Here is a 144,179-nt window from a genome sequence, read left to right as displayed (position 1 = left end):
TGTCAACCCATTGGAAATTATGGTTTAAAAAGATTTGAAGAAAGCTCCAGGATCATATGAAAATGTCCCCACAGTTGTTGCTATGACCACAACAAGGAGTCAATGACAGAGAAATCTGCCAGGCGCCAGATGCTCACAGCAGCCAGCAAGCACAAGTTAGGATGTTCTTCACGGTCTTTAATTTCCTACCAGGTTCAACTTTCATTGGCAATTTAGACAGATAGGAGAGAAAAATCTAATGAAAACCTCTGCATGAAATGACCCCAGTCTAAACACAACGAGATGTTTCAGAGGGGCCAGTAGCCCTGTAAGAGTCATCTCCAACAGTAAAAACAATCATGTGCAGGCCTATAGAACCCTCCACATATGCCGGCACATGATTCAATAAGCAAACAGTTTGTTTAGGTTCACTACCAGAAACTAATTTCCAGGCCATCCTGTATATGTTAAACATATTAGCACCTGATCTTTTGCCTAAGATAATAGATTTTCAACTGAAATTTAGGGACCATCCTAAGAATAGATAGATTGCCATAGCAATCACTCAAAGAACAAATTCACTTTCCTTACCAAAAAAAAAAAAAAAGAACAAATTCACTTTCTTAGCCATACCACTGTCGCCATCCAAGAGTTCAGCTTGAAACGAGGCTCCCAAGGTATTAGATTTGTTAGAAAGCTGTAACTTCTCTACTTTTGCAATCAAATTGCAAGTCACTTTCTCTATGCTACGACTTTTTCTTGCGGTGTCAGTCAGAACACACTGCCACTAAAAACAGAAAAATGTCAATATACTGTAAAAATTCCATTATTCTCCTTCTTGTGCACATAAAATAAGTCGACTTGCAACACCAATCATAGGCCTGAAGAGATTAGAAAAACCCTAACTAGCAAGTGACAAGTACTAGTCAAGGAAAATCAAGCATAACCATCTATACTGGTGGTGATTATGTCTAATAATGGATACTTTTTCAATTCTCTTACCAAATAAACTAGAAATAGCATGTGTGCAAACTTTTGAAAAAGAAGTATGCTTAATATCATAAAGTACAAAAGTTAAGATGATTGAATTCATGATACATCCTTTACTAACTTTGGAGAAGAAACCTACATAAGTCAAGATGAGTGCATATAACACCACACTTACACATGCAACCAGCTAAGATAGATAAGAAAACAAAGAAGCTAAGAGACATGAAAGGAATCCGAGAGTTAGACAACATGAGTTCCTTTCCATGGTCAATCTGCCATTTACTATATACAGATCAACAGAAATTAATTAACAGCGGAATGAAAATGCTTCATATGTTGATAAATAATAAAATGCGTACCGTTGTTGTGGAAGTCCTTTTTTTGGTATTGAGTTTAGATAATAATGAAGGCTTAGTTTCAGCTGATGGCTTCCCAGCTTTTTCCTTCAATTTGCCTCTTGTCCTTGAACTCTGACAAATGGGAAAGAAGATCAAAACTATCCTGGAAGACGAGCACTTCATAATTGTCACTATCACATAGCATAATGGTGTCTTGTAGTTCCATTCCAGGCAACAATTGGAGTCAGATGGAGGTCATATCCATGTTGCATGCAAACATCAAACAAGGTATATTATAACCCAAATAATATAACCTCAAAATCAGGTAACACAGGCACTGAAACCAACTCTTTCATTGTCAACAAAAGTAAACTTTCAAAGGAACTTCACCGTGAACCATTCTTCCAACCATGATTTGTATTTTCATGCTCAACAAGCTAAAGCATCGTCCAAGCCCCAAGTGCAGATCATTATGACTTAATGTATTATTTTTTGTCAGAAGTTTAGAGGATGGAAAGCGATTGAAGATTGGAATTGTGTATTGCTTTTCATATCAAACAAAGTGTAATTACAGCCCTATTTATAGTACAAGAAGTCTAGATGATTAGGGAAAGAAAATATACAAAATAGAGAATAAAAGATTCCCTAAGATTGCCTGATATGCAATATTCTAATTTTCCACCAATACACCATTCAAGATCAATTAAGATCAATCAGCATCGGCAACGGTATCTTCAACACTCCCCCTCAAGCTTGGCGGTCTATACACATCAAGAACGCCCAGCTTGCTTAGTAGATATGAATGTTGCCTGTGACATAAAGCCTTTGTGAAAATGTCTGCGGGCTGATCTGTTGTTCTTATTCCTTTTGTTTTGATCACCCCATTCTATATCTTATCCCTGATGAAATGACAATCAACCTCTATGTGCTTTGTCCTTTCATGAAAGACTGGGTTCATTGCAAGTTTGAGAGCAGCATCATTGTCGCAGAATAAGACAGTTGGTTCTTTTACCCATATACCGAGATCTTGGAGTAGACCTCTTATCCAGACTATCTCGCAACTAGTCTTTGCCATTGCTCGATATTCTGCTTCGGCAGATGATAAAGAAACAGTTGATTGTTTCTTCGTTTTCCATGAAAGTAATGAGTCTCCCAACTTTATACAGAAACCCGTAATAGATTTCCTACTCATGGGACAAGTAGCATAGTCTGTGTCACAATACGCTGTCATTTCCATGTTGTTGTCCCGAGATAATAATATCCCTAATCCCGGACATCCTTTCAAGTACTTTATAACTTTCAATGCAGCATTCATGTGAGACTGTTTTGGGGCATGCATGAACTGGCTGAGAATCTGTACCGCATAGCAAATGTCGGGTCTGGTCATGGTCAAATAAATGAGTTTCCCGACGAGTCTTTGATAAGCAGATGGATCTTTAAGCAAAAGATCCTTGTTCATGGGTGATAATCCTTTATCATACTCAGCTGTCGTCAATTTGATATTCTGTTCGATTGGAATAGCAGCTGGCTTAGATCCCGACAATCCTGCTTCCGAAATGATCTCCAAGACAAATTTGCGTTGGTGAGACAGATGCCCTTATTCGATCGTGCAATTTCTATCCCGAGGAAATATTTGGGGATCCCAAATCCTTAATGTGAAAGGTAGAGTGCAGGTACTTCTTGAATTTCTCAATGGCAGATGCATCATTCCCCATAATCAGTATATCATCAACATATATAAGTAAGTAGATTGATGATGTACCTTGTTTCCATGTGAATAATGCATAGTCGTGCCTGGATTGTTGGAACTTTGCATTTGTAAGTGCATTAGTGAATTTGGCATACCACTGACGAGAGGCCTGTTTGAGCCCGTAGAGGGATTTACGAAGACGACATACACTATTCTCCCCCTGTCTGCGCAATCCCGGCGGGAGGTCCATGTAAATTTCCTCTTCAAGATCCCCATGGAGAAAGGCATTGTGGACGTCCATCTGATGGAGAGGCCAATCACGAAGAGCCGCAATAGAAAGGAAAGACCGAACGGTGACTTCTTTTGCTACCGGTGAAAAAGTTTCCGTATAGTCGAATCCTTCTCGTTGTGTGAATCCCTTCGCGACTAATCTGGCTTTATAACGTTCTATGGATCCGTCTGCTTTGTACTTGATTTTGTATACCCATTTACAGCCTATGGGTTTTCGATGAGGTGGTAGAGGAACGAAATCCCAAGTCTTGTTTTCCATTAGAGCTCCTAATTCATCTGCCATTGCCTGTCGCCAACGAGGATCTTTGGTAGCCTCGTCATAGGAGGAGGGTTCCTGATGCTCAGAAATTTTGCTAATGCAGCACATATGTTCGGGTGAAAGGTGAGCAAAACTAACATAGGAAGTAACAGGGTATTGAGTACCAGATTTACCCAAGGAGGAGCAAATATAATCCGCTGTCCATGTAGGTGGTCGGATTGTGCGGCCTGAACGACGAGGATTCACTGGTGCAAATGAAATATCATCTTGTGATTCAGTAGAGACATTATTCGACGATTCCGGGAGAACAGAAGTCTTAGACATTGCTGGTGGTGAATTGTTGGATGCCCCATTATCCATATCTGGTGCGAGACTTGCATCAACATCAGGGGATGCTAAGGAAGGTGTCACCTGTGGGAGCATAATCAATTGTGCTTGTGGGGGATCATCTTCACTTAAGAATAAATGATGAGAAGTAGCCAGATCTTCTTCCCGATGTGAAGATAACTTATCCTGGAATGGGAAAGTATCCTCATGAAAAATTACGTCTCTACTGACAAAGAATCGTCCAGTGGAAGGATCAAGGACTAAATATCCCTTTTGAAGAGTTGGATATCCCATAAATACACACTGAAGGGCACGAGGACCCAATTTGTCCCGAGGGCCAACTGTAGATACATAGCATAAACATCCGAAAACACGGAGGTGACGAATGTCTGGACGTTTGCCAAATAATAACTCGAAAGGAGTCCTTCCATTGAGAATACGAGATGGCATCCGATTGATTAAGTAGGCTGCTGTGACCACACAATCTCCCCAGAACATTTCCGGAATTGAAGCTTGGTATTTAAGGGCTCGAGCAACTTCTAAGAGATGACGGTGTTTTCTTTCGACAATCCCGTTTTGTTGGGGAGTGTAGACACAAGAACTTTCATGAAGAATCCCATTGGAGAGAAATAATGAAGAGCATTCATGATTAAAGAATTCACGAGCATTATCAGTGCGAATCCGTTGTACGGATTTGTGAAACTGATTTTTAATTAAGATGAAAAAATTCTTGAGATGAGAAAGTACTTGGGCCTTGGATTGCATGAGAAATACCCAAGTTGCTCGTGTATGATCATCCACAATTGTGAGAAAATAACGCGACCCATCACGATGTGGAGTGTGATATGGTCCCCATATATCCATGTGTAAAAGAGAGAAAGCTTGATTGGCACGTGATGTGCTTTTTGGAAAAGGAATTCGTGATTGTTTGGCTAATGGACATATAGGGCATTTGGGATGAGGAAAGGAGGCACTGTGGCCTAGACGCTGGTGAAATAAAGGAACATTTCTATTATTATGGGCATTACATAAGATGCTTTTATTTGAAGGAAAAAGTGCAACATCAAAATCCTTGGGGAATGTGGCCCAAAAATAGAGTCCCTCGTGATTTTTACCCAAGCCCATCAGTGTCCCAGTCAAAAGGGCCTGAAAGAGACAGACATCAGAGTTAAAGAAAACCCGACATGAGTTGTCTTTGCAAAGTTTGGACACGGAAATGAGATTAAAATGAAAGTCTGGAATGAATAGAACGTCTTTGAGTGTGATGAAAGAATTTAGCTGAACATTTCCAATTTTAGCAACGGAAGTGTCACTTCCATTCGGAAGACGTACGGAGGTATGAGGGGAGGACTTGGTAATTTTGGAAAAGAAACGTTCATCGCAGACTATATGGTCACTAGCACCTGAATCAATAATCCATGCTTTATTCGAAATAGCACTCATCAAACAATAGGAAATACCTGCATAGCTAGGCTTTTTGTCCTGTATTCCCATCTGATTTAAAGCCCTCATAATTTGTTGAAACTGATCATTATTGATGGGCTGGTTGGCCTTGGCATTTGCCGCTATGGAGACATCTCGTTCCCTTTTTTCTGCCGGCTTTCCATGCAATTTCCAACAATTTTCCTTAGTATGATAAGGACGTTTGCAATAATCGCAAAATTTACCTTTGCCTTTGTTGGATTGAGCCTTTGATGATGTGGCAGAATTTGGACTATTAAATCCTTTCCAGGCGGGTGCTGATGTAGCGTGATGCTTGCCGTCTGATCTGGGTGCTGCGAGGATCAGTGATGAACCGTCTGATCTCGCCACACTCCCTGGGCCGTCCGATCGGGTGATTAAATCGTGGCTGCTCGTTCCAAATGAAGATACTTCATCTTCTTCCCCGAGGAACCCTAGTGCCGTGGGTGAGTTTCTTCCATGGCCGGACCTCAATGCCACAAGCCGCTGCTCCGGCGAGGCCTTGGCCGTAAGGACGACGCGGTCCCCCACCTTCATATACTCCGATGAAGCCAAACGCTGGGATTCCTCCTGAACCGCAAGTTGATAGATGCGGCCGAGCGTGGGGACGGGTTCCATGGCCAAGATCTGGCTCCGAAACGGTAAGTATGATTCATTTAGAATAAGCAAAAAGCGTGTTACCTTTTCCCGTTCTTTCATGGCTCGATATTGAGCCAATGTGGTCTCGGGTCCTTCCAATTTTTCCTCGGCCATTTCGAGTTCGTTCCACAGTGCGGACAACCGGTTGAAAACGACAGAAATCGACAAATTTCCTTGTTTGAGGTCTGATAGGGCTTGAGTTAGTGAGAAAATTTTAGCCCTGTCAAGTTTCCCGTACATTTCTCGCAAATTTTCCCATATTTTCTTCGCGTCTTCAGTTGGAGGAAGTCCGGCGGCGACCTCCGGCGTGAGGCAGTTCCCTATCCAGGTCCGCACGAGTTGATTGCATTTCCTCCATTGTCGTGCAAGTCGATCGTCGGTCGGGATTGGGATGGTGCCGTCAATAAAGCCTTCTTTGTCTTTGGTAATTAACGCTCGCCGGAGCTCGCGGGACCACACAGAATAGTTCTCTGGTCCCGAGAGCTGCTGGGTGACGAGGCGGAGTTCGGGTCCGTCGGCGGCGGACGTATACAGGGGATCGCCGGGTTCTGGCCGTCCGCCGGCGACACCCCCAAACGGAAGAAAACCGGGTCCGTAGGTCGGGTAGGGATTTCCTCCGAAACCCGACGAACCCGATCCATTGTGGCCCGAAAAAGACCAACCCGATCCATACCCTGAAATGGGCTCGGTGACGAGTGGTGGGCCTCCTCCTGGCCCGTTGTTTTCACCAGGCTCCATGGGGCTGAGATTTTGGGCTGAGCTTCTCTGGTTCGTTTGGCCCTGAATGGGTTGAACCTGCACAGGAACCCATTGAACATATGGACCAGAAAAAAATTGTCCAGGGTTAGTTTGAATGGGCCCCGAAATGGGCTGTACTGGACCCGACAGTCCCTCATTGGGTCGTGTGTGGTCTTGTTCTTCTGTTGTTGAATCTGGTTGATGCTCTGTGGAAGTATCCTCTATTCTTTGATTGTTGAAAGATGCTTCAGAGTCTTGGTTTCTCGGCATGATATCTCCCTTTGGAAATGCAGGATGTTGGTGTGCGGAAGTGATGCTGTGCAGAAGCTAGGTTATGTAGGAAGGCTCTGATACCATGTCAGAAAGTCCAACCCAAAAGCTTAAGCTATTAGGTGGAGAGAGACCACATGAATATAAAGAGCATTTAGAACCCGTTGTCAATCGATGTGGGATAATTCTTCAACACCCCCACTCACGTGCAAGTCGGATTACGAGGAGCACGTGAAATTTTGACATCGCACATTCACATGGAATTTTTACCACGCACATTCGCGAAAGGGATAGCATTGGCTCTGATACCATGTCAGAAGTTTAGAGGATGGAAAGCGATTGAAGATTGGAATTGTGTATTGCTTTTCATATCAAACAAAGTGTAATTACAGCCCTATTTATAGTACAAGAAGTCTAGATGATTAGGGAAAGAAAATATACAAAATAGAGAATAAAAGATTCCCTAAGATTGCCTGATATGCAATATTCTAATTTTCCACCAATACACCATTCAAGATCAATTAAGATCAATCAGCATCGGCAACGGTATCTTCAACATTTTTATCATCATATTTAAGTTAATTCTGCTCAGGTTTCATAAAACTTGAGCAACAGCTAGCATCCATTAACAGCATAGTCAGTTCGATTTCTTTACCCCCATTCCAGTAAACTTTTCAGCGTTTGACTATGTGACAACTCATTACCAAGTAAAGTAAATTTAGTATGGCTACAGTACGTAACCCAGACATTACCCAAATTCTCTGTTCCTCACGGGTGCAAAGATCTATTTGATCCAATAATACCCACTGTAATTACCTTAGAAGCTCTTTTTCGACGAACATAATCCATTAGAGGCGTTGTAACAATAGGAACACCTTCTGCAGCACCTATGAAAACATAGTGAAAGATCAAATAATGTTTCAGTCAGCTCCTCTTAAGATTGCTTTTCACAAAGTGATATTCAGGAGTACTTTAACAGACCGGATCCCTCCCCCTCTCTTCTCCCCAGCTGTATCTCCACACTGGGAAGATTCTCAACGGGCGTTACCAATAATTTGAGGAATTCAATATACTCAGGATCTGGAAGGTATGGAGGAATTATTAACTAATCATTCTACAAACATGCAGCACGGTAAAGCTGGTAAGGTGGTACCTGTAATTAGGGTCCCTTCACGACTATCTTTCCTTAAACGTTGGGCCGGAACACGTTGAAAAGGAGCATACTCAACAATTGTTTTGAATTGGGCACCTGAAATGGATTAGACAGAGCCAATAGTTACGATTTTTTTCACTTTTAAAAGGTTTTTTCTTTGTGTAAATTGTTGAAGTATACTTTCAAAAAGACTTCCATGACCCAGAATCCAATTCTGCAGAAGTATATCCCAGGAAAAAAGCGAAACCACTAAGTTAAGCAGAAGAACACTTTCTAAAGTTCACCACTTCAAGCAGATCGGTGTTACTGAGATTTAGTTGAAGAGTTCCACGATGACCAACTGGAACTAAATTCGCTTTCTCAAGTATGCAGAAACAGCACCATAAGAAAGTATTTGAAACGAATCTAGTCAAGATTACCCTTCTCATTCACAAACACGTGCCCATCAAAGAACCCCGCAAATTCTGTTACATCCTCCAGCCTCTCGAACTTGATATAGGCTCTAGAAAAAGTATGGCGCTTCTGGCTACAATATGTCAAGGAAAACAGAGTGAGATGATGCACGTCCTCTCACAACATTATCTTCAATATCATAGAGGAAAGCATCAAAACAGTGGGCCGGAATTCAACTAAAGCTAAGCCATAGATGCTAGGTAGACCATGCAGGTTCACATGCAGACAAAATTACGGTGCACAGATGGGGATGTACATTAGGAAGCGTGCACAAAAGAGAAGGGGTGAGGGAAGTTCCAGCAGAATTTGCCGAGACATAACAAAAGAAACCATATTTAAGAACCGCAATGTTGAGTCTACACTAACGATAATCATCAATAACTAGATCGTTGAGTCTAAGATGTGAGGATCATACAATATCACCCCCATTTTACAAGAACAGGAGAAAATCTACGGAAAGACCTTCAGAGTGGCAAGGGGTCGAACTTTATAGCAATAAAGCTACAGCTACCTTTGGTAAAGACAACTCACTCCTCGCAAATTGACTCTAATGTCCAACTCATAATCATGTCGAATCTATCAGCACGTGCATAACAGACAAACTGCCATGATTGTCCTAATGGATTCACTTTCATTCAAATTATGCAATCAAGCCAAAGGACCCCATCCCCTCGCATTCGACAACTTCCAAGGAGCAACAACTGGCATGTGTGCCAATCAACTTCCACCTCAACCTCAATTGTCATGGACTTCTCAGTCCTAATTCTCACTTTGCCCTGTTGTGTTTGCATGAGTAGCTACAGAGCTATTCAAGAGCACCCCTCACCTCAAGAACAAAAAAAAAAAAAAAGAAAAAGAAACGCAAGAACAGCCCGTAGGCAACGGCGATGCATGGAACTCAACGAGACAATGCCTGACCAAGCACAGACCAAGCGCAGGCCCCCCTAACCTGCTCTTGCCAGGACGGAAAGAGACCCAGCAGTACCGCCCGGAGAAGACACTGTCGATTTGCTCGGTCAGAAACGCCCGCGTAATGGAGGGTGGCAAGTGACGCCAAACCACCTTCGTTCGGTCCAACGGTCGCTTCTTCATCGCCGATCACCCTTGCACCAACCGAAAGATGCAGACTGGCTTCGATCTTCGCTGCTCTGCTTTGTGCAACCGAACAGAGAGAGAGAGAGAGAGAGAGGCGGAGAGAGTTCAGCTGCGAGTGATCAAACCGATCATTTCCTAAAGCCGCGGTTGATTTTACCATTTATAATTAGGTGATATGCGCGCTACAGTACTGTGCATGGAAAAGAGAAATCTATATATATATATAGTATTATGAATTTTATAGTATTATAATAATTGAGTTTTGGAAGGCAAAAAATCTAAATCATGGTCTTCCTAAATGGGCATAATTTATAATAGTTATAGATCACGGAAAAATATAAAAAAAATAATAATCCAAAAGCAAAAGGGGCATAAATGAGTATTATTAAATTGTAATATGATTACATATTTTTCTTCTTCTTCTTTTGTATGCCACGTGTATTTCTAGACTCTGGAGCTCCTCTGCGAGAAGTTTGGCAGGCCCCTATTGAGCCCATTTGGATAAACCCCATAAACTCATAAACCCCCTTACTTGGAGGTGGGGAGTTTCGAACTCCCACCTTTCCTTTCTCATGTGGAAATGGTGGTCATTGGAAAAAGCCTCCTGTAATTTATTTTCCTTAATTCATATGCTACTCAAAGGTGTACAAAGATAAAAATACATGCCACTTACATGAGAAAACTGATATATTCTATTTTATATAGAGATGTATATGTATTGACATAAATAAAGAAAAAGAAGAAGTTAATTCTTAATGAAAATTAACATCATTATATTTGTATCTAAAGGAATGGTTTTCAGAAGTTAATGGCATCATGCTAAGTTGTGTTGGGTCAAAAAGAGACAAAAGTGGGATGATCTCACGGAAAGCAAAAGCATGGTGGTGACTGGTCTTTAGAGATTTGTCGTGTTCCAGGAAGCCTTGCTGGATAAGTTAGCAGGGGGAAACCTTGCCGAAAAGGATAAGTTAGCAGGGGAAACCTTGCCGAAAAGGGTTGTTATCCTCCTCATGAGGAGTTTTATAAGGCCAGGAAAGGTGTCAAAAGCATGTTGGACAAGGAGTTGCATATCAGAAGGAAGAGAGATTACAAAGAATGGAGCTATGTGGTAAAATTTTGCAATTGGGAAGATAAATGAACGATTCCTAAAAAGGACAGGATGTTGACACCACTCGTAGATAGGACACTAGAATTGAAGAAGCTATTTCAGGATGAACATGACCTTGTGTAGCCTTATGTGAATGTGGGGATTTATCTGCACATTGTGCCTACTGTTTTCTTAAAGAGTTGTTTAATAAATCTGCAAGAAGGGGTCGTTTTGGACATGAGTAAGTCCTAAAATTGTTTTGTTTGAACTCTAGGACGTAAAATTTAGGGGTATTCCTTGGGGAGAGGGAATAAAAACTTTCTCTTCATTGGGGGAGGGGGGTTTGGGCATGCGTGTAACGGCATGTTGAAATAAAAATTGCAGACTTGTTAGCCCTCCTAATGTGCCTACTGTTTTCTTAAATAGTTGTTCAAGAAATCCGCAAGAAGGTGTCCTTCTTCCGGAGCTACTGATAAGAAGCTGTGGAAATGCGCTAATTGATTGTCCTCCCAAAATTGAAGTACTCATTTTTTTTGTCATAAAAATTGAAGTATTCATGTAGAGGGTGTGTTCTAATACCTTATGTTAGCTATGTCTTGAATTTTATGTACTCAGTCCGGTTCATAATCCAACTCGACATATATTTTGCGCGACCGAAAAGTGAAGAAAAAATTGAGATTTAGTTTGTGACGGGAGGGTTGGGTTGATAGGTCCAACCCGGAGCAAACGAACAAATTTTTATGGCGGACCACCCAAGCTGGAGTAAGCGAATCAATGTCTTGGGGGGTTCAGGGGGCTACGTCCCCGAGAAAATTTTTTTGGAGCACTATTTATATTGCGGCTAGGTTTTTTCATTGATAGTGAAATTTTCGTTTTGTAAGAGATTTGTGAGCCATGAGGTTTTATTAAGTCGTTTTTCGATTTCTGAAAACTGTTCTCTCTTTGATTTTAGTGGAATCTTGTTTTGTCTCGCCCGTGGACATAGATTACCTTGTGATCGAACCACGTAAATCCTTATGTTCTGTATTTATTTCGACGCGGTAGTTTACAACATACAAGTTATTACGAGTTTAATGTGATATGTGAAACCTCACACGATGATTGAGATTTACCAATGGGCATTCTCAAGAAATTAGGAAGTCTTGTTATGGCCATTGCCGAGCTTCCAATGTTGATAAATTCTGGATACTTGTCGGGATAGTAAACTTGATATTTTCTTTTTATATCTCACAGCTTTTAAATAATGTGGAAAGATCAGAAGACCCTCATCGTGTTGATTATTACAAGAAAAAATTCTGCCCATCACAGAAGTGGTCACACTTTCACGGATGCTGCATTTACTTCTGTTCTTCAATGAAGGCATTGTAATACATGTAGATTCTAGACTATCGATTAGATTGTTGCACTGACTTGTTCTACTTTTTTCTAAATTTTATGTCCTAAATTTGCTTCCATCTTTTTTCTGTTTGTTAATTATGTTGAAGAAAACCGGAAATGGGATCTCTTGTTGAGGCTAATGCAAAGGAGGTGGGAACTGGAAGTACAGTGGGGTGGTGGCGAAGTCAGCAATCATCTTAAACATGCTACTCAGGCGGTTGTAGTGTCAAAACCTGGAACTTCAGTCAATTTTGATGTGATCTTGAGAAGGTAATTCATTACATGTTGTATGGAAAGCTTTTGAGGATGCTTGTCGCTCTAAAGTTTCTGTCATAAAGTTTGTAATATATCAGTGGCTCATCTGCTATTATAAGTGAATTTGTAATATATCAGTGGCGTACCATACAAGTTCAATTTATGTAGTAATTGACAATCCAACCTCTTCTTTTCTATTTCGACAGGTGGCATCATTATAAAAAGAGTAAAGAGAAGGAATTACTTGCTCATTCCAAGCAAGTGGTCTTATTTTGGCTACTTGCTTGGGTGACTGAGGATTCTCATTTTTTTTCCTTTTTTTCTACATTTTATTCATTTTCCTTTCCCTTCCTTATCTCCTTTTTCTGTCTCTTAGGTATTCGATCGTGTAACCTTGAAATCTACTGCCGTTGAGTGGTGTACTAGCATTCTGTAAATATATTATGTACTTCAAAGTCATTTGTATATATGGGAACACGACAGTTTTACATATTATGGGATTGTTATTATACTCAGTAAGTACATTCCTTCTTTCTATAACTGAAACATATTAAGAGGTTTTGAAGACAACTAGAATATGATTCCCAAATTTTAGTTGGAAAAATGTGGTAATGGAAAATTGAGTTATGACTGTATATCTAGTTATACGGAATCCCGCATTTTGAGCTAGTTTATCAAATATGTTGAAGGTCTACTCTATCCTTGAGGCAGTAAATTTATTGGTAGTCATTAATAAGCATTACTGTTCTAACTTTTATGTGATAGCTTAGGGGAAGCTAGTTGGTTCAAGTTAAGAAGTAGCGTGCCCGTGCGTGTGCTGAAATGGTTTTGTTTCCTCCTTGGGGAAGTTGATTAATTATCTCTTTCGCGAGGCTTAATTTCTCTATGTTCCACAGCTTAAATGCACCAGAGAAGCGTCTTCTAAGTAAGAAGAGATTGCATGTAGTTGATTTCAAATGGTTGGAAGACTGCATGGAAAAAAGTGAGTAATTGCCTAAGGATCTCTATGACTTGATAACTACTTGGATAGAAGAGTCAGACACGTGAGTCTAGTGAGTTGCATTCATCTCCAGGAAGGAAGAGAAATAAATAGATTAGGTTTTATGAAGAGCTTGCATAATCATTCATGTAAGAGTTCTTTTTTTGTTTAAGCAAATAATTTATAAATAAAAATAAGAATAAATAAAAACGAAATTGTTGTCATTTTTTGTTATTTTGAATTTATATATTAAAATTCAAATATTATTGATATTCATATATTATATTAATTGTATTAGTTTAACAAGTTTGTTATTTGAGAAAAATAACTTTTATGTGAATATTAGAAATCTTATCCACCTTTATCACACATACCCAATGGGATAATTTTATCTGGGTTATATCCTTCCTATATCCGACTTTATCCTATCTTGGGTAGGCTCCAAACACGAGATATGATAAATTTTATCCTATCTTGAATTTTATCTCGACTACCAAACGTAGCCTTAATGAATTACCAATATAATCATTCCAACTAATTTTGGCAAGAGTGACGCTGGCCATCCTACGTGTCTGGTGCTGATGTGGATAATTTTTTATTTTTATAAAAAAATTTAAAATTTTTTATTGATTTTTTTATTATTTTCTTTTTCATTGAGCCTGCAGAGTTGCCGCCCACTAGGCGAGGACTGTTGACTTCTGCCAGCCCCTAGGCGAGGGCATCGAGAGCCCCCGCCGGCCACAGTGAGGACGAGTCTGGCAAGGCGAGGGCATTGTGGCCCTCGGCCAGTGACCGGTGGCCTTGTCAGCTAAATCAAGAAAAAAATAAAATAATAAAAGAAAAGAAAATAATAAAAAAAATTGAATTTTTTTTAAAAAATAAAAAATAATCCACATCAGCATTGTCCGCCCCACATAGGATGATCGATATCGACTTGACTACCATGTTAGCGATTTTTTGCCAAAACTAGCTGGAATGACTACATTGGCAATTCTTTAAAAGGTGTAGGATTAAATTTTGCAAATTGTCAAAAGGTTTATGACTTAATTAGCACAATTGAAAGGTTTAATGCTAAATTGATAAGTTGTCAAAAGGTTTAGAACTAAATTGGTCACTGTATAATAGATTTAGGACTTTTTGTACAATTTTCCTAGGCAAAGGATGAGCGTGGGCTGAAGGAAAAGAGATAATAGGATAGGCTTAGTGTTAGTATAATGGGCTTAAAATGGTCAAAGATGAGCGTGGGCTGAGTTTGGTTACACTTAAAATTAGGCTTGTTTTTTTTTTTAATCGAAAAGGGGCTTGAATAATAAAGCCCTTTTCAGCTTACCTTGCGTAGCCCAAATCTGACTCATTTGCATGTAGACTAAACCCAAGAGTTCAGCCCACATCCTTTGGAGTCCAAGTTCGACTCCACACACGGGCCAGGCCCAGGGACCTGGCCCGAGTCCCCACTTTTCGGAAATAAAAATAAAAAATAAAAAAATCCTAAAAATAGAAAATTGGATATTTGGTTAGAAAATAGGCCTTGTTTAGGTTGTTATATTTTGGTATTAGATTTAGCTTAGTTTAGTTTCATTAGGATTCATATGGTTAGAAAAGTTATATTTCTTAATCTTTAGTGTAATTCATGACTTCTACTTGATTGATCGGTGATTTGCGTATTCATTTTCGATTAGATTGTTAATTCTTAGTTTAATTTAGGATCACTTAGGATTAGTTTAGCTGATTAGTAATAGATTTAGTTTGAGAAATATAAAGAAGAAGAAAAAATAGTACTCTAGAAACATCACTTTAAAAAAAAATCATAGAAATAGCTCAGTTGAATTTAGGGTTCACCTCAAATAATTGAATAGGTAATGTGAAGTGCCATAACGGAGCAACTTGAGGGGGACTAAATGAATACCTAATATCCTAAAGTCAAATTGAGACCCCAACTTAGAATGACAAAATACCGGGCTTCACTTTTCTCCACAAGTTTCGATAACCCACACTACCCATTTTAAGATAGGATACTCTCTAAAGTCAAGCTCATAGGGATTGTTGTCTTGGAGCTTAATAACAAATCCATGTCATATTCTCTCATTGATCCGTATTGGGTTAATTTATTGTACTTTACTTTTTGCTCGTTCTTTCGTTACTTCTCTAGATCAATTGATTGTGTTTCTTTTATGTTGCCTCTTTGAGTTGTGATTTGCTTGTTTTAGTTGAATGTTTAGGTTGCACTTTAGGATCATAATAAATAGAAAAACAATGTATTAACACTCAGCAGAGAGAACCTTAGGATTCATAATTTTGCAAAAGTAATGTATGGACAGCTTAGTTGACAAAAAATTAAGTTTAGGTACAGAAACAGCACTGGTTAGATAATTAGTATAATCAAAACTCTTACCCTAGATATCTTATTTCGTAGGAAGTGTGATATACTCTCACACCTCACTTGATTTCTAGTCGACCTCAATAGGTTAGTGGTAACTTCTTGTATAGAATTCTCATAGGGTTAATCGAATAAAAATAAAAATCCTAACGTTGCGTGAGGTAAGGGTTGGGGAGAACCCACGCCGATTGAGGACTATTGGCCCTCAACTCGACATATCCTCTAAACTTGTCTTTCCTTGACACCCGTCGGGAGGGTCCCAACATTTCCTCGCCTGACGTTTGAGATTTTTCATTTTGATTTGATTTAGCTTAAGAGAATTCTATGTGATGAGGAGCCGCCGAAAGGGAATCGAGTAGGAGCACTCTTCGAACACTTCGAGCAGGAAACAGAGCAGAACATAGTGGTTTCTGCGCAACTCCAGAACGGTGAATGGTGGCGGCCGGAGGTGGCTACAATGGCCTGAAATCGAAGAAAGAAACCTGCAATTGAGAGAGACCAGTGAGAGGACTCTGCTCTCTGGAAAGTGCTCCTCTCGGTTCTGTGTTGTTGTCTAGTGACTGGAGGTCTGAACTCTCGTCAATATCGAAAAATGATTCTAAAGCTGCTGGAAGGAGAGGGAGCTGATGATATTGTTGAAGCTAAGATCGGTAGCTGAGAAAAAGGTATCGAGAAATGTAGACTCTGCTAGAGGGATTGAAACAAAAACTGTTAGAAGCTATTTAGCGATTCTAATCATGCACTGAAGAAGAGAATTCAAGCATCAATTAGAACACATGTGAAAAACAGGATGTGAAATAAATCTGACATCCAATCATTGTTCGAGTTTATGTACGAAGGAAATCCGCAGAGATTTGATGGCAATTCAACAACAATTATGGGCGTACTCTACTAACCCAATCTCCTTGCGTACTGATGGTGTATTTCCGAAAGAGAGGGTTTGGTTTAGACTTTGTCATGCCCATACGAAAAAATGATCGATTGTCTTTATAAACTGCCTTCCATCAAGGTGATTTCCAATGGGCGGTTGTCAACGAATAGGTATGAACGTGAAAAACAGTATGATGGAATAATCGTCGCTTAAGAGAGAAAAAGTGGATCAATGGAAGTTGTGGGTTTTATATAAAAAACTACATCCCTAAAAATGTGGGATCACATTATAGATAACATTCTCCTACTTGATCCCAACATTATCATCATACGAATGATCCAACCAAATCCACGAAAACTTTATGCCGAAAGAAAAGAAACAAAATACATGAATCATAGTAACATGTCCTCTAAGAACGAGTAATATCTTCGATGTACCTTTTCCTTGACGTTGTCAACAAAAAGGTATGAACTTCGAAAATCATATGGTGGAATAACCGCCGCTCAAGAGAGAAAATGCTGATCAATGATAAGGGCGGGTTTTATTTAAAAAATCACATCCATAAAAATGTGGGATCACATTATAGATAATAGACTCTTGACTGATCCGAAACTCAAAATCAGAGAAGGAAAGGCACTTCGCTCGGTCTTGATGCTATTGTCGAGTGGTACATAACTTGAGGAGAGGAATTTGAGCTCAATCAGATTCCGATCTCGACTATTCTTCCACGTAACATTGGCAGAGAGATAGAAATCAGTCACGAGTCCTTCATTTTTCGAATCGGCACGATGAAGCTCGCAAAAGTCGAACTCTCTAGAGAAGATCCGCGTTTGATTCTGGGTGTCCATGGAGAATTCGAGAAGAGAGAAATCTCCTTCTACAATCTGTGCGAGAGATTTCAGAGGTAGAAGAAATAGCCGAGAAAGAAAGACCTTTGTAGACCTCCTCTCTTTTCTCTTTCTTCAATTCACCTCCCAGAACGTAAAGACCATTTGGTATGTACTATAACACGCCGGAACGTGCCAAAATCTTTGAGAAATTCCTGGAGTTTTCTTTCATATCGGTCAATATTTCAAAGGGGTGCGCGCTGCCGTGGTTTTGATGGGGACTTAATTGAATTTCTAAACCTGGCGCGGGGTCAAGTCATAAATTATTGAAAGTTTAGGACCTAAAGAAACTAAAGAAATGAAAGAATTCAGGTCGAATTTGACCAAAAAGGATCGGGTTAACCCAATTTGGTGCAATTGAACCCAATTTACGTTTGATGTATAAGTTGGGTTGAGTCATGATTATTCTTCCGGCTCCGAATCCATCTAGACATTCCCTAATTCCTGTACTTACCTCGGATAGTGGCCATGTTATGAAATTACACCCGATGGGGTTCGCTTTAAATTGAAATGCCCAGTTGACCGTATCGTAGAAGTCAGGACGTTCAATCTCCCGATTTCCGGATTCCTGAATCTCCCGTCGATTGAAATTATCATCATCATGCTTGAGGTTACAAAATGTTAATGTCTCTGAATCAAAAGTGCAAAAGAAATCAAATTGAAACAATGAATGTAAAATAGACAAACGAGGACGTTTTTGTAATGGGTCAACTGGCCAATTCGACCCTTAATTTTAATGTCGTGTCCAAATGACCTTTTGGTTTCTTATAGTGAAAATTAAAATGCTAAATCTACGATGCGTCTATAAATCCCAAATCCATAAGTGAGATGCGAAACTGAAGCGTTCTCCTTCTCACCCCCCTTCCACCCCGGCGCTTCCTCCGGCAACTCCTCCTCGCCCATGGCCTCCGGAGCCCTAGAGGCCGCGGAGCCCCAAGGGGCGGCGGCTCCTCCCCCCCCGGTCGAGGGCAAGGAGGAGGAGCTCCCCGAGAAATCAGAGGTGGAGGAGGCAGATCAAGAGGACCGAGAGATCGCCGCTCCGGAGGAGGAGGAGGAGGCCGAGGCTTCCGACGAGGAGGCCTCGGCCGAAGATGGCGACGGGGACGACGACGCCGCCCCGAAAGAGAAGGAGAGCGAGGAGAATCCGAAAGGAGGGAGCTCCGTGGAGAAACAGGGCGTGCCCAAGAGGAGGAGGAAATCGAGCGCGGCGAAGGAAGATCCGGCGACGCCCGGAATCGAGCGGCCCACCAGAGAAAGGACATCGGTGGAGCGGTGTTCCGCTCATGCCCTCGTCAGGACGCCCTCCAGCAAGGGCTTCTCCATCGAAAAGGTACTGGCACGCTTGGACTCTCTTTTTTGATCTTTTTTTTCCAAAAGGGATTAATAGCTTGCTGGTATTTCAGGGTCGTGGCATACAGCTTAAGGACATTCCCAATGGTATGTTTCCAGCTTTAATTGTTTCCTCGTGGTTTACAGTGGGTCTGCTGCCTCTTTGCCCAGCAGTTCTCTTGCGGGGAGTTACTTGCTATCTTAGTATATATGCCCTTTTGAATTGAACGGCACATGACCTTCGACTATCTCCGGGTTATTGTCTTGAATTTGTTTATGTTGCCCTGAATATTTCAATGTCTCAAGCTGTGTGGAGGCTGATTTACCCTGCAAAGATCGTTTTGCCACATTTCGCATTTTGTGTGGTGTCTCTATTCCTTAAAAATCTTCATGCTAGATTGTAGTCTATATGCCTGGACAATCTGCATCCTAGGCAACATCAAGCTTTATAGTCTAATTACTATTTGCCAAAAATTTGTGTTTGAATATTTGCTTATTGTCATATCCACAGTCACTTTGGCTGAAATCCAACCATCTTGTGGGTTGTAATGGCGAGAATAATCTACTGCCTGGCATCAGCTTCTGTTTATAAACTTTTGCTTGTTTGATTTTTGTTAAAAGTGCACAGCTAATGGTCCATCAATACAAGTAATTTGGGGAAGTATCACCTTCGTGATCATGACCTCTCCATAACAATTTTTTGAGCATTTCTAGGGTTTGAATTAGCAAAGCAGAAATTGAGATTATGATCATCAGAGAAACAAATGTTAAGAGTCAGCATTTGGCTAGGATGCACCGTTCTGTTCTCCATAACACCAAGCCACCAGATGCGTTACAAGGCCTTCGGGTTATGATAAGCTTATAAGGTTTTATGCAGACGCTAGTTACGAGAAAATTCTAATAACTAGTAGAACCAAAGCATGATTGTTGTTTTTTTCAGAATGACTTGCATGTTGAACTTCATGGTTACCTGCTGGTATGATTTTCCCTATCTAGAATCACGAGCATGTTGAAGTTCATGTTTCTCTGTTTATCACACACGGTAATGCTCATGTAATATGAATGTGAATGCTTACCTAATTATGCGCTGAACAATGATTGAATATTCTCCAATTAAGATGTGGTATGGTAGAATAGCATTCTCTGAGCTCATGGATGTCATGGCCGTTATGGGCTTGATATATTATATGATACATCTTCCATCTGCCAGATTGTATGCTTCAAGTAACTTGGAAACTGAATGGTGATGATCCTTGTGTTAGATATTATATGTTAGTTAGTGACTGACAAACAACGGTTTTTTTTTTCAAGGCTTAATTTCTGGGTCAATCGATATGAGGTTTCACGGGTATTACTTTTAAAGAGAAATATTTGTCCATATTTTCTGTCCTAGCTCGTAGGTCACCGTTCACCAGTACAATATATCTGTGCTAAAGACGTGCCTCTTTGGATAGGTAGAACTTTTATTTTTTACTTGTGTGTGTGTATCTTGGATTGAATTTTTGTGGATGGTTCTTGAGTTGGACACTGGCTATTTTATCATCTAATACTATCATGCAATAGGTCAGATAGGCACCAGTATAAAATTCTAATTGTAACCTGTGATCAGGGTTTATAATTTATTTTAACTACCTTTTTTGTCAATGTTGGTCATCCCTGGTCTGGGTTCTTCTCTATATTCGTATATATTGCAACATATGTTTATGTTTTATATGCTTATTATGTGTTCTGCATTGCAGACCAGAGATGGTGGTAGGTTGGTACCACTCTCATCCTGGCTTTGGATGTTGGCTTTCTGGGGTGGACATCAACACGCAGCAGGTCATCTCTTTTACTCTAAATTTCATTCTTATAAGGAGCATGCAAATTGTAATTACAAATGGTATGGCCTTTTTGGCTTTACAACCACTATTGGTTGGTGATGTAGTTTAGCGTTATGATAGCATGGCATGCAAGTCTAGAAGTATAACTATGGAGTTTCTTTTATTCATCAACCTATTTTCCCTACATCGTTTTTTCCTCAGCCTCCTTATGAAAACAATGTCGTTTTGGAACACAGCCAAATGAACTCAGTTACATTGAGTAGAAGTATCAATAGCTTTGATCATGAGCAACACATTGACATGAGAGTTCACGTCTTTTTGCTTTTCCTTTCTTGTATACTGAGATTCTAGTCTTGATGGAGGTGGGTGTTTGGCAACCATTGGGCTATTCAAATTAGAGTAACATTAAATTTGTAAAGATGATCTACTAAATTGATTTACTAAGTTATGTTATAGACTGTAGCTGAGCTGCGAACAAGGAGGCCATATTCAACATTAAGTAGAACTCTGCTGCATCAGTCAGTGAACCAATTTAGTGGACTACTAGTCTTTAGATACCTGGCATTATTCTCTAAATTATCTCAAGAGCTTCTCTATTGGGAGTGGTGTGTGGATGGTTTTGGTTGATGGTTGTGGCTTTGGGGATTCAATCGGAGAGTTGTTATTTTCATTTTGGTTGACTGTATCTATTTCTGAGCAGTAAACTTTTTTTAGTGCAAATCCAGGTGCCCCATGGTAATCATATATCAGGACAAGTTCGTTTAACAAATACTCCCTCTGTGGAGATTAATGGCGATCACTTGCTTCAAGAGGTTACTAGAAGCAGAAGACCAGTGTATGATTTGGACGAGAGGAACTGTCTTGGTATGTCAAATCTGGGGACTTCACCTACAACCATTGACATGGAGAAGGTTAGAAGGTTTGGTTGCTAGACTTGGTGGAGCCAAGAACATATTCTATGAACTTTTTTATGATAACAAGGCTGATAACGCCTTTTGGTTGGATAGTTCCTCAATCGAGAAGGTCTGTCTTGAAAAGGAAGAATGCACCTTTCAGTTTGGTTCTTTATTTATGTCATTCTTGTGGAAATGTAGATGAATGTATTTCATTTTCATATTATTATAATATTTTGATGTTATTAAGTGCTTAATCAATGTTAAATATAAATTCCAAAAATTAATTTTGCTTTTAATTAGGTTTAACATCGAAAAATAAAATAAATGATTTTATCGTACGATCACAAATTACAAAAGTTCGTTGCAAAAATAAAATTTCGTCGCGGAGTTCGTCGCAAAAGAATTAATAAAAAATCGTCGCTAAATTCGTTCATGAATAATGTTAATGGCAAAAGTAAAAATTTTTTATGGCAAATTAGCGACGAATTTTGCCACCAATAAGTTCGTCGCAAATTACTGACCAAAAAAAAAATTTCATGGCAAATTAACAACGTATTCGTGGCAAATTAGCGACGAATTTTGCAACTAATAAAGTTCGTGGCAAATTAGCGACGAATTTTGCCACGAATAATTAGCGACAAATTTTGCGATGGCGTATTAGCGACGGAATTTTCCGTCGCAAATTCGTTTAGCGACGAATTTTGCCAAATTTTTCGTGGCAAAATTCGTCGCTAAAACCTAATTTTTTTGTAGTGTTACGACGAATTATTTGCGACGAATTTTGCGACGGATAAAGTTCGTGACTAATTTGTGACGAATTTTGCGATGAAATTTCTGACGAATTTTGAGACAAATAAAGTTCATGGCTAATTTGCGACGAATTATTTGCGATGAATTTTGCGACGGATAAAGTTCGTGGCTAATTTACGACGAAATTTCTGACGAATTTTGTGACGAATAAAGTTTGAGGCTAATTTTGCGACGAATTATTTGCGACGAATTTTGCGACTTATAGAATTCGTGGCTAATTTGTGATGAATGAAGTTCGTAGCTAATTTGCGACGAATTTTAGCGACGGAAATTGAAATTTTCCGTCGCAAAATTTTGCAACGAAGAATTAGCGACGGAAGTTTTCCGTCGCTAATTTCGTCGCAAGTTCGATTAGCGACGGATTTTGCCAAATTTTTCATCGCAAAATTCGTCGCTAATCCCTTGTTTTTTTGTAGTGTCCGGTTGCATCATTCCGCCTTTTGGAACTCTTACTTTGGGGTGCCAAAACTTGCATTTGGTTTTATGCTGGAAAACTAGGGTTAACAGGATCACAAATTCCTTGTTAAACCAAGATCCAAGTGCATTGTTCAAGATTTTGGTACTTCTACCATCTTGGATCACCAAAAGTTGGTTAGCATTAAATTTATAACACTGGTATCAGTTTAACAGAAATATTCCAGAAACCGTTGATGCTTTGAGTGATTAACAAGAAACAAAAGAGTAGAGATAACAAGATTGAGCTAAGTATAGGAGAGGTTCAGGCCCGCTCCTTACTCCTCTCTTCAAGTACAACCAGCCCAGCTGCCAACCAAGGCTGCGTCCCACTACTTCCACCAAATATGTTACAACTCATATCATCTATTTGCCTCTATAGTAAAGACCCTTGTACAGAACCCGCCGCTCCTTTAGAACGGAACCATGGTCTCCTATCAATGCCCCCATATAGTTAAGCCTCTCCCTCTCATTTAAATTTATAAACACACTCCGCAGTGCTTACTAGAGATAAGATGATACAAAGATAGTTCAAAATACGCTCGAGGTCTTTCTAAGTTTAGCACAAGTGGAAGTACAAGAATCAAGGTGTATGCTATTCATATTGGTCGTATTCTCGTTATAGACTATTCTCATCTCCTGCTTCGAATTCAAGTCCTCAATTCTCGTTGATCCAAATGTCAGAGGTCCCTTAGCCAGCCATTATTGTCTTCCACCCTTCCATCCTCGTGTGAATCTTCCTATGGCCTTGTATTAATCAAAGTCAATTAATAGGTCCTTGAGATTTCCTTCCATGTAACCACCAATCAGCCGAGGTTCCCCCATGTCCGATTTCATCAGTTAGCTAATGCATTTCCTAAAGTTCCATTTAATCAATAGGTTGAGCACGACAATAATCTTCACTTTCTTCGGATGGCCATGTCTACATATGGTTAAAATCTTCATCAAGTGGATGCCCAATCACCCTAGGTAATTTCCATACATCTTTTGAGAGATCAATACATATGCTTCAGCAAATGTTCAGTCTTTTCCATGATATACGTATATTTAGCTTTTGGTTGGGTTCAAATACAATTTTTATTAAACATAATTCCATCAATCATTAGGTCTTCAGATTGAATCATTCATTGCGGATTCCGTTCAGAGCAGCTTACTCCTGTGATTAAACATCCTGCTTCTTGCATATGTTTACAACGCTTCCAGCTTCTATTCTCCTGTCCTTGGTGGGCATGTTCTTTTCTTTGATTACATAACCTAAAGTGGTTATTTACTAGCACCCCCCTCAAAAGATTCCTTAAAATGATAACCTTTTGGATAGGACGACCATGAATCGGTCATCCAATCAGTAGCCACTCACTTTAGACGTTTTTTGTTCCAACAAATGAGGATATTCTTCATCTCGGTGCCTTTACTGTCCACTTTTTTCAGGTGGATGGTTGCTCTGGGATGAATGCCCTGGCGTGGGACTAGTCAATCGGTTCGATGTCAATGAGGTCTTCAAGTGTATGATCCACTGGGAAACTGGAATGATTAATCTAAAGCTGTGGTCAGAGGAGAGGCCTGTTTCAAAAGAGTTCCCCCTGAGGATTTCTCATGAATAAGAGGTTGTAAGAATGTCCTGAATTTTCCACATTCCACTGTGAAATTAAGAAACTGAGAGGCCAAATAAACATTCGAGCCGCTCCGGTTGTCTAGAAAATCACGTCGTTGCAGTGTTTTTAGTGAACAACAGGAGCATTATCGCAAAGGAGAAAGTGAACTTATGTGCGTTATGCTGAAGGTTTGTCATATCACGTCTCATGTGGTCATTATTACTGAATTCCAATCACAAGCTTGTCACAACCGTACAAAGCTTGTTTTTTTTCCAGCTGTGACCATTGGATGGCCAAACCCGTTATGATCTCTGCTTATGCTTCCACAACCTGCATCTACAAGTAATATTTCGAATCAAAGTTCAGTGGGAAGATCTGCAGAATCATCACAGTTAGCCAAAAAAAAGAAGACACATTTCTCTGTTAACATGTCACTAAAACTAACCAAAGTATTCTTTGGAAGACCGTATATATAAATCAGCCAAGGGAATCCTATAAAAAAAATAGATCAACTAATTATGATTTAGCCAATCTAATCACTTGATCAGGTTTTGCCGTCAGCGGTTATGCTTACGGTCAATTAACAAAGTTCCAGGGTCTTCTTCACGGGCTCATTTTCATCACGTCAGGGTGATTCCCTAAAATGAACTGAGATTTCTATCGAAGAAGCCAATAAGCTACTTCTAGAGATCTTCCCTGGGGACGAGTATGTTTCGAACTGCAGGGCGGTCTCTTCTTCGAGGTAACCAACCACCCGGTGAGCAAATTTGGGAGAGATCAGGAAGTAGGCATCGAAGAAGACGCCCTGGACTGCAAGGACGAGTGCACGGCCGCACCATCTTGGCCGCAAAACCTCCATGAAGGTCATGAGGTGCATGCGTTCATTCTCGGCTTCTTCTAGCAGAGCTTTGATCCAACCACCACCGTGCTCAAACTGCCTTAGCGATTTGCAGTGCAGAAGCATTCCTCTGACCATGACGGGTAAACGCTGCCACGGTCTCTAGCATCATCGCTCGCCAGCCATATCTTCTCTGTTTACAAGAAATAAATGTTCATGCCAAAAACTCTAGGAATGAATCGCACTCTAATGCCCTTACATATCAAAGATACGTATTCAACATAAAAAACAAGTCCAGCCCCGACGATGGACAGTGGCCAGAAAGAAGACAATCTCCCCCTTATTGCCAATCAGATGCATGAACTCGTATTGTGAATGCATATATACAATGTCAAAAAAAATAACAAATACTTTGATATTTCATAAAGAAAAGTCCAACATCAACTTCACATGATTTTATAAACATTTGAGGTGTTCCGTTAAAATAAAGATTAATTCTTAACAGCTAGAAGCAAATATAAAACCCCTAAAAAATAAAAAACAAGAAAAGAAAAGGTCGAGTTCACAATTAGCCATTCAAACACCACTCTAAAACTTTGTCCAAGAAATCTCTGTTCATTTCAAAGAGCAATGAGAAAATACTGAGTGGGTCTGACGTCCCACTAAGGCCAAAAAACCGCTCAATTAATTGGCCTACCACCCTTTCGACCAAAAAACAATTGGCTTACCACCCGTCCAAGTCGGACACATGGCAATCGATGAGTGAAGTGGTCTATTGGCCTACGTGGCGTGTCAGACCCACCAAATATTTTCTTTGATAATTCCTTTTTTTGTTTTTTTGGTCTCCACAGGTACAAGTCCACGTAAAACATTGACTAGTCCATGCTCAATGGAACACCGAGATCATGCAATCACGCGTTCTAAGCTAAGATATTCTAAAAGATGTCGACATGCCTAGGCCTGGTGTGTAGGATCAGCCGATAAGACAACTTTCCGATCCCATACGGCTTTACAATTTTGGATGGAGAACTACGCGTCCACCCCCGAGATTGGTAAACTCATTATGAGCAAAAACAAGTGCGAGATCACTCGCTAAGACTTGTTCATATTGTGATCCTTGCTAAAAAAAAAGAGAGTTTATGTTCGGATTAGTGGTGCTAGCCAAAAGAGCACACAGCTTTACGTGGGAACAAAAATTACCAGATGAAGAGAAAACTTTAAATATAACATATTTTGGGAGATGAATTTATTGTTATTATTTTTTTGAAATTAGAAATGTTTAACTTTAACTTACCAAAGATGAGAACATTTTAAGTTTGGAAAGTGTTTGAGATTTAAGAAATCGCCATTTGAAGGATTAGATATTTAGGGCGCGCATGATAAGTATTTTGTTTCTATGTTTTTCTATTTTTCTGTTCCCGAGAAAAGGTTTGGAACGGAAATCCATTTGGTAACGCAATTTCATTTTTCTATTTCTGGAATAAATTTTGATTTCAGAAATAGGTTTGCAACAGAAATGAGAAGTAAATTTTTTCTACTTTTCTATTTTTGGAATTTTTTTCTTGAACGACAACTACCGACACTCGTTAATTATCTAATCGAGAAAAATTTTGTAATTTTTAATGGGATATATATTTTTACCGTAACGTGTGCACACTGCGTTATATATTTAATTTGGATCTTTATTCGTGATTAATTTGGCCGCTCTTAACCTTTTTTAAGAAATGGTTCTATTTCGGGTTTTCATTTGAAAATTTTTCCTTATTAACAAGTGTGTTGGAGTGCTCCCTAATAATACCCTTTTTTTGGGGGTCGTACCACTTAAAGTTGGACATCCCTTGATTCATTACCTATCCTCCATTCCAACCATTGTCGACGAAAATTCGAGTGGAAAATTTTACTTATAAATTTTCAAAATAGTAGCCTAGGGAATATTGTCCAGTCTGCCACTAATCTTTTCAAAATACCAATTAGTAGGCTAGGGAATATTGTCCAGTCTGCCAGTACATGCAACTCGGGCAAAATTCCAAATTCTGTCGTAAAGCCATCTTTATTTTTGGACACAAAGTAATATTGCGGGTAAATAGACTTGTAAAGGCTATATGTTTCCCATTAACCAAACACAAGTTATGTACAAACCATGCACGAAACATTATATCAAGCGATGATTGATAAACGACAAATGATGACTGGGTAATCCAAATAAATGCATGGTTAAAGATAATAACATAGAATGAAAGCGCGCATGCCTGTGTTGCCTGATCGAGCAAATCCCAGTTTGAAGATATCCCCTCGTGGAAGAGGGATTAGGTTAAAATTCGGCGGACTCTTGATCTTGGCACGAGAGACTAACCAAGATAGAAATAATCCTTATCTTGACCGAATTTTTGAATCAATCTCGACTTAATCTCCAAACCCGAGTTAATTTGAACCAATTCGATTTAAATTATCGTAATCTAATCATAACTTGTGCCCCACTAAGATTATCCTGTGGACCGCTGCTCGATAAATAATTTTCTTTTATATATAATATACGAGCAAATATTTGCCCTGAAACCATCCTTCTTTTTCTCCAGGCAACACCCCAGCAAGTACTTCTTTTAAGCGTACCGTTTCCGTGCTGGGCTCTTTTTCTAATGCACAGGTGGGTGGGGATCAGCACGCCGTCGTCACGTGCTTTTTTTATAACTAAAGACAGAAACAGCAGAAAGCCAATGCTTTTTGTTCCTGTTCTTCTCCAGTTCGAAGTCAATGTCATTCCCAAAGTGGCAAAAAGGTGCTGCTGCTGCTGCTCCCAACCACTGTTGTTCAATAAAAAAAAAACCAAAATGCTAATGAAGAGAAAACTGTCCCCCTCCCCAGAACGTACCTCCTCCTCCTCCTCCTCCTCGTTCACGATCGGACTTTTTCGCCGCAGACCGACCGCACACGCTTTTCTTCTCGTTCCACAGTTTATTGTATATTTTTTAGTGTATTCTACCTTCATTGTAACGTGCGCACAATGCATTGTATATTTAATTCTGACCCTTATTCGATATTAATTTAGCCACCCGGAACTATTTATTTTTTAGAAAAGGATTATGCTCCGGTTCTTCATTTGAAATTTTTTTTCCTTATTAATAAGTGTGTCGGAACGCTCTCTAACAAGATCGTTTTTTTAAGACCGTACCAATTAAAGTAGGACATCACCTAATACATTACCTATTCCCCATTCGAACCATTATTGACGAAATTTTGAGTGGAAAATTATGTATTTCTTTATAAAAAGGAAAAAACCAGAAAGAAAGGCACCCTAAGTAGGGTTATTTAAAAAAAATTAAATTTTAGATACATGTAATTATGTTGAATTATGTCTATATCCTTCAATCTTTTACATTGGTCAATAAAGAAATAAAAGTTACCCAATATGTCAAACGTATCCATACCACTTTCTCCGCTTCGGTACGAATCAATGGTAGTTTGGAGTCAGACCAGTACGATTCGGGCTTGTCGTGCCATATCGATGGCGTTCGATTAAACTCATTTGAGCATGTTAGCTTGTATTGCCCTTGTTCCCGCTAAAATGACTTGATCATAAAAAAAATGCTAAAAAAGAAAACTAATGCCGCCAAAACTTTAATGCCTCTTACGATACAAATACCAAAAATTCTTGCATTGCAAAAATCTTAAACTATACCCATTGCAATGCAAATATCCATTTTTTTAAAGAAAAAATATCATAAATTTATTATATGGATATCAATTCGGTTATTAAAATTTCAACTTTGCCAATTTAATACTAGATCTTTGCACAGGATTCCTAACGTTTCTTTTCGGCCAATTTTCGCCGGAAATCGCTGACGCCGCAGTCCAGTCATCGCCGGCCATCCCGCGTGGCACAACGCAACGTCGGCGATTCTTTGCGAAAATTGGCCGGAAGGACATCGTTGAAATCTCGCATAAAGTTCTAGCATTAAATCGGCAAAATCGAAAAGTATAAAACCAAACAGGCATTCGGACAAGAATTGCGGAATCGGAAAATTGACGGGAGAAACGAAAGCGCGCTGAGCCCGTAAATTAGTACATGGACCGAAAATAAAGTGGTAAATTTGAGAGACTAAATTTGAAGAGGATTTTAAAAAAGATAAGAAAATTAGAGACTAAAAAAGTGGTAATGATTGTCCCCGCTCCCCCTCTCTCTCTCTCTCTCTGTTCTCATGTCCCTACGTACAGCAGGGTCCAGCAGACTGGGCCCCACCAAACCCCCACCAGAGAGAAAATCCCTTCTCTCTCTTCCTTTTTCTTCTTCTTCTTCTTCCCTTCTTCTTCGTGCCCGCTGCTTCTGCTCCTTCCGTTTGCTTCTCGGGGGGCTCTCCGCCGTGCACAGGTACCCGACGCGGAGGCACTCCACCATCTCGCCCACCGAGCCGCCGCCGCCGTCGACCCTCAGCCTCCTCTCGAGCGCCTCTTCGCCGCGCCCTTCCCTCACCAGCCTCCTCGCCCACGCCAAGCTCTCCTCGCTCCCTTCCCTCCCCGTCAGCAGCTCCACCTAGATCATCCCGAAAAAGTAAACGTCCGCCTCCAGCGGGGCGGGGCCGGCGCTTCCGTTCGCCGTCGTCCGCCGCCCGCCGAGCCCGAACCGGAAACCACCGCGGACCGCCCTCGTCGTCGCCGTCGTCCTCGTGCTGTCGCTGTTGTTAGTCGAGTAAGTTAATCTTAATCCCGTGTTTAGAGTGTTAAGCTTGCTTATGGTAGTTTAATTTATGTTTAGATTAAGTTAGTGGTTGTTTAAGTAAGTTCAGTGCAGAAGTTATTATTGGATTATTTGATAACTATGGATGATAGGTTATCGTTTGATTGATAAGTTATCGTTGGAAATTAAGTGATAGATTATCGAAAATTTTAGCGATAGATTATCCATATGCTTGATAAGTTATTATTAATTTGGGTGATAAGCTATCGGTGCATGTGGGCGATAAGTTATTGCGAATATGGTGATAAATTATCGATTGTTTTATTATTATTATTTATTTCAATAAGTAAAAATATTTTCGGAATGAAATATTATTATTTTATTATTTAAAAAAATAAAAATAAAAATAAAATATTTTAATTCCGAAAATTAAATATTAATATGTGGAATGATTTTTAATACCGAATTGTGACGTCTATGTTTGGATGGTGATTCCTAAGTTGGATTTCACCATACAAATTAGCGTATCCAGCTAAATGATTTGATTAATTATTTTCAAAATTTAATATTATTTTATTATGAAATAAATAATTTCGGATTTAAATATTAATAATTTATTATTAAATAATTACTTTCCGAAATTAATTTTGATATTTTTTGGATAATTATTTTTTGTACGTATTAAGGATGAACTTGCCACCGTAAGATCCAATCCAAGTCCGTCCAACGATCACCTCTGCCTCAAGCACCTTGGCGAAGTCCAAATATCATTTCATATTTGTAATTTTTTTATATACACGAGCAATTATTGCCCTTTTTTATTTCTATCTTTTTTCCATTTAAATAATCTTTTTGGTTGAAATCGAACATATAGTTGAAATGAGTAGTTCTAATAATGCCTTTTAGCGTTGCCTTGCCTTATCCCGAACCTTTGCTTTTATCTCACGTGGATTGATTGGACATTTAGGGCGAGAATGATAGCTGTTTTGTTTCAGAAACAATTTCTGAAATAGACATATATTTTTTTATTTCTGTTTCCAAGACGAACTTCTGAGAAAAGAAATCTGTTTGATAACAACATAAAATTTATATTTTCTGAAATAGAAACCCGTTCGATAATAGCACAAATTTCTATTTCCCGGAATAGAAATCCATTTTTTTAGAAATGGAATAAAAAATTAGAAAATCCGAAAAATTCCTAAAAATCTCAAATTTTTTTTAGAAAAACATAAAAATTGAAAATTTACAGAAAATAAAAAATAGTCAGATTTCGGGGAAAATAGGAAATTTGTTGAATTTTTTATAAAAAATGAAAAATAAAAAAATAAAAAATTTCAAAACTTCAGAGAATGGCTTAGAATACATGTGACCACCTACTTTGAGTGAAATTTAAATTTTTTGAGGTGCCCAAAAAAAATACAAAAATAAAAAATTTCAAAACTTCACAAAATGACTTAAGAATACTTGTGGCCACCCACTTTGAGCTCCAAAAATTTAAATTTCGCTCAAAGTGGGTGGCCACAGGTATACTAAGCCATTCTATTTTGATTTTTTTGGACACCTCAAAAAATTTAAATTTCACTCCAAATGGGTTGCCACAAGTATTCTAAGTCATTTTGTGAAGTTTTGAAATTTTTTATTTTTTAATTTTTTTGGGCACCTCAAAAAATTTAAATTTCACTCAAAGTAGATGGCCACATGTATTCTAAACCATTCTCTGAAGTTTTGAAATTTTTTATTTTTTGATTTTTTTGGGACACCTCAAAAAATTTAAATTTCACTCAAAGTGGGTGGCCACAGATATTCTAAATTTTTGATTTTTTTGGGCACCTCAATAAATTTAAATTTCACTCAAAATGGGTGGCCAAGGGTATTTTAAGTCATTCTGTAAAGTTTTGGAAATTTTGACTTTTTGATTTTTTTTAAAATTCACCAAATTTCCTATTTTCCCGAAATCTGACTTTTTTTATTTTCTGGAAATTTTTATGAATTTTTCTGGAATTTTTCAATTTTTATTGATTTTCTAAAAAAAATTGAGATTTTTAGGACTTTTCCGAATTTTCTAATTTTGTTTATGGAATTTTTAGTTTTATTTATTTTCCCGCCGAAAAAGAACCGGACCAAACCGGGACCTGACCAAGATCAAATTTAAGAAGAGATGTGTTTTGAAGAGAGAAATGAGTTCTTTTAGAAAACCTACTTTTTTTAGATTATGATTTCTGGTCCAGAACCAGTTCTCGAACAAAAACTTGTTCGAGAAATAGAAAAATAGAATTGCGTTATCAAACGAGTTTCTGTTCTAAACCTGTTTTTGGAATAGAAAATTAGTTTTGGATAAAAATAGAATGGTTATCATTCGCTCCTTAAGTTGCTATGAAAAGAATAATTACACGGCTACGTGTCACTTATGAATTTGAATTTCTAAAGAGAAATAAAAAATTATTAGAATTAAAAATTAGTTTAAAAATATAAAAGTATAGAAAAGATAAAAATAAAAATAAAACGTGTTATATGAAAAAAGATATGGAAAACGTTTTTGATGAAAGTTATTTTTCTTGGAACGAACTGAAAGTCGGGTGTAAATCAAATTGTCAAAAAAAACACAAAACAAAGTGAAATGGAAGATTAAGGATTTATCGTGGGGTCCACTCAAGCAGGACCCCGTTTCAAGTTCTGACCAGCTCGTAGCTGTCTCTGCAAACACAGAGGAAGTTGATCTCAGTGTTTCACTTCACCTGCTCGGTTAACCCCGCAGGTTCCCCCGTCCTCATTTTGTCCTTCCGGCTCATTTCCCCAAGAGCTAGAAAAGGTCATTTCTATCTCCGGCCAACTTCCGACTCATTTCCCCTTTTTCTTCTTCTCTATCTCTCCTTCACCACCTCAAACCCAGAAAACCAGACCACCCCACCTCCTCCTTTTCTCTCCTTCTTCTTCCTCAGAAACAACCACCCACCTCATTTTTCTCCTCCTCCTTCCTCAGAACCCGTGAGAGAAGAACGGAAGACAACAGAAGCAGGTACGTTTGCTCTCCCGTTTTCTCGCTGGTGAGCGTCGCCGGTGGCTGGTGGGCGAGGGCGAGGGCGACGCGTGCCAGATTTGGCAAGTCGAGCCTCGTCCTCGACGCCGCCGCTCGCGAGGAGGAGCGTGGCCCTCCGCAGCGGCCTTTTGCGTTGTGAGTAAAAACGCTTTATAACTCTTGCTTCGTCGGGGGTTTCTTGCTGACGACCTGCGAATGTCGCTCCAAACGCGAAATGCCTTCTCTTTACCCCTCTCTTTACCCCCATGCTAAAGGCATTGTTTCTGCCCTGAAAGACGAGATGATCGACGTTGCCATTGCTTCCAGATCGCCAACTCCGGATGTTAGCCAAGACTTTTTTTTTAAGTGTTCCGTTTTGAGTACTCGCTGTTTGGATAAACGCGGAGGGAGGAGTAGGAAATATTCGATTTTTGGGGGTGTTTTGGGCCTCAGAGAATTGTGGGCCTGTATTACAATTTAAATCAAATTTTTGCTGGGCTAAATTTAGTTGATTTGGACCGGGCCCAATGCCGGTCTGATTTCCAGATATAACCAGGACCCATGGTCCTGGTCGGACCACATAGTCAGGCCGGGTTCCCTGACCCGGTCCGAAGTCCATTTTCCCGGATTAAAATAATAAATTATTTTTTTTTAAAAGATCCAGAAAAATTCGGAAAAATTAGGAAGGGTTTAATAATTAATTTTTTGGGTGTTAATTTCATTAGATCTTAGTGTTAATTTTATTCTAGACTTAGCATTGAGAATAGGAAAAATGTGGAAACCTTTAAAAATTTGTCCGAAAAATTGAACAAGCCATTAGGCTTTACTGTAGGGCTTTTGATTGCCTTTTTTTTTTTTTTTTCTAAAGACGATGTTAGGTCGCTGGTTGTTTATTTCTATTCCGATTATTTGATTGCGTACTGCATGAGTGGATTTGAACCTTTGTTTCATTATTATGTAAACTGCACGAGTGCTTAGGTATGAAAAATTATGCTGGTGATATTTCTTTATTGTGTAAATCTTTAAATAAGAAAAATACTCTTGACACAATTTCATAATTTTCAGTCCTCTCTCAGTAAATATTTAAATCGAAAACTGAGGTTTGTTTTCATTTCTGGATTTGGCTCAAGCAATATGTGCATGAGTAAGGATTCCTTGTTGTTGTCGTGATTGTTATGCGCGGTCACGGTTATGCATGTTCGTGTGTTATGTGAGATCTTTCAGGGAAACGTGCTTAGGATATTTGCTACAGAATGGAGCATGTCTTGTTGATTGTGTAGGAAGTGAGTTTTATATTTCGCCATGACTTTGAAATTGTAGCACGTAAAAAGTTGGACCGCACGGGTAAAGTGATGTTGAGGATGGCATGAAATTGCGCGCTTATACTTTATTTGAAAAGTTGATAAAATATGTACATGTTTCGGCTCATTATTGGGATACCTCTTAGGTTGTTCATGTTGGTTGTGATAAATTTGTAGTAGAACAAAAATTGGAAGGTCTTCATGTGAGAAGAATTGCAGCTATTGCGAATTCCTCTTAATATGCATTGTATGTAAAGTGGAACCGGTCTGGTTCCTGGCACCAGAAACTGGGAATCGGTCCTCTCAGTCCGGTTCCCAGTTCCTCAGTCGGACCGGACCAGACCGGGAATCGATCACTCCTAATAATTATCATTTTCTTAAACCTCTTTTTTCCTAATGTTGGATGTTGGCGTCCTTCCATCAATCGTCGGTGGGAATCGACCTTTATCAAGCTTATTGGGATTGTATATTGGAATTGAAATTGACTGTACTGGTATATGTTGTTTATCATATTTTTTTTCTGAGCAGCGATGGATTTATTCACGTGTGCATGTGGATCGTGCTACGACATAATGGCGTCTGAGCAGCCAGTGTGTCTGTCAGAGCCATTTGGCGAAGATGAGAGTTTTGTGCTGTTCTTATTACGGCTCTTTGGAGGAGGAGAGGACGACGAAGATGATGTGTTGGCTCTGTCAGAGCCATTTGGCGAAGATGAGAGTTTTGTGCCGTTCTTATTACGGCTCTTTGGAGGAGGAGAGGACGAGGAAGATGTGTTGGCGCTGTCAGAGCCATTTGGCGAAGATGAGAGTTTTGTGCCGTTCTTATTACGGCTCTTTGGAGGAGGAGAGGACGACGTGTTGGCTCTGTCAAAGCCGTTTGGCGAAGATGAGAGTTTTGTGCCGTTCTTATTACGGCTCTTTGGAGGAGAGGACGACCTATTGGCTCTGTCAGAGCCATTTGGCGAAGATGAGAGTTTTGTGCCGTTCTTATTATGGCTCTTTGGAGGAGGAGAGGACGACGAAGATGAATATGTGTTGGCTCCTGCTGCTCGAGTCAGCGAAATAGAAGAAGAAGTGGAAATTGAAGCGAGTGATGGCAGCCACCAGTCTCAGACACAGTCGAATAGGGATGAGAATGACCATGATCAGCACATAAGGTCCGTTTTCACATCCATGCTCATTATTTCTTATAAAATAAGTATTGACGGTCGTTATCTCTTAATTGTTTATTACCTAGCATTTTAGCGGTAAATAGTTCCTTGTAGATGTAGCTTGACCAGATGGTTTTCTCCAACTATTAACTACTACCAACTGGATTAATTTGGTATGCCTTTTTTTTGGCCAGACAAGGAACGATCGAGGCCTTCCATCCTCCAGCAAGGTCGGTCTGCAAGAAGCATGTCTGCCTCTGCACCCTTGCCGCCTGCATAACCTCCTTTGCGCTAGCTTATGGTTAGTCTCCCCCTCTCTCTCTCTTGTTTGATATTGTGAAGTATGTGAAAATTATTTGAAAAATAGCTTTGAAGTTAAAAAAGAAAGTTAAAAGATAAAGCAACTTCACAGAATTTTTTTATTTTTATTCTTTGAATTTTTTATAGATATATAGTTATAAACGTTGTATATGGTTTATAAGATTTTTCTTCTTATTATTATTTTCTAAAAAATTTTGATAGTACAAATATCGATGAGCGGAGCGGCGCCGTATATGAAGATAGACCTGAAAGTATCCGATCTCCATCTTAGTATTGTGACGGGGGCCCAGAGCGTCATCACGATGTCCGGATTGGTGATGGCGAGATGGATTTCTGATCGGTTTGGCCGCCGCATGGCGATTGTGGCGGCAGCGGGTATGTATTTCGTCGGGCCCCTCATTATGGGTTTTGCCCGGAACTATGCAGTTTTCTTGCTTGGCCGCGCCTTTGCCACTTTCGGGACTGGCTTCGCTAGCATGATTGCCCCCTGTATGTGACTGAGATTTCCCCTCTCTTCTCCCGCGGCTTCTACGTCTCCTGCCCTCAGGTACTCTCTCACTCAGTTTCCTTTCTTTCTTTTCCTAATTTTGTAGCTTCCTTTTATCACGTTTTTCTATTTCTCATCAAATTTTTGTCTTGAACTTATTTCAGATGTTCATCAGCATTGGCAGCCAGTTGGCCAATCTGACCAACTATTACTTCTCCAAACATCGCCCCAGCCGGGGGTGGCGTTGGATGCTTGCCACGGGAGCCATCCCTCGGTGTTGCTTTTTTTCGGAATTTTTGCCTTGCCGGAATCTCCCCAGTGGCTCGTCATGCGAGGCCGCCTGCGCGACGCCAAGCGCGTCCTCGCCGAGACCTCCAAGTCCGAGGAGGAGGCCGCGCTCCGGTTAGCCAAAATCAAGAAGGATGCCGGAATACCTGAAGAGTTCGACGACGATGTCTACACGAATGCCAACCAGAACACCGGAGTATGGCGGGATATCCTCCACCCGACCTGGTCTATGGTCCATATGCTACTATGTGCCGTTGGAATCCAGGTCGTCCAACAGGCATGTGGCATGGATACCTTGGCACTGTTTAGCCCAAAGGTTTTCGAGACGGTTGGCATCACCACGCCTGCCGGAAAGCTTCTTGCAAATATGGTGCTTGACACAACGAAGATATTGGTCTTTCTCCTTGCCAGCTACCTCGCTGATCGGGTCGGCCGGCGGCCATTGTTGCTGGGCAGCATGGGCGGCGTGTTCTTGTCGCTTATGTTCGTCGGACTGTTCCTCAGCTTGAAGGTCTCGCGGGGAGTGGAAGTCTCGGTGATTCTTTACGTCATCTTCTTCTCGATCGGGCTGGGAGCGATCACGGACGTATACTGCACGGAGATCATCCCATTGAGGATGCGTGCGCAGGTTTACATAATTGGCCTTGGCATTAAACAGGGGGTGAGCGTAATATTATCATATACGTACTTGTCGATGTTCAAGGCGATCACCCTCGGTGGGGCTGCCTTTTTGTTTGGGGGTTTCGCCATTGTCGGTTGTGTGCTATTTTATATCCTAATGCCCGAGACGAGGGGGAAAACGTTGGACGAGATCGGACAGCTGTTTGGTAGGTTGAGGAGGACCACGGTAAATGATGTACTCGTCCAACTGTTCGGTAGGTTGAGGAGGACTGCGGCGAATGATGTGGAGATGCAAAGGACGGAGGCTGCAGTGAGCAGCGAATAAGGAAGCATTATATGTAAAGAGCAAATAAATGGAATAAGTATAAAACTGCGGCGCCGAGGCAGAATATAAATCCGACCAGCGTGGGGTCAATGATCCGTTTAAAGTGAGAAGGCAGATGAGCATAAGATTGATATAATATCGGAGGAAGCTTGTTTTAGATAAGAGAAATAACGTAGATGATGAGAATGGCAAGGATGGAAAATAAAATTCAAAAGGTACTGTCGACGCTAAACTTATCAGCAGGGCTTTAGTCTGGGGCTCCAATGTCTTACCACTTGATGACATTGTCTCGGTATGTCCTTTTCATTGATCTGATTCTTTACTAATCTATATATGGGTCTGGCTGTCCATCTTAACAAAGGTAATAATGTCCAATTGTCAAACCTCTCCCTACTTGGACACTTGAGAAGGAAGCGCATGTTCATACTGAATGCTGCTTCACATTTCTTAGAAAGTTTGAAATAGCTAATGCTTTCCCATCAAGTAATTTTGAGGACTTTATTATGAGGCTTATGACCGAAGATAAGCGGGGACAGTTGACACCTTTGCTTTTCCTCTGTTTGTGAATCTTTTGAGTTCATATGGCAGACATGGCTACTATTCTCATGCTGGTTCACGACGAGCGATTTGTCCACTGATAATTTTTGCTCCTTTGTTACAGCTGAATAATCATCCAGCTTTTGTGTTAATCCTTCACATGAACATTTGCATATTGCTCTGTTTTAGAATGTTTGAGGTCGCAAATGATATGCTTATGTGGTAGGTCCAACAGCTTGTGTGAGAGAATGGATGTGTTCTAACACCGACAGTGCTTATTTTCACGCAGGAAAGATGATGATTAAGCTTGAAGTTTTAAGCAATCAGAAGAGAATGAATGACAATATCAAATCTACTAAGCGCGGCCCCGCCACCTCTGGTTTGGAGTGTAAACTTGATGAGCTGCGAAAGGAAATCTCTTCTATTCATGGGGGAATATTACCCCAGTCAGTCTTGACAACTCGACAGATAAGTATGATTAGCGCCAGAAAACCAGCTCAATAGCAGAGGTGACTACTTTTTGTACTGAGAAATGATTAGCGACAGATAAGTATATTAGCGCCAAAAATCTGGTAACTCATTGCTACCGTCCCCGTTACAGGTTTATGGAATGCTGATGGGTTGATCTACATATGAGGGCATGCTAACGAAAACAAGCATCCTTTTGTCCTAACTAGAACTGGATTGGTTGGTAGCCAAAGGTAGGCAGCTACTTGGACTGGCGATAACCTTTCAAACTGGGAGCACCTGCACATGAGCATCTCGATGGTACTTCAGCTGGTAAGTGAATTCTTTTCTTTTATAGTTGATAAATGTGTTTGATACTAAAAGAATTCTTTTCTTTTATAGTTGATAAATGTGTGTATTTTTCGTTGTTACAGATCTATTATACTTTCTATAACCAGTGACATCGGGACTATAAGTTCTGAGGTTTGTACTTATACGTTTATTACATTTCTGTATTTAGGCCAAATATTTGCGGACTGAAGGTTACCTTCTGTGCTTTTTGCTGTATCTGCTGCTTTCTTGCTCCTATGTGATTTGATATTTGTTCAATTTCATCAATGTAGGTGTTTGCTGCTCCACACAGTCTCAAGATTTCCATGAATTGACAGAGTTAGATGGGATAAGGCTTGGCATGAGTGTCTTGATGTCCAATGTAAGTAATTTCATATATGCTGACGTGTGTTTTTTCCTATCCATTTTCATATCCGATCTAAATCTTCAACTTAAGAGAAAAGAATTGTTTAAATTTGGTTTTCTTCTCTCCCCTTGTGGCTGCAGCTTTTGTGGAACTAGTGCATTCAAGCAATGGTATTACACGTGGGAATGGAGTACAAAGGCCAGCTGGCAAGTGGGCTAAAGCATGAGATGTCTTCTGATAAAGAAAAGGGAGAGAAGAGGAACTTGACCGTTGTCCCTTCTCATTTCATCCAAAGTGACATTTCTGGCATCAAAGGGGAAACTCAGATCTTTCCAAGTTTGATGTTCTGCATCCTTTCTAAGGGCTGGTTTTCTGTTATTTCTTTCAGTTGGTGGTATGATGTAACCAGATTCAGGTTATTATTGATGGAAGTGACATGTACGATGAAGCTGATAGAGGTGAAATTGTATTGGAATCATGGGAGGATGGTAAGAGTTTTCTCGGATCACTTGAGTATCTCTACGTATATCATATGAAGAGTTTGAGGGGCATTTATGAGGGGCCAATAAATCGAGGATGCTTGTCTCATCTTAAATGCTTGGCCTTACTCACATGTCCTCGGTTGACTACTATATTCACACCTGGCCTCCTAATAAACCTGGATAGCTTAGAAGAGCTCAAAGTCGAAGCCTGCCCCCTTGTCTTTAGTTTAGTTAGGTGTGATGATGCTTCTTTTTACGAGAGTATTTGCTTCCTCCCCAAGTTGAAAGAGATATCCTTATTCTCATTGCCTGAACTCATTAGCATTTCCAGTGGCTTACGCATTGCACCAAACTTGGAACGGCTGAGCATTATTGATTGTCTCAATCTCAAGAGTCCATCACCTGATGAAATCTGTTGCAATCATCTGACAGGGACTAAAGGTAAGGGTAATAATTAGCGGAGAGTATTGTTCTGTTGGAATGATGCATGTCATTCTCTTTCACTTTCATTTTATACATTTGATAGAACAAGTTAAGAGCTGCAGGCCCAGCTTTATGAAGAGGAAAATTGGAAAGTCAATACTTATCTGAATGAACTTTGATGTTCTTTCAAATCGGATATCTGATCTTTTACTCTTGAAATGTTTATGAATGAGGCAGTGACAGCTAACTGTATGAAACTCTGGCCGTTCTACTGTATCTTCAGAACTGTGACCTCTTCTGATGCATATTATATTTCAGTGTACAAAACCAAATGTTGTCACAGCATTAGTGTGCTGTGATTTGGATTGCTAGTTTATTTTGGCCACTGTAAACGTGCTTCAAGCTTGTAGAGTGACTTAACAATAGTCGCCTCAGTCACTAATTTTGGATGGGAGAATTTCTTCATTAGAGTGCTTAGGGAGTTATTATCGAGCCCATTTGTGGATAGGTTATTGGAATTCCTGTTTACATTCTGTAGAAATACTGTACTTTTTATCTGGCGATATGAAGATCTTACTTCTTAATGTCCTGCTTGTTTTTGTTGGAGGGACATATGGGAAAAGGGAAAGCAACGTACTTTTTATTAATTTTTGGTCTGGTGAAGGAATGAACTTGAAGTTAATGTTTGATTTATGTGGCAAAGTCCAGCCAAAGGCTTAAGCTATTAGGGCGAGGGAGACTAGATGTATACAAGGTTATTATCAAATTTTCAAATTGTGTTACGGATTGTATTGTAATAATTGCAGATGCGGGCATATGAGCCTCTTGGAGGTGTAATCACCACAGTAGGGCCGATAGCGGCTGTTGTTGGTGTGAATTTCATTCTTGCCGACTGCTATCAGCTGCTACTTAAAACGATGGTTATTATAAGCTCCGTAAACAAGTGATGATCCATACTTTAATGTCCCCTCTCATGTGCAAGTCCGAATAAAACCATATGATCAATGCACTTTAATGATAACATAGAGAAAATATCCCACTCAAAATAAAAGATTTAATGGGGCATGAAAAATTGAAAGTTGGCTCTAGCACCAAATTAAAAGTCCAATCTGAAAGTTTAAGTTATTAAGTGGATGTAGACCATAGGACCATTACAAACCCCAAAAGAAGCAAAGTGGGGTATTTTACCATTATATGTAGCTTGTTATTGTGAATTTATAGTCTAATTCTGGTTTTGTGCTTTAGTGACTCATGCATTTGCCCCACTAACATTTGTCGAGTTGGAGTTTTTAGCTCTCTAAATGTGCTGTTATGCCTAGTTTATGTAACTCTTTTGTTGGATTTGCTGTGCAATTTCCGTTTCACACTTTATCGACTTATGCTGTAGCCCAATCAGAACTTGCCAAGTTACTCTCTGAGGCTCTCTTTGATTGCCAGCGTCCTTAGGAGCGCTCTTTGTTCCCAGAGTTTTATTTGGTAGTGTTGGTTTGTCGAGTGACTAACAGTTATTGTGGTTGTAGATCATCTAGTAATGGTGATGAGAGCAAAGTATCTCACAGGAAGACATGAGTTTGTGAAAAATCTTGACTAGGTTGAGGATGTGATATCATAAGAAGTGAGTGTTCAGTGCCTTAGAGATTGAGAAAGTCGTACATCAGGTAGACGAGACATTTGTCATTCTGAGTTGCTTGAAGAAAGCTTTAGCGTTTCAATAAGCATTGAGTGAGGTTATGTGATGAACTGGAGCTGATAGTGGTGAAGCTCATTGAGGAGTTGATTGATTGCATTAAATTATTTAGTTTTATCAAGAGATCTGGTAGATTCATTGCTGCTCATCTTTTTCCACCGCTTTGATTGCAAGTTGAGGTATGTTGTCAAAGTCATTTGTTGTAGACCACAGGTATTAACCTGGGTGGCTACATACTCTCCTCTATCTGGGACTGAATATTTCCTTGAATTGGAAAAGTAACATGTGCTGGGCCAACTGGCAGATTAGCTAATTCATCTTTAAATTCCTGTTTAGATGAAGTGGCTTGGTGCTAGTTGTTCATCTAAGTGACTCAAATCGGCGGTTACTCATTTTGTCTAATATGCTGATTTTGTGTTTGAGCAGAACACAGCATTCCAAATGATGCAAGCGGAGAGCAGCCTGCTCCTCCTGTGGTTTCATTGACGACCACTGGTAATGCAGACCCTTCAACTTCTATGGGGAGGACTGCCTTTCCTAATGTTTCGCAGAAACCCAGCAATCTCAAAGCCTTCACTGTTTCAGAACTCAAATCAGTCACCAAGAACTTCAGCCGCTCTGTCATGATTGGAGAGGGTGGGTTTGGGTCTGTTTATAGAGGTACAATCAAGATTACAGAAGATCCATCTAAAAAACTTGAAGTGGCCGTGAAGCAGCTGGGCCGGAAAGGAACCCAGGTAAAACTTTATCCTCCCTAATCATGTGTATCTGTTTTTAAGATTATGCGTAATAGTGTATTTTCTGCTTGCTGTTTATCTGCAGGGACTTAAAGAATGGGTGGCAGAAGTTAATGTTCTTGGTGTGGTTGAGCATCCAAATCTTATAAAATTAGTTGGATACTGTGCCGAGGACGATGAAAAAGGAATTCAACGGCTTTTGGTATGTGAGTATATGCCAAATGGAAGCGTTGATGATCATTTATCATCTCGCTCCCAAACACCCCTTCCATGGGAAATGAGACTAAGAATAGCTCAAGATACTGCTCGTGGCCTGACGTACTTACATGAGCAGATGGACTTCCAGGTTAGTACCTTGATCCATTTTATGTTGACTCATAAATGGCATCATTTGTTTCTCTTCATTCAAGTTCAGCCATCTCATTTCCATAGCACTTAGGCACCACTTGTCCATTAGAACTGAAATTTCCTTTCTCATCCTCTTCTTTTCATGTTTCCTTTTTCATTTCTTTGCCTAGATATGGGAGTCAATGGGATGACTCTAAATGATTATGAGCAACTTCTACTTTTTCTGAAATCGTTTTCTTTAGTATAGTGACATGGCAGCAACCTTTCTCATTGGCCAGGATTACACATCTGAAAGGCAGGGCCTGCCTTCTTACTTACCTTTTGGGTGATTTCTGATACAGATAATTTTTAGAGATTTCAAATCATCGAACATTTTACTGGATGAGCAATGGAATGCCAAGTTGTCGGACTTTGGATTAGCAAGACTCGGACCTCAAGAGGGTCTCATTCCTGTATCATCGGTGGTATGCTCATATAGATGGATCATTCTTTTATATATTGTCCATATGTTCCTACGTAAATTAAAGACATAATTCAGTGCTAAATAACTAAAGCTCTATTCAGTAGCATCTCCCATCATTTTTACCTTCTCTTTGTTCTTTGTCTAATATTTTTTTTTCTTTGTCTAATATTCATTTTCATTATTATGAAGACAGTCTAGTCACAGAAAGAAAGGTCCATAGTTAATTGGGCATGTTTGTATGATGACTTTTGCATGAAGATTTTTGTTCTCTACGAACCATTTAGTAATCTAGGCTATTGTACTTTTTGTCTCTGGAAGCTCTAACGTTTCTGAAAGAAAGTTGGGCAGCGTCAATTGTTAACAAAAAGCCATGACACAAATCCTGATGCTTCAACGGCTAGCATTAATTGTTTGTTAAAGCTTTACAATGGTCTTTTTTTTTTTTGGTCGAAAAGCTTTACAACAGTCTTTATCCAGTACGTATATTCATAGAGATTAAAAGGTACCACTAGCACTCTGATGGACCATTTACTATGGCAGACAATTTAATAATACTCTACTTAGATCAATTCATCCCTTTTTAATTCCGTTGGCAGGTATGTTCTTGTTACTTTGACTTTTTAGTGATTGGGATGATGTACTTCATCCAGCAACTGCTAAAATGGGCCTGTGTGTTTCATTTACTTAAATCAGCTTTTCATGCATGTGACTTTGTATGAATGTGGAACCCAACTCAATTTTGAGAATATTCCGAGTTTGGTACAGCTCCATAGAAAACCCTGATATCCTTTTAATCTCTTTGCCATGCTTCATTGCTAGACTTATTAAAACAAAAATAGTGCCTGCATCCGTGAGAAGTTTGGTAAAACCTGAATGACATCATGAAAGTGATTTCTACATATTGTATGCCTTGTGGGGCGCTAAAATTTTACACCTGCCCTCTTCCTTTGTTAGAAGCGAATCATGCTAAAAACATTGACACTTGCACAAATTTGTTACTCTTTCGATTAAGGTACAACTATGAATAAATTAAAGTACAACATAGTGTCACCTTCATGCAAGTCTTCCTTGACATTTTTTGTGCAATGGACGATTCTAACTGTTTTTCTTGTATTGTTAATGATGGTTTTATACCAGGTTGTGGGAACCATTGGATATGCTGCTCCTCAATACCTGCAAACTGGCCGTATCACATCAAAGAGTGATGTATGGAGCTATGGGGTTTTCCTCTAGGAACTAATCACTGGTAGGCGTCCTAGAGATCGTAACCTCCCCAAGAGTGAACAGAAGCTTTTAGAATGGGTGAAGCCATACCTATCAGATTCAAAGAAGTTTGAGTTGATAGTGGATCGCAGGCTTGAAGGGAAATACCAGGTCAATTCTGTGTACAAGCTTGCAACGGTAGCCAACAAATGCTTGCATAAAAACCCAAAGTCACGCCCTAAGATGAGTAAGGTGTTAGAGTTCGTGGACGAGATTGTGAGGGAATCAACTGGCATGGACTCATCGAATAGTTTTATGTCAGTAGAGACACAAGGTGATTCTGGAATGAAAAATAAGAGAAGGATTGTTGATTTTAAAGCTTGGGAAAACGGGTGGTTGGGTCGGATCTGGCACTGAAGGTTGCGAGGACGTGCTGAGAAGCAAAGGTTCAATGTAAATAGGCATGGTTTATGCAAAAGAAAGCAAGAGTAGAAAAAAAGGCAGCATGGCGTGGATGGAACTCGGGTTCAACACATTGTTAGGCACAAGAGACCAATAATTATTGGTTGTGCTGTAATATATTGTTCTCGTATAGAGAAACTCATTTGATGTAGAAGTAAGAGCATCGCAATCGGGAGCCTGGACATGGAAGGCCTATGACGAGAGAAGAGTCAAAACTCATTATTTTGGCCGCAAAATAAGGATGACCTGGTACATGAATGCAAAGTCGAGGAGCGTCCTGTAAAATGTAGAACAGGTATTGAAATTGTTGTGCTATGTGATCGACACAAATTTGTTTTCCCTCGAGTTCTGAATCAATATCAATCTTTTTTTGGAAAGTAATATTCATGTATTCTGTTTCTCTGGTTCTATATACGCTCTCTCTACGAAATGGACCCATTCCACCCTTGAAAACTCTGGATTTCGTGAGTATTCATAGAGGGTTCTGCTGCATGTACAAGCAAGATTTGGTAGGGTGTGCTATGAGGATGATTAAAAGGAGACAAGGAGGGTCTGCAGAAGTACAATATTGTTGAGACAGCACTATTATATCGTTTTATGTGTTAATGGCTCGTGTCGAGAATTATCAGTCCTTTACGGTGGCAATAAGCAACCTATACCTTTTACCAGTTTAGCTCAGGACAGAGTTCAGATCCAACCAAAAGTGTCGATAGGAACTATAGCAGAATCCCGTGACAACTCGATAGAAAAGCAAACCATCCGGAAAAATATTCAGGGTTTGCTGAATATCTGTGAACAAATTGCAAATTTGGAATCATTATACAAATCAAACAAGTCACATGTGGACATTGAGAGTCAAAAATCTGTTTCCCCTGTTGAGCTGCAAACGTATTGAATCAAAATTGCAGTCGATACAGTGAGTTTTACCGGCTCATGGTCGCATGTATTACACTTTGGAGAGGACTCACAAAATTACAAAAGTATCATGAGTCTCTATGTACCACTACTTAATCACACATCATTAGCTAATAAGTTTGTAGCTTCAGCATGAAGTGAATCTCGGGATTTTTGACAATTACTACAAAAAACCAGGGTGATCAGTAGATCTCTCCTCCTTCTCTGTCGAGTAGGTCTGCTTCAATATCTTCATCTACAGATGCATCCTTCAAGAACAACCCGAGTTTCTCCAGCGGGTTCTCTCTCCGAGCGCCGTGAAACACTTCCATCACCCAAGGAGAGCGCCTGAACACCCCCCTTGAGCTCCTTTAAAGCATCCAAATTCTCTGCAAGGTCTGCTGTCCGCTTCATGCTCCCGACTTTGGTTTGAGCCGCCTCTCTTTTCTGTTCGAGTTCCCTTCTCAGTTCTGTTTTCATGGACGATCTTTGTTGCAAGATACCACATCTAATTGCCGGTCTGCTTGCCAAGATACCAGATCTAATTGCCGGTCTGCTTGCCGACTTTTCAACGGACAATCTTTGTCGCAAGATTCCAGAACTAATTGCCGGTCTGCTTGCCAGCTTTTCAACGGACGATCTTTGTTGCAAGATTCCACAAATAATTACCGGTGTGCTTGCCAGCTTTTCTTGAACGTCTGCCTCACCGTGTATCAACAACTTTGCCTTCAGGATCACGCCAGCGAACCGCTGCTTCGACTTCTCGGTGCGGAGCATCCTCTCCACATCTGGGTAACCGACATTATCGTAAATCATCGCAAGTTGGGCAGTCCGAGCTTTCATTACCTTCTCGGAACCGTCGAAACAGTGTCTGTTCTGACCATTTGGGTCGTCTTTGCCCTCGACCGAACACTGTCGGGGACACTCCACAGGTGCGTTCCCAGCCATCAACCTTTTCTGCTTCTTCCTCTTCTTCGCGAGAGCCGCCGCGGGCTGCAGCATTCTCCGTTTCTTGGAGCCAAAGTCTTCCATCCTCGAGACGCAAAATGAGCTCTTTGGGTACAGAGACAGACGCGGAATGCAGTGCTCGATGAAGACGGTAAAAGGATCAACAACCAGAAACGTACGAAGGCTTCGGATGTCAGTGTTTGTTTTCGAATGGGCACAAAGGAGGGAGAGATTTAGGGTAATTCTGAGTTCTTTCTTGGGTCAGTTTTGAGACCGTATGCTGAGATTCGCCAAGATTATGATCGGATAACCTCGGAGACGTTAGTTTGTTGTACCCACTCTTAACGTCACCGACAGCTCGCAACTTCAGCGTCCACCTCGTATCAGACCGTTGGTTGTTTTTTCAGGTTAATTAAAATTCTCTAAAGGAAAAAAGATGGAAAAAAAAAGACGGGAAATTAACCACAGTTTGGTGTTCTAAATGAGGACACAAAATTACATCTGAGAAACCGAAAATTAATTGAACGCTAGGAGAGCACGTGCGAGGGGCACGTGATCATTCCAGTTAATATAGTTAGAAGGTGTCGACACTAACGAAAATAACTGTAATTACTTTCCTTCGTATAGTTTGGCCGAAAAAAAAAAACTCTAATTTGTCGGCTATTTGGATAATGTCGTGATTAGTTTTGCAACCCCATGTAATTTTTTCCTTGATCCGAGGGTTATCTTTGAACTAATTTCTGCCGAGTCCTTTTACAAATTCTATTATTCTCGACTTAAGAAATCGATTGACTGCGAGAACGTATCCAATTCACAGATTTCATGAAAAAGAAAGGGCTTATGCTGTTTCCATCCTTTAAAAAATTTTACACGCGCTTTGAGATTTGAATAATCCAAAATAACCCTCACTGGGATCTCATTAATCATAAAATCGATAAAAGAAGTGGATCAACTAATGTCATAGTTTTGAACCACCTTCCTTAACTGTTATTCTTTTTATTTTTGTGCGTGTTTAAATTAGATAAGTTTATAGATTTTTTGTTGGGAAAAAACCACCAAAAACCCCAAACTTTGCCATCTGTGACACATTTACCCCGAACTTTTTTTTGTGACACCAAAAACCCCGAACTTTACTTTTTGTGACACATTTACCCCAATGTATTTAGTCCATGGGCATTTTCGTCTTTTCTGCTTTTTCTTTTTTTTTTTTTCTTTTTTTTTTCCTTTCCGTGAGGGGGCCTCGCCGGATCCGGCGAGGGGGCCCTCGCCGGCGTCGAGCGAGGGCGGTCCTCGCCGGATCCGGCGAGGGCGGCCCTCGCCGCTGCGTCGGCGACGGGTTCGCCCTCGCCCGGGCGGCGAGGGCGGCCCTCGCCCGACTCGGGCGAGGTCGACCCTCGCCGGAGTCGGGCGAGGGTCGACCTCGCTCGAGCCGGCGAGGGCCTCCCGCGCCGGATCACGGGCGAGGGCCGCCTCGCTCGGACGTCGGCGAGGGTCGACCTCGCGGATCGGGGCGAGTGGCCGCCCTCGCTCGCCCAGTGCGAGGCGGACTCGCTCGACGCGGCCGAGGGTCGCCCTCGCCCGGGCGAGCGAGGCGTCCCTCGCCCGGGCGAGCGAGGGCGTCCCTCGCCCGACTCGAGCGAGGTCGACCCTCGCCCGACGCCGGCGAGGGTCGACCTCGCCGCATTGGGCGAGGGGCCCTCGCCGGCTGCCGGCGAGGTTCGCCTCGCCCGGGCGAGCGAGGGCGTCCCTCGCCGGCGTCGGGCGAGGTTCGCCCTCGCCCGGGCGAGCGAGGGCGGCCCTCGCCCGACTCAGCGAGGTCGACCCTCGCCCGACGCGGCGAGGGTCGACCTCGCCCGAGCCGGGCGAGGACGCCCTCGCCCGTGCGAGGGCGAACCTCGCCCGACGCGGCGAGGGCCGCCCTCGCTCGACGCCGGCGAGGGCCGCCCTCGCTCGGCGCCGGCGAGGGCCCCCCGAGGCCGACGCCGGCGAGGCCCCCCCTCGCCGGAAAGGAAAAAAAAAAAAAAAAAAAAAAAGAAAAAGCAGAAAAGACGAAAATGCCCATGGACTAAATACATTGGGGTAAATGTGTCACAAAAAAGCAAAGTTCGGGGTTTTTGGTGTCACAAAAAAAAGTTCGGGGTAAATGTGTCACAGATGGCAAAGTTTGGGGTTTTTGGTGGTTTTTTCCCTTTTTTGTTTTTGTTATACGAGAATCCTCCAAGAGTTGAGTATTGTATGATCAAGATTTTAATTTAAAGGAATGTTGATAATTTTTACCTTGCGATGTCTATGGAACATTTATTTACAATCTCTCCCTAAAATACAATTGCTAATAACTCCACTTTCTAAATAGGGTGAATTCCCTAAAAAACCCCAAACTTTAGGTCAAGTCCCAAATCTGCCCCCGAACTTTTTTTTGTCTAAAAAAAAACCCTAAACTTTAGGTCCGGTCCCAAATCTGCCTCAAACTTTTTTTTGTCTCGAAAAAAACCCCAAACTTTAGGTCCAGTCCCAAATCTGTCCCGAACTTTTTTTTTGTCTCAGAAAAAACCCCAAACTTTAAATTCAGTCCCAAATCTACCCCGAATTTTGTTTTATGTAAAAAAAATCAGCAAATTTCAATTTATTTTCAAAAATATACCCCCGTGATCCTGTCCCAACTTGACGTGACACTTTCACGTCATAACAAATCAACATCAGCAAAGTAATGGGGCGATAGGAACATATCGACGTTGCATTTTCACTTCGACAACAAATCAAACCAAATAAAAATTATTGAAATTCTCCAAAATAAAACCAAATAAAATCATTTATTATCGACGTGGAAATGCCACGTCAAGTTGGAACTGGATCATCGAGGTATATTTTTGAAAATAAATTGAATTTTGGTGATTTTTTTTACATAAAACAAAATTTGGGGCAAATTTGGGACTGAACCTAAAGTTTGGGGTTTTTTTCGAGACAAAAAAAAGTTCGGGGCAGATTTGGGATTTGACCTAAAGTTTGGGGCTTTTTCTGAGACAAAAAAAAGTTCGGGGCAGATTTGGGACTTAACCTAAAGTTGAGAATTTTTTAGGGAATTAGGCCCTAAATAGGGGGCCACCGAATTTCTTTGTCTTTCTCACTTGTGAACTTAAGAAATTACCTTGAATTCTTTTATTTCTTGCTCGCCCTTTTTTTTGCTTTTGGCTAAAATAATATTTCCTACTCCACCTATGTCATAGAAAATTGTTATTTTTATATGCATAATTTACTTAATTACGCGCTAAGCGCTTGTGTTATCCGATCTATTATTTGATTAAGTGTATGAATATGATGATAATTGATATGTGTTATCAGCTCCGACCTCCATAGGCACCAAATCGGTGGGTTTTTCCTCCCCTGTTTTCTTCTCGCGTCCCACCCGGGTCAAGAACAAGACCTTCGGACCCCGAAGCAGAAGATCACTGATCACACCGAGCTCGGCGATTACCGCCTCCGGAAGCGCAAGGAGTTCGAGGACCTCATCCGCCACGTCCGATGGAACGTCAGCGTGTGGGGGTCAAGTACGCCCGCCCAGTGGGAGGAGTCTCAGTCAGAAGGACTTCAACCGGGCGCGCTCGGCCTGGGAGCGCGCTCTCGAGGTCGATTACCGCAACCACACGCTGTGGTTGAAGTACGTGGACATGGAGATGAAGAACAAGTTCATAAATCACGCCCGGAATATCCCGCTTGCCGAGGGTAGATCAGCTGTGGTATAAATATATACACATGGAGGAGAAGCTGGGCAATGTAGCGGGCGCAAGGCAGATTTTCGAGAGGTGGATGAATTGGATGCCCGACCAGCAAGGTGGGTTGTCTTATATTAAGTTCGAGCTCAGGTACGATGAGGTTGAGCGCGCGAGGGGAATTTACGAGAGATTCTTTGCGGTGCCATCCTAAGGTCAGTGCTTGGATTAAGTATGCGAAATTCGAAATGAAGAATGGCGAGGTTGCCAGAGCTGGGCATGTGTATGAGAGAGCGGTGGAGAAATTCGCTGATGATGACGAAGCGGAGATGTTGTTTGTGGCATTCGCAGAATTTGAGGAGCGCTGTAAGGAGAGCGAGAGGTCGAGGTGCATATGTAAGTTTGCGCTAGATCATATTCCGAAAGGAAGGGCAGAGGATTTGTATAGAAAGTTTGTAGCTTTTGAAAAGCAGTATGGAGATAGGGAAGGGATTGAGGATGCTATTGTGGGTAAGAGGAGATTTCAGTATGAGGACGAGGTCAGAAAGAATCCGTTGAATTATGATTCATGGTTCGATTACGTTCGCTTGGAAGAAAGTGTGGGCAATAAAGAGAGGGTTAGGGAGGTTTATGAGCGTGCAATTGCCAATGTGCCGCCTGCTGAGGAGAAGCGGTACTGGCAACGTTTTATCTATTTGTGGTAGGTATATATTTGTGAAATGTATATGCTCATATTTACTCTCGAGATGAAATATGCCTCATGCTGTTTCTATTGGTGTTTCAGGATTAAGTATGCATTGTATGAAGAGCTTGATGCTGAAGATATGGAGCGTACATGGGATGTATACAGGTATGTATGTCCTTGTGTTGTGGAAGTTGCATTTTTTCGCCTTTTTGACAAGGATGGGATCTATCTCACATCCTCCCTGTTTGTGTTTTCAAAAGAATCGGATTGAATAATTTGTTGGTTTATACCAACTTTCCTATTTATGCTAAGGAGTCATAAAAAATGGTTCATTGATCATGCTACGCTATAGATGATTGCTATATTTGTTTCTAAACTCATGTATATCTGATGTCTTGGGAGAGTTGATGCTACATAGGACTTGTACTAGCTAAACTGATGACATGTGATTTTCTCTTGTCCGAAGCTTCACGACTCGCAAGAAGGTGTATGAGAGTGTACAATGGAATCAGTGGCTTGTCTATCTGAGTAATTATTTATTTTATCTAAAAAAGGGGGTTGTTGACCTTAGGTTGTTATGGGTCCCTAATGGTTGGAGATTGTGTTTGTGAAGGTTTTAGTGGTTTTGCTGCATGGTTGAAAGTTTTGGTGGCGGGATTAAAGTTCGAGCAGATTCGAGAGCTACTATGCTTTGGATTTTTTCTTTTCTTTTCTTTTCTTGTGGGTCCCAATTTCCTTCATCCTCTTCCTTCTATGTTTTTTGCAGGCAATTCTCCTTTTACACTTTTTGTAAAACGTGGTATCCTTGGGTAAAGTTGACGAGGATGCAAATGGTAATATCATCGGAATTGTGAGGCCACAACAAGCCTAAGTCGGCAAGGCTCCACTCTGGAGATCTTCGTCTGAGACATGCCGTTGAAGACCTTCCTCTGCGGCGTCTGCTTCGGCCTCTCCGACGTGCCAGTCCACGATCCACTATGGTACCACCTTGAGGGCAGCGATGCAGCAAAGAATAGTTGCATCTCCGGCGACATCCAGCTCTTCGTTTGGATTGGCATCCAAGGCGTGGAGCTCGAAGGCGTTGTACGTGGCTCACATGCGCTGTATGGTCTGCCATTCTCCAAAGCTGTAGTACCTACATGTGATGGTGATCGAAGCTCAGGACCTCCACATCACTCTGAATCTGCCGCCACTGATGGTGCGAGTGGTGAGGGTCGATGCACAATCCGTGTGGGGTGGCGACGGTCAAGGAGTACGGGTTCTTTACATCTTGATCTAATTGCTTGTTGCCCTTAAGTAGTTGATACTGCCAAGTGCCATGAGGAGAAGTTAAAGCATTCTGCTACAACCTTCATTTTCCCTTTCTTGAAGACCGACTTGAGTTCAAAAAATTTTTTTTGACCCCACTTGCTAACTTCCTATACTATGGAGGAGAAATTTTTGTATCTCTATATTGTTCTGTTTTTCATGGTGGTGTTTCGGCCTGGGTTGTTTTCTAGTTTCTTACTTGAACACAGTGAAGAAGCTTGTCTATAATTGAATTGGAGCTTCAAGCTGTGGTTTTTCATTCTGTTTTTTGAGGTGGTTTTTTACCACTTGCACTCCGCGTCCTCCTCAACTCCGCCATAGGGTATCAGGAAGATAATTGCCTGAAGAGAAATAAAAAGATGAGGAAGAAGATGAAGGAAAGTGGGACCCACAAGAAAAGAAGAAGAAGGAAACCACAAAAGGGGAAACACATAGTAAAGGTGGGACTCGTGAACGGTATAATTGTCAAAACACTGTATTAATGAGTGTTTTAGTAAAAAAAATGAGTGGAAAAAGCGCGACCCAAGAAATTTAGAAGGAAATGGTACATAAACAAGACGTATGACCTTACCTCTGTCGCCACTGCATGCGTCCACAAATGTGATCATTGTTTTTAAAAAAACTAAAGAGGAAATATAACCAAGGGAAAGGGAATAAAAACTCAAGCATACTTCTCATTAGACGACGCCAGTTTTAGGCTTCACCTTGCTACTTCTCAAAGGATAACTTTACAAATACCACATAACTCAAATTGCATCTTACTCCATCAACATTTCAGTAATTAGGAGTGAATGTTCATATGAAAGTCGAGACTCCTGTACCAAAGAAGGAAGGGAAGAAAGGGAAACAAATGGGACAATTGGGTTTACCATTGTCTGTTAGATACTGGTGGTGTGGTGGCACGTATATGCATTGGTTCTGTCCGTAATTGAAAGACTTGCATTCTTTGGACGATGGTTATATTTAGATGGCATTCCACTACTAGCGTTCCCGTCTCTTTTTGAATATTTGATGAACTTTTTTGTACATGAAAGATCTTGGATATCCGTCACAACTTTAACAACTTTACTCATCTGGGATGAGCATTTGGATCTAGGCTGAGGCAGCGCACAACCAACTTGACAGAAATCTGGACACCTTCTTTTGAGAACTCTTTAAGCCTTGGAACCATCAATTTGTACAAATTTCTTTTCCTTCCTAGATGCAGCCAACAATGTTATGTCGACCGGAACGTTGATTTTCGTCTATGAATCTCATTCCGGTCAGAATTTCCAAAAGAACCACGCCAAAACCGTAGACATTACTCTCTAATACGGAGCGCACTGAAAATAGTATATGTGTAGGCACTAGATAGGAATACATAAAATAAGTACCAATTGATCCTATATAGATATAAATACAATCCATGAAGTTCCCGCCAAGTATCTCAACCACCTCTAGCAATCAAAAACAGGTACTAATTGACCTAAAAGGCTGAAACAATAACTTGGTTCCGTCTTTTCATCACTTCTTGTTTGTTTTCCCTCGTGATTTTACTGAGTAAGCACTCTGCAAGTTGCTGCGGAAAAAAATCTATCAGTATTAGTCATAGAATAATCAAAGTAATTAGTGGCATAAAAGTGTACTAAAGCCCAAATTAAATTTGAGATTTAGGAGTTGAGGAATGTCATTGAGAACAAGTAAGACTTTATTGCGCTCCAGCACTCTTTTCAGATTGTCTGAGATATCGCTTTCAAAAGCTTCAACTAAATCAGAAGATATTTGCTCCGTAATCTCATCGGGCACCTCTTTGATGTTTCCATGAACGGTGAAAGAAGTCGCACGTGGACAGTTTGTGTTAAATAAAGTACCCTTATTTTTACTGAATAACTCATAATTTTCTTCTTTTCTTTTGTCTCCCTTGTTCATCAATACTTTCCCACTCTATGTAATTAAATACTTTCATCACAGTTTAATATGAATTCAATATAGACGTTGCAGACCTTATGAAAATTTATTGCAGTGCGAACACTCGTTTTTTACATAATTAGACACTTTTACAATATGAAATTGCTATTATCAATAATTTAAACCTGCTGTACGTATTTTCATAAAATATATCATAGAGCAAATAATTTTTTCGCTCGCACTACAAGCGTTAAGTTTACCGCCGACCACTATTGGCACAGGATACGCTATCTGCCATCAACATTCCAAAGTTCATTTTTAGGAAAAAAAAAAAACTCGAAGAAAATCAATTGATGGAAAAAGAAAAATTTCTCAAATTCTATTTTTGTTCTTCAAGTTACGAGGTGACAACTTGAGAATAGATTGATAAAGGTAATTGGGTATAGAATGTAAAGATTCGCTATTTAATTCTGAAAATATATGCTTAAGGCAAATTCATGTAAAATCCTCGTTTGATCAAACCTAATTTTAGGAGATAATGGTTTTAATCGCTACATTCTTACTCCATAGTAAATGATATGACATAATATGATAGAGTGTTCAATAAAATAATATTATACTATAGTTTCCTTGAGAAATGAGGTCTCAAATTAAAATTTGGATCTTACTAGTATGTATAATAACTCCAAAAGAGCATTCCATATAAGATTCGTCATTGCTTTAAAGTGTCAGTTTTCAACTTTAGAGGAAACTAATTAGCAGAATGCTTGAACTAAGCATAGGTTCAGGCGCTCCTTGAATAGAAGTTCTTTTATTCATTGCTGTAATATATAACACATGGTCAAATTACCCTAGGAGATATCAATTTTCGTGCTGTAAGCAAACAATAGAAAATACTAGAACGCTGTGGCTCACACAATTCATATGTCATCGAGAAGCTTGAATTGTTTCTGTGGTTCCTCTTACTCTGCACCGGTGCTTCGAGCACTTTGAAGGAGGTTGTCTGAAATTTTCAACATTAAAAAGCTCAGTCTAGCTTTCCCGATTATAAAAGCCAACTCATGCAATGCGGCTGAGAGTTTTCAGAGGGACTCCTGGAATTTACAATCCTCAATCATCCATACACACAGGCACTCGACATGGAATTCATCCATCCCCAAATTGTTAGTCACCAATCATTCCACCGCAATCTAAAATAATTCGCCATTCCACTAGAGTGTTTTTTTGTCTTTTATGGGCATTTTCCTTATAAACCCAACTCTAATTTTAATTCAAAAGCTCATCCTCTCTACTCCACTCTCAAAAGCTTATGCCTTTAAACCCCCTTATAATTGAGCTTATCAAGCAAGAATTTTGAATGGAGCAAAAGACGATCACATTCTACATCATAAAGTGTTGGTTAATTGTCGCGACCTCCCTAAACCGGCCCCGCCGCCTAAGGGGTTAGGCTAATGGATTACTAAGTTAAACCTAGCTCGAGCTCTCCCAAGCTCATACCAATTCACGACTTAAGTTAAAGTTATTAACATGGAAATCAATTTCACCTAGGAGTCGCCACTAATCAGTTTTTGGTGGGTCGATTAGACACCCAAGCAAAGCAGGGGAGAAATGCTTTACTTCTACGAACCAGAGATTCAATGGGTACGGGGACTTGATTACACTAATTGACCAACTAGTGCCCTTTCGGTACCTAATCTTGCTCAATTCACCACCTAACGTGTTCACACTAACTGGGAGTTTAAAAAATTCATTCCTAACCAAGCTAAGGGAAGCAACAATCACTACATGAACCTAACATGCATAATCAACCACATGCGAGTTTAAATTAAACATGCAATTCAAAGCGTGCGAATCAAGCGAGGAGCAATCAAACATACGCTAATCACACAAAAAGGGAGAGAAAAGCAATTCTGAAACCCAATTTCCAATTTTTGGATTTTCGAAATTTTTCTATTTTTTTTTTAATTTTCGTTTTTATTTAAAAAAAAAAAAATAATTCCCTAAATCGGCCTATGCTCGGTTTACGTGAACATGAAACAACTCAGAATATGAATATTACGAGAACCGGGCTCAAATCAACCGTTTCAAGATCGAAACTTGGTTTGGGCATTTCGTCGAGCATTTGGTGTGCATTAAAATGCCCCAAATGGCTTCCTCGAGCCATATTCGTGGCCTTCAATCTTACTCCGTGTGTAATATCAAGTGGAACCAAAGTATCAAGGTTATATTATCACATGCAAAGAACAAGATTAGCTAGAAATCACAACCTAAAACGCACGAGAACCAAGTTGGAATCGGCCTCCAATATGTGGGTTCGGGCTGCTTTTGCAAATTTGGGTTTAAACCCAGGTCAAGCAAACCTGTTGCATGCCCAGGTTTAAGCCCCGACACTCATCACGTGCAAGATCTATGGGAAACATCACTTCATCTGAAAGAATATACGTAACATCTACTTTTAAATGAAACAAACATCATGGAGAATGATCAAGCGAACACGTCGAAACAACCCCCCCAAGAAGCATACATGCATGGTTCATAATGACTAGCCATGAATCAATGTGGGTTAGCTTGGCTTTTGACTCAAGTTGCAAGCGATCTCATGGTTCACACGGGGCTTCAAAGACCAAACCAAGTGGATCTCAGCCTAATTTGTACACCCATATAACATTCATCAAGCTCACGAAGGTAGAAAACGCATGCAAAGAGGAGTAGCAAGTCAAACATTTAGGGCTCATGAAGGAGCTCTAACACTTAGAAAAATTCCAGCCTCAGAAATCAGTTCTCTGGGCTGGTTTTCTCTTGATTTTTTTCATAACTAAAACATATTCAAAATTGAACAAAAATACATGTAGGATACTCACCTTGCTTCCTAGTTTCTCTTTGAAGTATCCCTTGGCCGAGGGAACCAAAAACCTGTCTTCCAAGGGCGCGGGGAACTAGGCTTCTTCAAACTGGAAAATGAGATCTGCAAAGAAGGAACTGACAACGAAGGTTTTTGTTGGTCTCCAAAACCAGAATCAACGACCTCCTTTTCTGACTAATTTGACACTAACCCAAACTAGAAGTATTCTAGTTTAATTTTCAAGTCACAGGTATCCTCATATATTCCTCATGTCTCTCAAAAACTCCCACTTTCCCTCACCAGTAACCGTCTGACTTCAACACTTACAAGATTTCTGGGTTTCTCTCTTGACCCGAGAATGGGCTGCTTTTCGAGGGGATTTTTGGTGGCTTCCCGACATCCATTTGGGGCGTGCGACCTATGGTTGGAAAGCTCTTTGAATTTAGTTCCACTCTCTAGTTGAAGGTTTTGGCTAATTTTGGCTCGAAGTTCACGAAAATCCCACTTTCCTCTCCAAAAGTCAGTCTGGAACTTTTCTGGGTTTATGTTTTTTTTGAGTTTCGTCTGAGGGTCAGTTTTTGGAACGACCGTGAACTCCCTTCCTCGTCTCATTTTATCCCCCAAAAGAACGTGCTTCAGAGATCCTATCCATCAAATCCAACCCGATTTTTAGCCCGTGATTGCCCACTTACCAAGCCTGCAAACTGAGTCTCTTCACCAACTTTCTGACTCCAAAATCATCATAATTTGCAGCTGTTGAGTGAGCAGGTTTGACTGAGATTATCACGTGTCTTCAGTAGCTTATCCCTGGCAAATTTTTGTCCATTTGCACTCCTAATGATGGTCTCACACCTCGGCCAGAGTTCACGCTGATCGGCTGGCTGAGTAGGATATGGTGGGGCCACAAATTTGGCTACTCAGCAGCCTCGAATTGAGACCAAATCGTGGACCGGTTTTTGGAAGCTAATTTAAGTGCTTTAATCCATTCATTTGGTCGGAATTTTTGATCAGTTTGAAAGTTGAAGTATATTAGTTTAAGATGATAATCAGAATTTGCAATTTTCCATGCCCAAGTTTGCAGGAAAGTCCCTCAAAATTAGCCACTTTCTTGTCCGAGAATGCCCGATTTGAGCCAATTTAGTTCTTTTGGCTTGATCTGATCAATTTTACCTTGCCCGTTTTCAATTTCAAGCTTGATTAGGGGTAAAAATGATGATTTAAGGGCTTGGGGGCAAATTTTACAAATTTTGCGATTTGGTCCCCCAACTTTTGGAAATTGTATTTTGGCCCCAACTTGCTGGTTCATTTGCAATTTGATCCCTCAGAATAATTCCAAAATATTTTTGTGGAAAAACGAGCTCCAATTTTTTTGAAAATGATTTTTGGGCAAAAAATTTAGGTGTCAACATTAATCCACTAAGAGAAAGGCCTCCTTAAGTGTCGTCAGTTACTCTCGAATAACTTATCTGTTTTGCTGCCTCACTATCGTTTTTTTTTTCTATTTGATTTTTTAGCCAAAAAAGAAATGTGATTTTTTCTATTTGAACATTTGTTAATATGTTTCCTTTACATTGTTCTCAACATTCAAACTATAAAAGTTGCGGTCATTGTTTTTTCAATTTTAAACAAGCCGGCTTTCCCTTTTATTTCTTTGCATATACAATAATTTATTGGATGGCTATTGGTCATTGTACTCGGTGATGAAAACCATCTAATTGGTAAAAAATTTGAAAGATGATATGTGTACTTCTTCGCGAAAAATTGGATCGTTGTGATTGATCCTAAGTTGGCAAGTTGGATCACTTTAAGTTAATAGATGAGAGTTAATAGACGTGAGCTAAAAATCAGATCGCCACAATCCGATCACTTGTGTTAATAGACGTATTGGGCGCAAGTCGGCAATAAAAGATGGACATGAACTCGGTCAAATGGAGCGGGATGAGAATTTAAAACTAACTCAAACATTCAGTCAAATGGGTGATGATAAGAAGAAGAGCTATGTGTCACGGCCCGAAGAATTGGATCGTTCCTGAGGTTTTCTGGACGATGGACCGTGACCGACCCTTGGACGAGAAGGCGGGCCCCGAGTGTTCTAGTACTAGGGTTTTCTTGATGTCTTCTAGAATACTCCTGGGGGCGGGCGATACGGTAATTGTACCCTTCCGTAATAAATGCGGTAGGTGGGGTAGTTGGGGGAGTACGATCTCGACCGTTGAGATCGGGGTGAGATCTACGGATACGGTCAGCCCGATACTTGTATATAATGGGGTCTCCTCCCCCTCATTTTATCATCTCTCATTTTCAAGAAGCAATACAAGTTCAGAGCTTCTCTCTCTAGAGCTTCTCTCTCTAAAGTTCTTGTGAGTGTGAGTGTGGGAATGCTTACTTGGGGAGAAATTCCTAAGGCCGCACGAGTGTGAGAACGCTAGATCGATCGACCCGTGACATATGCATGATGCGTGTCTAATCTTTCAAAAAGAAATACCCTAACAAGTAACAAAGACATTTATGTTTATCAGACACCCTAATCTTATAATTATTCCCTTAGTTGCGGTTGCCTCGATCGCTTCCCCCCGTTGTTCCCTGCATTTCAATCTCCCTTACTGGAGACCTCCGATGGATCCATTCACCAAAAAGTTGGCCCATCTCCTCCGGCGTCAGTCCTTTGGTCTCCGGTATTGTGATGAAGAAGAATACCCAAGCTATGATTGCAACCACCGCAAATGAGAAGGCAGCCCCACTGAGGGTGATCGGCTTATCCAATGCTAAGAATATAAAAGATATCACTGCACTCACCCCTTGGTTCGCAGCAAAGGCGATTGCGCATCCCTGTGCCTGTAACGTAAGTGGAAATACCTCTGAGTTGAAAACTGAAGTGACAGGCCCCATCCCTACAGAGAAGGAGGCCACATAAAGCAACAATGAGGCGATGCAAGTATTTTCCATCCACATTTGAGTTGTTATGCTTCGTGTCGATTTGGTCGATCTTCACAAGACATATTCCAAGGGTGATAAGAACCACGACCATCCCAGCGATGCTGCTCAATAGCAACTACCGTCGCCCGAGCTTGTCAAGGAGCAAAGTGGCCGGGAGGATGCATATCATCTTTACAATGTCGACTATGCCAGTCCATAAGAGTTTCTCGTTGGAGGAAGTAAGGCCACCCTTCTCAAAAACACGAGCAATGTAAAGAAGGATAGTATCAATGCCAGAGGTCTTTTGGAATAATTGGATCATAATGGTACAAACGAGCGCATGGCAGACAGATGGGCTCGGGTGGTGGAGGAGATCCCGCCACACGCCCTTCCCGATGTTCTGCGCAATGAAGTCATTGTTGGGTTTAAGGAGTACCTTTGATTTTCTCTGGTTTAAATGTAGGATAAACGTGGGCCCCACCGAACACATATTGATCAACGAATGGCGTGAATTTATTTCTGACTTGGCAAGTGAGGTGGACGCAACATTTTCCTTTGTTCCCCTTGTTGATAATATTTTAATTTTTCCAATTAAATTAATTACACAAAATTTAGGAATAAAATTTTTAACTCCTAAAACAAAAATATTTCCATTTAATTGCTTAGATATATTTTGCATTATTAGAATATATTTCCTTTTCAAAAAATAAAAATTCAAAAAAAAAGGAAAAGAAAAAAAAATCGGATGGGCCGGGTCGACCCAGCCTTTTTCCCTTTTCTTTGTTCCCCCTGCGCGGGACTGGGCACAGCCCGGCCCAGCCTCCTCTTCTTCCCCCGCCGCGTGAGCCAACCTTTCCCCTCTCTTCCTCTCTCTTTCCCCTCCGTTGCTGTGGATCAAATGAACGGTGGAACAGCCCCGCCGTTCCGTCCAAGCAAGAAAGAATGGAGAGGGAGCACCCGGTATAGGGCATTGAATGCCCCCTTATCCCCTCTCCATCCCTCTCTCTCTGTCTCTCTTCTCCCCCCCATTGTCACGGTGGCAAACAAGGAGCAGTGGAACTTGAGTATGCCGCTCGACCAAGTAAAAAAACGAGCATAGGGGGAAGCACAGTACGGAGAGCAGACTTTGTGCGGTCAGGAGGTGGCCGACGGCCACAATATAAGCCCCGATGAAGAGAGAGAAGCGGTCGGCATTTTCGAGAAACAAAGAGAGAAAGAGTGAAACGATAGAGATTTGAGAGTGAAAAAAGCATGGTTTGAGAATTTACAGGTTGCAAAGGGAATCCAACCAACCTCGCCGTCGCCAGAAAGCCAATCGGAGACCCCCCAGATGCGACTCAACCAGTTCGACTCCTCGGGCCTCTGTTTTCCCCTGTTTTTGTTTGCAGGTCGGCCGGGACTTGCACCGGTCATTTAGTGCGAATCCCGGCCCATACCAACCCTGCTCCCGGTCCAGACGTCGCCGTCGGAGGTGAGTCTTGGCCGTCGGCGCAGGCCGGTGCCTCGAAATAGGTTGGAGGTCACCTTTTTTAGTTGTGCACGCCTGATGTTTGATAAAAGTTCCAATAATAGCCGATTTGTTGTGGTCACCGGCTGGCGAGCAGGTGGTCGTCTGGCAACTTGGGTGGCCTGAAAATGCCTTGTGAGTGCCTCTAGAGGCAAGAACCAGGCCAGAACTAGCTGGGTCGGCCGGCGAGACGTCGGATCTTGCTTGACCCACGTTCCCGCATGCCTGAGTCACGCAGGAACCGGGTTGAACCGGGCCTGCAGTCTCGGTCGGACCAGTATGTGGGCCCTTTCAACCGGTCCGGTCCCTTTAGGCCGGCCTTTTTTCGGAATATTCCAAGGACCGCACCCCAGCCGGTTCGATCCAATGAAGAACCTGGGTCATTGACTGCGGTTAGCACTGACCTGGTTCGGATCTGGAGATCCGATCTGGGTCAGCTGATTTGGGTCGGGTTTCTGGACCTGAGTCGATTTTGACCGAACCCGGATCCGATGACCCAATCTGGTCTGATTATTATTATAATATATTATATTTATTATAATAATATTTAATATTAAAAAATAAATAAATAAAAAAATATTTTCTTAAAATATATAAAATTAAAATTCCGAAAATTAAAGAAAATGGAAATTGGACTTTGGAATTGCCTTTTCTCGCTTTCTTGTATGATGAATGCCATGATAGATTACATGATTGGTTGATTTGCATGTTTGAATTGCGTATTTAATTCGACCTTGCATGTACATGATTAGAGACATGTTAGGCATTTGTTTATGCACTTCCGATACATTGATTGTCGTTTTCCTAGCATGGTTAGGATTAGAATCCTAGGATTCACAATAAGTAGAAAGATTGCACGATAACTTTTAAATGTTGTTTGAATAAGGTTGGGTACCGAAAGGACAGTAGTTAGATAACTAGTGTAACCAAGTCATTTGACTCATTTGAATCTCTGATTCGTATGAGTAAGACAATTCTCTCATTGTCTTACTTGGATTTCTAATTGACCCACCCTAAACTGATTAGTGGCAACTCCTAGATAAAATTAATTTTCATGTTAATAACTTCAACCCTAAGTTGCAAGAAGGTATGGGCTTGAGATAGCCTGAGTTAAGTCCTAGGTTTAGACTTAACAATCCATTAGTCTCTTAACCACCCTTGTCGGCCCACCAAGGGCCGGCGCCCACGGGGAAGTTGCGACACCCCTCTTAGAGTATATTATTTTGGGGAGCTTATAGATTGAGAGAGAGTGAGAGTCATTGCTTTCTCATCCATGTGAACAATTGGTTATTATAAAAACAGTTCCTTTCTTAGCGTACGCACTTCATTCTGATGTTGGGTTCTTGATATCGGCTTTGCCGGTGACCAGCAAACATGTGGCAAGCCGTATTTTTTTTTGAATATGAAGGATGAAAAAACAAATTAAATACTGAAATAAAGATAAACACAAGTAGAAAAATATTATCACTATAAAAAAAATCATCAATAATAAATTAGTAGACAAAAAAATTACCCTGTTGATTTGAATCTTGTAGATGAAGATATGCAAGGACCTAAAAAACACTACAACATCAATCCTAGGATCACATGAGTCAAAACTAAAGTTAAAATAAAAATAAAAAGGATATTCCATCGAATTCCGGTCTAACACCCTAAAAAACCTCAAACTTTAGGTCACGTCTCAATTCTACCATAAACTTTTTTTGATTCCATAAAAAACTCTCAACTTTAGGTCATATCTCAATTCTGCCATAATTTTTTTTTGTTCTATGAGAAACCCTTAATTTTAGATCTTGTCCCAATTTGAACGCCCAGTCCCAATTTTACCCTAAAATTTTTACAGTCTTATAAAAAATCATAAATTTTTACTTGAGTCACAAATCTGCCCTTATTAACCCTCATTCCAAAATTTCTCATTGGAAACCGAGAGATGGAAAACTCTCAAGAACAAGCTGTTCAAGTATCTCGAGCACAAGCTATTCGAGCGTCCCGGGTGCGAGCTCTCTGACCGCCAGAGATGGAACATTCCCAAGCATGAGAGATCAACGAGCGCAAAATCACTAAGGGCAATTTTGACGAAGGGTTAATTGAGAAAAAATTTGAGACTCAAGTAAAAGTTAATGATCTTTTATAAGACAAAAAAATAATTAGAGTGAAATTAAAACTTGACCTAAAACTGAGAATTTTTACGAGACGTATAAAAAGTTTAGGGTATAGTTGGTACTGAACCCAAAATTGGGGGGTTTTTTATGATACAAAAATAGTTTAGGGTAGAATTGGGACTATATCTAAAGTTGTGGGTTTTTTATGGAACAAAAAAAAGTTTAAGATAGGAATTGGACATGACCTAAAGTTGGAGGTTTTTTATAAGACAAAAAGGTAAAATTGAGAGAAAAGCTAAAGTTTGAGGTTTTTTAGGGTATTAGGCCATCAAATTCCATATAAAGTTTGTATTTGAGTTATGAAGTTTCTTTTATTTGGGAACAATATCCTTAAATCTTCTCATTGACCCAGAGAATAACATATACTATTTTAAATGTTGCAATTTAAAACCCTTTGAATTTACTTAAATATTTTCTTTGATGGAACAATATCCACCAAAACTTGTGGGTCAGTATCTTCTAGATAATTACTTTAAATCTTTTTTTTTGGGTGCTAAAATCCTATCTTTACCTCTTGTGACTGACTGATTGCACTCTCCCACCGTTCTCTACTCGCTTACACACTGTTGAACAAGTCAAACGAGAAAATCAACTTAAGCAACTATATGTTGAATCGCGAAAATCAAGGGAGATCTGCAAAAGATCCGGCTAAGATAACTGGTCGGAAGGAGAGATTAGAAGGGGCAGGTGACGAAAAGAGAGTAAAAAAAAAGAGGGGAACACACAAAGAAAATCTCTCGGTGACGTCTTTGAGGGCTCGTTATCCACTCCCGTTCATCCGTGGCGATCTTCCGCCGTGACTCCGCCGCGAGCTCCGTCACGCCGGTCGTTCTCCTACAATACACACTCAACTCTCCATCCATCGCCGTGACCTTCATCTCCATCGAGTCCAGTTCTCAGAGAGCTCTAAAACACTTTGTTTTGACGATTTTTTTCCTTTCACGAACCGTCACAATCGCTATCGAACGTTGTCCGAAGCTGTCGTCTCCATTAAACTCGCCGTCGTCCCGAATCTTCCCTGCATCACCCTGTTCTTTGGCCGAGAGAATTCGAGGATTTCTATTCTCGCTAGAAGCTCTGTTTCTGGCACTCATCTCCACCTGCGACGCTCTCCAGGATGTGATCGTACTAGCTTGACTAATGATCGCGATCAGAATTCCTCCTAAGCAAGGTAAGACTCGAAACACTCTGATTCGGTTATTTTGCAGACGAAAGGTTAGTTTGAAGTCAATGACGTTGATGTTTGTCTGGAAAGTGATTAGGGTCGGAATTAAAACCTTTTCTAGAAATACTTTGGATTGAAATGTAGACTCAGTATTGCATATAGAATTGTTTTCCACGATGCTTACCATTTTGTTCGATTAAATGCACGAGTTAGATCCGTGGCTGTGACCATCAGCTCCTGTTATTTATAGATTAGAAACCAATCCGGCATATCCTAGATGGTTTTGTTTAAAAAAATGTTGATTACTGGATGTGTTTGCTAAGTCAATTTCCTGCCAATCCAGAATTTCTTTCACATATTGGTGGATTTGATTTCCATTACATTTTGTCGTCCTCGAGTATGTTACTGATTCCTTGTTTCTGCTGTTGTTGTATTTGCATGGTTCGTGTTAAACGGTGACTATTTGCAATAAAACGGCTGGAGAAGGTCAAGGTTATGGATTCTTCGAGAATGTTCATCTTCTATCTCGGTAAGTCATGGCTGAATGTTGATGGAATTGCTGTCCGGCAAGGGCCGAAGATGATAACTAACAAACATAGTTCTTGCTATAAAAATAAGTTATCGGCGAGTAATATATGTTTGATATCTTGACGTTTTGGAATGATGAGCTTCGAGTTTTGATAGTCTGGTTTAGTGAGCTACGTTTTTTTGGATTTATGTTTTCCCAATTTGTCTTGAAGAAGACGATGAAAGGAATATGAAAAAGAAAAAGAAAATCATGGGTTTAATCAGTTCACAATAAAAGATGGACCTAAGTTGAGTTTTATTAAACATGAGCTTGTTACGATTTTAATTGAGTTTGGGTTTGGCTTGGTCTTGGAAAGTTTGGGCTTACTTTCACTCAAATAGATTTGGGCTGAATTTCTCTTTTTAATCATGTGAGTCTAGATAGATCAAAAGGGCCTGATTTAAGATTCCAAATTTGTATCTGTGGCCCAGACCCGTAGGATCAGATCAGCCCATATCCGAGCCCGGCCCGAGTCCCCGTTTCCAGAAAATAAAGTCTCTGTAGTAGTTCAAATATGAGCATGTTTGATAGATTTTGTCTGTTAAAATCATTTTGTTAGCCATCAAGTGAAATTTTTTTTATATATTTCGTGGTTGTGGAGAATGAATTTGAACATGCGTTGTTTTCCCTGTTTTGTGTTCTTCCTGCACTTTTATGGTGATTGTGTTGTGGGTGACCTCTGGTGAGATGGTGGTGTGGACTTAATGGCTCCAGTGTAAATCTGTGAAGTTTGTGTCGATTATGTTTTCTTTTCCATATCCGGGGACTGTGTGTTTCTGCAAAGGTTATATCCGAGAATAGGAATGGATTGCGAATGACTTTAGCTGGCGGTGGCGGTCCGATGGTGGATGAAGGTAAAACGATGGTGGCTGAGTAAGAGAAGATTGGTCTTGTATTTTAGTGCGTGGTCTATGGATGTTCGAATATTAAGCTTGTTGCTTCTGTTTAGAATAGTTTGATTAAGTAACTTTGGTAGTCTCTTGGGAATGAGGAAGAAAGGGAAGAACACAGACGTCCATGGAAAAGAAATAGAAAGATAAAAAGATAAGAGCGTTGCTAAGCTAATAATGGTGCTGTTTCTACCACATACTGCCATTGAGATTTAATTGGCAACCGGAACCTACACAAATAAATAGTCATGCATCATATTTGGGAAAGAATCACAGACAAGAATTTCTCAGATATTCAACACCATTTCTTTCTATTAAAAAGGAAATGACACCAATAAGAATGATATCTAATTCTCAGTAATTATTTTTTTAAAACTTTTACTACTTAAATGTAAAACTCAATTCTTTTGCAGTGTATCCGCTATAACATTTTAACATATTATAGATACAATGAAAGCCAAATTAGCAACCACACATAATTTTACCTAACTTAATGAGATTTCAAAGAATTACCCAAAAATTGAATATTTGTACTCTGTAATAAGTCTCTTTTTTTTGCATTTTTTGAATTAAAAAAACAATACATATATATCTAGTTAAGTTATTCTGAACAAAAAGTTGGCTGGCATGTTGAAAAAGTAGGATTGTACTTAAAAAAAACAGTGAGGCAAGAAATTTAGTTAAACACATTTTTAAATACACTTCAGTTTTGGCTAACCACAAGATGATCATATTTTTTAGTTAACTTGGACTACTATGGCTCGAGCTGAACGTATCGATGATTTAAGCTGTTTAATTTGATGTTACTATTACGAGAAGAACTAGCCTTAAGTAACATAAAAAAATAATAGCATAAAAGTTTAAAGTAAATAATTTTTTGATTTTAAAGAATTAGACTTCTATTAGTTTTAAATTGGGTGAGACACTACAATTAAGTAATGTGAAGAGTGAACAGAAATTCTACTGGATCTTTCAAGTTTGTCATCTTTCGTATTTGGTTTTGTTTATAGTTATTAAAATTAGATCACATTGAGGTGATTTTCTGGTTACTTGTTCATGTGTTGATGATTTATTTTTTTAATGAAACGAGTAGTAAATTTTTATTTTGCAATGTAAAAATCATGTAGGATATTATTTTAGTTGTAATAACTGGAAAAAAAAAAGATTTAAAAGTTTATAATGAAAGATTTTCTTTTAGTTGCTTTTAATATGAAAGCTATAACATAAGAAATGAAAGACATTAATAATTATGACCACTTATAGGTGGCAACGTGAGAAATTCTTGGTGTCATCCTTGCCTAATGGATGGTAGTCAGAGAATGAATAAGCAAATAGAAATCGGTAAAACAAGTTGTTTCTGTTTTTCTGCAATTTGTGCGGTGGTGAATGCACCATCATTTGCCTCCCAATAACAGCTCCTTTAGCTTCTCATTCTCCTTCCCACGCTAATCTCACACTAGATCCCCTCTTTTTTCGTTTTAATTATGAAGAGCCCATTGTCATTTTTATTTCTCTTTCATCTTGTTTATCTTGTTATTATCTTTTGGAGAATGAGAAGCTAACTGAGCCGTTATTTGGAGGCATGTGACGCTCCATTCACCACCGCACAAATTGCAAGAGAAACTGGACAACTTGTTTTGCCGATTTCTCTTTACTTATTCGTTCTATGCCTGCCATCCATAAGGCAAGCCTGACACCAAGAAGTTCTCACGTTGCCACCTATAAGGTGGTCCATAATCATGAATTGTTTTTCATTTAGGGTTAATATAATGAAAAATACTAAATTGGTATATCTGTGACAAATTTATCCGAAACTAATTTTTTGACCACAAAAATCCTAAACTGGTACACATATGATAAATTTTCCTTAAAACTAATTTTTTTATCGCAAAAAACTCCAAATTTGTATATTTGTGACAAATTTAACCTTCATTTAATTGGATTAATATCATGAAAAATCGCAAACTGGTACACCTATGACAAACGAAAGGTAAAACCCCAAAATGGTATACCCCGTCAACTGTCACGTGTCATCCAATTCAAAAATTTGATGGTAAAATTTAACGGAAACTAGCGGAGGGTAAAATTGTCACAAGTGTACCAATTTAGGGTTTTTTGTGATAAAAAAATTAATTTGGGATAAGTTTGTCACAGGTGTACCGATTTGGTGTATTTCGTGGTATTAACCCTTTCACTTATTATGTTATAAATTTTATATTAAAAGCAGCTAAAATAAAAACTCTTTCACGGTACATTTAACTTTTTTTTCTTCTTGTTATAACAAAAATAATATCCTACATGATTTTCACATTGCAGTATACAAATTTACCTACAATTCATTAAAAAATAAATCATGTACACATGGGCAAGTAACCAGAAAATTCACCTCAATGTGATCTAATTTTAATAAGGGTAGAAGCCACCAAAAATCCTAAACTATGCCCATTGTGACATATTTACCCCAGACTTTTTTTTGTGAAACCAAAAACCCTAAACTTGTACCTATGTGACACTTTTACCCAAAATTTGTACAATGTGACACATTTACCACAAACTTCTTCTTGTGACATCAAAAACCCTAAACTTGTATCCGTGTGACATGTTTGCCCCAATAATTTGGTGTCAGAGAAATTTTTTTGGGTTTTTAGTGTCACAAAAAACAAGTTTGGGGTAAATGTGTCACACAGGCATAAGTTTGGGGGGTTTTTGGTGTCACTAAAAAAAGTTTAAGGTAAATGTGTCACACGGGTACAGGTTTGGGGTTTTTGGGGTCACAAAAAATAGTTTAGGGTAAATGTGTCAAGGTGGGCAAAGTTTGGGTTTTTTTTTTTAATGGCTTTTTCCCTTTTATAACTATAAAAAAGACCAAATGTGTAGGCATCCATACGACTCCTCTATCGCGGAGCAATCATCAATGCATAGACTGGTTGTTGAATTGCTTGTGATATTTTGATTAGGTTATAAGTTGCATTACAACTAAAGTTGAGTTGAGTATTTATTTGAAGTTGATCAGGTTGGAGTCCATTGCAATTAAAGTTGAGTACTGATCTGAAGTTGATCGACTTTCAATGCTGGACTAGTTTAGGGAAGCTCTCAATGGTTGCAAACTTTTGACTATTCTCTATAGCTCCAGTGCTATAAGATACATGCGGCCCTGCTATAATATACATTTTGTCTCAGGATTGTTTACAAAAGGGTTAAAGCTGCTAGAAGTTTACTTTCATTGCTTGGAATTCAATGCATGTTAAGGGTGCGCATGAATACCATTCTGTGCCCGGGCGCTATTTCTGAACAGAAATGATTTTTTTTGATTCTGTGCCCGGAAACAATTTCTGAGTATTTAAAGGCGTTTGATAAATGTCCAAAATTTCTATTTCTAGAGTAGAAAAGAACAGAAATGCGTTTGATAACTACACAAAATTTCTGTTCCCAAATAATATTTTAATAATATTTTGAATTGTTTAATTTTTTTTTTTCTACTTTCTTCTTTGGCCATGGCCGGTCGCTGGTTGCCGGCGACACGGCCATACCCAGTAGGCCGGTGCCGGTCGCCGCGGCGACCGGCGCAGCCTCAGGGCCGGCGAGGGCATCACGGACCTCGCCGGCGGCCGGCGGAGGCGAGGGTCGCCCTCGCCGGCGAGGGCGAGGGCCGGACCCTCGCCGCCTGGGCAGCGGCGGCCTCGCCCGGATCCGGCGAGGCCGAGCCTCGCCGTCGCGACCCACGGCGAGGTCGGCTTCGCCGTGGGTCGCGACGGCGAGGCTCGGCCTCGCCGATCCTGGGCGAGGCCGAGCCTTGCCGTCTGCGGGCGAGGCCGACCTCGCCGTCGCGACGGACGGCAAGGCTCGGCCTCGCTCGATTTGGGCGAGGCCGCCTCGCCCGGGCGGCGAGGGTCCGGCCCTCGCCCTCGCCGGCGAGGGCGACCCTCGCCTCCCCGCCGCCGCTGGCCGGCGAGGCCGTGACGCCCTCGCTCGCCTGGCCGGCGTGGGCCGGTCGCCGTGACCGGGAGCCGCGACCGGCGGCCGGCTCAGCCAGGAAGAACAACACACAAAATAAGAAATGAAAAAAAAAGAAAAAAAAGAAAAAAAACTGATTCTCAAAATTGTGCCGAGAAACAAGAAGCAACTTTTTTTTACTTCTTGTTTTTCTTCCAAAACTGTTTCTCGGCACAAATTTTTGCAAAAATGTGCCGAGGAACAAAAAGTTTACCAAACGCATTTCTGTTCCCAAACTATTTCTGGGAACAAAAGAACAGAAATTTTCACTATTTGGCACGTTACCAAACGGGCCCTAAGTTTCTAACAAATGATTAGATGAGTCTTCATAGATTCATCTTTGTTGGTCGGTGTTGCATACTTACAGTCACTTGGGTTTGCCTGTTTAGGGTAGTTTCTGCTACTTTAGTGAAGTTTTATGGATGTTCTTATTGCACCTTTTAATTTTGTTTGGTATGCAATTTTTTAGTTAAATTCATATATGATAGTTTGTTAGCAATATAGCTGTGATGGAACATGTATGAGGTCGTTTCATGCTACTGAAGAAGATGGTGAAGACTCTCTTTGCGATTCTCTTGGATTTTCACAGAATGAAGTTGATGCAGGATGATACTTTATTTCTTTTTTTTCTGCTAGGCCTTTTTTTTGCTCTGGTTTCTAATTGTACTTTTGTCGTGATGTTGACAGGCAGTGCAGATTTTTAAGTGCCAAAATTGTATTAAAAAAAAAGTGAATATATCATCTGGACAAGATATAGCCAAGAAAGCCAAAGTGACAGATGTATCAAAGAAATTTCACGAGGATACTGCCAGGTCCAGGTTCTTGGAGCCCAGCACGTCTTTTACCATGAGGGAGCACACTTCTCCGGGTGAAAGGTTATATTCCTTCATGACAAAGGCATCTACGCAAATAAAACCAGGAAAACAAGTTGTACCAGATAGTGAAGAGAGAAGAGCAGTGCAGCCTGCTTCCAAGAAGTCAGACGACTCGCTTCCTGCACTACATGCTGACACAGAGAGGAGGTGATTCGTTCTCGTCCGCTATCTTAGTTGGTAGTTAATGATCAGCGAATGTGCATCTGTAGGATGTATTCCATTCTATTTAATTCTTCAATTATGTGTTCCCACGATAAGCAGGCTTTTGAATCTAATGAAAGAAGATGTATCTTCAGTAAGCATGGAAGATGTTATTAGAGAGCAGAAAGTCCCACTTACTCATGCGCGATATCTGAAGTCAACTGTCGATAAGGCAATTACTATTGAGGAAGTGGAGGGTTCAGTTCAGGTACATATTTATGCACTAACTCAATGCGTCAATAAGGATACTTTAATTGAAAGATTGCACGTGCAGGCTGTTCAAGCTGCTTTGCAGAGGCTAGAGGAAGGAGACAGCATTGAAGATGCAAAAGTTGTCTGTGACCCAAATGTTCTAACGCAGATATTTAAGTGGAAGGTTCAGCACCTTCACATCTTTTTTTCTATACTCACATTTGAGGTCATTCTTATGTTCTAGTTTCAATCCGAGATGTGGTCTCTCTTTCTCTCTCTCTGTTTCTCCCTCTAATGTCTGGTGTAATTTTTTTTTTTTTTTTGGTAAGGAGTCTGGTGTAATTTGCACTGTGCTTGATTGAAAAAATGCTTTGCGGCTGCACTCATGTTTTTCTCTTAAGTGGAAAGAATAGCTAGGCCTTTAAGTTATCAAAAGCATTGGTTCTATTTGTGACCTAATGTGAGCTCAGACTGTAGATTAAGCTTCTTACGTTTGATCTGGTCCTTTATTTTTCCAGCATTACTTGCATCGGTTATTTGTTTTGACCATTCGTCTTTATATTGTTTTACTTTATCTATTTATCTAAAATTTTTGTAATCAGCTGTTTCTTTATCTTTTATAACCATTGGAGGTTCATGCATGGTTTATCTCCCTTTTTAGCTGATACTCGAGAAAAGAAAAATACATTAGCTCACTCACATGGCCCACTCTCTAAATTTGTTGCCCTTGTTATGCTTCCTATCGAATGTTTTCCATCCTGTTGCAATTTTTTTGTTGATGAACAATCTCTCATATGCTGATTTGATTGGCTGCAGGACAAGCTTAGAGAATATCTTGCACCATTTGTATATGGTATGTGCTACACTTCCTTTGGTCGACATTTTACGAAGGTGGATAAACTTCAAGAGGTGATTGTTCTATGAATCTGAAGCCTTTTTATCTTAGAGTTGGAAATTTTAGTAGATTTTATGTGCAGATGTAGTGCTTCGGTCACTTGCTTTTTTGGCAAATTGTTACACACCAGAATGAAATATATAAGTAATGATAAATAAATTGATTTTCGACCTTCTGTTATGAAATTTAAAGATCTGTGCACCCCCTTTCATTTGATAGGGAAAAATAGTACTTACAACATAGAAGTAACCAAATGTTCGCCAGCCCATTCACAAAGTAACACTTCTATGAAATTCTATGGAAGTCAACAACTTGCAAATTGTTACTCTATTTATGCTTGCAGAAAGCTATTCTGGAATCTCCAAATTTACTTATATCTGTTGCCTTTTCTAGGAAATTCTTCTGATTTTTTGTCGAATACAACTTCTTGAAACAAGAAAATGTAGGACTTATGGATTTCATCTATCACTAGTCTCTCTATACTATACTTGTGCCCCTTATACCCCATTACAGGTCAGATTTTCTTAATTAAGAAAAGAAGATGGATGTTTCCATTTCCTTAGCTTCCTTACTCGGCTTTTTAGTGAGGCTAGCATCTTACATATTTATACGACACTTGGTCAGCCCACTAGGTTTCAGTCGGTTTCTTTGTAGTAGTGAGTTAATCGGTCCCTTCATCTGATTGCTTTTGTTTACATTGAATCTTTATTTTGAGGTATACATGCTACCATCTAATCTGATCTTAATATAGGGTTTTGTAACCAATGAAATTGAACAACAAAATTCTATGAGAAATTATTGAAGTTGTCAGTTACTTTGATGAGACAAGTACCTACAAGATATCTCTTTGTCACCCATGGACAAATAAAAATTGCACATAAGCATTTGTTGACTTATTTGAACTGGTGACAGTTTTGTATTTGGTGAATAATGTGCATAAATATTGTTGGTTTGTTCATCGGATAGGCATTTGGTTTAAAGAAATGATGTGTCTTGATAGAAGCTTGTGTATTATATTTCTGTATGATTATATGGGTGAAGTGCACACTTTTAATGATACATCCTTGGACGCAGATTGTTGACAAGCTCCATTGGTATGTTCGGGATGTTGACATGGTAAGAACGTAACACTTAGTAGTTTGTTTCCACTCTTGATGCTTGAGAATTTTAAATGTAGAAGATCACGCTGATCTATGTGTGATCGGCAACATGATTGGTGAGGTTTCTTCTGAGGGATTGAAATTCTGAATTGCTTTGCTCGAGCTTATATTTCTTCAAATGAATCTGACAATCATCACATTCCCTCGTGTAAATATTTGTTAGTTTTATTATTAGATAATTAGCAAGTTGGGTTTATTTTAGGAAAGGGTATTTAGGTCTTTGTATCAAGGCTTAACCCTAAGCCTATATATACTTGGTTTATCTCAATAATAAAGTAGATCTCTTTTACCAAATTACATGGTATCAGAGCCACAGTAAAACCCTAATCCTAATCCTAAATTAAGCCCTAACCCTAGCCTACTATTCACGGCCAGCGAAGAACCCACACGTCTCGCGCGTCTTAGCTCGCGCGCCTCAGCGCGACCTCGCGCGCTCCTCGGCGCGACCTCGCGCCCCCCCGCGCGCGCCTCCAGAGCGCGACTCAGCGCCTCTTCCAGTGATGTGATTCGCAGAGAGAGGCAATAGATGTGAAGAAATTTTTGGTCATGTTCCTGTTGCTTCTCTACTGATCTGTCTTGGTTATGGGATTTTTTGCTCGTGTTTCTCTGCTGTCTTGCACTGTCTGATGTGAAGACATTGTTTTTAATTAAAGTGTAGTGGTGGTTGATATGGTGAGCAGATCTGGTTGATGTGGTAGTGGAAGTTGGTGTGGTGACTTGTAGTGTGATTGATAGTTGCTGTTGGTGGTGTTCACATTTTTTTTTAGTGGATTTGGTGACAATCTGATAGATTACAGTGTTCTCTTTTTAATTGGTGGATATGTCTACTGATTCAGTAACTTCGGATGTTCGTTCAGGGGTGACTACCCCGACTATTGCTACTGGTTCCTTTGGTATGAGTGGTTTACACACCACATTAGTAAAGTTGGATGGCACGAATTACCCGAGTTGGTCAATGGCCCTTTCTACTTTTATTTATGCTAATCGCCAATCTAGGTGGCTCCATGAACCACCACCTGAGGATTCAGCTAATTTAGAAGAATGGAGGGTCACTGACGCTGCGTTGCGTACTCTGCTGTGGGGAAGTATGACTGATTCTATTCGTCCTCTTTTTATGGATTGTATGACAGCTCGTGAGGTGTGGTCCAAATGCACTTTACTTTATTCTGGACAGAATAATATGAGTCGAGTATGTGATATGTGGGAGGCATTATTTGAGGCTAAAATTGGTCCTTCCGGATTGGCAGAATACTATGCTCGTTTTACTTCTTTGTCTCAGCGACTCCGGTCTCATCTTCCACCAGCCACAACAGTTACTCAGATGCAGCAGAGAGAAGCAGACATGCTGGTGGTCCTCTTTCTTCGAGGTCTTGGTCCAGATCACAGTGCCCTAAGACAGCAGATTACTTCTCTGGGCACCCTTCCTTCCATAGAGGAAGTATATTCTCGAGCTGCTCGGTACACTCCTGATTCGAAAGCTTCAACTATGTCAGATAATAGTGCTATGGTGGCTCGTGGTAATCAAGGAGTTCGTGGTCGTGGCAATTGGAGTACAAGTAACTTTAATCATGGTCGTGGCCGCACTATTCCGGGTCGAGGTGTTCCTCGAGGTGGTAGTACTGCTAGTGCTAGAGGAGGTCGTGGAGGTCGTTTTTGTACTCATTGTCGGTTAGTGGACACACTATTAACTATTGTTATGATCTCCATCCCGAGTTGCGGGGTTTACGGGCTTCCATTGATATTGAGCCTCGGTCTTCTTCATCCGGATCGGCTTAGAACAAAGTACTTGTGCGGTTGACTCGTGCGAGATATGATGAGCTGATTAGAGCGCGACAACCTGGTGGTTCTTCAGCTCCTGTTGCTACTTTGGCACAACATAATGATGGTACTTGTCTCTTAGCCACTACAGATACACTTAGTCCTTGGATTATTGATTCAGGTGCCACTCATCATATGACTGGTGATTCGCGTCTTCTTACTTCATCTTCTTCTACTCCTTCCACTTCAGTCACCTTAGCAGATGGTTCAAAATCTCAAGTAGCTGGTACAGGTTGTGTGTCATTGAATTCCTCCATATCTTTGCCTTTTGTTTACCATATTCCTCGATTCCCTTATAGTTTGTTATCTGTCAGTTCCATTACTCGTGATCTTGATTGCAATATCACCTTTTCTCCATCTTCATGTGTCCTCCAGGATCGGAAGACTGGACGCCGGATAGGTGGTGGGCGTGAGGCTGGTGGATTGTATCTTCTAGATCCCGTGATTGTTGCTGCTACTGCTACTATTCAGAAGAAGGCTGTGGATGACTCTTATCGGTTGCATTGTCGTCTAGGTCATCCGTCAGCAGATACACTTTGTCATTTTCCTTTTGTGTCTAGATCGAGTCTTAAGTTTGATTGTGAAACGTGTCAGTTGGGAAAGCATCATCGTGTGTCTTTTCCACCCCGTGTTTTGAGTCGTGCTTCTCAACCATTTGAGTTAGTCCATTCTGATGTTTGGGGTCCTAGTTGAGAGTCTTCATTTGGTTTTCGTTATTTTGTCACTTTCATTGATGATTGTACTCGTACCACTTGGTTATATTTAATAAAAGATCGTACTGAGGTATTTCACTCCTTTCGTCAATTTTACAATGAAGTTACTACTCAGTATGGATATCCTGTTAAATGCTTACGTACAGATAATGCTCGTGAGTATTTTTCTTTTTCCACCTTTCTTCCTTTCCTTGAATCTCGTGGTATTTTACATCAGAGTTCTTGCGCTCACACTCCACAACAAAATGGAGTTGCTGAACGTAAGAATCGTCATTTACTCGATGTTGCCCGGTGTCTTCTTCTTCATACACATGTACCTAAATCTTACTGGAGCTATGCTATTCGTACAGCATGTCATCTTATTAATCGTCTTCCATCTTCTGTGTTAAAGGGAACTGTTCCTTTTACTCTTCTTCATCCTAATCAACCTTTATGGTCTATTCGTCCTCGTATTTTTGGTTGTGTCTGTTTTGTCCATCAGTTGTCTCCTGGCCTAGACAAATTATCTCCCCGTGCTGAAAAATGTGTCTTCGTTGGTTACTCTCGTACCCAAAAGGGTTATGTTTGTTATAATCCTACTTCTCGTCGAGAGTACGTCTCTGCTGATGTTACCTTCTTCGAGGATCGGACATTTTTTGGTAATGTTTCTTGTCCTGCACCGTCTTCCTCACCTTCTCAAACATTGTTAGTTCCCCTACCTATATCTCCAGCAGAATCACCATATGTCTCTTCTACTGTTGTTCCATCAAATCCAAGTTCATCTCAGCCACTACAGGTCTATACACGTGGTCCTCGCCGTGCTTGGAATCATGACTCTCCATCAGCAGACGCCTCACCACTATCTCCGGCCCCGGCTTCTGATCCTCTTCCATCACCTCCAGTTGACTCTCCTGTTGCACACCGTACTCGATCTCGGTATCCTCTTGCTCATTTTGTGTCTTATCATAATTTATCTCCTCAAATGTCATCATTTGTGTCGTCTCTCGCATCTGTGTCTGTGCCCAATAGTGTGCAGGAAGCTTTAGCTCATCCAGGTTGGGCTCGTGCTATGGAGGAAGAAATGGCTGCACTACAACACAACAAGACTTGGGAACTTGTCTCTTTACCTCCTGACAAGCAATTGGTAGGTTGTCGGTGGGTATTTGTTGTTAAATGTCATCCTGATGGTTCTGTTGAGCACTTAAAGGCGCGTCTTGTTGCGAAGGGCTATACTCAAAATTATGGCATTGACTATGACGAGACTTTTTCTCTAGTGGCTAAAATTCCTTCTGTTCGTGTCATTATTTCTTTGGCTGCTCGTTTTAAGTGGACTCTTCATCAGCTTGATGTTAAAAATGCGTTCCTTCATGGGGATCTTCAAGAAGAGGTCTATATGGAGCAACCACCCGGGTTTGTTGCTCAGGGGGAGAAGGTATGCCGATTGCGTAAAGCTCTATATGGACTAAAGCAGTTTCCTCGTGCTTGGTTCGGTCGTTTTAGTGATGCTGTTACCAGTTTTGGTATGCATCGATGCAATGTGGATCATTCCGTATTTAGTATGTCATCTTTGAAGGGGTATGTTATTCTGGTTGTTTATGTTGATGATATCATTGTTACTGGGAGTGATGTTGAAGGCATAAAACGACTCAAGCAGTTTCTACAAAAGGAGTTTAATACTAAAGACTTAGGTCTACTTCGATATTTTCTCGGTATCGAAGTTGCATATACTGGTGATAGTATTGCTCTTTCTCAGAGAAAGTACGCCATTGATATTCTTAAGGAGGTGGGCTTGCACGATGCTAAGCCTGGTGATACACCTATGGACCCTGGGGTGAAGCTTGATAACGAACACGGGGAGCTTCTTCATGATCCAGAAAAATATCGTCGGTTGGTAGGCAAGTTGAATTATCTTACCATTACTCGTCCAGATATCTCATTTGCTGTTAGTGTGGTGAGTCAGTTCATGAGCTCTCCTCGTACTACTCACTGGCAAGCCAGTCTTACATATTATACGATATTTGAAGGGAGCCCCAGGTCAAGGGCTTGTATTCCATAATCGGGGTCATCTTAATGTAGCTGGTTATTCTGAGCCAGACTCTTTGGAGGTGACAGGATACTCTGATGCAGATTGGGCTGGTTGTCCCGTAGATCGCCGGTCTATATCGAGTGGTACTGTATTCCTTGGAGGTAATCTTGTGTCGTGGAAGAGTAAGAAACAATCGGTTGTTTCTCGATCTAGTGCAGAAGCAGAATATCGTGCTATGGCTAACGTTACAAGTGAGCTTCAATGGATTCGTATGTTGTTGACTGAGATTGGATTACATATGGCAGGATCGTCTACTCTCCATTGTGACAATCAATCTGCCATTCATATTGCTAGTAATCCAGTGTTTCATGAGCGAACTAAGCATATAGAGATTGATTGTCACTTTGTTCGGGAAAAGGTGAATTGTGGTGATATACAGCTGGTACATACACGGTCTGAGGAGCAATTAGCAGACATTTTCACGAAACCTCTACGGCGTGGACGAGTTACATATATTTGCAGCAAGTTAGGTCTTTTTGATATGTATGCCCCAACTTGAGGGGGAGTGTTAGTTTTATTATTAGATAATTAGCAAGTTGGGTTTATTTTAGGAAAGGGTATTTAGGTCTTTGTATCAAGGCTTAACCCTAAGCCTATATATACTTGGTTTATCTCAATAATAAAGTAGATCTCTTTTACCAAATTACAATATTTAATCTTTCACCAGTGTGCCATAAAAATGAAATCTGCTTCTTAAACTTTTCCCCCTTACAATGGCTCTGTTCGTATGACCTTTGATGTCACTCATCCAACTCATACAAATTGCATTGACAGATTGTTGACTTCTGTTGTGGGGCTAATGATTTTAGCTACTTAATGGCAAAGAAGCTTGAAGTGACCGGAAAGAAGTGCTCTTACAAAAATTATGATATTTTTCCACCAAAGGTAATTTGCCCGTGCTACCTCATTTCATTAAGTTTGATGTGTGAAGAATGTTTTAGTTGTCTTTGCAGACGGTTCTGCAGCATGGCTATTTCATTTTTTTTTTTTTGGGAGGGGGGGGGGGGGGGAATTTTTTTAAGGGTGGTTTTTTTGCTACTATTGTTAGTAAGCTTGTGTCTAGTGGTTGTTCGCTTGTTTCACTGGAGGAGGTTGAGGGGCGTAGAGCCTTTCTTTGTTCCTGTTCCAGGGTAGTAAAGAAGAGACAAGTCCTTAGATTGTGGAATGGAAATATAGGGTTGCCATAGTTATTGAGTATAGTATCCGAGGTTAGAATAGGTTGGCTATGAAATAATTGTACTCTCTCAACCATCCATTTGTACAAGTCATCATGTAATTTGTTCCAATAAACAGTAGTTTACAATAGAGTCAAACAGTATGATTGTATAAGTCATGCAAGTTTCTTTTTTCTTTTTATTTCCTAATGGTTTAGAAAGTTCAAATCAGGTTTAGGATCCTTTAATATATGGTTCTAGAATATGCTAACAGTCTTTGGAGGAGCTACAGAACAAACGACACCTGCAAATCTGTGGCTGGTTATGTTTGAGAAGTGGTCAAAGAGGTTTTAGAGGAAGCTTCTAAGGGGCCTGAGTAGTAAAAGAAAGAGGTACTGAAAATATAGGAAAAAACAGTTCAAAAAGTAGAGGCTAGAGTTAATAGTATTGGCATAAGAGCTAGAACTTAAAGAAATATAAGTTGGCAAAGAAGGAAGCTTGTAATGCAAGCTGGAGCACAAAGGAAAGTGTTCCCAAACGTAAGACTTTAAACCCGACTGAAAGATGAATTCTGGATGGGAAAGTACCATATTTGTGAAACCAGAATGTTCGAGATAAGAATGCGTCGATGAGTGTATGTGCATTTGATGATAGAGTTGAAACAAGTGTATTCGTAGAAAAAAGTTGGGATGGCTCTAATGAGGATTAGACTAGAGACCTTCGCTGCAGATGTTCTTGGCATACGAGAGGAAGGGCCTATGGAACAAACTCATGAATATCTGAGATAGATATGCTATCCCACAACCATGGCCCTTCCTCGGCCTTGAACAAGGGACTGCCTTTTAGTCTCTAGAAATCACAAATCCATACCATAAGACTTTCAACTCTCAGAAATTTTCTGTTCCACAATGTCTATAGAGTGGCAAGTGGTGAACAAAAATCATGTAACCAGTTCACCTTATCAAGCTGACAGTGCAACTCTAAATATCTAAGGTCATCAGACCTTGAGGAAGAGAGGGAAAGTGTTTAGAAAGACATAAGAGATGTGTATGCCATAGAGATTATCCTAACTCGGTCTTATTGCACAACTGAAGGATGATACCCTTATATTGGTCCAAGGGTATTACATACCCTTAACAACACAACCATAGACTCAAGCAGTATGCATCTTTATTAGATGCTCTTACAAAGCACACTGACACATACTTTGGCCAAAGTTGGCACACTTATTCTAGCAGTACAATAATTCACGACGAGAGGTCTGGAAAGTCATTGTCAGAGTAGAGGACATCTTCAGGATTGTCTTCATCCACATATTTCCAGCGTTTCCATCGTTTCAGGTCTAAAGTAAGCTGTAGCGTTTCTATGTTTAGAGAATCTGGAGATGCTTTGCTGTTGCTAGTGCTGGCATCGGATTCTCTTTGAGGAGCATTGGATTCCCTGGGAGGAAGTGTTGGTTGCAGCTTGCTGGCTATATTCTGGAGATCAGAGGGGGGACCGAAATTCCATGGGTCTTGAGAAAGTGGTCCACTCCAAGGGTCCTGGGAACACGACTGTTGTTGAGGAGGCTGCCGAGGTTGAGGTGGTTATACAGGGTTATTTGCATAGAACTCTGATATGCCCTGTCTGATAGCATCTCTAGTTGGTTCATATGCCTGCCTATAATCCCATGGTACTTCATTCAGGAATGCATTAGGCCAGATTTCTTTAGGAACAGTGTGGTTCCTTTCGCATAATATCTTCTGTATTTCTCTGTATTCAGAGTCGATAGCCGCAATGCTGCATCCATATGACCTGTACGCTGTCGCAGAGGAGGATGAAGTGTTGAGGTACTCGAGCTTCAGAGTGCAGGAGCAATCAATGAAAATTATCTCCATGACCTGCTTAGTAGGGAATGTTGATTCAGGAGGACTCATGTAGCCTACCTACATGAGTTGTTATATCATTCTTTTGAAGTTATAATTTTAAGTGTGGAGTAGACACACTGTCAATTTTCTGTGAAAGGAAATTGGTACCAAAATTTGGTAAGAAATTGCTGGATTGTGGTTTGAAGTGCAGTTGAAAGCTTAGCCATCCTGTTAACTATGAAATATGGACGAGGAATAGGCTGTCCATAACCATAAAGAAGGGCGTGAGTAAGTAGTTGTGAGTCGGCCACAGTTACCTGCTTTCTCAGCCTTATCCTCATTGCTTCCACTTTGGTCTCACCACTTTGGTTATGCTGGACTTTGAAATCTGAAGTAATGACAATTTTGCAGGATGTTGTTGCTTTTGAAGCTTGTATAAGAAACTTGAGGCATGCCAAAATAATTTTACTAGTGACCCATGCACTTGATGTGTGTGTGCCTTTTGCGCATGGTGTTTACATTGAGGCACACACGACTGTCAAAAAGTTGGATGATATGGAACTTTAGTCTGTCTGTTAGATGCAATTTGCCCGTGGTTTAGAAAATAGGTTTATTATTCATGTTCCTCACTTGTTTTTGCACTTGCAATTTGTTAGCGATTCTTTTTTATGCCTATAGGTTGAAATAGGGAGTCTCTGTTAGGGTCTTTCCAGGCTGTGGCCTCTGGTAACCCATTTTTTATGCTTTAGCATTTGCTTTGAGTTAGTTTAGTTTTCAGTGAATGCCATGAAGAAGAATAATGGTGGACTTAGCATATGCTGGTAATGCTGGTGTTGCTATGATCTCTGTGAAATGTACTTGGTAATTGAACCTGGAATTGCCTTTGTGTAAGCCTGGTTTTATATAGTTTCTCCTCCTTTTGATTGCAGAATTACTTCGAGTTTGAACCGAGGGACTGGATGACTGTCCAACTACAAGAGCTACCTCAAGGGTCGAATTTGTTAAGTGGCAGAGTTTTGCTTTGCCTTCTGCATTTTGGTTGGGTGTATTGGACTTTTCGCTCCCCTCTCTCCCTCCCTCCCTCCGTCCTTCCCTCTCTCTCTGAATATAACCATGCGTTATTGAATGTTTTATCATTCTATTATGTTGCTTCCTGAGTAGATCAAGGGGCTAAATCCTCCTTTCGGAGTTAGAGCAGCTTTGGCGAACAAGTTTATTGATAAAGCTCTTGAATTCAAACCAAAGCTCCTTATTCTGATTGTGCCATCCGAAACTGAAAGGTAACTATTTTACTTTGAGCCCTCTCTTTTTCCTTTGCAAATACTTAAATCTAGTGGTGCGTTGCAGATTAGATGAGAAAATGTTTCGGTATGATCTGGTGTGGGAAGATGATCGATTGTTGTCTGGAAAGGTGAAATGGGACATCCTGTTCATCCTTCTGATCATATGTTTGCATCTGATGGCTTCACTGTAACCCTTTCATTTTCAGTCATTTTACTTGCCAGGGTCCATTGACGTGGAGGATAAACAAATTGAACAGTGGAACAATAAGCCACCGTTGCTGCATCTATGGAGCCGTTGAGATTGGACTGCAAAACACAGGACAATAGCCCAAAAGCAGGGTCACTTGCCAACGAAGAGAAAGAGGCCACTGTCAAGCGATCATTGCAATGGATCACTGGATCTTCATTATCCGAAAGATGACCGGAGCCTTTGCGTCAGTACTTCGTCACTCACAGGTGATACCTACGTGCCAATGGGCAGGCCTGAAGAAACCAAAGACCGAGTCGATATGGCTGAAGGTCAAAAAGGGTGTTTTTCTCGAAATGACAGCGGAACAGAAAGCAGGGAGAGCCAGTCTACTGGGACTTCTACGGGGAAGGCCAATGGTATAGGAACAAGTGGAAGAGAAATTTATGAGAAGTCACCTGCAAAGGAAACACCTCATCATCCCTCGCTTAAGTTGACAGATGGGAAGTTGTCATTCAACGATCGGTCCTCTAAGCAAAAGGCAGGTGGTAGAGGAATACGCGGAAGAGAAATTGATAAGGAGCCACCTCGTTGTCCCTCGCCCAATTGGACGAATGGGGAGTCTTTTGCTCAATGATCGGTCCTTTAGGGGAAAGGCAGGTGGTAGAGGAATACGCGGAAGAGAAATTGATAAGGAGCCACTGGCGAAGGTAACCTCTTGTCGTCCCTCACCCGAGTCGTCTGTCAATGATTGATCCTCAAGATCACGTGAAGTTCTCTTTGAGAAGGATGTCTGGGGCGGCATGAATTATCAACACGCTGGCTCGAGTATGTCTGTCACATGCTGAGAACTTTTATGGCGGGCAAGGATCCACTCTCTCTGATGATGCCAGCAGGATGTATGGACTGAACAACAATGAACATTGTTCAACTCAGAGATGGTCAAGTGGTGGTGGCCCTCTTACCATTCATGGGGCACGGAACTTGGAGGGACAGCGTACGGCTCACATGAGGGACACTGATAATTGCAGACTCAATGTCTCTGAACCTTACTGGAGGGACCTGGAGATGCGTTCGCCGGTCCGTCTGTATGGTCAGCAAGATCCAAATGTATCTCAAAGAAATTACATGACAGGTCATGATCCCGGGTATGACCAGCCAGGGCCCTTGACATCTACCTGTGGACTCCCAGGTTCCATCGCCGAATCATCCCAGCAAGCGAACATGTCAGCGATGGAACGATATGCTTCCCATTTGGATGAACTGAATCCGACGAGAACGAACAATGCGAGGCCCGAGGGAACCGTGATTCGTGGAAACGGGTATCTTGATCCTAACGGGGGACCGCAATTTGGATACCAAGGCGATTCGTCTGGCTTTGCTACCGGTCCTCGTTGGCCATACTCTCAACAGAATACTTTCGGCTGGCTTGATGAATAGGTGCTTGGATGTTACTTCCCGTTCTTCCTCTTCCTACATGTTTTGACAATGTTTCAGATTGTTAAGTCGTACTCTCAACGGCGATCTATATAATTTTAGTTCAGAGAAGAGGACAAGTTTTTACAGCATGGTTCTGATATTTCACTTTCTGCTTGAAATTTGCGGATGCTTTTCTTAATCGAGAGTGCAGCGTGTCAACTTGACATCTATTGCTCTTAGGCATGATTGAAAACACTCTCTCCTATGCCCGTCTCCTGTAATTTTTTCTTTTCTTCTATTTTCTTAGCCTTAGCCTTTTCACGTTCCGGCCGATGGAGTCCTAAATCTTTTTAATTTTTTTAATTTTTTTTCTTATTTTTTCTTTACTTCTTTTTTTTATTTTTATAGTGGCCGGCCTTGCGAGGCTAGATCTAGCCAAAGCCAGGGGAGGGCTGCGACGCCCCCTCGCCTGGTGGCCAATGAGGGCCCGGTGACTCTCGCTGGCCACAGTTAAAAAAAAAGAAGAAGGAAAAGAGAAGAAAAGAAAAAAGGAAAAATAAAAAATTAAATGGAAAATCGATAAAAATATAAAATATTATTAAAAATTATCCATGTCAGTAATTTTCAGCAAAAATTGGCCGTATAGACCTAATTGACAAGCGTGAATTGGTTTAGAATTCAATTGGCACAATAAAAAATTTAGGATTGAATTTGCAATCCTTCGCTTGTTTCGACATTTTAGAAATTTGAGTAAAGTTCGTAAAGGAGTGGGATCGGATATTTTAGAGAGTTTTGAGTCACTAAATCTGGGATACGGAATAAAGTTCGTGGGAGAGGTTCTCCTCCGATTAATAATTTCATTAATGACATCGATATCGGTTCATAACCTCATGGGACGTGATCATTTATCATTGGCCTCTCAATCTATCTCTTTGCATTGACGAATTCGAAGTCGACTCAGCATTCTTCACCTGTCAACATGTCGTTTGGCATCATTTCTCGTTCGAACCTCTTAGCCCCTTCCAGATTATAAACAAAACCCAATGCAACCAACTACACAAGCACGATAACCATATCATAACATTTTTCTCTTCGCATACAAAACCCAATGCAACCTCCTACACAAGCATGATTCCCGTATCAAAACATTTTTCTCTTCGAATGTATGAATGTGTAGCATCAATGAGATGCATGATTTTTGTTGTGATTTTGTTAAAGCGAAGGTAACATACCTTGGTGCGCTGGGAATGATATATGCGATTGCTGTACTCGATCACCTGGGATGGGAAAGAGCCCATGTCATTGGCCATTCAATGGGTGAGTTTTGAATGACCCAAATTTCATGGATGCTTATTTGGCTCTATGGTTCATATGAGAAATTGAAACAACCATTCCGATTGCAATTTCTGGATGCCTGGATTTATCTGGCCATTTTTTAAACTTAATAATGAACTAAAAATCACATTCATGACATGTCTGCCCGTGAGTCCAGATCGGGTTCCTGTTTGTTTCAGGGTGACTAACTGCCCTCTTTGGCTGTCAAAACAGGAGCTATGATCGCTTGCAAGTTGGCTGCCATGGTGCCCCACAGAGTTTTATCTTAAGGATTGCTCAATGTGACTGGTGGAGGTTATGAATGTTTCCCAAAGGTATTGCATCCATTTCAGTATGCGATGGTCCTTCCTTTGAATAGAATGATGGAGCTTCATGGAGGGCACCTAGTGAGTCATGAGAGGACTAAAGAGGTACTTTATTTGAACAATAATTGGAAAGCTAGATATTGTTTTTTTAGAGGGCAGTTTTTCTGGCACTACTACATGCTTGCTCCATGATAATTTATAGAGGGCAATTAGGTTTTCGGAGTGCACTGGACAAACATGTGAATAAGTTGGATGAAATCATTCTAGACGGTTAGCTTAGTGCTTATAGGTTTTGTGCTAATTATCAATGAAATTGATATACTTTAATTCTTTCAATTGACTTGTTGTGCGTATGAATTGAGATCAAAAGGAATTTGTAAAGTTTATTCAGACTTGAGAGGTTTTTAGATGTGGCTTTTGAACATATTATTGCAGTCCAGAGTTTCTCAAAAATGAGGGAATCACATCAAACTGTTTCGGTATTTTGGTCATACAAGTTGATTTGATTGTCTGGGCTTGATTGTTGAACTGCAAAAGATGGATTGAAGCTATGCTCTTGTTCAGGTTAATCAAGCTCTTCTCAAGCTGATCAAGGTATCAGAAATGAAGGTTGTCCAGCATGATTGGACTGACTTGCCTAACAATAGCCCTGGTGAGTATTTCCATGCTCAGAATGATTTCCCGGTCTCATTTATTCATTCTCTGAAGCATTTGTGCATGTTAGAGAATCCCGAGATCGACCTAGTCTTCAAACTTTTTGATGAAAGGATGACTCTAAAATGATGAAAGAATTCATTGTCTTAATGACGCCTTATGCAAACTATGCTAAATATAATTGGGAATGCGGTGAAGTTCACAAAGCAAGGCTACGTATCAGTTGTAGCTTCCATTGCAAAACTAAAGTCTTTAGCGGAGTGGCAACCAACCGATTTCCATCCAGTCTTTAGCAATGTCCACTTCTACCTGAGAGTGCAGGTTGATGGCTTTTGCAGTTTAGCTTCATTTAGCATGTATAGATTGTCCTTTTGTGCAAAACTCCTTATCTTCAGCTCTCTCTCTCTCTCTCTCTCTGTCTCTCTCTCTCTCTCTCTCTCTCTCTCTCTCTCTCTCTCTCTCTCTCTCTCTCTCTCTCTCTCTCTCTCTCGGCTTGCTATATATTGCTTTGCTTCATGTTCTCTTGCACTGATAAATTTGAATTACAGCGCATCCCATATCAGAAAACATGGCTGTCTTTTGTAAAAATCGATCTGGGTTATCATTGTCTTAATGACGCAACTGACTTGGATTCTCATAACAAGTTAAGGACTCTGGCTGTGGCATACAGCCACAAGATATTTCTCAAATATTTACCAGATTTATTCATCCTCGAAGTGGATCTAATCGAGGTAGTGGCGGTGTAGGACTTGTACTTGCTATTTGCAAAAGGTAGATTGCACACTGCTTAACGCTTTTGCTCAAATTGCAACTTTCTTTTCTTGTGTAAGCATATATGGTCGTTTGGACGCTTTACTGATTACTAGTTCGTCAAGCATATGAAGCCCTATTGTCTCATGCACACTAAACTGTGAGTCAGAATGTCCAACCTTGGGAGGGCTTCAAATGAGTTCAGTTGAATCAGGAAAGATCTATGGATCTTTGAACCTTAAATTTTATGCTTCTCGAAGCATAATATCAAATAGCAGCCCTTGAGGTTGTGGATTGATTTATTTGCAGTGGTTACTATTTTAGTTTTCTGACCCCTTTTGGACACTCATGATATCTCAGAGACAATTTTCTTGACCCTTTTGTCTACTAAAGTTTGCAAGCCACCGGATGAAATTGCATTATCTTGATTTTGTGATCTGACATCTCGCCTACTCTCCTTTTCATGATTTTAGATTTATAAATCTCATGAGAGGTCACATATCCATCGAGAGTGAAGGCCACGACAAGGGCACTGACGTCACTTTTGTCGTCAAACTACAGAAATGCAGCAATGCAAATGACTCGGCAAAGACACAAGATTACACCTAGAGCTCGTCTAGTCAAGTCATGGTTTGTGCCGATTTTGCTCGGCACAAACCTCACAGAGATACTGACAGAACGGTCCCCTCCAACTCCCAGTATCAAAGAAGTTTTTGAAGCCTCAAATGCAAGTTGGCATATCCCAACGAGGTCTTCCCAAGATATCTTTCAGATGAAAAATGGGTACTGACTACGTAATCCCTCTTCATCTTGGAGGCCTGCACATCTGATACTTGAGTGATACTTCAAAGCATCAACTTTATGTCTTGATTAGAGAGGTCTCGAGGATGCGAGTAAGAAGTTGTGCAGGGAGGCCCTTCTATTTTTTTGTAAGTAAAAGAGTTTTTGTATGATCCAGTAATTGTCATATACTACCATAGGCGGATTGGGATGAATTCGCTAGAACACGAGGGACCCGACGCAAGTGTCCAAGCAGTCTTGTGAGTATAACTTTCGACTGTTCCAGTAGAATAACCGTTGATCCCTGCACTCTCAATTTTCTTGTGTTTGCACTTGCCCTACATAGTCCTAGGAACTAGGTCCATGATGCACTATAGTTTGGGATGTTCCTAGGGGTGAGCATGGTCCGGGTTGGGCCGGTCCACCCCCTAACCCTAGGACCAACCCGCACAGTGTTGGTCCTCAATTTTGGGACCGAGGACCGCCCGTCGGTTCCATGGACCCGCCCGGGAACCGGACCGCCGGTCCGGTCCGGTTCCCGGGCGGGTCCATGGAACCGGTCCCACCAAGTTTTCCTTGACAAATAAAAAAAAATATGTGGACCAACATCGGATCAATGGAACAAAAAGAAAAAAAAAGAACATAACTTTCCATACAATTCCTATACTATGATCGGTTCTATTAACCACATCATCCATAAATCAAGTGGGTACCCATCAAATGAGTGTCCAGAGATAAGAGAGCAGAGAGTTATGAGTGTCTAGTTACGTTTTTTTTTTTTTTTGGTCAAATTTTTTTAATTAAAATTTTAAAAAATAAATATATTATTATTATATTACCGGTCCGGTCCGGGTGGGCGGGTGGGCGGTTCCACACCGGGAACCGGGAACCGGACCGATACCCACCGGTTCCAAAAAATTGGAACCGGGAACCGGACCGATCCCCTTGGGAACCACCGGTTCCGGTCCGGTCCCGGGCGGTCCTGGGCGGTCCTGGGCGGTCCTGGGTTTTTTGCACACCCCTAGATGTTCCCAATGATGGAAATTCACGTTCTCTATGTGCGGAGCAATGACTAACATGCGCTTTAAGAGTTATTAGCAAAATGTATTACCAAATCACTCTCCTTCTGCAAATTTGTTAGTATTATAATAGCAATAACTATTATTATTATTGTTGTTCTTTGCCTTTTTCTTTCCGAGTGGGGGGTTGGGGGACGACCGGATTGAAGGCGGCACCAGCAGCTCTTGGAATTAATCGCCTAATTTTTGCGAATGAATGACTCGTACCCAGAAAGTGCAAAACAGACTTTGAGCTCCCTTCAATCCTGGAACCCTTATCCCTTCTTAGCAATTGCTGAAGCTGAAAGTAGAACCAAGGTAGCAGCTTATCCGAGGAATGAGAACTCCAGAAGTGCAATAGAAGGCGCACTCCAGGTTTGATGTTTTCAATAAACTTTTCTTTCTGTGGCCCACCCTGCTGAAATGAGGTACCCTGGCTTTTGCTGCAATAGTATATAGAAATGGAGAAAGAATTAGAGAGAGAGAAGAAAATGGCAACACTTTGCAAACGTATGGGTAAAATGTGGACAAAAGACTCTGTAGTTAAGGTGTTTGAGGAAATTCCCGAGAGGAAAATAGAGGAATGTCAGCTGACTTTATTGGGGAAACTCCATTCAAAGCCTAATGTTAACTTCCAAGCCTTCCAATCGACAATGTTGAAAGCATGGAAAACAGAAAGGGTAGTGTGTGATCAGGCACAACAAGGGCTCTTTACCTTCACTTTCACATCTGAAATGGAGAAACGAAGAGTGTTGGAAGCTAGCCCGTGGTCCTTCTCAGGTAATCTACTTATTCTTCAACAGTTGAACCCCAAGTTGCCCATACACCGTCACACCTTCACTCATTGCCCTTTTTGGGTACAACTTCATGGGTTACCCTTAGTGTGCATTACTGAATCAATTATCAAAGAAGTAGCCTCAAAAATTGGAGATGTATTGGAAGTAAAACTGGGAACAAAGGAGGGTAGCCCGTGTAAGGTTGGTAGGGCCCGAGTGTCACTTGACTTGTTGAAACCTTTAGTCTCGGGGGTTATGATAGATTTCGAAGAAGAAAATTTTTGGATAGATTTCAGATATGAACGCCTACCCCATTTTTGCTACTCATGCGGAAAGATAGGCCACTATACAACTAGTTGTGAGGAGGTGCTTTATAACGAGACCAAACTCAAACCTATCAGTGAAGGACTATATTGGCTAAAAGCGGAGGCTAAGGAGCATAGCCCATTCTGGGAGATGTTTCACAAGGTGGAGGGTGAAGAGTCGGAGGTGGAAGAAGTTATTCCAGTGACACCGCTTCAGGAAGAACCATCTGAAAACAGTCAAGCTATGGGCACTACGGAGATACAACAACCTGCAATAGTCCAATACACCAACCAGAATCAAGAGGGAAGCATTTGGAGGGCTTTGGGGAAGAGACCACAGGAAGCTCAGCTGCTGATTTCCGATGTTCCTTGGGTGGAAACCCCCTCGGTAAGCATTCCAAGGAAAGCAAAAAGCTCTAGAAATGGACTAAAAGTTCCTGCAACAAAGAAGGTACGAAGGCATAACCCCTACTTACCTCAGGGAGCTAATTTGAAGAGAAGTGATGATGACCTGCTGCATGATACCCCGATAAGGGTAGAGGAAGACCCCAAGTTGTGGGCTTTGGTGGCTAGCCCTAATAAGCCACCGGGAGATAAATGAAGTTCTTGAGCTGGAATGTCCAGGGGTTGGGTTCTACCCTGACATTCCAGCATCTTAGAGCCCTAGTGGTTCAAGAAAGACCCAATGTTATGTTCCTAATGGAGACAAAAAATAGAAAGGAAGTAGTGGAAAGAGTCCAGAAGCAACTAAATTTTCAGAAATCCACAATAGTGGATCCGGTAGGAAGAGCGGGAGGGCTAGTGGTGATGTGGTGTGAAGAAATCCAATTGGAGATCTTGGAGTGCTCGGCTGATTTTATAGATGTATCTTGTCAAGAGCCAATGAGTGGACAACACATGAGGATTGGCTTTGTGTATGCTTCAACAAACTATCAGGAAAGACTTACTTTATGGCAAAGGATGCAAAGAATTCATACTGAAAACGTCTATCCATGGGTTTGTATGGGAGATTTCAATGAGATCTTATACCACTGGGAGAAGATAGGGAAGAGAGAAGCGGACTACTACCGGCTAGCAGCATTTCGAAGGATGATGACAGACTGTGAGCTCATGGATGTGGAAAGTAAGGGTTGTGCTTTTACCTGGACAAATAATAGAGAAGGGGAAGAACTAATCCGAAAGCGGCTAGATAGAGTTGTGTGCAATATGAACTGGCGTGTCATGTTCGCGGAGGCGGAAGCTATTGCACTACCGGCCATTGGCTCGGACCATAGCCCTATTTTGCTATCGATACACCCCCAAAGAAGAAATCAGAAAAAATTGTTCAGGTTTGAGGCTTTCTGGCTTGAAGATCCGGAATGTGATGAAATTGTTAAAAAAGCCTGGAGAGGCCACAGAACGACCAACCAAAACATGGCAAGCAAATCAGATGCAGTGAGGAGGGCATTAATTGAATGGAGTAGGAGGAAGTTCTCGAATGCACATCTTCAGATTACCAACCTTATGGGCAGGCTCACTATGCTTACTAACAAACCAGAAGGGGAAGCCAAAAGAGAGGATATTCAGGAGACAAAAGAGAAAATTGAGATGCTGTGGAGACAAGAGGAAATGTACTGGAGCATGAGATCTAGAATTAAATGGCTGAAATGGGGCGATAAGAATACGAGATATTTTCATGCTACCACAATCCAGAGAAGGCAGAGAAACAGAATCACTACCTTAAAGATTGGGGAGGACCAATGGACCCGAGACTATCGAGCATTAAAAGAACATATACAGGCCTTTTATCTATCGTTGTTTTCCACTGAAGGGCCTACAAATATACATCCAGTGTTGAATCAGTGTCCGAATCTAGCTAAGGAAGGAATGAATGAGGCTCTAATGGCTAAGGTTACAATGGAAGAGATTAAAGCAGCGGTGTTTCAAATGGGGGCCACAAAAGCACCGGGACCAGATGGGCTAAATGGACAATTCTTCCAAAAGCATTGGGAGCATGTGAACCAAGATGTGTATGGAATGGTGGAAAGTTTCTTTAATACTGGTCTTCTTGACAGGACACTAAATCGCACACACATAGTAGTGATCCCTAAAGTTATGAACCCGGAGAGCCTCAACCAATACAGGCCGATCAGCTTGTGCAATTTCAGCTATAAGATTATTTCTAAAGTTATGGCTAATAGGCTTAAACAGTGGCTTCCCGACCTTATTTCCCCTGAGCAAAGTGCATTTGTCAGTGGCCGGCAAATACAAGATAACATCTTAATTGTACAGGAAGTCTTACATCAGCTAAGAGTGCGGAAAAGGGTAAAGAAGTTCCAAGCAGTCCTGAAGTTAGATATGCAAAAGGCCTATGATAGGGTGGATTGGGACTTCCTCTGTTCCAGTATGATTCAGATGGGATTTTGTGAGAGGTGGGTGAATCTTGTTAGACAGTGCATATCCACAGTCTCCTACGGAGTTAGAGTAAACGGGGAAACTCTACCATATTTCAATCCTACTCGGGGCATTCGACAAGGTGATCCTCTTTCCCCTTACTTATTCATCATTATGGCTAACGCTCTGTCATCGTTAATGCACAAAGCAGTGGAGGACGATACAATTAAAGGAATCAAACTCAATAGGTGGTGCCCGACCTTATCGCACCTACTTTTTGCAGACGATGCTATCTTTTTCCTTGACGGGTCAACTCAAGAATGTCAAAATGTGGCAAATATCATGAATCAATATTGCCAGGCTTCGGGACAAGCGGTTAACCTGAATAAATCAGGAATCTTCTTTAGCAAAGGATGTCCACAGCAGGTGAAAAATAGACTAGCCGAGGAGCTTAGAGTGCCGATAATTGACAAAATGGGGAAATACTTGGGCATTCCATCGGACTGGGGCCAATCAAAGAAAGAAATGTTTGCATGGGTGCTTGCAAGGGTGCATTCCAAGCTAGAAGGATGGAAAGAAAGGCTTATGTCGAAAGCTGGCAAAGAAATCCTCATTAAAACAGTAGTCCAGGCGCTCCCTTAATATGCGATGTCAATTTTTAAAATCCCGATCTCCGTTTGCAAGGCCATAGAGAGAAGAATTGCTGCATTTTGGTGGAAGCAAAAAGCTGACACAGAAGGGATTCACTGGAAAAGTTGGGAAACTTTGAAGAAAAGAAAAGACTTGGGAGGACTGGGGTTCAGGGACCTTATCACTTTGAACAAAGCCATTTTGGGGAAACAAGCCTGGAGACTGGTGCATGAACCTGAAGCTTTATGGAGCCAAGTTTTGAAAGGCCTCTATTACCCACAAGGACAGTTTTGGCATGCAAAAAAAGGCCATCGACCATCGTGGGGTTGGCAAAGTCTGATTGTGGGAAGAGAAGCTATAGAAAAGGAAGCCAGATGGAGAGTCGGGGATGGTAGGAAAATTAAAACTAGAGAGGATGTATGGCTCCCTATAGGGAAGATTGGAGGTCCAAAGAAGGCGGAATGAACCACAACAGTGGCTGACCTTATCAACCAGAAACCCACGAATGGAAAGAACAAGAATTGAAAGAAATCTTTCAAGAGGAAGTGGTGAATCAGATATTGCTAATCCCTATCAGCACAACTCCAGTAGAGGATAAATTGATATGGGCAGGCACCAAATCAGGAGATTATACAGTCAAAGGGGGCTACAACCGCATCCGAATGACAGATAGCATGCAAGATAATAACAACCAGGCCTCATCATCATACCAGCCACCTAGAAACCTATGGACTTCAATTTGGCAGCTACCAGTTTACCCAAAGATACGTTTCTTCCTATGGAGCTTATGTCAAAATGCTCTCCCAACTCGGGAAAACCTCTATAAACGCAAGTGCGTACCTGACCCTCTTTGTCCCATCTGTCGCAACCATCCTGAAACCACAGAGCACCTATTCCTGCTATGTCAATTGACAACCCAAGTTTGGTCAGATTACAGAATTTGCATCAACATACAGCCGGCCCAAATTACCCGTACCGAAGCATGGCTAGCAACGTACCTCGCAATTGGTCTGAACAGTGAAACGTCCTCCCCTCTGGCACGCATAGCGGACTGCTTATGACAGATCTGGAAAGGGCGAAACGCCCTGATTTCTCGCAAGCGGAAGCCGAACCCATGGCTGGTGGTAGAGGAAGCCATTAATACCGGGAATAGCTACACAAAGTTCGCCATCATCAAAGAGAAAACACGAGGGCAGAAACTGAAGGAAGCCCCCGAAGTTTGGAAGCCGCCGGAGAAGGGGAGCCGTAAATGGAACGTAGACGCGGCCTGGAGCGCCGAGTCGGGGAACGGATCTGTTGCGGGACTATGCCGAGATCACGAAGGGAGGATGATCGACGGGTTCGCCAAGGGTATCTGGGCACCGGACTCCTCCGCAGCCGAAACCCTAGCCGTTCGAGAGTGCCTGCAACACGAGCTCAAGAAGGCGAAGCACAGAGATGTCCACGAACTAAAGGAGGGGAAGTACAAAGAAGTTCACGAACTTGGAAGTACAACAGTGGAGTTCAACTCTGACTGTTCCATGTGTATTAAGTGGATAATGGGCCTTGAAATTAGCCCATGGTCAATCCAATCGGTCGTCCAAGACTGCCAAAGCTTATTAGTCCAATTACCGCACGGATCAATCTCTTTTTGCGGCCGAGAAACGAATCAAGCCGCCGATTGCCTAGCCCGGGCCCATCAAAAAGGCCTTCTCAAACCGAACTGGCTCTTGCACCCCCCTTCTTTCCTTTTATCAATACTTTGTTCGGATATCATGATCTCTTGTAACGAACTATCTTCTAAGTAAATAAAATTACAAGAGCTTTATGACCAAAAAAAAAAAAAAGACATCTCAAGCTTTTCACAAGAGCCTCTCAATTTACATGCGATGGAAGCTTTGTCTAGAGGAATGTTTTCCCACTACTTTCTGCCTCCTCCGATGTTGGGTTTTCGTCCTCGTGCTCATGCACTTCTCATGTGCTATCTTGTTTCGTTTTTTTTTTTATTATCTTTTCCAGGCAATACCAAGCTCGCACCAGAGGTCTCAATGCGTACGACCGGCGCTGGAAGTTGGTCGATGATTTACGGTGCGTGTGGCTTCTTTCTTGTCTCGCATCTCCCCTCTGATAGAATGGGAATTCCGCTTTTGTCTGTGGGTTGCTGAAATTTGCTGGGTAATGTCGTGTCCGCGGAAGTTCTCTGTGTACTAAGCTAGTTACGACTCAAGTTTCAGTTCGTGGTGTGATTTGGTTAGCCGTATGCTTTGCTCTGGAGTTGGGACTACATGAAACGATGCACATTAAGAGCTATTGATGTGTGGTTTTCCCGTGGTCCTATATGAATAGGATGATGAACAGTCCCCTCCAATTAGAAGGATGGGGGCTACTACAGTCATCCTCATATTCTCGTCTTCGATGTCGATGGAATTCCGACTTGCCTTCTATCCTAAATTTTCTACAATAATTCTGTGTGAGGATTTAGTTGAGTGGGACTTAGTTATCTGCTGAAGTTGGATCCCAACAACGAGTGCAAATATCGAGCTTCTTATTTGTAGGTTCATGGTGTCCTGCAGTCAAATGGATAAAGAATGGTCCTTTTTGTGAAGGAGGAGGTGTCTACACTTACCCTCACATATTATTTATTTTGGGTGGAGTTCATCTTAGGTTCTTATTTTCAGCAATGTTAATTCTTATGGTGATATGGGTCTTCGCCATATTAGAGCATTCCAATTATGGAGGTATGCTTGCTATTTCTTCGTAGGCAAAGTCCCAGCTTACCATCTTACGGGTTTTGCAGTTACTTTCTATGGCAAAGAAAGATCAGCACTAGCAAATTTGCCAGTTAAAACTGATCAAGACACTTTACGAGAAGGCTACAGGTATTTTCATCTTGTGTCCCTATACATTTTTATAGCATTTTGTATATGCAATATTTCTATTTTGAGCCAGAGGGTACTAGTTATGTTTATTTCGTTTTGAAGCGCTAATTATAACTTTATTGAGGACTATAACTTAAGAGAGAGGGCATATGATCAAAGTGAAATGCATCAATGTTGGCAGGCGTTCCATCTTTATAAAAATTCATTCAATACTCATGGTTCTTAAATTTCGTTTTCCTCATCAGTGAATCAGAGGCTACATCAAGTGTACCACTGCCGATGACTTTTACTGTATAAGTCAACCGTTTCTCTCCTTTCTTTCCTATTTTTTTGGGGATTTGATGGATACTGATGTTCACAAGCTTATGGTGTCATTTGTGCAAGTCTTGTATGATGTTGTTATGCTACATAGGTTAGATTGAATGAAGCGATGTTTTGAACTGCTACTCGTTCTTCCATTTGGTATCTCTTAACAGTTTGCTATGAATCATGAACTATTAATTGGGAGTTTGCTCAGTTTATATGGATGGTCTTTTCATCTATCTTTGACATTTCTTCTCCTGCACTTCAGTGTATGCATTTATCGATTTCGGCGCTCTTTATCAAGGTCATATTTACTTCAGATTTATTTTTATACTTTAATTAATGGATTGATTTAGGTTTATAAGAACAGAGGAAGAATTGAAGCCGATTGTTAGCTTGTGTGAGGAGTGAGAGTTTCTTCTTGACAAGAATCCTGCTAGTTATAACCAATCTCTAAAAGTTAAACATCTAGTAAGAAATGAACTGCAAATACTAACCTAACAACACCATACACAAAAAATTGGGAGAAACAACTCTTCAAAACCCAAAACCATTTATCTGCATGAGCAGAATAACAAACCACAAGATTAATAATTAAGGAAACTTGAGAGATGAATAGGACCAAAATAGCTTATGCTTCGCTCCTCTTTGCTACGTAAAACAACAGCCCATCAGCCTCCTTTAAGAGACACTTTTTCCCACCCTACCAAGGGTTCCAAGCTTTCAACTCCTAATTTATCCACTCCCAAAAAGGGGAGGTGCCACATGGACAACGTCTTGGCCAAAAACAGCCAATACTTAAAGAAGTGAAAGGTGCAGCTGAAATTTGGATTGGATCGGGAAGTACGTGCCCTGAAAAGTATTTGCATTGGATTGCTGGGAAGAGAATACTTACCTAATTAGATCAGCAATAGATACAATTTTTCGAGTTCTCCCGCTGTGCACACTCGCGAAGCTTAGGTAATCTTGCCATGGAGCCATCATCATCCACTACCATACAGAGAACTGCCACAGGTTCCAATCCAGCCAACACAGCAAGGTCGACAGAAGCTTCTGTATGCCCAGCTCTTTTCAGGACACCACCCTCCCTGTACTTCAATGGGAAAATATGTCCTGGCCTGTTGAAATGTTCAGGTTTCAAATCTCTAGATGCAAGAGCCAAAACTTTCGTTGCCCTGTCAGGCGCTGATATGCCTGTAGTTATCCCATGCTTTGCATCCTATAACAATATCTAATTAATTATCATCAGTTACAAGATACGAGAAGAGCTGATTGAAGGAACTATTTAAGCATCTTACAACATATACCACAGTCACGGTGAATGCAGTCCGAAGCTTCTCTTGATTCTCCCCCTGATTCACCATCAAAGGAAGTTGCAAGCGGTCCAAATCCTTCCTCTTTCATGCTCGCACAAACAATCCCAGTGCCATACTTCACCATAGATGCCATAGCCTAAGGTGTTGCCATTAAAAGATCATCCTCATTCTTCCTGTCTTCATCGTCTGCCACCATTACAATCTGGAATTCAGTTCCAACCATGAGATAGGCATTAATGGATGAACAATTGAAATGCACTCGAAAATGCAATGCAGAAAGCCTACCAACCTTCCCTTAGCGGATGTCCTCGATCGCTTCTGGAATAGAAGCAAAGGCTGCTCTGGGTGGATCCAAGTCAAATTCATCATCTTCGATGAGGATAACTCTCTGTAGACGAAAAACCAATTTGGCGAAGAAGGGTGGGCCTGAAGCAGCAAATTTGTTGATTTCGAGTTTCGGCAGACTCTACATGAAACTAGACCACAGTTAGATGAATATAAGACACATTTTTCCGTTGACAAATGCCCTAAATTCTAAGTGTTTACTTTCACATGCAACCGAGAGGTTTTGCAATCCTGGTATGGAGATCTAGCGATTGCTCGTGATACCTTCATTATTCATCGAAAAATCTGATATCTCGTGGATGCTCATGTTGTGTTTTCATGCACGTTGGACGTTGGACCACAGGTGTGATTTTGAAATTTCACTTTATTTAATTTATGGGCTCGTAAGATTACCAATTCTAATAGAAGACATGGTCTCTTTTTTCCCTATTAAGCATTTCAGGTGTATCGAAAGAAGATAAATATTATTTACAAACCGAGAGGATGTGGTAGAGACGATCAGTGTTAGAACCCTCGAAGCGTTACCGTGGGAGTTCAAAAATTGTGTACGCTATCGTAGGGTCTAAGAGCATAGTGTTAATGGCATTTTGCCTGCAAATTGCCAGGTTGGGATTGAGGACCCATGCTAGAAAATAGTAGCATAAATGTGCATTTTGTTTTCCTTTTGTTTCTTTAGTATTTGCTTGTTTTTATTATGTTTCTCATCGTAGATTGGTTCACAAAATATCTACATTGACAGAATATTACTTGTGAGTTCATAAAGAGATACATTCAGAAGAACTGGCATATTGCGACTCTTAGGTATTTAGACAAATCGTGGCTGGGGCAGCTCAACACCTATCAACACAATTTTTTGCAGCAAACATCTCTAGCGGTTGGTCAGTGTTCGCAAGAGAAACTTGTCTGCATGTTTGAACTTTTTGGTAGGGATGGTGTTGTGTTCAAAGTCTCCATCTTCAGCAATGCCGGTAGCGATAAGAACCTCATTTAGGTCGATTGAGATGAACATTGGAAGATTCACTTGAGGCTATATATCAGCAAAGCAATTCGTGTCTCCTTTATTCCGCTGTGATGAGTCAATTGAAAGTGCACTTACTTTTGGCTTTTCTTCTGAATTAGTTACAATCTCATGAGAATTATCCTTATTTCCCTTTGTGCAGTGAGCCCTTTCGAGCATCTTTTCCATGGCATATCTCCATGGTGATTGTCACCCATTCCACATCTGTGCCTCACTGTCCAAACTTTTCCCAAGTTAACTTGCTTTCAGTAGAAATTACTGGATATGTTATCTTCCTTCAAGTGTTCATGGCCATATGTGTAAATCAGGACACAAGGTCATAGGGTTGAAAAAGGCAATAACCACCATGAATTAGGAATCTAATGATTTATAGTTCAAGTATAAATGCCTCCCAAAAGGGACTACTTGATACTTTCTCTGCACATAATGACTACTCTCTCTCTCTCTCTCTCTCTCTATATATATATATATTTTATAGGGATTGTCATAAATAGTGTTTATTCTTTACAAGCAGCTTTGATTGCTATCCTAGTGGAAATATGGACGGTTACTCAAATGTAAATGTTGATCAAGGTCGCTTTTGGAGAATTTTTGTCCAGCAAATATAAGAATCTAATAGACAATAAAGAGCAATTCTCTACTAATATGAACTAAAGATACATGGGATTGCATTTTCCCTTAGCTCCCAAGCACTTCGATCCTTGGACCATGTTCTCCTTCTAATCCTTGACTTCTGACTCTTCAGGATTTCTATCCTCTCTTATTCTGATTTTACTCCGATGCACTTCAATTGTTATGGTGCATAAGTATCATTCAATGAGATTAGATGTTGCCGCATTTGTGGGTCCATATGTAAAGAGTAGTAGCTATGAAGGTTGTGCCCAGTTTGGTTTTTGTGTCCCCAATTCAAACCAAACGGATTACATCACATGTATCTTCAGTGTCTCTTTACTTCGAATTGCAAATCGAGATATCAACATGGCAAAGGCAGGTCATAGAATCAGAATCCAAGACCATTTGTAGGGAGAAGTTCGGCAATTCACTTAATGTTGTTGGATTAGATTGTAAGAGGTGGATCAAACAAGGAAACTATGTTGATGAGGACTTACTAACACAGCAACAATGTGTCTAACTCGGTGATGGTGGACCAGTTGTGATTGTACGGTTTCACCATTTTGATATAATGACCATGTAAGAGTGTTCAAGCTCTAAAGAGTTACAAGATATTTTTGTACTTTTCTATAACTAATCAGAGTGTGTGAAAAGAAGATCGATAACTTCATATTTTCACTAGATTCGTGTGTGTCTCTTATATTTGATTACATGTACTCTATTAGACATATACATTCTATATGGGCACTAGCACTCCCCCTTTTCTTTATGTTTGCTTGTAGCTATTATGTTTCTCATCTTAGATTGGGTCACAAAATATCTACATCGACAGAGTGTTACTTGTGAGTTCATAAAGAGATACATTCAGAAGAACTGGCATATCACGACTCTTGAGTATTTAGACAAATCGTGGCTGGGGCAGCTCAACACTTATCAACACAATTTTTTGCAGCAAGCATCTCTGGCGGTTGGCCCACGTTCGCGAGAGAAACTTGTCTGCATCAAGATGTCTGCGCGTTTGAACTTTTTGGTAGGGGCGATGTTGTGTTCATAGTCTCCATCTTCAGCAATGCCGGTAGCGATAAGAACCTCATTTAGGTCGATTGAGATGAACCTTACAAGAGTCGCTTGAGGCTATATATCAGTAAATTCGTGTCTCCTTTATCAGCTGCGATGAGTCAATTGAAAGTGCACTTACTTTTGGCTTTTCTTCTCTTTTCTGAATTAGTTACAATCTCATCAGAATTATCCTTATTACACATATATTATATGAGGACTTGTTTTGTTCTGGAGCTGTCTATTTGGATCGAGATTTGTCTTCTTATCCTCGGTGAAAGCACCAAAGTTACATTGGATGATGATATGCTACTGTGCCCTTGGTATGCTTACAGGCGGCAATATAGGGAAGAGATATGCCAGAATCGATGAGCTTGGCGTGCCCCTTTCAATCACTGTCCTTTCAAGTGCTGCTGATGCTGATGCCACCATTCGAGAAAGGGACAGCAGAGAGGGAGTTCAGGTTAATATGGGTATAGTGGCTTCCGTTGTGAAGGCTTTGATTGACGGGTCGAGGACCTGGTCCGACGTAAGGTCAAGTTTCCCACATCGTGAATAGTTTAGTTGCTGATATCATTGTTTACTTAACTTTACATCAGTTAGGATCAAACATTTTGTCACAATTTTGGGGGACATCCGAGGTAGCAAACAAATGGTGTACTTTTGATACATCTTTTGCCGGCTAAACATGCTGTTCATGTCTTTTTCGTGTGGTAACCCGGAGATAAAAACAAATAGGAAGTTGCAGATCTGCCTTGGTCTCTTCTCTTGATTTCTATCGCTAATTTTTCATAGAAATTGTCTTAATATCGAGTCTGAAATACGCTGAATTTTGCATTGTTTACATGTGTTTTTTTTTGGGTATTTCGTTGAAAAGATGACTTCTAAAAGTGAGGATAACATAAACCCTAGTTTCCCGTGACTCCGATATGCAAAGCCCCTTCCACAATTTGTATGTTATCTCACGAAATGATGCGAATTTTGTTTAACAAGAGACAAAAATATCAGCTTCGAAGAGTTTCAATGTTGCAATGTTGTAAATTACCAATTAGTGAGAATTCCTACCTTTTTCCGCAACTAGTCCCCTGAAGTACTTCCTTGGAAGATTTTTATCATTTTCACTTGACACCACAATAATTTTGTTAATAGCACATAAAATTTTCCTATATTAAGAAACTTTCTGACCGTTATCAAGTTCTTATATTTTACTATTATATATGATATGAACTCAGAACTCCGATTCTTTGTTGTTTGAAAATGGGTAGATTCATAACGCAATTCGACGGGTAATTCATATTCGAACTCGCATTCCGATCTTATATAGATGAAAAAATTCATGGAAATTGTCTTAATGTTGAGTCTAAAATACGCGGAATTTCGCAATGTTTACATGTGATATTAGGGTGGGTTTTTTTTGGTCGAAAAGAGAATTTCTAAAAATGAGGATAATATAAAACCCTAGTTTCCCATGACTGATATGCAAAGCCCCTGCCACCGTCATGGCTGTTGCTCCGCCAGATGCTAGAAATGTTCTTGCTGTTCAGAGATCCTAGCTTTGATCGCATGGCGGCCGATCTTAGGAATAGAGTAAAGGCAACTATTTCTTTTACACAATCCTTCGTTGATCTCCATCTGTAATGCTCCAGGGGGCTGCACGAGCACGACGCATCCTTAGGGAGTGGCTGACGTTCTATCCTCCTAAAGGAAAGTTGAAATTGCTACATATGGTTTTGATGTATCGAGTTCGTGTTCCAATCTAATGCGACTCCATGGTTGGTGAATGGTACCGGAGGCTTCTTTTTATGTGTCATTCTCTTCATTTCATTTTCGGGCATACCTCAGAGTTTAAGGTTAACTATGACACTGCCTTGTTGAGATCACTAAACTACATCCTCCTTAAATCTAGTTAGGGGTGTCAAAGTTCGACACATCATGATTCTATTCAATTTGATCTTAGACAATTAAGTAAAAACATTCTGCTTTTGACTCTAACCACTTCTTTTCAATCAGAAAGTTGGCTAGAATCATTAATAACCAATTATCAATAGTAAAGAACGATAATTTCCTAATATGACATTTTTTTTTCATGATTCATTGGTCAAGAAAATTCCAAAATCAATTTTAGGCAAACTTCAATTTCATTCAGCTTTAGAGAAAACCCTAATTTTTCAGTGGTTTGATTCAGGTTTCAAGTATAAAATGGAACCGGCCCAAATTGTTTAATATGGTCTCTAAATTATCAATAAATATTCAATTTAGTCTTTAAATTATATGAAAATGTATAATATTGTCATTTTATTAATTCAACTTAACGAAATCTGTTTGGACGGTGGACCAAAAAAAAAAGTTACACGTGAATTTTCTTTGTAAGATATTCATTTCAAATCTGAATATAATAATTTATGTCATCAAATAACGGTAAATATTCAATATAATCTTTATCTAAAAGATGGATAAAATGATGGATATATCAATTCATTATTTTTAAAAATTCAACTCAGTAAATAAATATCTGCCTCGTCAAAATAACGTCCGATTTATAATTTGAGAAAATAAAAAGATTATATATAATTTAGTGATGATATTTAATAAATTAAAAGTTGGGGGCCTTATTAGTGTTATTTTCCCCTTATAAAGAAACAGTAAGCCTTATACATTTTCATTGATCCCGAAAACGATCAGCTCCTGCTGTCGCGCAAACAAAACAGAAGTCAGTGGCGCCCCGCCTCCGACGAGACGACGACGCAGACTCCGCCGCGAACGCCGACGAGCTCCCCCCGGCCTCCGGGAGGCCGCGGTTCTCAGCCGCTATTCGAAGCGCCTCTAGTCGACTGCGAAGCTCCGGAGGGGGGAGATTAAGCGAGTCTTGTTGTTGGTCGACGTGCTCGGCAGTAGACGGCGACGTGCCGAGGCTGTTGCTCCGAGCGCGAAGCGCGTAGATCCGGGGCGGAAAGATCCGCTCGTCCTGTCCGATCCTTCAGGAAGTTGCTGCTCGACTCGCGACGCCGTGCGTCTGCTTGGAAGTTCTTGTCGAACAGCTGTTCGATGACAATTATGGAATTGAAAATGGAAATTTTGAAGATTACAAACAAACGATGATGCGACTGATGCGACGCTAATCCTCCTGAGTCCGCTTCAATTCAGGTTTTTGAGATGGCTGATGATCGGAGTAGTCTCTCTCATACTTTCAAGTACTTACTAGGTCAGTGCCACATCCGTTGTTCTTTTTTCTCTTCGAATCTCTTCTCAATTTGGTAGCTTTTGATGCGTTGTTTGATCGGATTTTGGAAGTTTTGTGCGTTTTTCTTTTGCTGAGCAAGTTGGTTTCTTTCTCTTGGTTTTCCCAATGGTGGAAATCAGCTACGCAGTTTTTGGCCAGGGGAATCCCTTTTCTGTTCAATACGTGGATAGTGCGGCATCTCACTGCAGACGATTACGCGGTACTCGATTGGTCCTGGCCTTTTTTTTTTTTTTCCTTTGTTAATTGTTGAAATGTTCACTGATGCTGCATTATCAGGTGTTGTTTATTAGCCGGTAAAAATTTGGACTTGCAGTCGTTTAGTATATGCACACTTTTAGTTTGCCTTCCGGCATCAAGGAATGGGAAATTAGTGTTTGCGGGAGTTTCTTGCAGGCTAACTATTCTTCATTCTTCTAGAATGTCTGAGTTTGCATAAAAGCGAGAGACCCTGTTATGATGTATGAAGTTGGAATTTTAGCAGTTAATCCTTATCCCCTGATGCTGGGTCTCTCTAATCTCGCATCCTGTACTATCCGTGATGTATTCCGATATTACATAGATGAGATCTTTCAATATGTTATGTTATGTCATGTTATGATCTTCTGCTCTGTGTCTCTGTAGATTAGACTGAAATTTCTGTGTCGTTATTAATGAAGCTCTACGCGGTAAAATTTCATCTGTTCGTCACCTGTGTGTTGTTCCTCAGTCGGGAGGGATTTTGTCGAGCATGCATGCGAGCTGACATTCAATGGTGCTTCTCCTTGCTCTTTCATGTATGCATATTGGTGACAGTTGTGCTGTTAGACTTTCTATCATTCTAACGTTGTGTATATACTAATTTTTTTTTGGTCGAAGCATATATACTAACTGGCGCTTGAAGGAGTTGGCACTATTGGATCTGTGTTCAAGTTTATTGATTACTTGCTAAGTTATGTCTATGTTTGTATATTGTAGGGGAGACAGCATCAGTAAATAAGCAAACTTCTTCTGGTTTGGTGTTTTGGATCTATTGAAAAATAATGAATGCCACCTAGTGCTATCTATTGTTATATCCTTCGAAAAATTCCCATGTCAGATTCACATATTTAATGTCCATTTTCAATTGTCAATCAAGTTTTCTCTGGTTTGCTGGCCTAGTGACTGGAGCTAGTTTTATATAGTTCCATCTCTCGTCGGACTTGTGGAGGCTGCTGTTTAGTTTGTCTTTGCTACCTGTGTTTTCATAAGTTTGTGCTCAATCAAAACCTTTATAGCTTTCTCTGGGTCCATTGTTACCTGTATCTAATCCTCTATATATCCAAAGAAAAAGAAGTCAGCTGTTGGTGTGTGGCAGTAGTACACATGAACTAATATCTGGAATTTATGTAGGTAACAAGTCAAAAAATGTAGACCTTGATGTTCATCTGCATTACTTTTAGGAGTTTGTGCTTTGTGGTTCTGTTTCCGACTCATAGTTTTTTTGAAGTTATGGATATATACTTACCATAATGTCTTGTGATGCTTTAGCAATGGAGCTTCAGCAGGAGAAAATGTTATAAAGCTATTGAAAGTTGCTTGGATGACTATACCACTTGGACTAGCCATTACTGCTGCGGCGTGTTCTTTTATCTTCTGGTGGCAGGAACTAAGTCATTCTGACCCATATGCACAAGCTATTCTTATAAATGGTAACGTTCTATCCTTATCAGACTTTAAGTAGTAAGTTTGCAGATTGTTTGTAAGTGGTTTGGAAATTGAACTCATTGTGTTTGGTTCTAAGTGGCACTTCTGAATAGCACTATGGCCCTCTGCATAACATGCTCTCCCTGGGAAAGGCATGTGCAGAACCTGTTATAATATTTCCTTAACGCATCTTTTGGTTGATCTGCTCTTTTGGCTTGCTGAGTTAGAATATTATGGCCTTAGATTCGATAACACTTGCTTAAGTAGTTAACCAGGTCAGTTGTTTTCTACCTTTATTAGGGAATAAGTGGATAAAAGTAGCTTAATGCTTTGACAAAATACCATTTGATTGAAACTAATGACAAACCATCTTTCACTACTTCTCAATTCTCCTTTAAGAAAGCCAAAGTAAACCCATCTGAACCCAGTGCTTTATCCCTATTACTACTCATAATAGCATTCTTGATCTCTTCTTCTTCAAAAGCTAGTTCAAGAGTCGATGCCATGTCTTCACTAATGCGCTCTCAAAAGACAAGTCCTCGGGACGAGGACAAGCGTCGCAAGTCTATAGTAGTTCCCAATCTCCTCCTTTAGCAGATTAATGTCTTCAAAAGTATTCCTATCAGTTTCCATTCTATTCAAAATTGCATCGCCTATGAACCCTAGCCATTCTGTGGAAAGTATCTTGTATTACGATCCCTCTGTCTTAGTCAAAGGCTTCAAGACTTTTGCTTCCACATGATTTCTTCCAATCAGATCACATCAGCGAGACGCTTTTTCAGAAGTATTTGTTCTAATCTCTTGTTTTCTTTTCGTCTTATGTACTTTTCTGGTAATCTAATGCATTAAACAATTCTTGCCATGACAATATTTTGGCTATGCAGGTTTTGCATGTATGTTGGAACTTTTGGCTGAGCCTTTTTATATCCTCTCCCAGAACCTGCTTCTGCTCAAATTACGGTTATTGGTGGAGACAGCAGCTACATTTTTACGTTGCTTAACAATGTATATACTCATTGTTAAGCAAATTAACATGGTAAAGTTTCTGGCTACTAGTTATGAAAACTCTTATAGAAGAAATAGAAGATATCTACCTTGCTGTTGGGCTGGTTGGTTCTGCTTGTTATGCTATTTAGTATACTTCAGTTTGTGAATTCTTGTGTCTTCTGCCTATCCTACATCTTCAATGTGGATAGTTGGTCCAAACGTTTAATTTTCAAGATGCTTTGCTGTTGAAATACTCCATTTGATCGATGAGTTTAATGAGCAGTTATTTACGTATTACATTCTGGTTTGATCAACTCTGCAATAGAAAAATCAGATAGGTTGGTTGGTCCAAATTTAAGTTGTGCCTTTCTCCCTTGGATTTAGCAAATGGTAATGTGGATTTCAGAATATGGACATAACAGTGGATTCGCAGTATATCACAATAATTGTTGCTTGTCCTTTACTCAAAGGAGCTGTTTTAAATGATTCTGCAGGAAAAGGGAATTGTATTTGCGTTGTCACAAGTTGCATATGGAGCTTGCTTCTTCTTTGGTTAGTGGGGTTTTTACCTTTTCTCGAGTTCATTCAAGAGTTCTGATCTTTTTCCTTTCAGGTATAAATCCATTTCTGTCCATGTTACTCTCATATCAGATACAATTTGGTTTGCCTTCATATATTCTGCTTTGCTCCTCTTCTGTCTTCTTATGCTGTGAGGATAATTTAGCTGGAACTTATGCTTATGCAGAGTGAGCGGTATGGCACACTTTGATGGTCAGCTTGCCAATATGTCCATGATATTCACTTTTCAGTCCTTTCGAAAGTTGATCCTTCAAGAAGGAGAAAAGATGGTTCTTGTATGGTTTGATACACCATATAATCAAGCTGTATATGGCCTAGTAGACAAACTAGGTAAGGCTTTTGGTACATTGTTCTTGTGTATAGTTAGTAACCTTTCTATGCACTAGAATGTTATGGATATGGTCATACTCTAATCGCATGAATCGGGCTTTTAACTTGCTTTTTCCTGTGCTTTATGTTTGAGAATACTTAAGTTGTTGATTTGAATGACCGTCAGGGAGCCTCGTGGTGAGGCTGGTGTTCCTTCCCTTTGAAGAAAGTTCGTATACAGCATTTGCAAGGTCCGCATCAGGTTTATTTCTCTTTTTTTATTTGTCCTTTTTCTTTAGATGTAAAGATATCTATCTTATGTTGGTTCCATGTTTCTCTGTATAGTCATGACACCTTTTGGTTTTGCTCGAGCTGACTAGCTGAATAGCAATTCGTTTCTATAGAATCTGTGACTGAAAAGGTCTTTTAAATTCCATGGGGTTTCAAATTTTGGTGAGAATATGAAGAAACACTGCCTCTGGGTGAATATAATTTGTCATGCCATGCAGAAAAAGGGCATGACTACAGATCTATCTGGCTATCTGTCCTGTCAATCGACACTCGTTGCATCTGTTGCGATTTCACCTTGTGTTGATTAACACTTCATATTGAGGAGAGTAAAGAATATTGATGTTGCTATTACGGGGAGATCTTTTGCTTCTGTTACAATCCAACATGACCAACCACCTAACAACCCTGACCAAGGCTTTCCCTTTAATTGCGACATCGATCTTTTCCCGCATTTCCACTGTAATATCTGGTATGTGTATTGAGATCTGGCATGACCAACCATGGAGGGAAGTTTTTCCTTCAAAATATAGCAACAATTGGGTGGATACAAGTTAATAGGAACTTCTTATTGGAAATCCATGGAAGTGGTGATTTGACATATGTGACCTTGCATGTTTTTGGCAAACTCGTAGAGACATATTTTAAGTTTTGTCTAAAGGCAACTTCCTGGAAGGCATGAATAGTACATTTCTGTCTGCACGTGCATGCATGCGTGTTTGGATTACTTTAGGCTTTATGGAACACTCTCCCAAGCAAGTCATGCATAGTTTGGTGGTAGAACTACGTCTTTTTTTATCTTTTCTGTATTATGAGGAATGATTGCTGACATGGTCCAAAAGTTTTCCAATCTATTTATTCTTGGAGTAATAGGCACAACTTGCACTCCAGTCATACGCTATTTCTTAATTGTTGTGTGTATATGCATCATCTACATTATTTTCAACAACTTATTTATATTTTATATTTTTATGTCCTTACAGGACAAAGTTCAGATAGAAGTCGGAAGATAGGAAGAAGTCTTACAGAGGCCCTTAAACTTGTCATGTTGATAGGTATGTTTCACTTAGTTTAATTTGTTTTATTTGGGAATTTCTTATTCTCAACCCTCTGTTTCCACATTTAACATACAACTCTCAATATAGGCTGCTATGTAATGCTGTTTTATGTGCATGGCTGAGGAACCCCAGAAACATACAATCACTTAGCATTCTGAATGATAATTGCTTATCAATGTCTTTGCAGCTATGATTTCTATTTCCTTTTGTAATTAGCGTGTACCTTCATCTCCAGATCGTGCTTATTAAAGAGTGAAGCTGTTTAAAAGTTACTTCGTTCCATTTATCTGTATATTTATAGACATGATCAAGAATTTCTTATTGCTTTATTATCTAATCTATGCGCAATGAAGCAGACACTGAAATGGGACTTGCATAATGCCTCTGGCCTTATTCTAAGTGGTTGAATCTTTTACTTGACCTATATTTTGGCCGATCAAATAGATGCACAACAGTGTCTAACTAAAGTTATACACCTCTTAGCTTTGTTGTTATCTGCAATTTTCGTTTATTAAACATTAGACCTTAATTAAAGCAATGACACTTTTCTATTAGTCACTTTATGCTCCTTGATGAGTTAGGTAGACTCTTTTGGCATATCTTTTACTTGAATTCCAGTATATGTTACAACCTAGTTGTCTTGTGCCTTCCTATTTTTTCTGTTACCAACAAAAGGTCATTGACTTGAAACTCAAACAACGTGATTTGCTGTACTATCATACATTTTTCGACTTTAAGAGTGTCTGAACAAGATAGTAATGAGGATTCAGGTTTTATAATATGCTTATCATGTTCCTCACTAGACAGAGCATAAATGGAATACTATAACCAGTTTCATCCGTTAAAGCCTGTGGCGATATCCTGTTTGAATATGCTCTCTCTCTCTCTCTCTCTCTCTCTCTCTCTCTCTCTCTCTCTCTCTCTCTCTCTCTCTCTCTCTCTCTCTCTCTCTCTCTCTCATGTTATCTGTGATTACATGCCTTGTAGGTCTTATATTTATTGCTTTTGGCCCAAGTTACTCTTACTCCCTGATAAGGTTGTTATATGGTCAAAAATGGAGTGATGGAGAAGCACCAACAGTCCTCCGCTACTACTACATCTACATCTTTTTCGTGGCTATGAATGGTTAGTGATGTTTATTCTTTAAATATGGATCTAAGATTAGCTGCTATTGCATATATAATCATTGTGAAGAGCAAGTGAAAATAATATGAGATGGCATTTAGGATAATTCCTTTGTGCTCATACTCCTCTCTCCTCTCCCTTTAGGTATTTTACTACTAGCTTAGTTGAATCGGTCATGTTACCACAAAATTAGAGTACCAATTAATTGACGTTTCTACTACTTAATCACTCTATATTTGGTTCCCCGCGAATCGCCATATAGATTAGGATGCTTCATAATCCTGAAATATTTTGTCAGCTTATATCGGAGCAGAAAGGAGATATCCAACTATATATTTGTTGATTATATAAGATCATGTCATATGGTGCAGTGTGATTTTCAACTAGCGATTGAAATATTTCATTTGGTCCTGCGGCAAACTGAAGTTCGTCGAAAAGCAAACTGTCTGACTCAGCCATCATGGAGATGCTTACATCACATCTCTTCTGATTATGCATCAGGAACTTCGGAGGCATTTCTGCATGCAGTTGCGGATGAAAACCAGCTCAAACGCTCAAATGATATGTTGCTCATGTTCTCATCCATATATGTGGTGCTAAATATCATGTTAATAAAATCAACGGGTGCAGTTGGCTTACTTATGGCAAATTCTTTGAGTATCCTTTTTCCCCCTCTCAACTGGTGTATTTTCTTGTTAGCCTTCCATAGTTAAGCCAGATTGCTTGGATAAAGAAGCGAATTGTAGATGAACTGTGACAACTTTGAAGTCAAAGCATCAGCCTATGCTTCCTTTTTCTTCAAATTTATAGGAAACCCTATCTTTGTTTTCAGCCCTTCCTTCCCCTATGTTCTAATCCAATTTTGTTGTCGTTTATTAAGGAGTGCTGGTACTTGGTAACATCGTTATCTCTTAAGATCAGGAGTTGAGATTCTTGGAGATTATGTTGATGAGGTTCTCGATTTTTTACTTCCTTGATTGGGTTAAGACATGCTTTTGAGGATAATCTGCTCTGCAACGTTCATAAAAAAGTATTTCCAGGTATGACATTGAATTTGGATCTTTTGCTTGTCTTTCTTGGCAAGTCCTATCCTAATTTTAATGTGTGATTTGGTGGTTTGCACAGGATTCTTCATCCTTTTCATTTCACGAGTGCTTCCCTTCAGGGTCAACAGTTTTGCTGCTTTCTGGTTTAGCTACACTTACCTCGGAGAAAATTTTCTTGGACAAGGAAAACTTTTGGCCCTCATTTTTAGTTCATTTTTTTGTTGGGTTGACTTGCTTCTGCACATCAGCCTTTGTCATGTAAGTGACGCCCTCTTCTCTTATTTCCTTTCATCGACTATTTACCATGGTCTTTTACTGTTTGAGTGTGTTGATGTATTTATGCTAAGCTCGTATGATTTTCTGCTCCATCAGTTATGCCCGTGAGAAGGCTTTTGTGAACAGAGTTATCCGCTTTCGTGACCATGGCGATTGATATACCAGAAATCATCCAAATCCTCAACCAGGTGCACTCATGTTTTCTAAGGCAAACAAGTTTATGTTTGTTTTAATTGCTTAGTTCAGTGAATGATATTACAAAATAATGATTGTTTTGCAAGAAAGACCATGCCCAGTAAATAGAATAATGCTTGCAATGTTCGACATTCTTGGCAACACAACACCCTACAATGCAAAAACTAGAAAAGTTACTGGCGGAAATATGAATTTTGGCAAGAGATGAGCATGATATACTGGACACTACCACAGTTAAAAGAGAAAAAGCAAGTGTTGATCGTATTTTTAGTTTATATGTTAATCTAGCAAGCAATAACCTGAAAATGGCACGAATTACAGACGTGTACACAATGACATGAGATGATTGCCTCCCTTGGGTCAGACACCACAGCCATCTATCATTCAGCTTTTCAAAATTATCGTTGGCTGAGATGGGACCCGGGAGGATGCCACATTACATTCACTATTGTTAAGAAATTTTGAGGCAAATATAAACTCCCTACTACAGATGACATGGTCAACCCCCTACTTTCAAGAACATTGGAATCTAACTTTGTAGTTTACTATTTGAAGGAATTACTTAAAGAATGGGTAAATTAGTATTACCCCTTGGCTTGACTATCGCAGCTCGGTAATTGGTTTCACACGATTATTCTCGCTCTCATTGTGAAAATGAAATCTGCATCATCTCTGGCAGGTGGTAGCTGGTAGGCAAAGGTTTGCTGATGAAAACTAGATTGATGAGGGGCACGAGGAAAGGAGGTGATGTTTTACAAGACACCTGCGCCGTGCTCAATCGCGCTCCAGTCTGACTGTAAGAGACGAGCAATAGGTTCAATTGGTAGTCATGACCTGTGAGAACTTCAGATTGATTAGCAGCAAAAAATGGATTGATGATTATTATTCAGATGTAGACTAGGTATTCTTTCTAAAAACAGAATGGTGACATTTTTAATTTTGCATTTGAAGTAAGATCCTTGAACAGATATTTTCGCTGAGGCCTTTTGCTTCAAAATGCAGGGAGGTACGAGCTACCACCTCCGCAATCTCACTCGCGTTTTAGCTGGTTTTTAAATGCATGTGCGAATTAAATTCATTAAATCATCAGTAACTACATGCATTATCTCAGGGAAAAACATTACGAGGCTTTGTTATCATTGTTGTCATAATTGTTTTGCCTTGCGAGTTCTTTCGCATTAATTCGGTAAACAATTAGATAAGATTTTGTCTGATTTGCAGAAAAGCTCTATTTATGGCCTATTCTGGGTGAAATGTGGCTGCATATCGGATGGTAAATCCCAAACCCTACTTATATGAAAGATAAAGGCAAAGGAAGATGGTTACAGAAACAGGTTGGATACGGAGGTTATGCCTTATTGCCTTCTGGTGCATCCCGATACATGATGCTCGCACATTGGCTTCAAGGCATTTAAGGGAGTTTATTATTTCTCTAGTTCCAAATCGTGGAGGATGAGAATAGATTTGGGAATCTGATCCCAGGCCCGTTGAATGCTAGATCTGGGGTTTCTAGTGAGGAGCTAAACTGTAACTTTTGTAGGACCGAATACGAATGATGGAGGACAAAACCATAGGCTTCTTGTTCATGTGTTTTCCTTTTTTCCGAAAGGCGGAAGCTGAAGTCCAAAACTTACCAGCGAACTCATCAGCGATAGTGATGTTTCAGGTTGTTTTGGACGTATTCTTGGGGCCAGTGCTTGGATCTTTTCTTTTAGCTACTGTTGTTTCAACTTGAGGAGCTTTACTGGAAGATGTTCTTCGCATTTTTTGTAGTCTTTTGGAGTAACATTAAATGTGTATATTACCCGTGAAATCTGATTTCTTCATTCCATTAATGTTGTTAGTGGATACTATGTTGGCTTCATTTTGTCATTTTGGTACTGCTCATCTGATGGCTGATGTTGCTCCAAATATGTAAGACTCGTTCTTTGACATTTTGTACGCTTTGATGTTTGTATGTCTTGGTAATGTACATGCACAAAAATTGCTAAAATATACATGACTACCCCAAAAACTATTAAATCAACCTTAGTTGACCTGCCTCATATAAGCTTTCAGGTGATGAAGACTTCTTATTCAACTACATAAGATGAGTATGAAGTCCAGATGGTGAGAAGGGTACAAAGTTTGGTTTCTAAACTTTTGGTAAATGGGATTAATCATGACTTACTTACATTCTAAACCTGCCAAGTGACACAGAGAGACCTACTGCTTGCTTTGTGCATGCCATTGGCAAAACTTGTCTGCAAACTTGTCTAACAGCATGTTGTTGGATCTGAATTTTGTGGACGGTGGCCTGGAAAAAGAGCCGTCTAAATCTAGTGAACCAGTGATTGTTAGCTTGTGTGAGGAGCGAGAGTTTCTTCTTGACAGTATAGTACATAGTACTGGTTGGCTATGAGTTTTCGAGGTGCTCCAATTTGTGGATGTGTTCGAAATTGTTCGCTCACAATTGTTGAATCGCAATCTTTGTTAATCTGAGTTACGCATTTAACAAAGCGTCGGCCACACACACTTAGAGAATAAGTAGAACGTCAAGCAATTTCATCTTGATTTTTTAACTTTCCTATATCTGCTGCTTCACAAATACACTGTGCATTGCATTATAATTCTAACTGTTCATCAACCATGTGCACAACAATTCCACATAAGCTCCGACACTACATTCATTTGACAATAGACTAAGTAGAAATGATCACTAAATCATAGATCACTAAAGAAGAAAAAAGACCATTATGGCCAAGAACCTAGCAAGCTTCTAAGCAGTGGGGATCGCGGATGGATGGATTCAGTCAGTAGGAACACGAGGGAAGATTGTCGACCGCAGGGTGATCTTCAGTTGCTATATCAGCGCCCGTGACCAAGCTTCCCTCAGTCGTGGAGTTCGCAAAGGCGATCCTGAGGTCGTCGCAACGCACTTCGATGTGCCCAATGTCCTTCTTCTTCGCCCACGAGGCATACGCGTACGCGCCCCGCATCCTCAGCCCCAGCCCAACGACCACCGTCCCGACCGACCTCCGCTCTCGGTCCATGTCCTCGGCCACCGCCGCCTCCTCGGGCCTCCCCATCGTCATCCTCGCCTTGACCACGGTCCTGTCGGTTCTCCGCAGCATGAAGGGCTTCGCCGGTGCCACCGCCAACCGTTGCGCCGCGTCCCAGTGATAGTAGAGGAAGCATTCCACTTCGGTGAAGAAGAGCCTCCCGAAGATCCATGATCTCTCCACCAAGAGGTCGGCATTCCAAGTGGCGCCGGTGGGTGCGGCGACTGTGAGGTTGGACACGATCAGGCCGGCCACCTTCACCGTCAGATAACTGGCCGGGACAACGCAAAACAAGGAGATGGAACCAAAAACCAGTACGATACAGACCTCCAAGAAAACAATCAGGCAAAGGTAAAGGAATTTGTCCTTCTTGTAAAACGGCCGAGGTCCCCTCGGCGGAGGCTGAGGACCGGCTTGGCTGGCGGCGACCGCCGTCGCTGGGGCGGGACGCGGCGGAGGCTGAGGACCGGAGCGACCGGCGGGCGGCTTCGCTGGGGCGGGACGCGGCGGAGGAGACGCCATGGGGAGGAGGATTCTCGCTACCTTAGGGCTTCGGGAGTGTGAACTGTGAAGAAAGGGAGAGACGTTGATTGGACAAGGGGATAAATCCCACGGCAGTTACGACACCGTTAAGAATAACGGTGCCTTTTTTAACCGCAACGGTCCCGTTTCCTCTTATCAGCCCTAAATTACTGGAAAAAAGTTGTAAAACCAATTTCATCCTCTATTATTATCCTTTAATCTGTGCGAAAATTCAAAACTGCTTTTTTTTTAATAAAAAAAATGGGGGTCTGTTTGTAGCAATTATGTTGCAAATACGTGGCGGTGATGATTTATTTGTAGACATGGTTGCAGGATTGTAATTTGTTTTTACTTCTGGTGTTGCCAAATAAAATTTGGACTTATTACATTACGTGCATGGTATAAGTACAACAAACTTAGGGACCTGAAATGTCGATTTTCGAATGTCATGGGTTCTCTACAAAATTAACCGAGATTTAACACGGTGTAACTGTGGACACAATTTCCTCCGTATTGAAAATTTGAAATAACCCGTATTTTTGTTTGGCCTTGCTAGTAAAAAGTCCTAAGTCCATGCATATTTTAGACGGTCAATATTGGTCCAAAATTAAAAAATTAATATCACGTAGTCAAACGTTAGAAATTTACATATTGTAAATAAAGATATTCACATTTTAGAAAGTTTTGCACTTACACCATAAAATTGAAAATTCTTCGTATACTGTCATAACCGTAATATTAAAAAAATTTTCATTGTTGCACTTTGTTACAATAAAACTTTGTCAAACGTCGTCACAAAATACTCGAAAGTTTTGAAAATGTTGAAATATCAAATACTACAGCGTACAATTGGTCCATTTATGACATCTTGACTTTTATTTATCACCAAAATATTTGGAAATTTTCAAAAATATTCAACATCAAATACTGAATTGTACAACTGATTTATTTTTAAAACTTAGAGAAAACGTCTAAGTAATAAGTCTTTACTATAAATAGAAAATTTTTTATCCCAAATGAGTATATATCTTATTATTAGTAGTAGTAGTATTTCACATTTTCTTGACATTGTTTCTCAAATTGCGTCTGAAATTAAAGGACAATTTTGCAGGAACTTTGGACGACGGGACCCACCTATGTGTGCTTGCAATGTCCAAGCCACGCATGCAAAATTGCTGAGACATTTACATTCTCCATGGAAATCGGAAGGTTTTTAGATGTCTTGTTTGGCAGTTGCATTAAGGGTATATCAAATGAGATGTTCATCGATTACGAGGGTCATTAAGAGTATATCGCGTCTTTAAATTTTGAAAATAAAATATATTAACTTGTTAGTTAGATTGACTACAATAATTAATTAAAGATAGTTTCTTTTTTTTTATTTAGCCAATAAGTGATTTATCAAACACTTTACATCGAAATTGAAACTCATTAGCAGAAAACTCAATTTTACAGATGAAATGTGTAAATTGATTTATAATTAGATGATACGTATATTTTCGGTATTTAGTTTTAAAAAATTATCAAAAAAATTCAAAAAATCCAAAAAAATTGAAAAATTCTAGAAAAATTCATCACAATTTCCAAAAATTAAAAAAAATTCAGATTTCGGGAAAATAGGAAATTTGTTGAATTTTTTTCAAAAAAAATCAAAAAATCAAAAATTTCAAAACTTCATAAAATGACTTAAAATACCTGTGGCCATCCACTTTTAGTGAAATTTAAATTTTTTTAGGTGCCCAAAAAAATTCAAAAACTCAAAAATTTCAAAACTTCACAGAATGGTTAGGGTGCGTTTGGTACAGCATTTGGAATGCTACTTTGGGAATGCAAATGCCTTTGGGTGGAAGCCCTTTAGGAAAAATGCAAATGGCGTTTGGTAAAAACTCATTTGCAAAGCTATTTTGACCCAAGTGGTGTTTGGTTAATTTTTTTACAAATGGGCTTTGAGGGGTTTTTTTAAAAAAGGCAAAAATACCCTTCGCCGGCTCCGGCGAAGGGCTACTGGCTCCGGCGAAGGGCTACGGCCGCGGCGAGCGAGACTGGGCGCCGGCGCCGCCGCGCCGTCAGCCGAGCGACCCCGGCGAGGGACGCCGACCTCGGGCGACGAGGCCCGAGGTCGCGCGACCTCGGCGACGAGGCCCGAGGTCGCGCGACCTCGGACCGACGGCCGCTGGGTCGCGCGACCCAGCCGACGGCCGCCCGGGTCGCGCGACCCCAAGCCGACGGCCACTGGGTCGCGCGACCCGGCGACGGTCAGCCGAGGTCGCGCGACCCCGGGCGACGGCCGCCTGGGTCGCGCGACCCCGTGGCGACGGCAGCCCTTGGGTCGCGCGACCCCAGTCGACGGCGCTGAGGTCGCGGACCCAGCGGCCGCACTGCGGCGGTCGCCCGACCCCGAGCGACCGCGCTGGGCGATCGCCGACCCGGCGGCCGTCGCTGGGTCGGCGACCTCGCCGACCTTCGCCGTGCCGCCCTTTGCCCTCGCCGGAGTCCCTTTGGTGAAGAAGATGAACAAGAACGAGAGGGCAAAGCCGGAATATTGAAATTTGAGTGAGGGTAATTTGGGAAGTATAAAAATGATTTTGGCATTTGATTCAAGGGAAAGTCCAAAGCTAGTCCCGATCGAAGATTGGGCTTTCAAAGATTGAAAATGCTAGTTTTGAGCATTTTCAATGCTCACGTTAACCGTTTGGTGTCAAGATTTTGGGAAGGGGCTTTCGGGGCTGAAAGCCCCTTCCCAATGCTGAACCAAACGCAGCCTTAGAATACCTGTGGCCACCCACTTTGAGTGAAATTTTAATTTTTGGAGGTGAAAAAAAAAGCAAAAATCAAAAATTTCAAAACTTCACAGAATGACTTAAAATGCCTCTAGCCACCCACTTTAAGTGAAATTTGATTTTTTTTAGGTGCCCAAATGGTATTTTTTATTTATTTTTTTTTTTCATTATTTTTCGGCACCTAAAGAAAATTAAATTTCACTCAAAGTGGATGGCCACATGTATTCTAAGCCATTCTACGAAGTTTTGAAATTTTTTATTTTTTGCTTTTTTTTTTTTATTTTTTTGGCACCTAAAAAAAATAAAATTTCGCTCAAAGCGGGTGGCCACAAGTATTCTAAGCCATTCTGTGAAGTTTTGAAATTTTTGCTTTTTTGCTTATTTTTATTTTTTTTCGGCACCTAAAAAAAATAAAATTTCTCTCAAAATGGGTGGCCACAGGTATTCTAAGCCATTCTGTGAAGTTTTAAAATTTTTTATTTTTTATTTTTTTCGGCACATAAAAAAATTTAAATTTGGCTCAAAGTGGACGGCCACAGGTATTCTAAGCCATTCTGTGAAGTTTTGAAATTTTTTATTTTCTGTTTTTTTTAATTTTTTTCGGGACCTAAAAAAATATAAATTTCGCTCAAAGTAGGTGGCCGTAGGTATTCTAAGCCATTATGTGAAGTTTTTAAATTTTAGATTTTTTGATTATATTTTATTTTTTTTGGCATCTAAAAAAATTAAATTTCGCTCAAAGTGGGTGGCCATAGGTATTAAGCCATTTTGTGAAATTTTGAAATTTTTTATTTTTTGATTATTTTTTATTTTTTTGGCATCTAAAAAAAATTAAATTTCCCTCAAAGTGGGTGGCCACAGGTATTTTAAGCCATTCTGTGAAGTTTTGAAATTTTTTATTTTTTGCTTTTTTAAATGTTTTTTCGGTACCTAAAAAAGATTAAATTTCGCTCAAAGTGGGTGGCCACAGGTATTCTAAGACATTCTGTGAAGTTTTTAATTTTTAGATTTTTTGATTATTTTTTATATTTTTGGCATCAAAAAAAAATTAAATTTCGCTCAAAGTGGGTGGCCATAGGTATTCTAAGCCATTTTGTGAAATTTTTTATTTTTTGATTATTTTTTATTTTTTTTGGCATCTAAAAAAAATTAAATTTCGCTCAAAATGGGTGGCCACAGGTATTTTAAGCCATTCTGTGAAGTTTTGAAATTTTTTATTTCTGCTTTTTTAATTTTTTTCGGCACCTAAAAAAAATTAAATTTCGCTCAAAGTGGGTGGCCACAACTATTCTAAGTCATTCTGTGAAGTTTTGAAATTTTTTATTTTTTTATTTTTTTCGGCACCTAAAAAAATTTAAATTTCGCTCAAAGTGGATGGCCATAGGTATTCTAAGCCATTCTGTGAAATTTTGAAATGTTTTATTTTTTGCTTTTTTTTGACACCTAAAAAAATTAAATTTCGCTCAAATTAGGTGGCCACAGGTATTCTAAGACATTCTGTGAAGTTTTTTAATTTTAGATTTTTTGATTATTTTTTATTTTTTTGGCATCTAAAAAAATTAAATTTCACTCAAAGTGGGTGGCCATAGGTATTCTAAGCCATTTTGTGAAATTTTTTATTTTTTTGTTTTTTCATTATTTTTTTTTTTTTGCATCTAAAAAAAATTAAATTTCACTCAAAGTGGGTGGCCATAGGTATTCTAAGCCATTTTGTGAAATTTTGAAATTTTTTATTTTTTATTTTTTTATTTTTTTCGGCACCTAAAAAAATTTAAATTTCGCTCAAAGTGGGTAGCCACAGATTCTAAACCATTCTGTGAAGTTTTGAAATTTTTTATTTTTTGCTTTTTTTTCCCACCTCAAATATCGTAACTTCCAGATGAACATGTGTTTTGAAGAAAAAGTTCTCTCAGAAATAATTCTCATTTTTAGTTTAGAAATAGAAAACCTACTTTTTTTTTATTCTAATTTCTGGTTCAGAATTGGTTCTGGAACAAAAAGTTGTCCCAGAAATAGAAAAATGATATTGTGTTACCAAACAGGTTTCTGTTCCAAAATTGTTTCTGGAACAGAAAACTAGTTCTGGACAAAACTAGAATGGTTATCATGCGCTACCTAACACAAATGGTCCACAAATTTTGGCTCAATATGTATTTTAGTCTCTGAATTTTAATTTGTTCAATTTAGTTCTCAAATTTTAATCCAACATGTAATGTCGTTGCTGAACTTTTAATTTGTTCAATTGAATTCTTGAATTTTTTGTACATCTTCAATTTATTCCTTGTACAACACCGAGCATTTTCATATAGTCTAAGGGACTAAATTCAACTTGTATCAACAGTTAAAGATCATATTGAACAAATTAAAAGTTCAGAGATGACATTGCACATTAGACCAAAGTTCGAAGACCACATTAAATAAATTAAAATTTTAGATATTACATTACACATTTGACCAAAATTCAGGGACCATTTGTGTCATTAACGCTAAGAATTTCAATTTAAGGAATTGCTATAGCGAAGCTAATTGCCGGACTCACATGTAGAAGTTGGTTACCATGCAAACTTATGTGATTTTTTTGTCATCGTTTTCTTATTCTCTCTTTATTTTCTTTACTTTCCCAGGGGTGCATTTATGATTGAAGTTTCTCATTTTTTTTTCCTTTGTTCTCTTAATGCGATTATGTTTACTTTCTGATTGTCTACCTTGTAATAGGGGCTAGGTTATGATAAAATTGTATAATATTTACGATTTCTTTTAGCTCGCTTTAATGATATCTATGTGTATAATTTACCTTATAACGTGAAAAAGATTTCTGTCATATTAACAAGAGGTTAGCATTTCTCTTTTTCATCACTCAGTAATGCTGTTTGCTTTTACCATGAAATTCATCCATCCATTCAGTTTCTAAGTACCCAAAGATAACCTTGCATACGCGTGTGAACTAGTAGGATGAGGAATAAAAGAGCTGGCAATTTCCTACACAATTTAACACGTTTATACGTGATTATATGGCGAATTCGAGAGTGACACGAATTGACACAAACTTAATATACATAGGTTTTATATCATAATTAACAAAGTATGTGTTTTCTAATGACGCAATAGCAAAACCCCGTTATAACACGCTGTCGAGACGTCTTCTTCACGCCTTTACCTTCAAGCTCGTCCGCGGGTTCCTTCGCCGAGAGGTTGCCACGTCAGACAAGCTCTCGCCAAGGCCCCAGCCACTCCAACGTCGAGCATCACGTCGCCTCTGACGGCCCGCCACTCCAACCATTACCGGATTATTTCCGGCGACATGAAGAAACAAATGCCATCCCAGCAAAGCAATCACACACATGCGTATGAAAGCGAGGTAAAGGACTGACCGTGGCGGCCTCTAACGGCGGCCACCTCTCCAGAGAGGGGAAATGGATTTTCCAGAGAGGACACGTTCGTCCATAGCCGATCCCATAACAACATTCTCAGTCGGCCCAAGTCCAGATTTTTCGGCAACATCCCGAACCCATTTAGCATGTTTAGCCGTACCCAGCTGAGCACAAGCCGAGATAACACTGGACAATGTAATCTCATCCGTCTCAACTCTAACATCCTTCATTCTCTTGAAAAAACTGCAATGCCTCCCTCGGTTTGACATTCTGTGCAAACCCGGTAACCATTGCAGTCCAAGCCACCATATCCTTCACCGGTAACCCATCAAACAAATCGCCGGTCTTCGTGTATGCCACTATCAACGTCATCCAGGAAATAACATCTCTGTGCAGCATTTCGTCAAACTCCTTACGCCCACTACCTAAATCGCCGTAAACGTGAAAGACACGGGGTCAACGCCCTCCTTCCTCATGCTCGTATACAACCCGATGAACTCCCCGAACGGCCCCTGAGCCAAGTACCCACGAATGAGGGCGGTGTAGAGAAACGGGTTCGGGCACTCGACCTGCCGGAAGACGAGGCGCTGGTACGAGTCCATGGGGACGCCGAGCTCGGTGAAAGCGTGGACGAGCTTCGGGAGGACGTAGCAGCACTAGTCGAGGCCCTGGCGGTAGAGATGGGCGTGGACCTGCTTGAGCCGGGGGAGACCGTGGCAGCCAACGAGGAGCGAGAGACGAGGCGGGACTCGAGTTGCTCTCTGTCCTCGAAGAAAGGGAAGGAGTTCCCATACGGCCGGCGGAGGTGTCTGTGCGCGGCGTACGGAGAGAGCTACCTGGGAATGCACTGGAGGGATGAATTCAAAATTTGTATTCTCTGTCGCCAGCTCATTACGTCCTTTTGTCCAGCCGTTATTCCCCATTTTTGTCCCTTCTCTCCCTTGTCTGTTCTGTCTTTTTGTCTTCTCTGCTCTTTGTCCCGCTCACAAACGACGCTAAAGAAGCGAGGGTGAGAGGAGAGGAATGAGTGAAAGGCCAGGCTGGGCTTGTTGAGTCCTCAAGCTGCTTCATGGGCCTTTAAATTGAAATGTCTAAAATAGAAGTCCAGAGTCATGAGTTTATGGGCTTTGAAAACTGTGGTAGAGGTATGGGCTGGGCCCAAACTAAAATAAAAGGAAGGAAAAATAAAAGATCCAAGTTCAAACGGGCCGGCTGGAACCGGCCCGGTTCTAATTAGAGACGTCAGTGGGGTCAAGTCAGGTCTAGTTTTCATAATACCCGACCCGACCCGAAAATATTGAACATGTGTGCTTAGCCCAACCCGAGACAAAACCCGAACACGATATAGCCACACGATCGGGCCAGGCCGGGTCGGGTCGGGTTCCGTGTTTCAAACAAAACATTAGAAGTCATAGAATCACATCAATTCCTCATGACTCAAGTCTCCTTATAGATGTTTGGACGCATCTTGCAACTTCAACAAGAAGGATTAATTTGCATCCAGTGAACCGAGACATTAGTACAAGATGCATCTTGCAACTTCCGCATTTAACATACATTTCCACAAGAGCTTTATCGACAATTGGTCAAAATCCAAACCGCGCTTTGTAATCTGGCTATGGAACTGTTAACCATGTTGGAGACTTTCTAGATTCAGTGAAACTGGCGAAATCCAATCGTACCAAATCCCTTGCCAGATTTAGTGAATAGAAATTTTCCATGGCAAAGGCAGGTGATAAAGACCCATAAAAAAAAACTTTCTAGATTCAGTGAAACTGGTGAAATCCAAGTGTACCAAATCCCTTGCCAGATTTAGTGAATAGAAATTTTCCATGGCAAAGGCACGCAGGTGATAAAGACCCATAAAGAAAAAAGTATTAAATGTGGAAGGAGATGAATCGTTCCATGAGAGAGAGAGTGTATTGTGAATTAATACTTAAGGTTGCAAGTCAATTTTGGTAAAGTAATGTGTTTCGGTTCGGTTCGTGTTATGACCCGAACCAAACCGAAACATATCACAATACCCATTTTATTATTGTGTACCCGAACATAATAAGACCCAAACCTAAAATACCATAAAATTTCGGGCTAGTTCAGGTCGGTTCGTGTTTCGGTTTGGGTATAGTGTTTGGTCTTGACACCCCTAATTCTAATAATTTTATCTTATTATCTCTCCTTCTTACATTACTTTGGCCCATTTGCATTTTAAGCACCGATTTATCGAATTGGCAAAAATCAGATGTCAACGTGACCTTGAAAGCCAGCTTGTCAATTTTTTCAATAGAAAGTACATATTTGGCAATGTCTAGATTGAGCAAAAGGAGAAAAAAAATTGTAACCAAGTCGTTTTCAACCAAGTTTCGTCAAATTTATTTGACGTGGCAGTTCAATCACAGCTGATCGTCTTATGTGTAACGGCAATAATGTGACGTGGACTGAGGTTAGATGAGACGACTCTATTTTGTTGATATAAATTGTGTCTTTGCTTGGTCGAGTGGCTAAAGCCCCAAATCACCAAATCTTTAGCTCGAACGCTTGACTTAAACATAATCGAGAATCCAAGACTGAATCTACCAATAGCAAAGCCGCGACACCCACAATTGCAAAAGCAACATCACCCTTCTGAAACAAGACCACCACACAAATGAAGTACACAAAAACAAACTCACCAACGAAACATAGCAATTTCAACAGCAAAAGTGAAAATTGCCAACGGACCCCCATTTTTTCCTCGACAATAATCAACTTTGTTTACCATCAATCATTGGTTTATTTCCACGTTGTAGCAAAGATATCTTGTCAAACTATTACATGTTCTGGCCCGGGCAACGTGCATTGCTTTTTTACATAAATGGTTCAATTATGGGATTGTGGTAATAATGCATGGCTGCTTTTCTTGGAAACTAATTACTTTATTGAGGATATCATAAAAAACGAAAGTATAGGCTAAGAGCTCTGAATGTTATTTGTCAAATCATTCCCTACTTAAGTTACCCGGTAAGTTTTCCTATTTACCATATAGAGACTTCATTCATGTCATAAATTATACATTGATGTTGATATTCTTCTTCTAATGCCATAATCAATTGGAAACTTCTATCTTTATTTGCTTAAAATTTCAGAGTACCATAAAGTTCCAAAATAAAAAATAAAGAAAACACTCAATAAAATGTAGAATGGCCATACACACACGTGTGTGTGTGAATAATTTTTTATAATGTTCTGCCGATTTACATATTAGACTTGGCATAACTTAGACCCTTATATCTAATTAATGTTGACCGTTAAAAGTCTTGATATTTCACGTATTCTCTCTCCAATTTTAACGTTTTTTTTTACAGAAAACTCCTCATATCATATCATAAAAAAAAAAACTCAGTTTGTAAGAAAATTTTGAAATTGTTTATTATTTTTGCACAATTGTAAGATTAGAATGTTAAATTACTCCCTAATCTGCATAAATGTTATGGATATTTCTAAAGGTTATGACTACTTTCTAACAAAAAAAAATGTATGAATAAACAAAAACATCGGAACCGAATGTTCTCACGTTCTCGTCTTTTAACAACATTTTTCCAAATTTAGGAACTGCGGAAATGTTTTAGATAAAACCACGGAATTCTATTAACCAAATTGATATGCGATCTGACTTAAATTTTCATGCAAGTATTTCTAGTTCTCGTGGTGCGGATTAATATGGTTTTTCAATAAGACCCTCCTAGCATGCATGCCAAGCCTCGGCTGATTTTGATTTTGAAGGTGTCAAGTCCGATAGCCCTGTCAATAGCCCAGCCTAGCCCCTCCCTCCTTTTCAACCGTAATGGCACGGAAACCATACCACACTCGGGCATGATTGCTTGCCACCTTTGGATCACCTTAAGCAAAAGTTCGAATCGAGGCATTTTGTGGAAGATGGGGATGCCTAAACTTTGCAAAGGATAGGGACAAGTTTAGGGAAAGAATGAATTCAGCCACAATTAGACGGAGCTCGATTCATGACCAGGGCGAGGAAGAAGAAGACGACGATCTCGATCAATCGATCGAGCTCATTCTCTCACATTCACCCAATCTCTCTCTAGAACCGAAGCAATTTATCAAGATGACGATTTAAAATAAAAGAGGAGCTTGTACCGGTTTGTAATTTTCTTGTGCGAACTTCACTGCCTCTAAAAGGGTGCCAAAAAGAAGTCCCGAAATCTCACGCATAAGTGGGCCCCAGTCCTACTATGTACCTGCGTTGCAGGGAATTAATCTGGACATGGATATTTGCCCCTTGATTTGGAATACCTTTTGAGAGCCAGGCTAATCGAATGGCGGAAATTAGAGGTCAAGATCCGCTCTGTGTGGGATTGGGCGCAGAATACAGGAATCGCGGAAGATATTTGTTAGATTTCGGATTTTAATTTTTTTTTTATGGGGGTCCACCAGAGATTGCCACCCCGAATGGGAACACGCCACGTGGGGAACATATTGGTGTGGGATGTATGGGATTTTCTCTCTGATAAAACTTTGTTCATTGTCGATACTCTCTTTTTCTCTTTTATTTTTAACTTTAACCCATTGGCTACTAGACAAGTGGAGTGACCGATCTAATTTTGATTATGGGCATTGTGGATGTTAAGGATGTCCAAACTTCTATTTTTGTCATCACGACCTACATGAATTAGCAAACTATATCCTAGGCGCATGCATGAAAATCGATACATGCTTGATCTTTTATCGAGAGATTCAATCTTTTAAAAGTGATCGAGACGTGCCCTGATTCGTTGCCGGCATGCACGCGACCTTGTTTGCGACCCGACCTAGCTTGATCCATCAACGGAACTTTCTTCATTCACCATTCCTCTCTATTAATTGTTACCACACCTTTTCTATTCCTCATATTTTGATTATCTTTTTTCATATCACTATGCAACTGATCCATATTGCTATGTTTCAAAATATTAAAATGCTCTTGCAGGGTAATCTCAATTGCGTCCTCCATTTTTTAAATTAAATTGTCATTATCTTTGTCTGGTCTGGCATAATTGAAGAAACACATGAATCTCAAAGGTCACTGATTGGGGAATGATCAAGCCGGTAACCCTTTTGAGTGTTTTCATAAGAGCTTCACACCCATTACAAAATATTCGATTTAACTCATAATTTCTTCGCATCATTAGCAATCCGAGAAATCTAAGGTTGACGAACCTGTTGTCGAGACCCCATCATAAGGGTTCTACACCCGAAGATTCGAAAGTGGCTACGCTAGGTTGACGAGCCTGTTGTCGATTTTATTCCCTTTTGCAACTAAGCTTTTATAAGGGTTCTACACCTGGCATGCACGCGACCTTGTTTGTGACCGGGCCTAGCTTGATCCATCAACGGAACCTTTGTTATTCGCCATTCCTCTCTATTAATTGTTACCACATCTTTTCTATTTCTCATATTTCGATGATCTTTTTTCATATCACTACGAGCTGATCCATATTGCTATGTTTTGAAATAGTAAACTGTCCTTGCAGGGGAGTGAAATTGAATGATGGGGTGCTGTAATTTTGCAACTACATGTCGATCTTGGCTAATCTCATTTAATAGAACGTATGGAGTGGCCTTCAGAATGTACACAATTTAATTGAATCGCATGCTTTGTTTAAATTAGTGATTGCCTTTTTGTATAATTGTACACCATCACAATATCTCTTAAGCATTTTGATTGAACAATATTAGGCGAAAAGAGGAGTCCCCTTCATACTCGAAAACTATGAGGTGAATATGACCAATGGAGTAAGGTTTTGTGAATTCCCACCACCCTTTAAACAACGAAACTATGTGATTATTACTCATTTCTAGTTCTATGGTCCAGGAACCGCCTCGAACATTGAGAAGCATCGTGTTCGACAGACCCTTTCCACATCTTCTCAATAGACTTCTTGGAATTAATTCTCTATCATATAAAAAATTAAGCTACAAGTCCATGAAAATAACTCATAGTCAAATCGCAAGTGCAGAATAGCAATGTTCAAAGTATGCTGCGGAAACCATGGCACAGTTCACTTCATCTCGATTGGTTCAGGACAAAGACGGGACTGCTCGGTGACCGAGGCAAAGATGCCTTCCCATGTACTATAGTTAGAGACGAGTTTCCAAGGCAAAGGGGGAGTGGTAGTGCCCATATAGAATGTATATGTCTAACAATTTATCTAATTTATCTGATGTGGCCTTTTGAAATTCAATTTATGATGGTTGCGATTGACGAAGCACCAAAAAAGTGTTTATGTTGCCCCTACTTCGGCGTCAAGTGTGCCCAAATGAAGTTAAGTGGTTTAGTGCATCCGCATTATCGGAATTTTTTAAGCATTAAATCAATTATTTAGATTTGCGAGTGTAATGTATCCAAAATTACGTTGAGTTAGCATATATTTCATGGATGAATTTTGACAATTAAGTCTATTTGAACTGTTTAATTTGTGTATACCTGAATATTATGATTTGTGTCCAGTATAATATAACTTGGTGTAATAGCTATTATAATATTATTGTTTTAAAATGCTCAAACATTAGTTAATAGCTAAGATAACAAAGGAATACATCCAAGTAAAGTATATAAGATACCTTGTCCATTAGATTAGACTTATGGATGCGTGTAGCAAGGCAGATGGGCCATCGAACGGCTACTGAGCAAAACTGTAAAACAGTACCTAATCCCTGATTAATCAATACAAAACCTTCTTTAAGAAACCACATACCAAATTAGCGACATTTTTTTTTTATTATTTTCAAGAACACGTGATATTCAAACTTTTGACTTGTTAACCAGCTGATAGCCCTTGTGCAGAAAATTAAAGATTCAGCAATTAATGCTATTCAGCTTGTTAGATAACTCTAATTAGTTTAGACTTAAAAGATTCAATTAAGCTAGAATTTGACTTATCTAATACGTAAAAAAATGGGTTCACCTAATTCATTTAGTAGAAGATATAATTGGTGATAATTATAATCTTGTCAACTATATGGTTAGGACCTTCCAATCATGGTCGCGAATCTATTTTTGGAAAGAAATTATAGATATCTAGTGATTGTCAAACAACTCTTTCGTTCTATTTTAACACTTAAAGATTATTAACACTTAAAGATGAGTTCTTAAGTTCTTAGCATTGATTCCTCAATATTGTCAAATAGGCCTAAATGTACATAAATCAATACATTCATGTAGATCGAATAAGGCTCCGAAAGAGTGGTCGGTGTGGCCTCAAATTCGAGATTACTTTGAACTGGAGACGTAATTTCAATTTAAGTCACCACCTTCTAAGTCATTACCTGCACTGCCTTTGAATGAATTTATATGTATGGAATGTTCACTTATGCTTCTAATTCTACCAAAATTCTCATGTTTCAAAGATGCTCAAACAAGATTTAGTGAGTTCCAAAATAAATAATAAGGTATTATCTGAAAAAGTAAGCAATCTGATACCACATTACTTAAAGTACAATTGATAATAGTAATTCCGTCATTTGCCACAAACCTCTCTTTTCTTGGGGCAATAATGCCAAAGATGGAATTATGGCTTTTTTCTTTTTCCCCATTGCTTAGTCCTTTTCCTCAACAATCTGATAAGCTCATCATTATTCTTAAAGGCAAGAGCTCAGTGTGAAGTTGTAGGCCAAGAACATACTGATGCATCGACTTTTGCAACTCTTTAGTTCATCATAGGAGATAGCCTCTATATACCAGGCCTTTGATTCAAAAGGAGTTTTGTCTGAATTTGGAAGCTTATCCTGATGCCGACCGTGACAAAGTGGACCACATTTGCCTTGTATAGCATCGACCACTTTACTGTTTATAAGATGTATTCAAATTGGCCGTTACATAGTTAAATCATTGCACATGAAACCTGTGCAATGATGTCCGCAGCAAAATGTGGACAACACTCAGTTTTTGGTCTATTGCACCAAAAGTTGGAAGAAATGACCTTTATCGCTTTCTTTAAAGCTGAAGACGTTTCACCAGAGATACGAACATACGAGCATCTTACATTTTCTTCACATGAATTGCAAGAAATCGTTGCAAGCATATGCATATTTTGTGCTCAGAATCTACTATACAGTTTCGTTAGATGTGCATAGATGCAGAATGTAGAGTATCCTTCTGATCTCTACTTCTTTATTACTGCACATGGTAATACACATCGTGCTGATGCAGTTTCATGTTTTTCAGGATACGTCTGCTAGCAATGAAGCATCAGCTCCATCATTCGTTTGTTGCTGCAGGAGCAAACGCCTGTAAACTGAACTTTAAAATGGCATCTCATCAATCTTCTCCTGTTCACAATTGGGCATATGATCTGCCAAAATATAAGTTCCAACATATTGTGTGATGTTGACGATTATGATTCTCATTGATGTTGCCACTTGCTTGTGGAGTCTCTTGACATTGTGATCTGTGTAGTCTGGAGGTTGATGCATCTGATTTAAGCATATCATCGGAGCTCGATGTTGAGGGCGAAGTTAAGGTTTCCATGTCATTTTTCATGCATATGAAGTGAAGATGCGTCTCCCAAGCACACGCGCCACATATGTGATCGTGCGCATAATACCATATGAGCCTACATTATGATGCTTGCGTGGCTACAAATTATAGACTCTAGTCTTTTGTAGATCTAAATGTAACATATATGTTATCGTCGGCATGATTGATCTAGTAGCCTTCACTTTTTGGTTCTTTTTTGAAGGTGAGGCTCTACAAATAAATCAGAGTTCTAAGGAAAATGTCGTTATCACTATAGTATTTATGATACTATGCCACTATATCGATCTATTGTATCTTCAGGTTATATCAGTCTTCTAACACGCGTCTTTCTTTTTAGAATATTTTATTTGAATTGTTTTTCTATCATCTGACAAAATTCTTGTCCTTATGATCATTCAAACTCCTTGATGAAATAGCGGCTAAATATTCTATAAAAGAGTTCTCAATATTGTCCTAACATACCATAATTTGGAACTGAAAAGATGGTAAACATTTCACAGTTTCAGCTCGTAGATTACCAACGTCAACTTGCATTACGCACCCGTGATTGTCATTGAGTGGAGAGCTGCTATTTCCGCCATAGTGCGGCCTCTTTCACTTGAATTTGCTTATGCAATGCCACATGCGTTAGATTCTCTGGTGTTAGTCATTATTTATAGTATTATACAAAGTGGGAAAAAAAACTTCTACTTTTAAAGGATTTTAAATATCCTTGAACACTTATTTTGCAAATATTGATTTTGTGAGCAAATATGTGAATTATAATTCTGTAATCTCTCACATGTTTTATAATTGTAATCTAATTTTTCCTAGCCTTCTAAAAAAATTCAAGTCTCGAAATATTTTTATCCTAAATTCAAACCTTCCTAATTTTTTTTATATAAATACGGAAATTTTCTCAAATTTTTCTTTAACTTTCCCCCTTCCTCTTGTCAAACTAGAATTTAGATCACGCCCTCTTTTATTTTTTTGGTTGGAAGATCACGTCCATTTAGAAGAGAAAAAAAAAAGGATGGAAGAAAAATGATTTCAGCTTCAATCCGAATGCATCATTAAATGGTCATGGTGATGTTGGGCTTCTTTGCGTTGAGCTTTTCCTTCGTCTTGCAACCGGCAATGGCAATGCACTTCAAAGCAGCAGAAATTCCAGCGCTTACGATGCGAGGAGCCGTCCGAGCATGGGAGGAGCCATCCGAACCTGGAAGATCGCGACGGTTTCCGGGAAAATTCTGAATCCTCCACACCGGGCCTCATGCAAGACCAATACTTTCTTTTGATTGCAGATTGCTTATTGGGATTTGGCTTGTAGTTTAAACCGACTTCAGTTCGTTTCGGGTGCCATGATCTTTGCGTGATGTGAAGTCGAAGATTACGAGGATATTCTATTTTAACGTCCATGTTGTTACCACGTCGGTGGCATTTGAAGCGAAGTTTCCTTTTTTGACATACAGTTAAGAGATGTTTGCTTTCGGATGGTTGAGGAGACATTTCCTTTATTGCTTTCTCCAAAAGAACTGAACTGATATGTCCGAGAAAAATGCATGCTTGTAGCATTCAAGAACATTGCACATGAAATTTCCAGCACAATGGTAAGGAAAGGACGTTGGTTTGGCTGAAGTAGTTGGTTTGAACAAGTAATCATGGGAAAAGAGTAAACATTTGTTCTCTCTCTCTTTCAAACAGCGCAATAGGTATTATAGCTTAGTTACGTTACAATCATAATAGCTATTACATCATAACCTTAACCATTACTGTGAGCAAACCAAACGTGCAATAACAAATTTGTTTACAAGGAGGAATAGAGAAGTGGGTCGGAGGGAAAGTAGTGAACTTGCATCTCAAGATTACTTTAGCGACCTCCATGAACTAAAGACATGTGAATTAAAGTGAGAGGAAGTCTGATAGTAGCTTATTTTATGATGAATACTTTCCAAATAACGACGGATGTGAGGAGACTAGGCAAAATAGAAAGAAGCTTAGGGAAAGAATAAGAATGAGGAAGCATGTAAGATGAGAGTATGAAGTCCAGATGTTGAGAAGGGTACAAAATCTGGTTTCTAAACTTTTGGTAAATGGGATTAATCATGACTTGCTTACATTCTGAACCTGCCAGTCAAGTGATACAGAGAGACCTATTGCTTGCTTTGTGCATGCCATTGACAAAACTTTGTCTACAAACTTGTCTAAGAGTATATTGGAAGTTTTGGAACAAATTCCTAAAGCATACGACACCTACTTGAAATATAAAAAATGCAAGGGCTCGGCAAACATGGAACCAAAAGTTCAAGGGTTATATTGAAAAATTTCCTTAATCATATCGAACTTTTTATTCACTTGTAAGGAGTTTATTTTTCTAATTTAGACCCAAGAGTTACAAGATCATACCAAAGTTCTCATTGTGGTGCACATATAGTGTCAGTAATTTTATAATTGATAAAATCCTAAAACATATGACACATACTCGAAAGAATGAAAAAGTATAAGGGCCCGGCTAACACAGAACCAAAAGTTGAGGGGGCTATATTGAAAATTTTCCCCAATAATATCCAACTTTATCCGTACGTAAGGAACTTATTGTTCCAATTTAGACCCAGGAGTGTTGACACATGAAATTTTGTCAACAATTCAATTTTTTATTCTTAAAAAAGAAAGAAAGAAAGACTAGCTAAAAAACAAATTACTCAATTAAAAGGCGGACCCAGACCCATAAAACCTGCCAATTCAGTCATCTGCCCATTTTTATTTTCTATTAGCCCATTTGGTAAGACCATTGGGCTGTCACTTAGACCCAATAAAAGGGGGCCCGGCGTTCCTTTATTATTTTCTCTCACCTTCGTCTAAAAAAACTTCAAAAGCTTTTCTTTTGATCACATAAGATGTAGCATTCTTATAAGAATACAAACTTAATTCACCATGCCATTCGTTTTTCCAAACTCTCTCTACATCGACCGTGACTTTTTCAAGGGGTCGCGTTCTCATTAGACTAGTAAGTATTTTAGAGGCCTATAAGGTTTTCAAGACAGCCCGCTATCATGTATTTTTTAACATGCAAAGAAGTGGGGTCGATTCAATAAATAGTCTAAGTTAAAAGGCACTTCGACCGAAAGAAAGTTAGAGAACCATCATAGCTACTCGAATTAAGCTTGCGAGGCATTGAGTAATTAGGTCCAGACCTTGTATTACCAAGCTCAAATTCGATTCAATTTATTTTGGAAGTCGAAGATTACCTTATCCATATTTTGGGGCACACTTTGTGGGATTGTGACGATGTTTTATTGGCCAATGCCACATCACCCAAATGACGTGGCTTTGCGGCACTAAGACAATGACGCATTTGGAGTTTTCTGCTGTCGTCGCTTCCATATCACTGCCTCCGGCCTTCAGATGTGACGCTCCGGTTCCTTCCTTCCACGGTGGAGCTTGCTTTCTTTCTCGGTTTTGCCCGGTCGAAATCTCTCCATCTCCCTGTTACTTCGGACCGAGAGCATCAAGCGATGTGCGTATCGTCTCGGGTCCCGAGTTCATGTCGACACTAGAACGAAAGGCGATAATCCTCGACGCTAGATTATTGACCTGGGCGCAATTCCAACGATATGTGCACCACATTGCTCTCTCCTACACGATACACAAAGTGTCGAATGCTCGTGAAGATTTTTCTTCTTCAGAGGAAGATATGCACATCTCCAGAGACTTGAGAGATTGACTCGAAGGAAACTCCAAAAGGGATATCTTTATAGTATAAAAAGAAAAGTTGAAAGAGGATTTTAATCATGAATTTTCTTTCAAAAGGTTTCGCTAAAACTCATAGACATTCATCAGATAAACTTATGATTTATGCCTAACTAATCGATAGTATCGTTATTCAAAGTTAATAAGATAGTTAGATGTTTATCTATAAAATGTCTCGTGCTTTTTATAACCTAATCTTCCCAATTTTACAAAATTCGAGTCCGAAATTTCAAAATAGATAAGATACTCATATTTTTGAATTAGAAATAACATGTTAGGTCTACGTGGTGAGTTTGTTACAATTATATTCCTAATGGCCTTCTTTTGCGGATTAGATGAAGGGAAGTGAGGGTGGGTTGAGTTGTGGCTTTCATTATCAAATTCTTGTTTTAAGCCTAAAAGATTAAACATTATTCACAAGGAAGTGAACTTTTAGACACTCTCGGAGACTCTATTGATTGAATAAGGTCTTTCAAAAATAGAGAAGATTATCTCGATGCACTTCAAATTCCATCATCTCAAAAAGGCAAAGAATCCTCCTCGAATTCGTCCCGGCCGTCTTAAGTTTCTTTGCGCGCTCTTCTTCGTACAGAAAAAAGAGACGGATTCTTCCTTTTGTCTAAGTTGCTGTTCGGTGTAAGCACGTCGCTCCCCAAGTGATCACCGTTCAATGTCTCTTAGGTAGACAGCTTTTGATTGACCAGACTCAAAAGTAACTTTTCTGTGGGCTGAGTTTGTTTTCTTTGGTGAGTTTTGCAGGGAAGCAACAATGATCAATGCTGCTGAAACGGGGCTTCCAGTTCGACTTGAGGTCTGTGTCTCCATGCGCTCGTTTGTCTTGTTTTACAGTTTTATTAGGAAAACTGGTACATGGGTATTATCTTGATCGATGCGCTCCGCCTGTTTGATGACATGTTGGAGTCAATGTACCAAATTGTTTTTCAGGGGAAGTTTAAGGCAATGGTTTTCTGTTGGGTGCTTGGACTTGGGTCTCTTGTGGCTTGGAACAGTATTCTGACCATTGGAGATTATTACTATAAAGTGTTCCCGGTAATCAATTGCGGATTATTCCCAACTTCCCATGTTCTTTTAAAGTTAATACCCTGATCGCTCTGTTTTGTGATCTATATTTATTGAACTTTTTGTTCTCTTTAGCTGTCTGATTTGATTTGGAAGAGTCTTGACTCTGTTTGAGTTCCGAGAATTGTAGTTCTATAATTGTTTATTCAACACTGTCTGACTAGAAAACAGGTGTGTCTAGAGAATTTTGCTAATCAAGTTGATTTGTTGTACCGTGATTTCACCATTGTCATCGTGGCCAAGGTTCATCTTCTCGATCCGTTGACTCGTGGCAATACGAGTTTGTTGCTATATGGTTGATATAACTATCACTATGCTGGGTGACGTCCGGATGGGTAATTAACATAATCATCTTACGAGTGCTATTTTAGGACTAGCAAACTATTTACTTGTCTTTTGATATATTTTCTTCTAATTATTTCGTTTTGTAATTTGCTTAGTGTAATATAAAGTCATAGGTTGATTGCGCTATTCTAACTACATGTTTTGTGTTGGCTGAAGCATTATCATCCTTCGAGAGTGCTTACAGTTGTTTATCAACCATTCGCAATTGGGACGATGGCTATCTTAGTGTACCATGAATCCAGAGTTGACACAAGAAAGAGGAATATAGTTGGATACACTCTTTTCACTCTAAGTACACTCTTTCTCATAGTTGTAAGTTGTCCGAAGGCATAAATCTTTCTATTCATGGTGATCCTACTAGTGCAATTATCTAATTCAAGTTATTTTCCATGAATTCTGGTATCTTACATTAACTCCATTGCTGGATTTCATACATGATAGTTGGACTTAGCCACGTCAGGGAAAGGGGGAATTGGGCTTTATTTCGGTATATGTCTGATCGTTGCTTGTTTTGGAGTGGCCAATGCTCAAGTTCAGGGTGGTATGGTCGGCGATCTGTCTTTCATGTGTCCTCAATTCATGCAGGTGGGCGGTCTCCTACTGTTTTATTGCATTCTTTCTGCAAATTATTCCCTTAAAGATGCATCTTTTCAAGTTGGATCTTGGTCTTTCTACCTCAAATTATGGAGTATTTTCATTTATGCAGTCGTATTTCGCTGGTTCAGCTGCATCAGGAGCACTAACATCTGCTTTGAGGTTGATGACAAAGGCAGCCTTTGACAAGACTCATGACGGTCTTCGCAAGGGAGCTAGTATGTAATTCTTTGTCGTCACTAGAAAATCTTTATCAATTTCTAAATTCATCCCGTCATGTAGAAGTCTTGTTGTTAGTGGAATTTTAACACTCGAACAAGTCTGGTTTGACTTGATAGCATCTGTGATCACGTGCTTATAGCATGTAATCCTTAAGGACTTAGGCTTTATGTCATACCATGGTTTATCTCATTTTTTAAGGAATTATCAATAAGTAGGTAAAACCCACTTTCCTATGTTGTGCCTTGACTATACACAGAGGAAGCTCATGGTGCAATAATCAGCTTTGTCATGTGAAAGTAATATGCAGAATTCTTCTCATCAATTTTCAATTTATTTTTCAGTGTTGTTTCTGGCAATCTCTACGTTCTTCGAGTTTATATGCATCATTCTGTATGCTACTTGGTTCGCTAAGATTCCAGTTGTGAAGTCCTGCCGCTCCAAGGCGGCCTTGGAAGGGTGTAAATCTGTGTCGGCTGACCTTGCTGCTGCTGGAATTCAAAGACAGGTGCATCATAGCAGTTAAACTTTTTCTGTTGTAGTTGTAAAATTTGTGTTCCTTTCAATGTATCTGAAACCTTGATAATTTTGAAATTTTGGCAGGATGAAGGCTCTAAAGATGATCGATTGAACAACAAACAATTGTTGTTTCAAAATATAGATTATGCCATTGGTCTATATCTTACACATGTTTTGACATTGACAATCTTCCCGGGCTTTCTCTATGAGAACACCGGAACACACCAATTGGGATCATGGTGAGTACTGGTAACAGAAGCCGATTTCTCTAACGCTTCTCACGATGAATGTCGCCCTCTGTAAAGGTTTGTGTACTCACTACAATCTTGCTTTATCGCTTCCGTTTCAGGTACTCGCTAGTTTTGATTGCTATTTACAATGTATGGGATTTCATAGCTCAGTACATTCCCCTTATCAGTTGGCTCAAGTTAGAGTCCCGAAAGGGCCTCATGTTAGCGACTCTTGCCCGTTTCCTTTTTGTCCCTGCATTCTATTTCACAGCAAAGTATGGTGATCAGGGGTGGATGATAATGCTCGTTTCTTTCTTGGGCTTGACCCATGGTTATCTTACTGTCTCTGTTATGACAGTAGCACCCAAGGGCTACAAGGTTTGACCCGAACTTTATCTCTTTTGAGTTGTGTTCATTTTAGCACAATTTCTTCTTACAATTCAAAATGGGTCGAGCTCTTTTTTCAGGGACCAGAGCAAAATACCTTGGGCAACTTGCTTGTGTTGTTTCTGTTGGTTGGGACATTTTCAGGAGTCGCTCTTGGCTGGTTGTGGACGATAGGCAACGGCAAATTTTAGAGAGCAGTATCGCTTTCATGAGGATGACTTTTGTTAGGGAAGGAAATGATCTCACTCGAGGTTCTTTCGATTTGCATATATTGAAAAGGACACATTCAGTTGTTAGGCTAAGTACAAGTCACATTTCCCTTTCTCTATATATAAATGCCCATTAATTTTGCAAGTAGAATGCAATGGTATTTTATTTGTATTTATCAATTATAGTAAATGTTTCGGTACGGCGAAAATGCTTTTACTTTCACACTCAAACCTCTGGGAGGAAAACCCTATAGCTTCACTACATTGAAGTATTTATCCTCTTTTTTTTGTGGTCATTATATAGTATTTATCTTTGAAAAGCCTCACTTGGGGTATATTTCAAATCTTATAGCTGCTTTGAACTTTAGTACAAGTCGCCTAGAACACTCTTCAACAGGATGCGATATGTATGACAGCCTTTTCAGCCTTCCTAATTCTCCTACAGCTCAGATGAATCGATCATGCACAGAAAAAGCCCGACTTCTAGCTTATTTGTCTGCTTGATGTCCAATTTGATCTGATTTGATATGCCGGTACCGGATGCTGACAAGGGAATTTATGAAATGATTCAAATGAAGAAGGGGAGAATACTCTCTTGCAGAGCTGACTGCATACAACGAGTTACCGTATAAAAGGATCAACAAAGAAAGGATCAGAAAAGAAATTCCGATAATGCAGGGATTATGCAACTAGTTTTATGTCCACATTTTGATGCATGAAATGGTCATCCCAGCAAAAGACACCATTGACGGACAGACAATCTCTGTCAGTTCAGAGACTCTCAGTTATATAAATTTGAGCCATTAGAGTCATAATAAGCCCAAAAACTTTCCCAATATATTCTGCAAAAAGCAATAAACAAGAAGCAATAGTTTGCTTCTGCAACACGTCCATTGACACAACGTCATCATCATAAGCACATGTTTCATGCAAAATGTAAGAACCTGCAAACCCACGCATGCACGGCATAGGATATCTACTAAACTTGCAAAAAAGAAGATTGGAAAATAGTTATTATTATTCGATTTTATAGCCAAAATAGGGGTCTCCAGCAAGAAATCTCGAGCAAATCCAAACGGTCGATCGTGAATAGGGATCGACGGTTCAATTTGTGTCATGTTTGTGAATTCGTAGATGGCAAGAAGTAATAAGCATATTAATTTATAAGTTTAATATGACAATGGATACCACATGTAATGCAATTGCCACGTGGCATATGGTCACCTCCATTTGCCCCCAATGTGATCAGTCACACGCCACGTCGCGCAACCATATGAACTCTTCCAAACCTTACAATATTATTTTAGATCGGTTCTGAGCAAGTATGTGGGTTAGACTCCTCCTTTTTTGCCGTAAAAAAAATTTCAAAATTTATGTGAAGTGCCTTGTTGTAAATAATTAATTCGAAATAATTTTGTAAATATTCTCTAATAAGGAAATCTCTAATCTCTATAAATATACTTCATCACTCCACTTCAAGCTAGAGCATTCAATTTGTATTTACTGATGCAACTTTCTTCCAAAGTCTATGATCATGTGCCGGGTAAGCCGGACATTACACTTACAACTGGATTTGACAAACACTGAAGCTGACACATGCTCAGAAAGTTGACATATCTTCTTTATGTAACCTTGATAAATATTGAGGAAACCCAACTTGAATTGTGGCAAATTAAACCGGATCACCCCATAGCACTCATCTTTGGCCGCTCGATGAAGGTGTGCTCGACTCTGGCGCTCACGGCTACATGGATACTTAATGACATTACTCCCATGGCGCTCATCTTTGGCTGCTCGATGATGGTGTGCTTGATTCAAGTGCTCACAGCTACCTAGATATTCGACGGCTACTTCGCTCGTTGACGAAGCTCGTAATTAAAAGAGAGTACCACAACAAATAACGTCCATGGTAGTGATGTTAAGTGTTGACAAAATCGGTAAGTTTCGGAAAATAAGATGACTAAAGATAGCATAAAAGAAGAAAATGCTAGGGTTTGATTTGATTTCTTCTCTTGGTGGCTCTGATACCACGTAAATATTTTTTAATAAGGAAATCTCTAATCTCAGTATATATACTTCATCGCATTCAATTTTCAAGATAGCGAGGTGAGTTTACATAACACGAGAACAATCAATACATCGAAAATCGCAAGTTTTCTTATTTAATCGCTTCAACAAGTGATGCGACACCAACCATTGGAGATACGAACTGAACCGACGGGACCACCACGCATCGGATCATGTTAGGAACACGAGCATCTGCGCTAACACAGTAGCCGCACGTTAAGCAAATCCCAAGAAGAAGAATGGAGTCAGTCGCAGACGAATCCGAATCATTCGACGCATGGCCACCCTCGAACGAACATGGCTGGCGTCGTCACGGGACAAGAAGGGGAGGCAAGGAAAAAGATCCAGGGATCGATGCTCGTGCGCCGCCAGCGACTCATCCCGACTTCTGACTGAAGCCTCTGGCATTATATCGCTCGGGGACGGGGGGAATCGAATCGTGAAGGAACTGCAGTTTCTGCATATGCCGCCATGGTCCCCGTTCCAGATCGTCTTTATCTTTTGCCCATTAGGATTGTTCTTGTGCATAAGAATAATCCTAATCTCCAAGAAGGAAGAGCCCAGCCTCCCCCACTTCCTCAAACCACATTCAGGATTCCCTGATTCCTAGCCAATTTGATCTGACCTCACAGTCCACTACTGCCAATATCCAAAGATTTCTTTTGTAAGCCGAGTGCTTTGAAACTATGTATTCGTACGTGGGGTCCGTTTGTTCGAAGGAAAACTGTTTTCGAAAGATTGTTTTCCGACTTTTCATGGTCGAAAGTAAAGAAAAAAAGTTTGTACTTTTAGGATGCTTAAATGAAGAACGAGATTACCAAATGTATAGCCTGGGTCCATGTTCGATGTTTGAAGAACGAGTTCATTTGTACTTTTCGATGTTTGGATAATGGGAGGCTAATCGATTCGTGGAAAACGTCTTCCGTGCACTAAAAATAATAAACTTGCATAGAGGAAAACGAGGTTCTAGAAGGAAATCGCTCTCCTTAAACCATCAAACTAAAAAAATTTTCTTAAAAATGATTTCCATGACAAATATTTTCCTTAATCATAAAGTTTTCAGTGAAACAAACACAATCTTTGGTGTAGTGATAATGAGTTGGTGTCAAGCAAGTCGGGTGAGTGATTACGGAATAGAGAAATGTGTGTGGATTAGGTGCATGGCATTACATTAGATTTCTTGCATTGCAAAGTGCAATATGCTCCCATCTTTGTGCCTCCCACTCTGCTTTTGGCCCTCCTCTAGCTCAGTTCATGTGATTAGCGATGTATTTCATGGTCGAAAGTAAGGAAAAAAAGTTTGTACATATCGCTGTTACTTCGCAGCCAAACACACCTTACCTTGAGTTGAGAAAAATCAGCAGCGACTAAAGCTCGATCGGCCTCGGACTCCGACTCCTCACTTGAAGCTCCTAATCTTCCGACTGCTGCAAGGAAAAGGACTCTGGTTATCTTTCATTCCCATCGTCATTGTCTCCGACGGCTTCTCCCTGATTAATCAATACAAAACCTTCTTTAAGAAACCACATACCAAATTAGTGGCATTTTTTTATTATTATCTTCAAGAACACGTGATATTCAAACTTTTGACTAGTCAACCGGCTGATAGCCCTTGTGCTGAAAAGTAAGGATTCAACAATTAATGTTATTCAGCTTGTTAGATAACTCTAATTTGTTTAGACTTAAAAGATTCAATTAAGCTGAATTTGACTTATCTAATCCATAAAAAAAAAGGGGTCACCTAATTCATGGTCACGATTTTATGTTTGGAAAGAAATTACAGATATCCAGTGATTGCTAAACAACTCTTTCTTTCTATTTTAACACTTGAAAATGAGTTCTTAAGTTCTTAGCATTGATTTCTCAATATTGTCAAATAGGTTTAAATGCACATAAATCAATACATTCATGTAGATCGAATAATGTTTCGAAAGAGTGGTCGACATGGCCTCCAATTCAAGATTACTTTGAACTAGAGACGTAATACAATCAAGCATTTATCTATGCGATGTTTTTGATTTTTTTTTTGTCATTTAGCCATAAAACAATATGAACGTATTGTTGATTGGCCAAAAGGCAACGAATGCATAAATTATAAAGCATGGGCTCTTTGCAAATGCGCGAGCCTAGGCTGGAGTGGCCTCCTTCTTTGTGTGTGTTGCGCTTGCCTCACCTCCGCACCACCGTCGCTACTCGCTCCCCTTACCCGACACATCATGCCACTGTCACCCTTCGCCTACCACCATTTCCGCCCCCGGCCGGAGGGAAAGTAGTAAACTTGCATCTCAAGATTACTATAGCGACCTCCATGAACTAAAAACATGTGGATCAAAGTGACAGCAAGTTTGATAGCAGCTTATTTCATGATGAATACTCTCCAAATAACGAGGGATCTGCGGAGGCTAGGCAAAACAGAAAGGAGCTTAGGGAAAGAATAAGAATGATGGAGCTTGATTTCGTTGCTTTTTTTCCAATTAATGCCACAAGAGGAGATAACGGCCATGACAACTCAGATGATGAACTTGTTACTCCCGGAAACAGTGAGGATGACGAGGGTTGGGATAGACAAATGTTCTCCTTGTGTAATCTTAAGTGTAACCACGAGAACCTTGTTTTCGAAAGAGGAATGAAATTTGAATATCCATCTCAATTTAAACATGCTGTCTAAAACGATGCGAATTAGGAGATACTTTGAGGCAATATGCAGAGAAAAGTAATGTTACAGGGCATGAGATCATCTCTGCTTTTGGAGGCAAAGTGTGCATACATAATGGTCACAAAGTATGCAACACCTTGCCTGCTTTTTTAAGCCTACGTGCTGTGCACATGAGGAGTAAACAGCTGATGAAAATTCCAATTTGTTCATATTCTTCGATCGTACAATGTGTCTACTTTCGTGTACGATGTTGAGGAATGGTTGACGAAACGAGACAGTAATAAGAATCGACGTTTCGTTAATAAAAGCATCGAGATTTCATCACTAAAAGCCGGCACCAAAACAAAGTAATAAGCTGCCATTGTTTCCAGCTACAAAAGAACTTCTAAGATCCTAATCTATCCAACAGCACTATGTCAAGCGACCTAGATGACTCTCCTCTATTTCCAACATTGACAAACATGCACTTACTACTCTTCTCTTCAAGATTCATTATTTTTTTCCCTCAAAATTCACATTCTCTCTATACTCTATCAGTCGAATCTTCTGCTTCAAGTTCTCCTTTTGAGCCATCAACATCGATACAACTTATTTGTTGTGAAGAATACAACTGTCAGAGATCACACCCTTCGAAAAATTCCACTCTGCATTAGGTCTTTGCTGGAAGCAAAGTAACACACAATCAAGCATCAACAAAATATCAGATTTTTCCGGTAAATTATGATAGCGTACCAGCAATCGTTAGATCTTAATACCATGATTGCAAAACCTCTCTCGGTTGCTTGCAAATCTGAACTACATTTAATCGAAGCATCCCCACAATCGACACTTTGAATCGTTGCCATCGGCTGCGGAGGTAAAAACCCATTAAAAACCAACCTCACTCACTGACACTTTCAGTCCTTCGTATGGAAGTTTGTTCTTGACTACTTGGTAGACAAGAGACCGTGCAACTGTCTTGCGCCCGGTGAGGATTAGTGGGACGCCGAAATGGTCCCGAAACAACTTCCCTTTTTAAGAAAGGGGAAACAAGATCGTATGCAATCATACGAAGCGAAGAGTGAGCAGCTCAGAAGCATTTACCGCTCTTTAATCGCGGGAGAGGTGATGGCAGTGGGATTACGAGCGAGGGTGTCACGCGCTCTTCTAGTGAAAGATCACTTCAACACGTGAAGCAATTACTCAGTTGAATAGGCCCATACGTGTTACGTGCAGATATAGCCAATATGTTAACAACAGATTCCGAAGAAAAATGACGATGCATGAATCGAAATGCATCTGGTGCCGACCTTTTCACAGGTGGAAAGAGACCAGTGCAGGGAAACGAATGAGCTTTGCGAGTGAGCGGATGAAATCAGACATACCTTGGAAAGCGACAGAGAGACCGGATGCGAGCGATGAATGCAAAGGTCCCGTCTCCCGAGCAAAAGAAGGCACTTCGAATCCGAGTATGCTTCGGCGATGCTCGGACAAGAAATCTCCGATTTTCACAGCCAACTGTACGGTGTGCGCCGAAGTATATATGATGTGGGCGAGCGAGGGAGAGAGATCTACGTTCGCAGAAAACGAAGACTATGCTGCTCATGTCGATCTGATCTGAGCAAAGCGAAACCAAGCTATTTTCCTCGTCAAGGTGGTGATCGCCGTGTGTGCGAGCATGTTCGAAGACGGGACGTGATGGGCCTGCTCAACGACTTGATTTGATCGGTGGAGGTCGCCGCCGGAGAGACAATTTTGCCCGCGTGGAAGATCAACGGCATGTAGGCGTGGCCGAGAGCGGCCTTGGTGTCCCGTTTGGTCAGATGTACTCCATTTCAATGTCGTCTTCTGTTCTATTTAGAAATGTCCGCTTGCCTTTAGGATGCAGAAAACGACATTTTTTTTTCTTTTGCCTAACCAGCTCAGCTGCTGAATAGATTCATGATGACACGTCAGCTGCCACGTATGCTATTCAACGGTGGTTCCAACTTCAACGGACATGTCGTTTGATTTTATATTTGAGATATGCCCGTGATGAATGTAAATGAGAGCCATACCGCTTTTCCTTTCATGACAACAGATGGCCAATCCTATGCTCTTAGACTTTACAATAGGGTGCATGTAATCAATATGAGAGACATACACGAATCTAGTGAAAATATGAAGTTATCAGTCTTCTTTTCATACACTCTGATTAGTCATAGAAAAGTACGAAACTATCTTGTAACTCTTTAGAACTTGAACACTTTTACAGGTTCATTATTTCAAAATGGCGAAACCACACAATCACAATCGGTCCTCTCTCACCGAGTTAGACACACCGTTGCCGTGTTAGTAAGTCCTCATCAACATAGTTTCCTTGTTTGAGCCACCTCTTCAGTCTAATCCGACAACGTTCAATAAATAGCCGAACTTCTTCCTACAAATTAAATGGCCATGGATTCCGATTCTATGACTTGCCTTTTCTGTAACAGTCTGAATTTTCGATCCTTTTTCC

The 144,179-nt window shown here is 40.2% G+C and overlaps 5 protein-coding genes, 3 long non-coding RNA genes and 5 pseudogenes across 14 annotated transcripts in view; 9 read left to right on the top strand and 4 right to left on the bottom strand.

The window, feature by feature from the left end:
* The window catches only part of LOC115664349 (regulator of nonsense transcripts UPF3-like), an 11,483-nt gene extending 1,685 nt beyond the window's left edge, over positions 1–9,798 (bottom strand). For all 3 annotated transcript variants that reach the window (XR_008815437.1, XR_008815436.1, XM_056306712.1), the window contains exons 1-6: positions 9,538–9,798; positions 8,555–8,661; positions 8,136–8,231; positions 7,964–8,062; positions 7,799–7,869; positions 1,329–1,439 (exon numbers count right to left, since the gene is read on the bottom strand). Coding sequence is in view for 1 of the 3 variants with exons in the window: in XM_056306712.1 (XP_056162687.1) it covers positions 1,329–1,439; positions 7,799–7,869; positions 7,964–8,062; positions 8,136–8,231; positions 8,555–8,661; positions 9,538–9,680 (627 nt within the window). In the remaining 2 variants the exon portion in view is untranslated. The remainder of the gene's footprint in view (positions 1–1,328; positions 1,440–7,798; positions 7,870–7,963; positions 8,063–8,135; positions 8,232–8,554; positions 8,662–9,537) is intronic.
* LOC130136605 (uncharacterized) lies at positions 5,821–7,533 on the top strand. The gene is made up of 3 exons (XR_008815438.1): positions 5,821–5,976; positions 7,006–7,077; positions 7,303–7,533. It is a non-coding gene; the product is annotated as an uncharacterized LOC130136605 (long non-coding RNA).
* Positions 9,799–18,400: 8,602 nt separating the features above from the next.
* LOC115664351 (DEK domain-containing chromatin-associated protein 2-like) lies at positions 18,401–21,757 on the top strand. Of its 3 annotated transcripts, XM_056306766.1 has the most exons (4): positions 18,401–18,846; positions 18,920–18,953; positions 20,585–20,666; positions 21,394–21,757. In XM_056306766.1, exons 1-3 carry the CDS (start codon positions 18,418–18,420, stop codon positions 20,599–20,601), a joined length of 480 nt encoding a protein of 159 aa, XP_056162741.1. In that variant the 5' UTR covers positions 18,401–18,417; the 3' UTR covers positions 20,602–20,666; positions 21,394–21,757. The 3 variants fall into 3 exon arrangements, with proteins under 3 accessions (XP_056162741.1, XP_056162740.1, XP_056162742.1); XM_056306765.1 differs by lacking the exon at positions 18,920–18,953 and having other exon boundaries at positions 18,402–18,846; XM_056306767.1 differs by lacking the exon at positions 20,585–20,666 and having other exon boundaries at positions 18,403–18,846.
* A 3,287-nt stretch (positions 21,758–25,044) lies between these two features.
* Positions 25,045–25,395, bottom strand: LOC130136616 (ubiquinol oxidase 1, mitochondrial-like). Its single transcript, XM_056306722.1, has one exon. It carries the CDS (start codon positions 25,393–25,395, stop codon positions 25,045–25,047), a length of 351 nt encoding a protein of 116 aa, XP_056162697.1.
* Positions 25,396–36,335: 10,940 nt separating this feature from the next.
* Positions 36,336–45,305, top strand: LOC130136602 (serine/threonine-protein kinase PCRK1-like; annotated as a pseudogene).
* A 4,288-nt stretch (positions 45,306–49,593) lies between these two features.
* LOC115688010 (uncharacterized) lies at positions 49,594–52,408 on the top strand (annotated as a pseudogene).
* A 19,550-nt stretch (positions 52,409–71,958) lies between these two features.
* LOC115688012 (uncharacterized) lies at positions 71,959–84,351 on the top strand (annotated as a pseudogene).
* A 1,108-nt stretch (positions 84,352–85,459) lies between these two features.
* Positions 85,460–87,830, top strand: LOC130136666 (uncharacterized). Of its 2 annotated transcripts, XR_008815453.1 has the most exons (3): positions 85,460–85,522; positions 86,410–87,270; positions 87,723–87,830. It is a non-coding gene; the product is annotated as an uncharacterized LOC130136666 (long non-coding RNA). The 2 variants fall into 2 exon arrangements; XR_008815452.1 differs by lacking the exon at positions 87,723–87,830 and having other exon boundaries at positions 86,410–87,544.
* A 7,238-nt stretch (positions 87,831–95,068) lies between these two features.
* On the top strand, positions 95,069–101,430 carry LOC130136600 (uncharacterized). Of its 2 annotated transcripts, XR_008815432.1 has the most exons (3): positions 95,070–95,238; positions 95,948–96,029; positions 96,275–101,430. It is a non-coding gene; the product is annotated as an uncharacterized LOC130136600 (long non-coding RNA). The 2 variants fall into 2 exon arrangements; XR_008815431.1 differs by having other exon boundaries at positions 95,069–95,238; positions 95,948–101,430.
* Positions 101,431–103,381: 1,951 nt separating this feature from the next.
* LOC115668513 (uncharacterized) lies at positions 103,382–112,046 on the top strand (annotated as a pseudogene).
* A 2,191-nt stretch (positions 112,047–114,237) lies between these two features.
* On the bottom strand, positions 114,238–115,008 carry LOC130136615 (uncharacterized). Its single transcript, XM_056306721.1, has one exon. The coding sequence runs from the start codon at positions 115,006–115,008 to the stop codon at positions 114,238–114,240; it is 771 nt and encodes a 256-aa protein (XP_056162696.1).
* Positions 115,009–121,031: 6,023 nt separating this feature from the next.
* LOC130136614 (pentatricopeptide repeat-containing protein At5g44230-like) lies at positions 121,032–122,082 on the bottom strand (annotated as a pseudogene).
* Positions 122,083–133,758: 11,676 nt separating this feature from the next.
* Positions 133,759–137,264, top strand: LOC115687999 (equilibrative nucleotide transporter 3-like). The gene is made up of 10 exons (XM_056306769.1): positions 133,759–134,078; positions 134,157–134,208; positions 134,343–134,447; positions 134,979–135,134; positions 135,264–135,407; positions 135,529–135,634; positions 135,980–136,143; positions 136,239–136,393; positions 136,504–136,762; positions 136,852–137,264. The coding sequence occupies exons 1-10, from the start codon at positions 134,068–134,070 to the stop codon at positions 136,960–136,962; spliced, it is 1,263 nt and encodes a 420-aa protein (XP_056162744.1). The 5' UTR covers positions 133,759–134,067; the 3' UTR covers positions 136,963–137,264.
* Positions 137,265–144,179: the final 6,915 nt, after the last annotated feature.

This window comes from Syzygium oleosum, unplaced genomic scaffold (genome assembly GCF_021117445.2).
Source record: "Syzygium oleosum isolate NSW1041296 unplaced genomic scaffold, Sole_v2.1 Sole_v2.47, whole genome shotgun sequence".
Taxonomy (NCBI): domain Eukaryota; kingdom Viridiplantae; phylum Streptophyta; class Magnoliopsida; order Myrtales; family Myrtaceae; genus Syzygium; species Syzygium oleosum.
This window is presented reverse-complemented; position numbering and strand designations above follow the sequence as displayed.

Excerpts from the sequence above, each read along its gene's own strand:
- LOC115664351 (XM_056306765.1), top strand. The coding sequence starts at position 18,418 with ATGGCCTCCGGAGCCCTAGAGGCCGCGGAGCCCCAAGGGGCGGCGGCT. Across the intron at positions 18,847-20,584 it reads AGGGCTTCTCCATCGAAAAG|ACCAGAGATGGTGGTAGGTT; the intron begins GTACTGGCACGC and ends TCTGCATTGCAG.
- LOC130136616 (XM_056306722.1), bottom strand. The coding sequence starts at position 25,395 with ATGGTCAGAGGAATGCTTCTGCACTGCAAATCGCTAAGGCAGTTTGAG.
- LOC130136615 (XM_056306721.1), bottom strand. The coding sequence starts at position 115,008 with ATGGCGTCTCCTCCGCCGCGTCCCGCCCCAGCGAAGCCGCCCGCCGGT.
- LOC115687999 (XM_056306769.1), top strand. Across the intron at positions 135,408-135,528 it reads TGTGTCCTCAATTCATGCAG|TCGTATTTCGCTGGTTCAGC; the intron begins GTGGGCGGTCTC and ends TCATTTATGCAG. Across the intron at positions 136,394-136,503 it reads ACACACCAATTGGGATCATG|GTACTCGCTAGTTTTGATTG; the intron begins GTGAGTACTGGT and ends CTTCCGTTTCAG.